Consider the following 144,179-nt stretch of genomic DNA (forward strand, 5'->3'; position numbering starts at 1 on the left):
ATGAGACAATAATGACTAACAACATGACGTTTCCCTCAAAGGTTAAAGAAATATGACACACAAAAAAAAGAATCTCTCTTTCTCTCTCTATATATATATATTTATATATATGTATGATTCATGGATCTCTTCATTCAACAAGCTTTCATTTGAGTGCATTCAAACAGAAAAACATCTGAAAAATCTTGCTTAAGTCAGGTTCAAACTGTACGATTTTGTCACCTGAGACAAATTTGGGGATCATACAATTTCTGTAGTGCAAAATGTGAGATTTTTGCATGACGCATATTCACCATCAGATGATTTATTTGCTTCACAACAATTCTCAGCCTCCAGTGAAGTTCTAGTGGTGAAACTTTGCTGCAGCTGTGCAGTGACCACTCGTATGCTGTCAGCAGCACCACTGGAACCAAAATCCTGGATGGGTATCATACAGTCTGACTGCTCACATCCCACAATGTGCTGTGACATTTACCTAAGATCTCACTGGGATCATGTACAACAATTGTAGAGGACTGGAAAAATCATACAGTATGTGCCTGGCTTAAGCTTAAACTGTCAGATCTTCACAACAGAAAGCTTCTTGCACCCCTGTATTCACCCCAATTAAGTAGTCAAATGTGGTAAACCCCTGGGAAGATGTCATCCTCAAAAAAAAAAAGCCTTGACTAGGGTAATTTTTCATTCTGGTCAGTTGCATTGAAGAGCTACTACATGAAAGATTGAGAACTGGGGTTATTTCCTGTTGAATTATTGCAAATGCCAAGAAAGAGTGTTAGGGCCGTAAGTCCACTGAAAAATATACTCACAAAATACCACAGGGATAAAGAAAAGGAAATGCATCAGTCTCCTGGTTTTCGTTTCAGTCTTTGAAGGAGGAAGTCTTGTCTTTTCTCTGCAAGGAGTTCTTGAATTCTTTTATTATTTGTTTTCTCACGGAACGGCACTCGCTTTCTGGGGACAAAGTGGTTGAGCATGACTTCGTTTGGACTGGCAATCCTGTAGGACACATCGATGGTGTTATTCTCCTTCTTGTCTTCTGACCGATGGAGATTGATTATGGCAGGAGGGCTTGTTGCAGTAACATTAAGCTGTAGCCTTGTCAGAAATGTTGTCCCGATGTTTTTATTCTCAAGTGTGCTTGTATATTGTGGAGTGGTTGGCCAAGGCTCTGCAAACTCTGATGATTCGGATTCTGAGAAGTGTTCGGTTGAGATATCGCCCCAGGTTTCATCCTCGTAGAAGGGTGTGCTGGTTTCCTCTTCGTAGTCGAGTGTGCTGGGATGTTTAGTGTGCACAGTGACAGAACCAATGGTAAATGGGACTGTGGTTCCTGGTTTTAGGGTTATTGGGTTCACGGTGGTTGTGTAGCCCCAAGATGTGGACTCAGTGGTGATGTTTCTCCATCTGCTGAATGATGGTGTGATGGTTGTTGCAGGCTTCTGTGAGGTCCTGTATAGCAGTGTTGTGAGAACAGGAGCTGTTGCAGTGGGAGTTATGGGAGGGGCGACAGTGGTGTACATCCTGGGTCTCGTCAGGTTGAATTCAGAGGTGTAGTTGCCCTCTTTGCAGGACTTGCAGCAGATTTGCCAGTAGCCCGGATTGGAGCAGTACTTACTGAGAACCTCCATCCGACAGAACACAGACCTGTCTCCTTTACAGCGGGATCCTGAAAGATAAATCAACAGGATGCACAGTGTGGACTTAATGTCAGTACAATAATGGGGAAATCATACAAATGAAATTAGAAAAAAATAAGATAACAAATGTAAAATATTAATAATGTAAAAAATGAAAAGATGAAAAGAAAGAAGCATGCATGCACCCTGGCAGATAGTTATCGACTTCAATAAAATAATAGGATAAACAAACAAATAAGTATATATATATATATATATATATATATATATATATATATATATATATATACATACACACACACACACACACACACACACACATATATATATATATATATATATATATATATATATATAAACACACACATAGATATACACACACACACACATATATATATATATATATATATACATACACACACACACACACACACACACACACACACACACACACACTGTTGTTTATAACTTATATTTTAAACTACATTAAAAAAGAAAATCATTTTAAATTGCAATTGTTTTTTCAAAATATTACTGTTTTTTTCTGTATTTTTGTGTGTGAGGTAGTGTGTATATAATATAATAAAATATAATATAATAAAGTAACAAGAAAACAATAATAAAATATTAAAATTAACAAAGCAGAACACTAGGAAAAGAGGGAAATGTGAAATGCAGTTAGTCTGAGCAAACCAGCAACCTAAAATTATAGAGCACAAATTCAAAGGATTTAATTATTCAATGTATTACTTGACCCTTTATTCCCATAAACACAGCCGACAAGAAACCACAGTAGTTACACAGAGACGTCCTGTCAAATATAGAGCAAGTACAAGACAACACATACAACTTTTCTCAGTACAATGTAAACTGATTTGAAATGTCACACCATTCACAGTTTAGTAACACTTTGGTAAAATGTTTTAACACCATCAAATCCATTGAAAAACAGACAATTTTGAGGAGTATAGTTATAAAAAATAGAAATGGCACATCCTGTATTACATGTAACCAATCACGTAATGTAACTGCACGTAATGTAAGGAAATGCTATGCTCTGGAATGAAAGAGCTGTGACAAATAAGACGTACAGGGCCCAGCATTCAGCGGAGATCTGACTACAGACCAAACACTGCCTTCATCAGTCCATTTGATATCAGTTTAAACTATTTTTAATAACTAATAAGTCCAGATGCAAGGTGCTTTGAATATGTAATTCCAGAATGGGCTGGAAGAACATTCTTAACAAATGTTAGGTGCTTTTATTTGTAAAGCTAGTACTGTGTGGTAAGTAAAAGTGTGTTATCAGTCTGGACCCTGTCACATTTTTTTCAGTTACTCAGATGAACAGCCATTCCCATTAAAAAACACACACACACACACACACACACACACACACACACACACACACACACACACACACACACACACACACACACACACACACAGACACACACACACACAGACACACACACACAGACACACACACACACACACAGTTATATACTTTATAGTCCTTTATAATATAATTATAAGCTTAAATATTGTTTTTAAACATGATATATACTTTATGTGTATCTCAAATCATTACTTTCCATAGATAAATACAATATATTACTTTTGTTACTGGTGTAAGAGATAACAGTCATTAACGTTACGAAGTATGTTCAACACCATTTAATATATACACATAATTGCTGTATACAGTAGTTTCTAAAAAAAGGCCTTTTGACATTGTCTGCATCGCTGTAGCTTCATCTTTCCACAGACTTACAATCATACAGCAGTGAGAGACCATAATATAACCAAAGATCTGAGGAGCGGCAACTGTCTACACTTGCTTAGCTGTAAACATCCATATTTGTTGTTGTTCTTTTCTTTAGCTGCCTCTTTTCGAAATTTGGTGGGCATGCAAACGTAAACCTGCATCCCTTCAACCTAAAATAAGGCAAAAAACTGATGTGAGTGGAAAATAAACACGCAGAAGCATGAGGTATTTTGCATCCTTCAAAAGGACGTCAAACATCGACACGCAACTGATTTATAAAATAAATATTTATAGTGTTAAAGCGCTCACCACCTTACCATTCTAGTCTTTCTATGTCATTGTATAGAAAAGAATGGGTAAAAAATAAACGAGCTTTTTCATGAGTTCTTAAACCATTTTTCAAGAGAATATATACAAACATACATGACATTTAACAGTCAAAACAGATTACAATTATGGCCCACATTGTCATTTTAGTGATATATTCTTTATGCTCATCTTATATGTGTATTTAATTGACAAACTGACTGAAATGCAGTTACCGACAGTACAGGACCAACACCCTCATACAGAGGGGTTTGTTGAATGATTCACCCTTGAAGTCGTTACAACAGTCATATTCATATTGCCTGACGTAGCACTACCACCATGGCTTCTCCAAACAAGGCTCCTTCTGCACAGGCACTTACTGCCCTCTTTCAATGCAATTTTTGGCCGTGTTTAGCCCTCAGCCCTGTATAAAATCACATACAGAGCGAACAAGGGCAGAGGAAAGAAAAAGCCTGAAGAATTCCCTCGGATGAAGTAAAAGTAAAGACTCTGAGAGGGACAGAGAAGCAGTCAGGACAGAGTGTAACAGAGCCATAGCATAAGAGAGAGAGGCAGGGTCCAGGAATGAGCGGCCATGCAAAACACAGCAGGCTGATGACTGGAGATGGGACGTTTACTTGAGGAGATCTTCGGAGCTGGGAACTCTGGGTTTGCTCTGGAGAGCCACTGGATGAGGAAGTTCCCTCTGTCATCTGGGAGTTAAGAGAGGATTTAGGAACATTATTTATAACATTATGTTATTTTGGTTTTGAAAGAGTCTTAAGTGAATTCGGACACTTACTTGGACACGGAGCAAGTGGACATGATCTGATGCTCTCAGGCTTGGTGTCCATGCAGATGCCGATGGCATTATCAGGGGTGCTGCACAGGACTTGCCGCTCCTGAGTCCCATTACCACAGGTCACTGAGCACTGCACACACACACACGAAGAACATAAAAACATATACATTAGCAGAATGGGACGCAGTAACAAGATAACATTGATAAACCTATACTACAGGTGTTTTGAAAGATGCTTACCAAGGCTACATTTATTTGATCCAGTCCAAATAGTAATATTTGAAAAAATAGCTTTACAATTTAAAATGGATTTTAAAAACTCAACACACATTACTCTAGTCTTCCAGGTATCATTCTTATATGCTGATTTGTGCTCGGTTATTATTAGCATTGCCATGAAAGGATAAACTTTTATAATGTATTAAAATAGAAAAATTATAGTGTGCCAGTAGTGTACATTCACACTGTATTAAGACTTTGAGAATAATTTATGACATTACGTGAATAATGGCATAATGTTTTGAGAAGAAGGTTGTTATGTTAAAGGAGTAACATTTTGAGAATAACATTTTGGGTGAACTATGCCTTTAACACAATGATGGTTCTTACTTTTAGCATCACTGATGCCAAATTACAGCAACTGATACAGATGCTGATACAAGATTCTCTCTTTTAGAATATCCCTGATATTCTGGCCAATAAGATGTTTGATAATAATTTTCATGCCCAATAATTAATAAATAAACAATATTACCATTATAATTTTAATACTTAAAAAAATCTAATATATATAAAAAGTCAATTATTGAATCAATTATTGATTTTAAATTTTGGCATATTATCATTATAATATCATAATATACATTATGAAAAATGGATATCTGGTTTGTGATTTAATAGTGTTATTAGATGGGACACATTAATCAAAATGTTTTTAAAGATTCACTTTATGTGAGTGTTAGATAAAGGTAATCTAAATGTCAAAATGTGCATGAAAAATGAAATATCCAACTCTTAAACTTTAATCTAACTCATACTCACTTGAGACCAAGGCCCAGTTCTCCACTGTGCAGGGCATAGGTGACGATTACAGGGTCGTCGCCCTTCAGGCCGGTCGTCATTGCAGTGCTTAGCATTGACGGCTTTGTATGAACCGTCCAGTTCAGGTCTCACACAGTGCACGGGTCGGGTCTGAGATCCAGTTTTTCCACATGATTTACTGCACTCCTCCCATTCTCCTGTCACCCAGCTGAAATACATAAGACACATTTAAACACATTTGTTCACTAACCCCTCATACCCTTACACCATCATCCATCACTCATTTAGACATTAACGGTACAACTGTATGATATTGGTTTGCAAACAACCACATGGTGAACCACATTTGCTTACATTGGTTCTGAGCACTCCTTCTGGTTGCAGGCTCGACTGATGGCGCGAGGTTTGGGTATGTTGGAGCAGAGTGTGCGGTGTACCATTTTGCCATCCGACTTCCTTCGGCACCCAAAACGTGTGTACTGTTTTCCTACAAGCCAGACAAACAGACAAAACGCCACAATACAAGCTGTTGTCTCCTACCACTGATCCAAGTTTCACTCAAAACTCATGTCTGTCATGGTTGTGCACGATTCAGAGTTGAACTAAGGATTAAATTCTTTTAGCCATTTTTCTCAACAGAATACAGAATGTAGAAATGCAGTTTAAGGATTTAAGGACTTTTTATTATGAATTACACATAAGCATACATTACCTTTTAAAAGTTTGGGGTCATTAATATTTATTTTGAATAAATTAATTATTTTATTTAGCTAGGAGGAATTAAATTGATTTAAATTGAAAGTAAAGTCAATAATGTTAATGCTAACAAATATTTCTACTTAATATAATTAATTAACTTCAATTCTTTTGAACTTTACATGTATCATGAATCTTGAAAATCTCTTTTGAATTGTAATAATAATCCACTATATATATATATATATATTGTTAATAATAGATGTTAGAAATTCCACTTATTAAAATTCCACTTATTATTTTAAAAATAGTGTTTCATTGTCATTCCTAAATTAATTCTTATTCAACATAATATTGGACATGGTCAATTCAATTAAAAATTCTAACTCTATGGAAAGTGAATCGAAAAGTAGCCAGTTCTTATATATTGATGTGTACCTCCGCCACATGGCTTGGAGCAATGCGACCACTTCCTGAGAGCCCACTCGAAGTAAACTGTGTCATCCTGAGGCAGGGAGTTCTCCATCGAGGAGAGCGGATCTTCTGGCAGGATGTATTTGTATGAAAGCGTGACTTTAGAAATGCTCTGAGACTGGACCTGGAGAAGATGTTTGATATTGGTTGAGCATGTTACTTTTTAAAAATACATTCTGTTATGTTAATTGACCTTATTGGTATCTTTTGATTTAACCTTAATTGTTAATAGTTTACCCAAAGATGAAAATTAAGTCATTGTTTAATCAACCTGGCATTATTTTAATGCTGCATCCCTTCTTCTTCTTCTTTTTTTGGGCCACAAAAGGATAAAAAAATAAAAAAATAAAAAATACACGGCATGTGCTTCTCCATAAAATAGTAGTGGATAGCAGCCAGCATAAAACGTATCAAAAAAAAAAGGAAAAAAAGGAAAGAAAAAAACTTAATTTGACATGTTTCGATACATGTCTCTGTAAATGATAATGAGGTACTGCTCAGCCCACCCCTTTTCTGTTTTTTTTTTAAATATTCGGTGGCATGTTACCATCAAAAACAAAACTATTCCACTGTGTCATCAGTAGCTCTGATGTCGGGAGAAAATGAAGACTCTTATTGCAGACAGCTTAGAACTTGCTGTGGGTGGAAATATGCTAATACGGGACAGTCTGTCAACAGTTATGGGCGGGGCCTGAGCAGTATGATGTCATACTGCTCAGAAAATCAAAATGGCTTGATTATTGAGACTGTTTAGGTTTTTGGGGATTAAAGAAAAAGGAATTAATTCATTTTTATCATGACAGGGTGGTTGTGTAATTGTCATTGTGCAAACACCATGCAAAAGTGAATTTTGGATCCGATGTACACTTTAAATACTACATTAAATCTAGCTTTGTTTTTCACCAAACCCTCAGAACACCCTCAGTTTACCCTCAGAACACTTGAAATGTATGATAGGTGTTGCATGGGACCATTTTGTGATACTTTTGCATTTGATTTTAAACCCTGATACTTGTCAATATTTACTGCCAGTTTATGGCTGAGTGCGAGTAGGGCATTTTTAAACATTTCTTCATACATGGTCTGAAAAAGAAGGGCAAACACCATTGGAACAACCCCAGGTTGAGTAAGTAAATCACTGAATTTTCTATTCTTGGTGAACCATACCTAACCACTACTAGACATACACGTACTGCCCTTATTTACGCTAAAAGCTGTTTAGGTTTAGTTCTTTATTTTTGGCTGATATAATGCTCATTCTCACCATAATGAGGACTCCATATTTGAGTGGTCCGTTGGTCTGGACCGTCTCCATGTCATCATTGTTGGTGTACTCCCAAGCCACACCTTTTTCAATTACTGTACGTGACTCAGGAAAATCACCCTCGTCATTCAGAAAGATATGATCTGTGGCCTGGTTCTTCACCACTAGCAGAGGACAATTTAATATTAGTAATAAATTAAATAAAAATTACATTTATGCATTTAACAGACGCTTTTATCCAAAGCGACTTACAGTGCATTCAGGCTAACAATCTTTACCTATCATGTGTTCCCTGGGAATCGAACCCACAAACTTGCGCTTGTTATAACAATGCTCTACCACTTGAGCTACAGGACCACTCTTAACTCTATGAAGTCCAATTCATGCACCCAGTGAGACAAATACACGGATCTTAGATACTTCTAAGTAGCTAAGGTGCTTCATGGTCACTGAGCTGGAGCTCCTAATGTTCTCAGCACTAGGAGAAGACCAAATCTCTCCATCAATAACAAAGGAGGTTCTAACTAGAATATGGAGTTTCTACCTAGAACATGTGGAGTTCCTTTGAATTCATGGATCTGTATGTGGCGTGCTCCTCTAGGAATCTCCAGGATCTTCAGAAAACCTAAGAATACAATTCACAAAAAAATAAAAGTAAGTTTACATTTAGCAGACACTTTTATCCAAAGTCAAATTTTTTTTTTTTTTTTTTTTTTTTTTTTTTTAAGTAACATGTATTCGCTGGTACTTGAACCCACAACCTTTTACACTGCTAACACAATGCTCTACCACTGAGCCACAGGAACTTTGAGAGTTGAAATGTCCTGACTGTGGTGAAATTTTTAAATGAATCTGGGTTGAAAACCTGTTTATGGAGACCTGTTCATGGAGTCTGCGGTGAGGAAAGAAGCTCACCTGGTTTCCTCGTGCTGCGGGTGAAATTTCCTTTGACAATCTTGCAGGTGGAGTTGTCTCCTCCACACACGCCACACTTATCGTCCTCTAGCTCCGAGGCTATAACATTGTCACAGCCCACTTTCTGAGCAGAGAGCAGGACTTATGAGATCCAAGAATATATACAGTAGAGACATAGAAGTGCTGACTTTAAATAAACTGACCAGATTAACAGAAATTATATTTTACCAAATTTCTGATTGATTAGTACGTTAATTTTTTTTTTTTTTTATAACATGTGAGTAACAATTTTGTATGAAAAATTATGCATGGATGGTAAATTTACTCTAAACTTACTCTTAATTTTAACCAGAACTCCTGTTTGCCAATAATATCAGTAAACACTTTTGAGCACATGACTGCATGGAAACAATCACAGATCCCATCTTTCCTTTAGTGAGTCCCAGTGTTGGGATTTAAACCCAGCATTTTCCAGACATTCATATCTCTCTCACATTATAAAGCAGTACATCTAGGAATGCACTTCATCTTTTAATTCCACTAGTAAAAAATTGAGATCTAAAGCATGTACTTCATCAATCTGCCTCGCTCAAAGGACTCAGCAGTCATGCATTCCACCGATAACAGAACTAGCTAAACACAGAACATTGAAGACTGTGTCCTATTCTAGCAAATCAACAATTTACCTGGCAGTGAGGAGCGGAAAGGCCTCAGAAATCTGATTAGGCCTGATATTATTCATTCTATGGCATTTGATGATGAACTTCAGTGAAGGATGGTTTGTGTGGGTGTGTTTGAATAACCTTTACCTCACATTCCCCACGCACACACACACTGTAAGGGTCTTTGTAGGAACAACGGGTGCCATCATGCACCATTCTTTTCATGGATATCACGTCTCCTGTCTCTTTTGACTGGCAGTACAGTTGACATCTTTCTTCAGCTGTCCAAAAAAACAGACCACAGACAAATTTATGCAATTCATATTTGTAGCTCTAGCACACATAAACATTTGTGCATGTTTCTGAATTCATGGAATTGATGTATTGATTTTATTGTATTTATTCAAATATTTTACGGCAGAAAGAGAGTATAGTTCCTAGCCAAAACGACCTAGAAAATCAAAGCTTTTCATATTCTGTCGGTCTTAGTACACGATGTAGCTACAGAAGAGTCAAGTTTTAAATAGGAAAAACATAGAAACTCTTTGGTCATTTTTTAACCAGATGCTAATGGTCTAATCAGATTCAATGATCTATGCTAAGCTAAGCTAAAAGTGCTACCACCAGACCCGGATATTGGCTGAATGGATTCGAAAATGTGTAGTAAATGCTGCTCCATGTGTAAGCGCGCAGAAAATGGAAATTTACCGCTGTTTTAAGAACCGGCTTTACTGACCAGATGTGCATTAAATATCACATGCAATTTATCATGCAGCCCTAAAGTCAAAGAGTGGCTCTGGTAAAAGGGGCCTTCCATGACTTTGCAACTTCTTCATTCCAAATCATGAAAAGATGTGGTGAATTGCCTTGAACTGCTTCGTATCCAGTCGAATTTGGAGCAAAAGTCTGAATGAATGGATGCACGCAGCCATCTTGTGGCAAGATCTATACCTGTAACTTATATCAGCATGAAAAATCCAATCTCCAATTATCATTGGTGTTTTCTTGTTTCTTGAGGTGACTGAGGCTCCCAAGTAAGACCCCTACTGTCATCATGACAACTCGTAGTGACCAACAGATAGGGAACTATACAAATATATAAAAGTTGTATGGACTAGTAAAGATAATTTAAAAGTTAAAAGTTATCTAAAGTTACATTTTAGATTCTGTTAATATTATCATATTGTACATTACCGTTCAAATGTTTGGGGTCAGTAAGATCAAGTTCAAAAGTGACAAAGATTAACATAATTACAAAATATTTTATTTAATAAATTACGTTTTTTTCAACTTTCCATACAATGAAGAATCCACTGAAATATGAAGCAATAGCGCCTTTCTGCTTTGGGTGTCCCAATTTTGAGTTCTGGTTTGTGGACTTTTCCCCATCACATCCCTCCTTTCTCCCACTCAGGCCCCGTCCACATGGAGACACCTTTAGCTGTATTTTGTATTTTTAGCTGCATTTTGTATCGTATAGGTGTTTTGTCCACACAGATCTGGCATTTTTGGAGAGTGAAACCAATATTTTTTTAAACCGTGTCCCAGAATGGATAAATCTGAAAACGCCGCCATTGCGTTTTCCAGAGGTGGAAAGTAACGAATTACATTTACTCGCGTTACTGTAATTGAGTAGCTTTTTTGTGTACTAATACTTTTTAAAGTAATTTTTTAAATCTGTAATTTTACTTTTACTTAAGTATATTTTGTTTAAAGTATTGTACTTCGCTACATTTTAAAACACATTAATTACTGAGTAAAAAAAAAAAAAAAAAATCGCTGGAAACTACGTCAGTAAATAATGGGCAGGAGGGCAAACTGGCGCTAAAATCACAAGAAAGATGCAGACGGTCAAAACAGGCGTTAGTGGTGCAGACACCGCAGAAAACGAAACCCCGTCATATTCTGAAGTTGAACTCGAAGGAAATGAAGTGAACCCCTGGCCATGTGTATGCTCTATTATGCAGTGTAAGCTGTACTTGCCTAGGAAGACCAAACTAGCAGCTTATAAAATCTCGACAAGACATCAACCCTTCGCAAGAATGTAGAGGTAAGCTAAATAATTGCATCATTGCATTGGTGGTTAAAATGAAGCTTTGACATTTTAGCAAGAGGTTTTGCACAAATTAGCCAAAAAGACAGTGGCGAGGAGTTTGCTTTATATATCATCTGCGATAATATCATGTTTTTTGTTTTAATGATGTGCGCGCTTATAGTGCGTTCTTTCACTGTGTGATTCAGTCTCCTAAAATGCATTTAGAATGATCACAAAATTGAAGATATAGGGGTAGAAAATTCACATATTTATATAATTTCATACATTAAATCAAAATCACACAAAGAATGCCGTCTTTTCCTCCAAAAATCATCATGAATATATACATACATACATACATATATATATAACAGTTCAGTAAACAAGTTAATTAAGAGACTTGCGTTTTAGACACCATATTGCCTTTTTTTAGCTCTATTTCTACAACAGAAAATAATTCCAAACACAGCCACCAAAGCACAGTTTTGCGTCTCTGAGCAACGTGACAGTGTTTCGTTCCTGAATGAATCAACCGTTTAAATGATTCGGTTCAATCGCAATGACTCACTTATTAACAGTGACTTGCTGACACATACTGGCCATTTTAATATCACATTTAAAGTATCTTTTGATTTTTTTAAATAATTAATTTCTTATCATTTCAAATGAGTATTCAACATTTTATGTCTTGTATATCAAAACATTATTCATGCATTTGTAACTGCAGGTTAAATGCATTCTTGTCCTGCACTAAACAGTGTAATACATCTAAATGCCACTTCCAATGAATCTTCTGCATTTCCTCTGCATTAAAAGATGAGTTTGTTGATACTGGTTTGCCTGGTAACAGCCCAAATGTTTTATTATTCTAAATAACTGATTCCTTTAATTAAAAACCACTAGTTTGAGATTAATAGACCTATCCCAGGGGTGTCAAACTCAGTTCCTGGAGGGTCGTAGCCCTGCAGAGTTTAGTTTTAACCCTGCTCCAGCACACATATCATGTAGTTTTCAAATAAACCTAAATGATTAGATTAGCTGGATCAGGTGTGTTTAATTAGGGTTATATCTCAACTGTGCAGGACTGTGGCCCTCCAAGAACTGAGTTTGACAACCTTGGTCTGTCCCATTTTGACTCCCTCCCACTGTTAAAATGTAACTAAGTAATTTTTACTCTGAGTAAATTTTAAATGAGCTACTTTTTACTTTTACTTGAGTAGATTTTTAGACTGGTACTTTTACTTGTACTTAAGTAAAATTTCATTAATGTAATGGTACTTTTACTTGAGTAGAATATTTTTGTACTCTTTCCACCTCTGGCGTTTTCGTGTGGACAGCGAATCCGTATATTTTCTGAAACTTTGACATCATCAGCTCACATCTCGCCCCTAGTCAGACACTGCTACTTCAAGTAACAGAAACTAAAACATGTACAAACACTGAATGATTGTCTTTTTTATTAACTAACATTAACACAGATTACTAAACGTTATGTTCCTTGTATACTGCGCGCAAGGCATAGTCCAAGACATTTTCTCTGTTTTTAGTGTATCTCTGTGGCAGAATTACAGTGGCACATATTAGCATCATATGATGCTGATATTTCTTGAGATGAGAAAATGAAAAAAAAAAAAAAGATCGGATAGTGAAAGCACTGGCTTCGTGTGGACGTAGCCTTAGCTTCCTGTCTGTCATTTCATAATAAAGGCAAAAATGCCCCCCCCCAAAAATAAATAAATAAATAAATAAATATATAACTGTTTCGAGCATCAAATCAGCATAACAGAATGATTTCAGGAAGATCATGTTATACTGAAGACTGCAATAATGACATCCATCACAGGAATTAATTACATTTTAAAATATATTTAAATAGAACATATATATATATATATATATATATATATATATATTTTTTTTTTTTTTTTTTTCAAATCATAAATCATAGTCATAAATCTTAATAATAAAAAAAACTGTCTCCACTGCAACATTGTTCTTTCTGAATGTGCACTGAAATGAAGACGGTTTACTCCTATCAGCAGTAGAAGAGGAGGTTGGAATGATATTAGCTGGCTACCTGCATTCCCTCTACTGTAGCATTGATTCGGCCCCAGTGGATAACTGGAGATGCCATTGCTGCTTAATCACATTTCCATGTGCCTTTCTTCCAACCGCTGCCTCTTGTCTGATGCCCTTCTCAATGACTGGGCCAAACCTCTGGTGAATGTTTCCAAGCAGCTAAGAGCAACTCTATCTCAACCCTATTTATCTTTTCATAAAAGTCTTAAAGGGTTAGTTCAGTCAAAAATAAAAAATAAGCCATTAATAATTAACATTAATTAACCTTGAAGTCATCCTAGGTGTATAGTAAATCAATGTGTTTTTGTAAGAAAGATACCCATATTCAAAATGCAATAATCACTTTAATCAAGCTTGAGCTCACAGTTGTAAATTAAGCAGTTCCAGGGTAATGACATATAAGGTCAGCTTTGCGCATGCACCTCTCAGAAGTTACACACACAGGAATGCAGCGGAGAGATCAAAACAAAACAAAGGTCACTAATTAGAAGTACAAAACGAGGATTTGTAAAGAAGAATGTCAGAGGATTTCGATATAAGCCAAGAGTTTTTCTTTGCTAAAGTAAGGAAACTGCTTCCTTTGCTGTGGTTAACAAACGTTGCATGCGCAACGCTGACCTCATATGCCATTCCCCAGAACTGCTTCCGTTTTACAACAGTGAGCGCAAGCTAGATTAAAGTGATTATTACGTTTTATTATGTACATTTTTATTACAAATGCACATCAATTCACTACAGAAGGCCTTTGTTCACCCCCCAGAGCCACGTGAGACAGTTTTTTCTGATGGATGTACTTTTTTATTAAACTTCTCATGGACCAATTGAGTACAACACCCACTGAGTTGCATCAAACAGCTTGAAAGATCAAACACAATTTTTTTACATTTTAATAACATTTTTGAATGAACTAACCCTTTAAAGGGGTCATGGCATTGCTAAAAAGAACATTATTGTGTATTTGAAGTAATGCAATGTATTTATGTGGTTTAAAGTAAAAAAAATAAAACATGATTTTCCACATACTGTACATTACGGTTTCGTCTCTATATCCCGCCTTTCTGAAACACATTGATTTTTACAAAGCTCATCGTTCTGAAAGGTGAGGTGTACGCTGATTGGTCAGCTATCCAGTGCATTGTGATTGGCCAAATGCCTCAAGAGTGTTACGGAAATGTTATGCCCTTAGCATACTTTAATGTTGTGTCCCAGCCGGTCCCGACACGATGAGACAAAACCAATAAAACCCATTACAAACGTGGCATTTGTTGCATCCAGTGGGGACATAATTACCGATTATAATGACTTATACTGTCTTTTTACGTGTTGCTTATATCACTGCATTAACATAAAACCATGTTTGCATTTGTAATCGGATAAATGACAAACAACAAGCTCTACTCTATACTGCTCAAAACTCCCATTTGAATCGTCAGTGGAAAATCCTTTACATATGAAAACGTACTTACAGACTGTGAGTCAGAAGCGGCAGACTGTCCTTGAAAAGTTTGAATATCCCATTTTATAGCAACAGACACTGGCATTGTAGGCTACTGGTTCAGGAAACAGTCATTATTCTCTGTAAAATGCGCTGCACACATCTGAATATTTGGGTTGAACTGTCCTGGAACAGTGTTGTAAATACAACTTAACCGCTGATTTCTAGTTCAGTCAGGACCACTCTGTTCAAGTCAGAATATTGTACAGGTCCTGAACCTTATATTTGGTGGAAGGCTTCGCTCTGAAGGCTTCAGATTCTGAGCTATCCACAGGCAAACTTCACTGAGGTTTGAACCCCCAAAGCCTAAGCAATTGCCAAATATTTTAATATGCACAGATACATATACCAAAGTAAAGTAAAACTGTACTGTAGATAATATTGAACAATCTGAGCACATGAGCTGGATAGAAGATATGTCCATGGGCGGGCAGTTAAGTGGTCATGTATCTTCATAGGAGTTTGGGGTAGGGGGAGAGTAAGTGCATGTCTGTGCGACAGAATATGGCAAGCGTGAGTACGGATGATCTTATATATCTTATTAATTGCAGAGGGAGGAGTCTCAATTGAGCATCAGCTGATGCAGCAATCACGCCGTGGTCTGTCTGAACTACACTTGAGCTCCATTTGTTGCTCAAACTGCATTTGTGTCCTCTTTTGGAAGGCCAAACAAGGTCTCTTCGCTTTCATAGTGAAGCACAGCATCTCCACGATATGGAGCCAGTGGCAACAGCGAGAATAAAATTTATGCCTTCTTTCTTTGCGTGAAGATGTGGGTAGCATTATGCAAATCTTCACACATCAAGATGTAGACGTGGGGGCGTGTTAGAATGAGCCATTTTAGGTAGGCGTGGTTGACTTTTATAAAGAATCTCTTTGGATTTGAGACTTTAGTCTTTGCAACTTTACAGATCTTCTTTATGCACCAAGAGCTTCTAACACTCCAAAGAGAAAGGAAAAATTGAAATCACATCATATGACTCCGTGAAACTATACAATACTATACTATATAAAACTATAAAAGCTTGTGTCTGCCACAGGTGAAAAAATAAAAAGGGTACATTTTGTTAGTTTATTTCTCACAATTCTCAGAATCTTTTCTCAGAATTGTGAGATATATAGTCAGAATTATGAGGGATTGTATGAAGTAAAAATTGAGACATATCAAATTCTGACCAATTCAATTTTGATCTTTTTTTTTTCAGAATTGCCCATTTTTAGCTCCCAATTCTTAGAATTGTTTTTTTTTTAATTGTCAAAATTGCAAGATAAGCTCTCAGTCCTGAGAAGAAAAGTCAGAATTGTCTTGTGTTGTGATAACTCTTTGAGAGTTTAGCATGTTAATATACATGGCGTTGTAAATGTGTTTGGTCTTGGCGGAATAGATCTACTACGCTGCTTCTGTGGCAGAGCAAGTACCAAGACTTGCTACTGCCACTACATCCACAGACATGCTTCTGTGTACATGTAATAAATACTGCTTTTGCACATTTTGTTACAAACACGCCAGGTTCCACCTCCACTCATTCACAATGCACGCCCTCACCTGAGTACTGAGCACTTCCACCTGACCCTCATTATCATCCAATCACCTCTGCACTTTAAATACCACACACGCACTCAGTCAGCATCCGGTCTCATTTGCAACAAGGTCTTACCTGTATGCTAACTCCAAGGACTAACTCTACTAACCTCTCTCCAGCGATCTCCTGAAGTTCCCAGCCATCTCCGTGCGTGTGTGTGGTACACCTCCCTCCTTTGACGTCTCTACCCTGCTACTACGGATCACTTCATCACTGCCATACTCCACATCACTCTACCCAGCACTACCCACTCCTCTGCTTGTGCCTCAATAAACTGTCTTTCTGTTATTCCTCAGCTTCCTGTGGTATTCCGTAAACACATATAACGTAGCCTATATGAAATTACAAATATAACATGGTATACTGTAGATTAAATGACCCCATAGGAGATCTATACAGGTGGAGCTGGGCAAGGTGGAGGGTATTTTAAGTGCATTGCATATGTATTTGAATGTTGAGCAGCAAGCTTATCGGAATGAAAGCAATCATCTGCACTTTCAGTCAGGGCCTTCAGTAAGCAACTGTAAGCTACATACCCTTACACAGGAAATGACAGCTTGATTTTTTTTTTTTGTGAAATATTAATTCAATGGACAATGGTAATAATACAAAAACGCAATACTAAATTATTAAATAATCTATATATGCATCACCTTCCATAGCGGTAGATGTATGACTTTTTAGTTTTTTCCTTTTTTATTTTAAATATCCACAAACTTATTCATTATATCCTAAACTTTATGATAAATCCTATTCTGATTGTAGTGTGGATAAGTTGTATTAACTTTTGTATTAACCCATTTGTCTTCTGTGTAAAACTTTCCTGGGTTTATATTTTAGTAATAAAATAAGCTTGTTTCATAAACTTGATATTGATAACAGCTTAACATTATTTACATTAGCTTGTAGGGTCTTTGCTATTATATCCTAATATCATTATGCCTCAATGAGTTATAGATTAAGAATTGTTGCTTTAGGTGTACAGATGACTTGCTGCAGTGTTTAATTATTTATTTTGTTAAAATAATATTTTTTTTCTGTAAATGCATTGTCTGCTGGTTTATTTAGCTTTTTTTTAGTACACTAAATTAAGTATGCCACTTAGTACTGTAAGACTTTGACTGTTAATGTACAAATTAACACCTGGCCACTCTTGTGGGTTTGCTACTTTTTCAATTAAAAATTGTAGAAGGGTAAAAACATGCCAGACAGACATTGGTATTATGTAAGCAATACAGCTACAACAAATAAAACTGATAATCAAGCATTAGTCTCAGCCTCAGATGTCATGCCCACGGACCGTTAGCTAAAAAGTAGAAACACTTCAGGAGTGTCGATGTCATCATCAGATTGGTTGAATTCCACAGGATTTCCACGAGACGTGTGTGAAGTGTTCTTTTATGTTCCATCTATAAACAAAAATTTCTGTGGTGCCAAACCAGTCTACCGAAACAAGAAAGGCGCTGTGTTTACAACTTTGATGACAAGCGCTTATCAGGATCAACTAAACGCTGGATTTTCAAAAGTATGTGAAATATTTAAAGTTCTCGGCATATAATCTTTTAAATATGTCCGAGAGTTTTACACACCGGCCTGTTATTGTGGCGACATTTCCATGCCTCAAAACGAACTGTGAGTGGTTGTTTGACATGTCAGTCAAACGGCCTCATGGTCAGGCCTTGGCCAGTGAAAACTGCCATGAATTACTATGCGAGACAAATCAAGCATTGACAATAATCCGTCGTATTGGTGGCCCCCAATTAAAATAGAGCCCCATAAAGGCTTGGGCAGCAAGGAAGTATTAAAATGAAAAATATAATACCATGTGACTGTTCCTATGTCTTTTTCACCAGCATAAAATAATAAATCAGGTCTTCGCTCACGTTCAGGATGTTCGTAGGGCAGCCAATGGTGTTTGGTGCCCTCATGCTCAAAGTGAGGGTTCCACATCTCGCACTGCTCCTCTCTAAAGTCAGCTAGGGCCTTTGGACACTCTTCCATGTTACAGAGCTGGAACTCATAGTTGTTTCCATAACAAGTGCGCCCCCCGTTGGCTGGACTACAACAGAACAGATTTGTTCAAGTCAAAGAGGAGAAATGTGAGAAGATGAAAAAAACTTTTTCACCGATATGAAGACACTCACCTTGGGTTGTTACACTCGCGAGTGCGGAACTGTACTCCACCACCACAGGTACGAGAACAGGAACCAAACTTGGTCCACTGACCCCAGTGGCCATCCTGCCTAAGAATGTCTGGCGTAAGCTTGATACAGTGACCCTTAAAACATTGCTAGAGAAATAAAGAGAGAGGGAGAAAATAAAAGAAAAATAGTATCTGGTATTTTAGTTCTGGGTATATGCTCCTGTTCTTAGTATAAGATCGAACCTTTCCTGCTGCACACTTGGTCCCGTCGATAGGAGGGCCCTTCTTGGTCTTGCAGAAGAAAGGGTTCTCGGGGTGGCTGCACCACAGCTGCTTGCAAGGATCGTAGGTGCTGTACTAAAAGAAACAGTCATGCTCGCATTCATATACACAGACCATGTGACCAGCCCAGATTACATGGCCGTATACTGGCAGAGAAATGGGAAATTGGGAGAAGTCTTATTTTTTGTTTAAAGTGTTTTTAAATAGTTTTCAGAGATTTTATTGTTTACAGATTAATTACCTGCTTGCACCTGCTTAAACAACATGATTTCTTCTTATAGAGCATGCTGAACATTAAAAGTGGGGTCCAGCAGTCCAGAAATTATTATTTTTTTTTTTCTATTTTGCATTATTTTAAAATGTATCACATTTTTAAACAAATGTTTATTTTACTTTTCATAACAGGAAACCATTGATAACAATGGGTAAATTAATCAGAAATTAGTTTCCAGGTATACAATCCTTAAGAATACTGAAAGTACGAACATGCTGTACATGAGAAATGCATCTACGAGAATAATTAATAACTAAAAAGTGAATCATTAACACTTTAAAAATAATAATAAATATGTAAATCAGACAGATAAAGATATAAATTTTAAAGAAAAAGGATTAAAAAATTATAAAAAATAACAAAACAAAATTAATATATTTAAGAAAATAAATAAAAGGATACAAATACAAATTATGACTTACCCAACTTAAAAATTATATAATTTTTATTATTATTATTATTTACACATTATACAGTTACCATAACAATTTTAGATAAACAAGAAGAACTGAAATCTGATGATTTTATCTCCAGACTGATTTAAGTATAATCCAAAGAGCATCTCTTGTTTCAAAGGAAGAACATATGATTGTCTCTACAAATAGTTACATTAGCAATGTAATAATTTGATTGCATCTGATTAGTCACCTAGAAATACAGTGCAAAATCTTTAATATTTGTAATTTTATTAAAGCTACGTTCACACTGTCAGTTTTTGGGATTGACAACCACATTTACTTGCAGGTGTGATTCTCAAAAATGCCCCGTTCACACAGCGGCTTACAGTAGCGTTTTCAATACTCTCTGTATGAATGTGCAATGGGATTCAAGTCAGTATTCCCTACACTTTTAGAAAAAAAAGGTACAGAAGCTGTCAATGGGGCAGTACCTTTGACAAGTGTCCAATCGAGCTGTGAGCATTTGAGTTATGCATAGAACAAAAAACTGAAGGGAGCAGCTCCAGTGGAGAACAACAGTGACTGGATCTAAACCTTCAGATGACACACAGCTCATATCTGCATCTCTGTAAGTTGATGAAAACCTGTAACACACAGTAGACAAGTGCAGAGCCGCTCTCTCGCAGTGTATGATCTTATAGACAGCTAGCTGTCTAGTCTTGTTCCATTAGCACAGCAAGTTTTCTGAGAACATGAGTCCAGAAAATGCATGGGTGTGAGTTCGGTTATAGAATGTGGTTGTCGATCCTGTTAATAATGATACTGTGTGTGAACATAACCATATTAAGGACTCAAACACAGGACTGACAACCGTATTCTGCTGCTGTATTTTCTCTGTTTGAAATGTAAAAAAATGTTAAACTTTATTTATATAAAAATTATGACATTTTTAGTATTATCTCATTATCCTAACTTGAACCCAGTATGCTGCATTGCCAGGTTTACTAACTATTAACCTAACTAGTTTATGTGGTTGAATGTGGAGTGACGAAGTCTCTCTTTCACTTACCGCAGTGCACATCATGTAGCCCATGCCGAAATCAAAGCGGCACTGGTCATCCATAGAGTAATGCAGACCAGGCAGCTGGGGCAGAGTGGGCCACTCGTGATCAAAGGGGTCGTCACGGAGACAGTCATATGTACTGCATGAGTTATAGTACTATCTTAGAATTTGTAATCAAGGAACCAGATGAATAATAGAATATATTCATATGTTACAAAGCAGGAAGCCACCAAAACCAAGTAACTCACTTGAGGTATCGCCTGAGCTCCTGTTGACTGCATCGGGACCAATGAAAGCGGTGGAAGGCTGCTTGAACCAGAGGAGCCATTATACTGCCCATTGGAACTTCATCCCCACACTCATTCGCCTGGCCATCATGCTCCATCCCCAGTCTGAATATAACAAAAAATATGCATTAACTCTATGCAGTTAACTTCTTTACTAAATGAAAATGTGGGTGAGAGAATGGATATATGTAACAAATAATATATTATGTATATTTTTATCCAATGCATTATATAATGTATTCAAATATATTTTATATAATATATACACACAACATCTTCTTTGTTCGCAGTGATATATAAAATATGATCAAATATTTACAAATATAAATTACAGAATTTCTAGTTTTATTGATTATTCTTATGGCAGATAAATAGTTATCTGATTTAAAAAAATAAAAATAAAAAATAAAATAAAAATGATCTGATATTCAAATATATTATTGTCCACCCAATAGCTTCAATTATAGTTACCTTCTTATTAGTGGCTTGGATTTTAAATAATTTGTGGTTTTGGTTGAACTACCAGTAGTTGAACTACTTTAAATTATGATTAACTTGGGGCTCGACTCTCTTATATTAGCTTCTTCAACAATGGTCAGTGGTGGCATATTATGGTGGAATTTTTGTTAAAGTTTTTCTCACACATGTCCTGTCTCATGGGCCACAACAAAAGCTGACGAGAAGCCATCCTCATGGTTCAGAGTGCAACTTCTCACAGGGTGACACATTCCTGTAACAGGAGCATAACCTGCAAAGAGAAGGAAGATAAATCGTTGTCAGCTATTTATGCTGAATTAAATTGTGGTAAGTTTGCAATTTACTATTCCAGTTACACCAATTTCAATTGGTCTGCATATCTGAGATTTTTGATGTACTGTACATGCATCATGTTATGTTTACATGTAAATTGGAAAATGGAGTTTCAAAAGTATTACCTTGCATGCCAGTGGGCCCAAACTCTTGTCTGGTGAGGAAAATGGCATGATCGTGGTATTCTGCATCATTCTTGTCCTCTTTTTGCTGCAGGAAGGCCCAGCGACAGACATTCTCCAGACTCTGAGCAGCATTGCCCAGCTCAATCAAACTCATGGACTGACAAAACCAACACAAATCATAGGTTAATACATGATACCATTAACTGACACATTTATTTATTTTTTTTAGAAACCATTGTAGAATCCAAGACAAAAAAAGGACTTGATCAAAATCTATTTTAATTTACATAGAGTAGAACGCTTAAAGGGATCATATGACATTGCTAAAAAGAACATTATGTTGTGTATTTGGTGTAATGTAATGTGTTGAAGGTTAAAAAAATATTATTTTCTACATAATGTACATTATTGTTTCTACTCTATGGCCTGCCTTTCTGAAACGTGTCGATTTTTACAAAGCTCAGCGTTCTGAAACGCAAGGTGCATGCTGATTGGCCAGCTATCCTCAAGCGTGTAACGGAAATGTTAAGCCCCTCACCATACTGTGATGCTGTGTCTTGGTGTGACGAGGCAACACCTATAAAACCCATTACAAACGAGGCTTTTGTTGCATCCAGTGGGGACATATTTACTGATTATAATGACTTATACTGTCTTTTTGTGTGTTGCATTCAGTATCGCACAGTGTAAACAAAACCATGTTTGCATTTGTGATCGGAAAAATGACAAACAAGCGCTACTCTACACTGCTCAAAACGCGCGTTTGAATAATCAGTGGCAAATTCTTTAAATATAAAAAAAAACTGAGTCGGAAGCGCCAGACTGTCCTTGAAAAGTTGGAACTGCCCAAGTTTATAGAAACAGCCACTGTGCCACAGACGCATTGTAGGCTAACTTTACTCTGCAGTTTCAGGAAACAGTCCTCCATAAAATGCGTTGCACACATCTGAATATTTGGGTTGAACTGTTCTGGAACAATGTTGTAAATACAACTTAACCACTGATTTCTAGTTGTGTCCTGTTTAGGAAGGCCAAACAAACTTTCACATCAAAACACAGCATCACACATGGCGAGCTTAAGTGAGCGGAGGCCGGTGGACTAGAGAACGGTGCATCCGGCGGGTTAGCCAAAGGAGCTTGCGGCAATCACATGTGACAACCCCGGGCTGGACTCCATTTCATCAACGGTGAAAGTCGATCTGGTGATCAACAGTGCAAAGTTGATGTATTTCCTCAATGACCAGCACAGATCAGCTCTAGGCACGACAAAGCGGATATCGTCCTCTTTTGGAAGGCCAAACAAAGTAGTTTCGCTTCCACAACAAAACACACAGCATCACCATGACATGGCAGCAGCGGCAACAATAATACTACAGCGAGAATAAAAGTTACACCTTCTTTCTTTGCTTGAACATTTGGGCAGTTTTATGCAAATCTTCCAACACAGTGACATAAACATGTGGGGGCGTGTTTAAACTAGGTGTTTTGGGGGGTGTGGACTAATCTTAACTTTTATAAAGAAAATCTCTTTGGATTTGAGACTTTAGTCTTTGCAACTTTAGGGATCCTATCTATGCACGAACAGCTTGTAACACAAATTGCATCATATTACCCCTTTAAGCCAAATTGATTCATGTTATAATAATTTCACTTACTTACTTTGCATTTACTTACTTTTAATTTATACATTTCTATAATTTCTGAGGTACTGTATCATTTTGCCCGTGTGTTTTCAATAGAAATCTTCTGTAATTTTCGAAAGTTTGATTTTAAATGTCTAAATAATTTTAATCTTTTATTAGTAAAAATCTAAAGTGGCCCAAATAATAAAGAAACTTAAACCTGCTGGACAGAACTTTGGGACCACTTTGTATGACTTTGTAGTCAGTAATTAAACTTTTTTTTCCCAGTATGCTGTTTATTTATTTAAAGCGTGCACTCAGTTTTCTCATTTTAAGTTTCTTAGACATTCAGGTAATTGTTTCAATTACAAAATTGTTACATCCATTACAAAATAAATTCAAAAACCCAACTTTGAAACCTTCTTGGCTACAGTGGTGAAACAGAATATACCTCAATACAATCTCTGTTGGTCAGCTACTGGTGAAGGAAGCTAGCTGATGCTGTCTTACCTTGTAGGAGCAGAGCATCATGATTCTAACCAGGACAACATTAATATGGGCACCCAGGGAGCTGTCTTGATAAATCTCATTCACCTGTGGAACAATTCATAATAAAAACAAAGTATAAACAAGCAAAAAAACACAAACATAGCCTTACTACAGAGATACTGGATATGACGAATGGATGTTTAATTTTCTGGGCAATAACATGGCTATAAAAAATTATATAGGCTGGAAAAACTGTCACAGTGCCAGAGGCGATTTGAGAAGTTACAGAGTTTAACAGGAAAAACGCACAGCACTTACAGTCACCTTGAGAAGGATTTAAAGGTCAACCCTAAGTGATCATTTACTGGTGCTCGGACATGTGTTCAGGTATTTATATATTTGCGGAATCGTAATGTCTATTATACATTCAGATTTAAATGTATATATATATATATATATATATATATATATATATGTATATATGTATATATGTATATATATATGTGTATATATATATATATATATATATATATATATATAGATAAATATCTGTCAGTTTGAAGGTATGGCTACACAAGACTATGGCTGATTAGATCTGAAACACACGCTAATGCCCCTGCAGAGCAAGTATGGACATGCTACTGAGACATGCTGCCCTGAGCATGTAAGATATGCTGCTGTTGTGAGAATAGGCATACATAAATTCCCTAGGAAATCTAGGCAGGTGGAGCTGGGGGAGGCGGAAGGTTTTTCTGGTACACTCTAACACACTGCAGGATCAGAGAGAGATAATTTTTTTTGTTTTATACAGCTGTATTTACTCAGTGCAACTCATAACATCGAAGTGAAAGATATAACACCAACAAGACAGAGAGAGAGAGAGAGAGAGAGAGAGAGAGAAAATCACTGAATTGAAAAAAAATCATCCCTTGTGTCACCATTTCGTTGAACCACCTTTTTGCTTTAATTACAGCCTTTACACTGAGTAACAGCTGAATAACATAATAACTGTGTTCTTCTTCACGCTGCAAAACAACAAAATGTGATTATTTTTTATGGTGTTATTTTTCATACCCACTATACACAGTGACAAATGGATGACAGCTCAACTAGAGGAAGTTTAAAAATCTGATTCTGATTATGGAAAGCAGATACTCAGCAAAAGAGAGAAATTCTACCTATAGTTTCCACTAAAACACTCAAACCCTCACCAGAATGCATAAAGATACAATTTGATGCCTATTCCTCATCATACCATTTCTTTTGACAATAAAACTAAATGGTCACACTTTAGTTTAGGGACCAATTCTCATTATTAACTAACTGTTAACTACAACCTTTGCCTTGATAAACTCCTAATTTGCTGCTTATTAATAGTTAATAAGGAAATTTTTAAGTTTAGGATTTAAAGATCTACAACCCGAATTCTGGAAAAGTTGGGACGTTTTTTAAATTTTAATAAAATGAAAACTAAAAGACTTTCAAATCACATGAGCCAATATTTTATTCACAATAGAACATAGATAACATAGCAAATGTTTAAACTGAGAAAGTTTACAAATTTATGCACAAAATTAGCTCATTTCAATTTTGATTTCTGCTACAGGTCTCAAAATAGTTGGGACGGGGCATGTTTACCATGGTGTAGCATCTCCTTTTCTTTTCAAAACAGTTTGAAGACGTCTGGGCATTGAGGCTATGAATTGCTGGAGTTTTGCTGTTGGAATTTGGTCCCATTCTTGCCTTATATAGATTTCCAGCTGCTGAAGAGTTCGTGGTCGTCTTTGACGTATTTTTCGTTTAATGATGCGCCAAATGTTCTCTATAGGTGAAAGATCTGGACTGCAGGCAGGCCAGGTTAGCACCCGGACTCTTCTACGACGAAGCCATGCTGTTGTTATAGCTGCAGTATGTGGTTTTGCATTGTCCTGCTGAAATAAACAAGGCCTTCCCTGAAATAGACGTTGTTTGGAGGGAAGCATATGTTGCTCTAAAACCTTTATATACCTTTCAGCATTCACAGAGCCTTCCAAAACATGCAAGCTGCCCATACCGTATGCACTTATGCACCCCCATACCATCAGAGATGCTGGCTTTTGAACTGAACGCTGATAACATGCTGGAAGGTCTCCCTCCTCTTTAGCCCGGAGGACACGGCGTCCGTGATTTCCAACAAGAATGTCAAATTTGGACTCGTCTGACCATAAAACACTATTCCACTTTGAAATAGTCCATTTTAAATGAGCCTTGGCCCACAGGACACGACGGCGCTTCTGGACCATGTTCACATATGGCTTCCTTTTTGCATGATAGAGCTTTAGTTGGCATCTGCTGATGGCACGGCGGATTGTGTTTACCGACAGTGGTTTCTGAAAGTATTCCTGGGCCCATTTAGTAATGTCATTGACACAATCATGCCGATGAGTGATGCAGTGTCGTCTGAGAGCCCGAAGACCACAGGCATCCAATAAAGGTCTCCGGCCTTGTCCCTTACGCACAGAGATTTCTCCAGTTTCTCTGAATCTTTTGATGATGTTATGCACTGTAGATGATGAGATTTGCAAAGCCTTTGCAATTTGACGTTGAGGAACATTGTTTTTAAAGTTTTCCACAATTTTTTTACGCAGTCTTTCACAGATTGGAGAGCCTCTGCCCATCTTTACTTCTGAGAGACTCTGCTTCTCTAAGACAAAGCTTTTATAGCTAATCATGTTACAGACCTGATATCAATTAACTTTATTAATCACTAGATGTTCTCCCAGCTGAATCTTTTCAAAACTGCTTGCTTTAACCATTTGTTGCCCCCGTGCCAACTTTTTTGAGACCTGTAGCAGGCATTAAATTTTAAATGAGCTAATTAAGTGGATAAAAGTGTAGAATTTCTCAGTTTAAACATTTGCTACATTATCTATGTTCTATTGTGAATAAAATATTGGCTCATGTGATTTGAAATACCTTTAGTTTTCATTTTATTAAAATTTAAAAAACGTCCCAACTTTTCCGGAATTCGGGTCGTAGAATATGGTCATGCAGAATAAGGCATTAATATACGTATGCTTTATAAGTTCAATTCAATTCATGTTTTCTGGTATAAACATGAATTGAATCATGTTCTTTTCACATTACAAATCATTGCAAAGCAGCTTCACAGAGTACTAAGAAGTACTAATAAACAGATAAATAAGTAATATATGTTGGTAATGTGCATGCTAATAAGCAACTAGTTAATAGTGAGAATTGGACGGTAAAATAAAACATTAACAACTAAATAAAAAAAAAAAACATCCTTATGCATTTTAGAGTAACCAAACTGTATTTTTAAGTTAAATGCAATATTTAATTTGATATTATTTAAATATATATATATATATATATATAATTGTAACATATTTATAATAACAGAACAAATAGACACCTCCCTGTTGTTAAAGTAGTAGTTCATTTACCATTGTTGCTAAGCGTGGAAACATTTGAAATATTAGTCTCTAAGAAACAGTGCCAGGCAACACGATTCCCACCTGAAACCATTCACTCAGTATTGACAGCTCTGTAACCTGGCACATAAATGACTATTATCAGCACATACTCTCATTTTTATTCTCTTCTCTCCCCCACACATAAACACACACACCATACTAATCACCTTAGCAGCGAGTCTCTCATTAGCACTGGCCCTCTCCAAGACCCTGTCAGTATTTTATTAGTCTAGATCTCTGCTTATAGCTGGCAGGTAGCTAATTAACGTATAAGAGGCCAAAGTGCCAGAAAATCATTAGGACTAAATTAATAATGCAGCAAGGTCTTCCATCTGAGCTTGTCTTCTGCTTAGCAGCAGGACCACCGTGCAGACAAAAGTGAACTGTGAAAGTTGTAAGACCTTATAGTCACTTACATGTCACATATAACTATAAGAATGACAACTGCTCTAGCTACACAAATTCATTTTGAGTGTTGTTTCATTTCAAAATGTCAAATCGCCACAAGGTGCAATAAAATGAATATTAGAGTAAGCATTTCTCTTCAGTAGCTTTATTTGTGCTTCATGCAAACTTGTATAAAGCTTATATGTACTGTATAATGTTAGCTACCCCCCCCCCCCAAAAAAAAACAACCAAACCTCTAGTTTATTATTAATGTTAATTATGAGGTTTGTTACCATCACAGCAATGCATTTAAAGTATTACATATTTTCAAGTAGACCATGGGACATCGCTCAGCATTGGGGAAGGATTTTTTTTTTTTTTTTTCTGGCAAAAATTAGTCAAAAATGAATAAGAAAAACGGAGGGAAAGGCATAAAATGTTTTGTTGTGCGGGTTTGACAGCAAGATCATTGTGAGTCCGGTCTTTTTAAGGAACTCAAGTACATCAATCTTTCAGTGCGTCATCTTTCCTTCCAAGCGTCAAGCCCTAACATACACAAGTAATGCTAATTTTCAGTTTGACTTTAAAGTCATTTGTGTAAATGTCTGTTAAAATCAATTATTTATTGTAAATAACCATAGCGCTGTCTGAATTGTGATGTTGAGGGAGATCTTCTGGATAAATGTTGATTTGTTTATATTAGACAGAAAACCAATAGGTTCCTGAGGTAAAAATTACTGGTCATTTAGCTAACATTTAGCAAATTACATTTAGTTAACTTCTTTTATACAGTGTAACTTAGAGTAGGAGGACACTTTCCCAACAATCTTAAAGTTAAAGTTACAAAAGGGGGGTTTAGCATCTATGAAATATAAAAACATTTTGGGTTCCCAAATTTTTTTTCCTGTGAAGTTTGTTTTCATACACTCTTAAAAATAAGGATTCTTGATTCACATTTATTGTTCCATGAAAAACCTTTTATATCCACATAAACCATTGCACAAAAGGTTCTTTAAAATGGAATTGTTTATTCAGATTATTAAAACGGAAGAAAATAGTATTTTTAAGAACTGTTCACAGTAAGGTTCTTTGGTGAACCTGTTGCATTTTCTATTGCATTGCTACAAAAACCTTCTTTCTGGCACTTTTATGTGTTAAGAACATTATAATAACCCTTTTTCCAGAACCTTTTGTGCAATGCAGAGGTTCCATGGATAAAGGTTCTGCATGGAATCATAGAAGCCAATAAAGAACCTGTATTTTTTTTAAGAGTATGGAAAACATTTACGATTTGTGTGTTACGATATAATGCATATGACGTGCATATGATAATAGACTATGAAGGTCATCTCAGTACCATAACCATTAGCATCCACCTCAAGCTTAAAATCTTTCTAATGGGGTTTGGAAAACTTACAATGTTCATGAGGGTCAGGAGGTACTTCTGGATGTGCTCTCTGCCATGAAACACCACTACAGAGCAGTCCACACCCAACAGAACCTCTATGTTAAAGATCTCATCTTCATATGTATCTCTGCGTGTTCTCGAGTTGCTCTTTATTTTCTTCTTAACATGGTGGGGTAAATACTCCAATCCAGCATGGAAACCCAGAGGAGAACCTGCAAAACATGTGCACACATGATTAAATAACATTTAAAGAGGCCAAATCATGATGAAACAAACTTTTGAGTAATATAAAAAAATACGGTAAATTTCCGAACCAGAAGCTGATCATAGAGGGGAAAAATATTAAATAATAAAAACAGTATGATATGTCTCGTTAAAATGCAACATCATGAAGATGACAAATTTAAATGAGCCATGAAAACTAAATTGCAAACTGTATATTTTACATACTGTAAATTAAGGTCATTTTTCAGCCCATACTTAATTTGAAAATAGCTGCACAATGATAAACAAAAACAGTTGCAGTAGGTTTCTCAGTTCATTCAGCAGTTTCTCTCTCTCTTGTCATCTAATACACAGCACAGACACTTTCTCAACTCCAAAAGCCTTCATGTTCAGACTGCATGCCGCTGAGGCATGTCTCTCTGGCACTGTCTGTGCCAAAACTGCTCAAGCGAGGGACAGCGTGAACTGAGAGAGAACTAAAACGGATGTCAGGCATAAAACATTACTGTACAAATTCAGTGATACTAAAAAGTACAATTAGCCTATCATATTTATTTACCATGGTATTTACATAATACTTGTTACTTGGTATTGTGTCCAAAACATTTTTTAAGTCATTGCTATGTGCTTGCTTACTTCAGTCTGTTTGTTTTGAGAGAACTTAATGTTTCTTTCCAAGGTGATGAATGATACAAGGTGATTATGATTACAAATTATGATTATAATACATGTATGATTACAATACAGAGGGCTAAGCAAGAGGGGATACCAGTATCCACAGCAAAGGGTCAAAACACTAGGGCAAGGCAAGAAAAAAGACTAAACTATGAACTAGAAACTAAGATAAGACTATGAAAACTAGAAAATGAAACAAGACAATGAAAACTAAAAACTGAAACAAGAGTATGAAAACTATAAAACAAGACTATGAAAACAAACACGGAATGGCTTGGAATCGCAACTGAGAGGGATATGTGCAGAACAATACAATACTCGGCCGTGTCCAATGCTTATAAAGTGTGTCTGATGATTGTGCTGTGTGTTTGTGATTGTTCTCAGGTGCTTGGTGTGATTGTGCATGGTGTGATTGTTATCAGGTGAATGTGATTGGTGCAATGGAGTACTGGAAATGTAGTCCAGGGTGTGCTGTATAGTGTGAGAGTCTGTGTTGTGGATGATGATGATGACCTCTGGTGGTGAATAAATGGAAGTTCAATGACCGGATCATACACAAACTTTTCACTGTTGTGATTCATCTTTAAACTTGTTAGTTTTATTCAAGAATTTTTTAATCCCTGAAGAGAAAATAAACGAGAAAAACAGCCTTGATTCCTAACCATTATTCTACCAGTCTACCTTCTACAAAGATCCAACATTTTTGTGTTGTTAACCCATAAAATATCCAACCTTTTGTGTGAAAACAAATTAGATAGAAGAAACAATTATTTATTTTCAGGCTCACCAACAGAATTGTTAATGTGCAGTCTTTTTACAAAGTATAACACTCGCAGTCTAACATATGTCATTACAGTTTATTAATATAGCTCCGAATCAAGGGATCTTAATGAATGTTCCTAGTTTTTGAAGAGGCAAAGCAGCTTACATATTCTCATAAACTTCTCGTTTAATTTAATAATAAAATAGAATTTTATAAATGTCTTCCTAAACAAGCACAGACACCCTGATAAATAAACCAAATGGGAAGTCAAACAAATGCACCATAAAAATCTGTAATGTTTACTGCCAAAACCACAATCATTTATTAGTGTAAATGCTGCAATAGAAAATCAGCTAAACAAATAAATGTATGAAATCCTAGACAAATTCTATAAAAACTACAATTTAGAGCAAGATATACAATCATCTTACAATGTGTATTATCTCAAACCTGACAAATTTACATAAATATTGGTCATGGGCTTTGTTTGTGCAATAGACATCTGTTTTGCACTTTCCATTCATCACACTGTTTCTTTAGAAGCACATATTACTAGAAATGAACTAGTGGAAAAACCAAAGCTGGTCTGTGTCACTCATATTGGAGTTTTCCACAAATTAGAGTCAAATTAGTCTTTGAAAAACAAGGACTAGTAAGTCAAGGTGACCTGTGAATGTACCTCTTGTACTGGAAACAAGGACTAAGGCAATTACCAGGACATCAACACAAAAGTCCAGAGTCATGGAAAAGGTTTATTAGCTTAGAATTAAAATTATTTTTAAGGAGAATCAGCACTGACTATGAGGAGCACCTATGTACTGTAGCTACAAACAGTGTTGTTAATAAATTATATTTTCCAGCATGGTAACAGTAGTCCAGGTATTTTCCTCATTTTCACAATGTTTACCTTTGCAAGTAAGGAGCTTTATCAAATGATATGCTTATTTGAGGCGATAAACAAACACATTTCCCTAAACGTCTTCACTTTCATATACAGTGTTGGAAAGTCTGATTAATTCCAGTAAACTGTTTCATCCTAAATGTTACACTTTCTCATATTGTTGCAAAATCTGATTATTAGTGAATACATTTACTTAGATGGTTTATAAATTAATAGAATCACAAAACTGATTTACAGATTCCAGATAACAGATTCTCCGGACACTGATAAAAAAAACTTGTATATGGTTGAATATTGTGGGGGGAAAAAGAAAAATTTTATTTTATATTTTTTTTTATACTATTTTTATTGTATTTTATATATTTTTTTGTACTATTTTTTATTTTATTGTAATGGTCAGATTCTTTCTAGTGAATACGGTTGTTAAATTGTTCATCTATTCTGAAAGTACAGATTCACAACTGTCACTGGCCTCACTGTTTTAATGGATCCAGTTATCCAGCTGCTAAACACTTCCACAAACTCCACAAAGGTGCAATTTATGAAGTTTAATCATGAAAAGTGTGAAACTACAAAGAGAAAAATACACACACATGAATTTCACAAAAATAGATAAATCATTAAATAAATGAGCATTCTCAAACAAGGCAAAGAACCAACAACAATACAGTTGAATCAACAGCATAGATTAATACTTTGCAAACTTGAGTAGAAAAAGGTAACAAACATGCTGAATTAAATGCTACATTGCATAGCACAAGAATAAAGAACTCAATGCTCACTTAAAATCAAACAGTCACTTACAGATATTGCATTTCAAAGGGCTTTGATAAACAAGATGAAGATGGATGTCTGCAACCACATGGAGTACCTTGCACAACTAAACCACTGAAGGAATATGGCCTACTTCCTCTTTAAAACAGGAAATCATTGGAAAACTAAGGAAAACCCAAAAATAATAATCAAAATAAAAGTCCTTGTTGAAACCGAAGTTTAAAGTCAGGCACACTCCCCGCCTGGGGTATGTAAAGACCTCACTTTAGTTTTTTTTGTACTCCAATATCTTAGGGGGAGTAAAGCAGAACCACTTCTGATATAGGGCGAACAAAGTTTTTCTGCATGCCTTTCTCTGATAAATTTCAGCTCCACTTTCCTCACAAGACTATCTTGACTAGGTAGTGTTTTTGCAATGACAGCCATAGGCCACTGATTTCTCTCTGCTTGGCTATCCTTCATCAACACAATGTCTCCTTCCTTGAGACAAGGCCTCTTGTCTTGCCACTTCTGCCTACTCTGTAGAGGGGTAAGATACTCACGACGCCATCTTGTCCAAAATGTTTCTGCAAGATTTTGAACTCTTTTCCACTCAGCCTTGAAAAGATCTTTATCTGTAAATTCACCAAAAGGGGGAGGGATCGAACAGGTTTTCTGGGTCAACAGAATAGCAGGAGTGAGTATTTAAGGAACTTCAGGATCTGAAGATACTGGCACGAGAGGGCGTGCATTAATGATGGCAGAAACTTCAGCCATAAGGGTTACAAGAACGTCGTGTGAGATGCAGGGACTTTCTTTCAAGCAACATACAGTCAAGAATACGTCGGGCTATACCCACCATTCTTTCTCAAGCACCTCCCATATGTGACGCATGGGGAGGATTGAATATCCATCTACAAGCATGTTGTTGTAGATACTTCTGAAGATCAGAGCCTGAAGTTTCTTTCTTCATCTTGAGCTCCTGCACTGCTCCAGTAAAGTTTGTGCCACAATCAGAGCGTATCTGCTTAGCAGGTCCCCTTATTGCAAAAAAACATCTCAGAGCATTAATGAATCCGCTTGAGCTCAATGTCTCTACAACTTCAATGTGCACTGCTCTTGTGCAAATACAAGAGAAAATGACTGCCCATCTTTGGAATTGGAGCAGCCTCCTCTGGTGCAGCGAGAAACAACCTGCCAAGGTCCAAATACATCGACTCCTACATATGTGAAAGGTGGAGCCACTTGAAGTCTTTCTGCGGGCAAATCTGCCATCTGTTTGAGCTCTGTAGGACGACGAAGCTTTCTACATGTCACACACTTAAGTAGACTTCCAATGCATCTTTTGGCACTCATCAGCCAATACCCTGCTGCTCGTATTGCTCCCTCAGTAAAATGCTTTCCTTGATGCTTTACTGCTTGATGGTAGTGTCGAACAAGCAAAGTTGCTACGTGATGTTTCCCAGGAATGATCACAGGATTGCATTCTTCCTTCTCAAGACCTGCCTGAGCAATACGGCCTCCAACACGCAGAAGACCTTTGTCATCCAGAATAGGATGAAGTTTCCTAATACTACTTTTAGGTGAGAGATTGCATCCTGCTTTTATATCGGGGTGGTGCTAGCGCAGTGGATAAGACACATGTCTTTGGTGTGAGAGACCCGGGTTCGAATCCACTGTGAGACACCAATGTGTCCCTGAGCAAGACACTTAACCCCTAGTTGCTCCAGAGGTGTGCGACATGTGGCAATTGTAAGTCGCTTTGGATAAAAGCATCAGCTAAGTGAATAAATGTAAATGTATGTAATGTATATCACTTCTGGATGGGCTACATTTTGAACGCTCTTTAGAATAACAATCATGGCTTTTTCAAACTCTTCATTTGTAGGACTTTTACTACAGAGATGCCATCCACTACATCTTGGCTCATTTGCTGAATGACTGGGAGATGTGGCTTAAACGAGCAATAGTTCTGATTAGCTTACTCAAGCTGGAGAAGCTTTCAAAACGCTCAGGAGTCAGGAACTGATTAGGCACTTCAGTTAGACATGAAATCACTTGTCGGATTTCTGGATCTACTTCAAGATCAACAAGGTCATAATCCTCTAGAAGCAAGGCGTTTAAGGTTGGAGATTTCAAAAGGAAATCTGGCCCTGTAAGCCAAGTTGTACTACTGAGACAATCAGCTGATACAGATCTAGACCCATGGTCTGCAGGATTGACATCTGATGGAACAAAGTTCCATTGGCTAGGAGTAGATGACTGAAGAATTCATTGGATTCTGTTGTTCACATACACATAAAAGCGTTTTGTTCAATTATGAATATATCCAAGAACAACCTTATTATCTGTGTAGAACTGGATACTATTGAACTGCAAGCCTATTTCTTCTACAACCATATCTGCGATCTCAACTGCTAGAACTGCTGCACAGAGTTCCAATCTCGGAACAGTCAGATTTGGCCGTGGTGCCAACTTTGTCTTTCCAAACACAAAGCCAGTATCTGCTTGGTCATTTCGAGATGTGGATCGCAGATAAGCTACAGCTGCAAAAGCTTTCACAGATGCATCTGCAAATATACACAATTCCCTTGTCTGAACCTCAGAAGTAGGAAAAGATGAGTAAGTTCGTGGTATCTTTAGATCTTGCAAATTTTGTAAGGAGTTCCTCCATCTGATCCATTTTGGCTTTATGTCATCTGGTAATGGAGAATCCCAGTCTTCAGCCTGCATTGAGAGTTCCCGAAGCAACAGCCTACCTTTGATGGTAACAGGAGCAATGAAACCACATGGATCATATAAGCTGTTTACGGTTGACAGTACACCTCGCCGTGTGAATGGCTTCTTATCGTCAATAGCTTGGAAAGTTAATATATCTGATGCCAAGTTCCATGACACTCCTAGGCTACGCTGGACTGGAGTATCTTTAAAGAGGAGGTCAACATCTCTGATATCCACAGCCCGATCTTCAGGGTGAAATGCCTCAATCACTGCAGGTCGATTAGAGATTATTTATGTAGCCTGAGGTTTGCTACTGCAAGCATGTCTTGAGTTTGCTTCAGAGCACTAATTGCTGTGGTTTCATTGGGGAAGGATTTCTGTCGAAGTTCTTTTCTTCCTCTTTGGCCGCTCTATGCAAACCATATATGGCAACAGCAGGAGAGGGACGATTGCCAAACACATGTACACACATTCTGTATTCCACTATTTCTTTACCAGGGTCATTGTCTTGATTGTCTCAGATACCAGCACTCTTGGTCTTTCCTGAGTGGGGGAGCAATTTCTGCATGTCCATTAGAGAACATGTCCATAAACTCAAGAAAATGGGCTTTCATCTGAGGGTGTTTGCCAAAGTATGACGAAGTGAGGATAGACGGTTGTAAGCATACTCTCTGTTATTTGGAAGCCTTCTTCTGGGAACTTGAAATGGCAAAGGAGCCACCCAGCCATTGGATTCATCCTGATAGAACTCTTTGTCCATTAAGCGTAGAAACCTATCATTGTCCACTGACAGTGCAAGCTTGTGATCTCTAGATGTACGAACAAAGATTGATTGGCCTAGCTTCTCGCTTGCACATGTTGCTAAAGCACCTACACCTTTTGATGTAAGATGATCTTGAAACCGAGGCTTGGTGCCATACTGGTCTTTTATATGGAACTGACTTTCACAGGGCCAGAAGAAGCTGGGGCGGCCACTTTCAAGTATGGAGGTCTTAAAAACATCTACATGAACAGGTCGATGAGCACCTCCAAGACACACGTCTCCAATAACTACCCATCCCAGATCTAACTTTTGAGCAAATGGAGCATTGTGTGGACCATCAATCTGTTGACGGACCTTGTGGACCCTAATGAGGTCCCTACCAAGGAGGAGGAGGATGTTAGCATCTGGATCTAGGGCTGTTATTTCATCAGCAATATCCCTGAGGTGATTGAAATGACGCGCTGCATCTAGGGTAGAAATTTCAGAACGAATGTTAGGAATCTGATTGCACTCTAGCAGTGTAGGAAGATGAAGCGGACACATGACGATCACTATCACATTCAGTGTAGTGGATTTCAGCTTTGCAGTTTTTTGCCATATGTTCTATAGAAGAGCAGCACCTGAAGCATACTGAATGTTCCTTAAGAAACTGTTTGCGATCTTCAAGACTTTTTGCTCTAAAGCCTCTGCATCTTTTTAATGGATGTGGCTTGTAATGGATGAGACAATATCATTGAGGATCAACAGTCCGTATCCTGTCCGTAGCATTTCTTGTTTCAGACATGTTGACTTGGGTTTTATGAACAGCTATAGAAGCTTGCCTGAATTTATCTGATCTATCTCGATTTTCTTGTTGTGGCGCTGAAGGAAAAATGGCAAAGCTGGGATCCGTTCTTGTTTTAGCTTCTGAACGAATAAAGTCAGCAAACACAGAAAATGGTGGGAAGGCCACAAAATGTTCTCTCTTGTACTTCGATCCATATGATATCCATTTTTCTTGGATATTATAAGGGAGTTTTCCTACAATCGGGCTCACTCCATGAGAGGTGTCAAGATAAGACAGCCCAGGAAGATAGCCATCCAGCTTGGCTGCCTCCAGCTCTGCAAGCAGGTCTCCAAGATCACGCAGCCTATATAGATATTTACCTGATATCTTAGGGAAGCTTTCGAATTTAGAGAAGAGAGCTCTTTCAATTGCCTCTGATGAACCATACATTTCCTCTAGCCTCTCCCAAGCTATTTGTAGACCTTCAAAAGGGTGCCTAATATTAACTGATTTTAGTCTTCGTACCTGTTCAGATGATTCTCTACCGAGATATTTGATGAGCAGATCCATCTCTTCCTCTGGCTTAAGGTCAAGGTCTGCAATAGTACCTTTGAAAGATGATCGCCAAGCCCAACAATTTACAGGTTTATCATCAAAAGAATTCAGTCCAGAAGTTACCAACTGACTGTGTGCAATGAATTTGGCCAGGCTGTAAGTGTCTAACATATGCTCAGGACTACACTGTAAGTTACGACTACACTGTAAGTTACGGCACTGTAGAAACTACTTCTGTGAAGGCTGCTGCTAGAATTTCTGCGTCTGCTATGGCCGCATCTTTTTCTTTCTCTTCCTTCAGTGCCTCTAGTGTTGCACTTTAATCTCAATTTCTTTCTTTGCATGAGCCGCTCTTGCCTTGGCTGCTTCTGCCCTCGCACTAGCTTTCGTGACAGCTAAACTGGCCGTAGAGCTTCTTGATGAGGTGGAAGCTTGAGAACTTGAGCAAGCATCATCACTTTCTTTGTGCATGCGATGGCACAGTGATGATTTAGATTCTCTCGAAGACATGATCTTTGTGCAGACTAACAAACAGAGATATTCCTTTATCTCTCTAATAGATGCAGTTGTTAGACAGGCATCCCCTCCATCTTTCCAATTTGCTGCTTATCTTTTCACTGTCACTGGCCTCACTGTTTTAATGTATCCAGTTATCCAGCCGCTAAACACTTCCACAATAAACTCCACAAAGGTGCACTTTATGAAGTTTAATCATGAAAAGTGTGAAACTACAAAGATAAAAATACACAAACATGAATTTCACAAAAATAGATAAATCATTAAATAAATGAGCATTCTCAAACACACAAGGCAAAGAACCAACAACAATACAGTTGAATCAACAGCATAGATTAATACTTTGCAAACTTGAGTAGAAAATGGTAACAAACATGCTGAATTAAATTCTACATTGCATAGCACAAGAATAAAGAACTCAATGCTCACTTAACAAAATCAAAGAGTCACTTACATATATTGAATTTCAAAGGGCTTTGATAAACAAGATGAAGATGGATGTCTGCAACCACATGGAGTACCTTGCACAACTAAACCACTGAAGGAATATGGCCTACTTCCTCTTTAAAACAGGAAATCATTGGAAAACTAAGGAAAACCCCAAAATAAGTATAAAAATAAAAGTCCTTGTTGAAACCAAAGTTTAAAGTCCAGCACAACAACTCTGATTCACAGATTATTGTAGGCTAAAATTCTAATCGACTGTATATTAGATGTTTTTGTTATATTTCATATAAATTTACCTGTAAAAGCTTGATATATTCACCCTAATTGAGATTCATCCAAACCTCTTTATTGCAAATGACATATGATTCTTCTGGTACTGTCAAAAAACTTGTAAATGTTTGAATCTTTTGCAAAAAAAAAAAAAATTCTAATAATAATACTGTATGCTGTATCTTAAAGTTTTAGTTTGTAGTATTGTTTCAGTTTTAATTCAGATTCTTTCTAGTGAATACACATTTAGACAGTTCATCTAAATGAACAAAATACCAACACTGATTCACAGATTGCAGTACCTATAGGCAAAATTTTTACTCGACTGTATCCTAGGTATGTTTTTATTGTATTTAATATAAATTTACCTGTTCACATTTAATACTGTCACCATAAATGAAATGTATTAAAACACGTTTATTGTGTTTACATCATAAAAAAAAAAGATTAATGATGTTTAATTGATAAATGATTGGATTTTTTCAAATTGTATTTTATTTATATAAACATATTGGCCCTTACATGTATATAAAATATAATATGCCGTTTTTTTTTTTTTTTGTAGCTTGTGTAGATTAAGGTAAAGTAAAGTAGCACTACTACACTACTATACTCTCATTGTTACAGTCAAATGAGTATCATAATGTCAGCTGACACCCAAATTAATTCCACATTCATCGTATTTCAACAGCATTGTGCAAAAGGTTACCAAATGTACTGAAGGGCTATAAAGAGAAAGTTACAAACAAGCATCTTGTGTTCTGCTTGCCATTCCGAGAGACCACGTCTGCTCCTAGTAATCCCATGACCTGAAATCACTGCCATTTCATCTGTAGCTGGGGTTTCCAATGACTGCCTGCAAGGAACAATGCTGTATAGAATAATGATGAAGGCTGAGCAGTCAATAACTCTTGCCAATTATCATAATTATTCGAATCAATGAGTGCTGGGCTTGTCATTTTTGACGTATCAGGCCCACAAGTGTTATTTGTATTCAGGAAATGGAGTCATTATGAAAAGCTCCAAAAACGGATAAAATAAAAACCGAATATTTAAGAAGCTTTCAAGTAGAACCTTTGCTTTGAAAATGAAATCAAAGTCATTCAGATCTGTTAACAACTGGAGAAATCCTCTTTGAATAGGGCAGTGGAAGCTTGGCCTGACTCTTCTGACATGTTTTTTTTCTTTTCTTTTCTTTTCTTTTTTCTTTTTTGTATAAATGCAATTTAGAGACACTGTTTCTTTTTTTTAATAAATAAGTGCTGGCAGATGTGACTGGAAAAATAATCAGAAAAATTAGATGTGTAAAGTAAATTAAACTGAAAGATACACATCTTGAAATGTAAAACAAACAGGAAAGTTCCTTAAACTCCAAGCTACACTGATTTCAGTAAATACAATGTCACATTGATGTTAAATTAAATTAAATAAAATTTATGCATTTAGCAGACACTTTTATCCAAAGCGACTTACAGTGCATTCAGACGATCAATTTTTACCTATCATGTGTTCCCGGGGAATTGAACCCCCAACCTTGTGCTTGCTTGCTTGCTAACACAATGCTCTACCACTTGAGCTACAGGAACACCTGAAATGTTAAACATGTTAAACCTGAAACATGTTTTACATGGATAAAATAAAGACATGGTTATGAATGTGGCACAAATTTTGGTTGGCTATGAATGCAACATCTTCTTCCTCTATTACAAATACACTGACTAAAATCTATGTTGCTTGCAGGATGAATGAAGTTCCATCTGCTTAGACAAGCTTGAGTATCCTGAACGAAGTCATGACTCAAGTCAGCACAAAGGAATATGAGCCCACGCAAAAACACACAGAACACACAGAAACATGAATGCTTGAGTTCCATGGACCATTAGTTCTGCCACTAGTCAGTGTTGGGTCTGCATTAACTAGTTGCGAATTACAAACAGGACCTATTGTCCTTTTGAGAGACTCTCTTAAACAAAGGAAGCTATATATTTCCATGTATAAACACCAATTTATATTGTAAAAAAAAAGAAAAAAGAAGAAGAATACCATAAACGTGAAACATGATCTGGAAAATATTTACTTTCTTTATAGTGTTTCTGAAGAGAAACACAAGACCAAATCTATCATAAAAAACTAATAAAAATTCTAACTAATGTCAAATATGGGTCATCATTCATTCATTCATTCATTCATTCATTTGTATTGTTTTTATTTTTTCTTTCTTTCTTTGAATCTCTGAACACCCTCTTATGATGTATTCCAATTTGAATAATGATTATAAAAATTATATCAGACCCCATGAATTTTAGCAACAACCTCAATCACTTCAGTTGCACTAACCCTATACATGATGACTGTAATGAAGAGTCAGCGGAATGATGATCCATTTGCAGCTTTTAATCAAAGTAAACAGTGTTTACTTTGTTTGAGTAAACACTCAAACAAAGTAGTTTCGATTTCAAATACACTAAACTAAACACACAGCGTCTTCTTAACTTTTATAAAGAATGTCTCTTTGGATTTGAGACTTTTGTCTTTTGCAACTTTACAGAACTTCTTTATGCACCAAGAGCTTGTAACACTCCAAAAAGGAAGCAAAAATTTAAATTGCATCATATGACCCCTTTAATTTACCAATTAGTAGACTTTATATCTGGACGACTACCCTGTTGAAAAGACTTTAGACTACCATTAATTTCCATGCTGGTTTCAGCTGGTTTGTTAAAGTTAAGTGCTGGAATAGTGCTGGTCTAGCTGTAGGACTACCATGGTCTTGGGTGAAACTCAGGGCTGTGCACAGTGGGGTGGCCCGGTGGATGGAGCCACTGCCCCCTTGCCCTCATCAGCTGAGGGGCCCTTCTCACCAATCCTCCATCACCCCAGCTCAAAGCTGTCTATTACCGCTCCGCTAAAGATCCGATGATTCCGCTAATCCACTCTGTGTTTCCCGCCTCTCTGCAGCATCATTCACAATATGTGTGCTGCTCTCTGGAGAGTGGAGACCACAGTTCCCAAAGATCATTGCATTACCAGGTAATTGCTGTACAATCTACATTAATCAGTGGTTGATCCACTGAATTAGTAATTAGTTGATTGTTTGTTTTTATTTTTGTCTGTAATGACTCTGCCTTCTAAAGGCAAACTTGTAAACCTTCTAAACTTGCTCAAAATATTAATGTTCTTAGAATTAGAATGTCTAATCCTGATCAGATCAAATTTGCTGTTGTTGGCACAATTTGTAGACACACACACGCACAGAAATGCCTTCACAAAAAAGAAGACAGAGAGAGAAAGAGCGAAGGGAGGATGTTAAAGGCAGTGCAACATTGCAAATATCTATTCAAAGCCCCAGCAAGCCAGCACCTGAATCATCACATCATCATATAGGATACAGTATTTAGCAGTTTGTCACACATTAATTCTTGCAATTGTAAGAATATTTCCCATTATAATTACTTTTCTTGATACTAATAATCTGTAACACATAATATTTTAGTAAAACCAAATTAATAGTAGGCCTATAAATATATATAAAAAAAGTATAGATGTTCTAAATTAGTTGTTTATTATTATATAATATAGATTTATGCTGTAAAATTTTAAATTAAATGTCTAATACTTATGGTGGAGAGTGGTGTAAGATTAGCTGCTTTTTACTTATGTGGTCCTCAGGATAAGGAAAAATGATGCAGAAGTACAATGAAAGTACCTATCCTATCCTATCCTATCCTATCCTATCCAAATTAAGTATAAATTTCAATATTTAATTGTTTGCATTTCTGAAACAATGGGCCCTATCATACATCAGTTGCAAGTCGTGACGCAAGTGTTTTTGCTAGTTTCACCCTGATGCAGTTCTAATTTTTCCACCATGTGCTGCATTGTTTAAATAGCAAATGCATTTGTGCCCATTTGTGCGTCCAAGGGCGTGCTGGTCTGAAAAAGAGGTATGTTCGGGTGCATTGTTGGCACGTTTCTATTTTGAGGAACTGAAAATAGACTGTGCCATAGACCAATTCAAATCTGGTCTAAAGTCAAAGGTGAATTTTTTTTTTTCTTTTGTTATTTAAAGAGCCTGTTCCACAGACGGGTCCACAGCATGTGTACACTCTGCTTATTACACACACAGGGATGCACAGCAGCACACAACATGCTAAATATTAAAATCTAAAGGATTACAATGTAAAAGAATAGTATTGTGTAGGCTACATAAATACAGAAATGCCTAGATGTCATAATGGATAGTCATCGAATGTAACAGTCTAGTCTACCTATTTGCTCGTGCATGAGCAGCTCTGTGTCCTCTCGGAGCAAGTTCTGTCTTTGTGCTTGCCAATCTGATGTGTAAATAGCAAATCCAACCACGGCACGAGCACAGCTGGCTCTTAAAGGGAATGGGAAATGACACTCTGATTGGTTTATTGCACTATATGCCCAAAAAACACCCATTACTCATTAAGAGAATAGGGACAACCCATTAAGACCATGTGCCCAGGGACACCAATCTTTTTCCAGGCATTAAACTAGCAAAAGGGGATTTGGACAGGCCCTGACTGCACCTGCACTGCATGTGTGCTTTAAACAATGCGCTTAGATTGTTAAAATAGGGCCCAATGTGTTGAAAACCAAAGTTGTAGCCTTCCTAAAAACAGACTAAACAGAGACAGAGAGCTTGAGGGCCATTAGTGACTAAAGGTGGAAAAATATATCTGATTATAATGTGATAAAAAAGCATTTTCTGGTTCTTATCAGAGAAGGATTTGGTGCACTTGTACACTGTCCCTATCAAATAAACTGCAAATAATATGTATAAATTATCAACTAAACCAGTAATATATCACACTATAATACCATTTTATAATTCAGAGATTTAACTTAACTACAGTGCCTTATGGTGGGGTAAGTTAAAATGCTCACACAATTTACCCCACAGCATTTAGCTCACTTTGCACCATAGCTGCCATTTAAAAAAAAAAAAAATCCTAATGTAGCTTACCAGTTCAGGCTAATATTACAATGGTACTTTGACAAACAAAAACCATTTGAATGTAAATGGGTACCTTTCATTCCCCCATGTGTTTCTCCTTTTCACAGTCTTGCAGAAATTATGAGTGGTTCCAAAATACACCGTCACATGACAGTAAAAGTGTACAGTTGCCAAGATACAGGAGGTGGGTCAACTTACCCACTGGCTCAACTTACCCAACTCTCACCTACTTCCATTGAAGATGAGGCTGAAGCAGGTTCAGAGAGTGAGGGAGAACCCACTCTTATGAAAACATCTACAATAAAGTAAATTATTACAGAGTGTGCTGTCTTCTCTTTTAATTGTATATTTGTAACAACTGAATAATTTGTATTAACAAGCACCCACCCTCCTTGTGCCCCTTTTTTGGTTTGGGCCACTGCCCCTCAAAAGTAGTAGACCATTCAAATCTGTTGGTTGACACCAGCACCAGATTCATACATGCCAAAACAGTCAACTTGAGATGAGTAGTTGTGCAAACATACAAGCAAATGTAAACATACAGACAGAAGTGTGAACCTGAAGTCTCTTTAATGAAGATGTCAGCTAACAAAATTTTTGACCTTGTTTTTAAAGTCATCTATCAAGAGCCCTTAATCACATCTTTACCTTGGTCATCAATCTTAAAACAAGATCCAAGTAAACCCTGTAATCTGTTAGTTAATGTCGTTTCGCCTAGGCATCATCAGTTAACACAGCACTGTAGAGTTAACTCATATCACAGAGACAGAATTCCAAGGCACAGAAAGATCAGTCTTCATTAGCTCTCCAGACAAAATGCTGCAGGCCTCCTCCTTAAGATACTGTCTTTTCTTGCACTGCTGTAAAGGTGGCCCAGCACAAATGGAGATATTTGCAGCACAGCAAGCTGCATGCTCCTCCTTAATGTAAGACCAGGCCAACAGCTATTAGTCAATGGAACAACCAGAATGTTGTTGTTTCAGGAATGGGAAAAAGATTAGATGAAAAACACATGCAGTCCCATATTTTCTACAGCCATGAACACACATATAGCCACACGTGCAATCCTATATGATCTCTGATGGCTAGCTGGAGCCATTACAGTACATTTGGTATGCTACAGTGTGATATGTGTGGGCTGAAATGTCAGGGCGACTGAGGTGAAGAGAAACTGACAAAAGTGCAGAAACGACACTCTTCTCAAATTCAATGAAAAACCAGGAAACAAAATCAGGCTCAGGTTTTCCAACCTTCATATGTAAGGTCATGTCCAATTATATTTGTTATGAAAATTTTGCTTTCAATACAAGGATTTTCATCCACATATTCTTCACTTTCCCAAAATAATGAGGGATGGGAAATATATTATAATAACAATTACAGATGAAACAGTTACATTATTTATTACTGTATATAAAATAACATTTTCCAAATGAACATAAAAACATACAGGTGCATCTCAATAAATTAGAATGTAGTGGTAAAGTTCATTTAATTCAGTAATTCAACTCAAATTGTGAATCTCGTGTATTAAATAAATTCAATGCAAACAGACTAAAGTAGTGTAAGTCTTTGGTTCTTTTAATTGTGATGAATTTGGCTAACATTTAACAAAAACCCACCAATTCACCATCTCAACAAATTAGAATATGCTTACAAGTCAATCAGGTAATCAACTCAAAACACCTGTAAAGGTTTCCTGAGCCTTCAAAATGGTCTCTCAGTTTGGTTCACTAGGCTACACAAACATTGGGAAGACTGCTGATTTGACAGTTGTCCAGAAGACTATCATTGACACCCTTCACAAGGAGGTTAAGCCACAAACATGTATTGCCAAAGAACCTGGCTGTTCACAGAGTGCTGGATCCAAGCATGTTAACAGAAAGATGAGTGGAAGGAAAAAGTGTGGAAGAAAAAGATGCACAACTAACTGAGAGAACCACAGCCTTATGAGTCCTCACATATGAGTCCTCATGAGTCAAGCAAAATTGATTCAAGAAATTGAGTGAACTTCACAAGGAATTGACTGAGGCTGGGGTCACGGCGTACAGACTTGCCAAGGAATTTGGCTACATATTCATATTCCTCTTGTTAAGCCACTCCTGAACCACAGACAATGTCAGAGGTCTCTTACCTGGGCTAAGGAGAAGAAGAACTGGACTGCTGCCCAGTGGTCCAAAGTCCTCTTTTCAGATGAGAGCAAGTTTTGTAATTCATTTGGAAACCAAGGTCCTAGAGTCTGGAGGAAGGGTGGATAATAGCCCTAGTTGCTGGAAGTCCAGTGTAAAGTTTCCACAGTCTGTGATGATTTGGGGTACAATGTCATCTGCTGGTGTTGATCCATTGTGTTTCCATTGTGAAAACCAAAGTCACTGAGCCCATCTACCAAGAAATTTTGGAGCACTTCATGCTTCCTTCTGCTGACCAGCTTTTTGAAGATGCTGGTTTCATTTTCCAGCAGGATTTGGCACCTGCCCACACTGCCCAAAGCACCAAACGTTAAATGACCATGGTGTTGGTGTGCGTGACTGTCCAGCAAACTCACCAGACCTGAACCCCATAGAGAATCTGTGGGGTATTGTCAAGAGGGTAATGAGAAACGAGAGAACAAAAAATGGGGCCACTGTCAAAGAAACCTGGGCTTCCATGCCACCTCAGCAGTGCCACAAACTGATCACCTCCATGCCACGCCGAATTAAGGCAGTAATTATAGCAAAAGGAGTCAAGTATTGAGTACACGTACAGTAAATGAACATACTTTCCAGAAGACCAACAATTCACTAAATGTTATTTATTTATTTATTATTATTATTATTATTGGTCTTATGAAGTATTCTAATTTGTTGAGATTGGTGGGTTTTTGTTAAATGTGAGCCAAAATCATCACAATTAAAAGAACCAAAAACTTTATTTAATACACGAGTTTCACAATTTGAGTTGAATTACTGAAATAAATGAACTTTTCCACTACATTCTAATTTTTTTATATGCACCTGTATACACTTAATTGTGGTTGACAATTTTTTTTTTATTCTGTAAGAAGATATGCATAAAAACTACGATGGAAAATTTTAATTCTATTTACTGTAATTTACAGAATAAATGTTGTAACTGTGATGCTTTATTTTTACATGTATTTAGTCAGAATATATAATTGTAATATAAGCTTTGTATTGGTGAAAATTAAATAATGAATATAAGTGTCAGCGCCATACTGGTATTAGAGGAGAGAAACTCTGGCTTCATCTGTATTACTCTCATAGATCAGTGAACAAAAAATACCAAAAGCCATGTTCGAAGAGAAAGCACAGAGTATTGATGATTCAGTATTGTGAAGGCTAGCATTTATTCTCAGGTTACAGTAACAAGAATCAATTTTCAAGACTGTTGAAGTGAACAGAATGAGAGCTTTTTAGAAAGAGTGCTGCAAAAATGTCTGAAGATTTATAAATGCTTGACACTAGCAGACATGTCCTTGTTAGCATACCTTGTAGCATGTTAGCATGTTCACCATTGTCATTCATCTTTATAGTCAATAAACCTAGAAGTTCAAAAACTAAGTCAAGGTCAACTTTGGCAAATACATTTGCATGGTAATGCACAAAATAACTCTCTAACGCAGTTATCTAAACCAAATAAACTACAAAGAAATTATATAAACAGAGCAGAGGAATTTTTCCAGCATGTCTGATTATGAAACCTGATTTTGCAGTCCATTTTTCAGAGGAAAAACCCTCTCACCCTTCTCTCCTCCCACCGCTTTTGCTGTAATTCTCAATGTTGTACACTTCATGTCTGCCAAGTAGAACTTAAACTCTCATCAAGCCTTGCCACGTAGACACTGGCTGTCTGAGTCCAGCATGTCTCTGCTGGAATTCACTGAGAGCTGCAGCTTCTCAAATGCACACACACACACTCCAGCTGATGTCGCCAAAAACCTGCTCGCTCCAAAACAGAGATTCACTTACAGAAACTGTATATTCTCCTGTTATTTTTAGTACCAGCATGGGCATAACTGCACTACCACAATGCAATTCAACATCAAACCTACTGCCACATGTGTAACCTTTTCAGCTAAATATTGCATTCTGATAAACAGATGCCTTACAAGGGATATGACTGATTTATGACTTTAATTTGATGTCTGCGATAAAAGAAGATGTATGATTTGCAGTGTTAAAACAATTGCCTGAAGATATAGGAAAAAATCGCTAACTTCAGTGTTTATACTGAACATACATATTTCACTTTTTTCAATTCTGGTTTAGAATCTTAATTTTAACCACAATTAAAATGTAACACATTTTAATTCTTAAAGTGGTAATCGAGACAATTTGCTAGACTTATTATTGTATAAATACATTTATCCTGTGTTTAAAAAAAAAAGTAAAACACAGGTTTCCATTATTACAAGCAAATTATGCTACTGTTCAAAAGTTTAGATACATTTATGTATAATGATACAGAAGATTTTTAAAATCATTTTGAACTTTCCATTAATCTAAAATGAAAAAAAAAAAGAAAATACAAAACTAAATACAACTTATGGTTACAAATATGTGTATGTGTGTGTGTGTGTGTGTGTGTGTGTGTGTGTGTGTGTGTGTGTGTGTGTGTGTGTGTGTGTGTGTGTAAAGCAGCACAACTGTTTTCAACATTGATATTAAGGATTGTTTACTAACAGCTGCCTAAAATTCAGCTTTGCTCTCACAGGAATAAATTATATTTTAAAAGAAATTCTAAAATGTCCATATTTAAAATTTTATAAACTGCCTATGTCCTACACCTATGTTTTACGTTGTCCACTGGAATGCCACTCTCTTGTGAAAATGCATTCAACAGTTAGTGGAAGCTAGAGATTACTTCACTTCGCTTCAGAAGGCCTTTATTAACCTCCTGGAGCTATGTAGAGTACTTTTTTATGATGGATGCACTTTTTCGGGCTTCAAAATCTCAACCACCATTCATTGAAATTATAAAGCTTGGAAGAGCCAGGACATATAAACAACAACAACAAAAACTCGGAGACCTATCCCTTTAAGGACCGTTTACTCATAATGGTAATCATAACAACAAAACAGCCATAACAACAGTGATACAAGGAAACTAAATCATCGGGAGCACTTCTGTTTCTGCTGATAACGATAACCAATAAAAATGCATCCGACTTCACACACTGCGAGAATATAACTGCGGTGCACACTTGGAATTATCACACTTACTTTTTATGAATCATAAAGCAAGATTGTAACATCACTTTTAAAGGTAAAGTGAGTAAATTGATTTTACTTTTAAAAGCAGCATTGCCCAACTCTGGTAGTGATTACAGTGCTAATCCTACAGTCCTTTTAAAGGATCAGTAAGAATTTTTGTATTTCTGTCAAATAGGGTTTGACAGTTCTGCAGTTAAGCAATTCATGCAGCCTTCTAAAACAACTAGGCTGAGAAGAAAAATGAAAAAGCAAAGAGACTGTGACGCAAGTCGAGGCTCTCCATATTCCCCAGCTGAACTCGACCGCTCAAACTCAAAGTGACATGTGAATCCTTTTTAGAGAAGTTTATGACTTTATCCAGTCACCTTGCTGCTCCTCTCCTCACACGTCTCACATGGGATGCTGAGAGAGACAGAGCTGGGGCTGGAGGGGGATGAACAGCCTGGGCAATGACTCAGCCCTGGAGAACTTTTCTCACTTTATCCACATATCTTGCCTCAGGTCCGTTTAGTAAGGAAAAGTTCAACCAAAAAAAAAAAAAAAAAAAAAAAAAAAATCCATTATTCACCAAATTTTTGAATAAACAATTTCTTTACCACTATGAGACATGGCTTTAGCGTTGATAGACACTGAAGCTCTGCTTTAAATCTAGTTTAAATGGACTGGATATAGCCTTAGCAGTATTTGCATAGACTGCATGCTTTGCTAAGAGGTTACATTGAACATGCTTTAAAATTTAATTAGCTTCACACAACATTTTGACACTCATGCCAAATACTTTATCTTAGCTAGTTGATCTCTCCCCAAAGAAAAATACCAGCATGATCACCAGCACGTGTTTTGGATGCTGGTTTCCTGGTGTCCCTACCGGTCATGATCTCTAGCTGGAGTGCCCGTGAGCTTCATTAGAGGGCACTCCAGCTAGAGATTGTGACATAAGCGTATGTCTTCGATGAGCGAACAATATCCAGATAGGGTAATCCAAAGGGTAAATCCAAAACTACAAAAGCAAGAATCAAAACCAGGTAAACAATCCAAAACGAAACACGAAGGCAAGACAAGGCAGGAAACGAGACAACATGGGCTAAACAATACTCAGCAGTTTGAAGGTGATCTGAGTAAGTGTTATATAGTGAATGTGTGATTGGTGTGTGTAATCAGTTCATTCAGCTGTGTGTGTGTAATCAGTGCAAATGATTATGGTAAATTGAATCCAGGGTGAAGAGGCAAGAGTCTGGAATGGAGTCCCCTCTAATGAAGCTCACGGGCACTCCAGCTAGAGATCGTGACACTACCAGACTAGCCAGGGATCTTTTTATTTATTATTATTTTATTATTGTTAAGGATTTTTTAAAAATAATTTTCCCAAGGCTATTGGGGCCCTTAACATGCTCAAAAACTCTTGAAATTTGGCACACACACAATGGAATCGTCTACCATCAGGGCTGGAAAGAAGTTCACATGGTGGGGTCAAGGCTGGGCCATGGCACAGCCTCTTTTAAGGTCATATTCCAGGGGCACTACAGCACAGACCATTTCACCTATAAGTAACCAGAAATTCTTACATATATAGATTTGTGCTGACAATCAGTGCTCCACCCAACAGGAAGACAGCTTTTGTAGACTGTTTGAAAAATGCACGCTCTGCAATTTGATATACTCGTCCTAGCGTTTTCAACCGATCCCCACCAATCTCAGTCAATATGATCTTAATGCAAAAGTTTTTCAGGATTCTTGAATGGTTTGGCCACGGCAAGGTGATGCATTTATGGTGAAAAAAGAGAAACAGGAAGTGTGTTATAACTTCATTATACATTGGCTTATTTTGATCAATCTTCAGAAGTTTGTTCATTGAAGGAGGCTAATCGCATAGCTGTTACTACTATGCATCAAAGTTATAGCACCACCAAATGGAAGCAGGAAGTGTATTATTTAAAAAAATGCTTTGAAATCAGCCTCTTATTTTTTTACCCGATTTGCTTCAAACTTCATCAGGATAATGATAAGACAAAACAGATGTACAACTGTGAAGGGATTCTTGATATATTAAATACAGTTGCCATGGCAATGCTTCAAATTAGAAATTTTTTCTTCTTTATACTCCTCTGATTGCGGTCATATGATTTACACCAAACTTTGTCTACATGATGCCAAAACACAGAGCAACCTAAACTGTGAATTTTTTTTTTTTTTGGGATATCTCAAAAAGTGTTACCATAGCAATTTATTAAAATAGTTGCAAAAAAGTAAGCAAGGGTTGCCTTATAGCCTATCTTTAAAGTGCATTGTTCAAACTCCTCAATAATTTTATTTATTTACTCATTTGGTCACAGTGGCAATGTTGATCCAGTGGCAAGAAACTGAACCTCAGAGGCAAGAAACTGAACCTCAGCATCCATCCCTGGTCATCAAGCATGCATGTGAAGGAGTCGCTTCAGCACTCCATGACGAACTGGTGTCAAAAAAGTGATCTGACCTCTGGGATGAAAGTCAGCGGGATGATTGATGTCCGGTTTCTTGATGTCAGAGGAGCGGTAGATGATGTGATGACGTCCAGGTCCTCCTTCCTCCTCTCCTGTCATGTTGCGTCCTCTCTCCAGTGGCTCGATAAAAAACTCCTCTTGACCTGCACGGATCATTCCTGCCTGACAGGTTTGAAAAAGAGAAAGAGAAAAAGAGATTAGGTTTTTCAAAGGCAGGTACAGCACAAATCTTGCATATCAAGTCCATTAAGTGAATCAGCTATAAGGCTATTTCTGTAAGCCTGCTATATCATGTTTTCATCAGCTTTGGAAGAAACCCACGGGCAACCTGATCTCTGAATCGATCCATCCTCTTTCTAACTCGTGTTTGGGCCTGTGACATTGCCTGTCATAGGCAAAAAAATTTTTGCTAATGTTTCTGAACATTTTTAGAGAACAAACATAAGATTGCCTTGTTTACACAGTTTAAAGACGACTGTGAGAACAGTCTACGAGGGCAAAGAGGGAAATCCAAACCGAAAGGGAAGATCAATATGAATCTCTCTGCAAGAGTGAACAAACTCACTGACAGATACACTTGACAGCTCATGTTCCATTCTCCCTGTGTCTAGATTCACTGGCTTTGAGCGATGATCCACGTCCACTGCCAGGGGCGCTGTGAACGTAACGAAAGCAAAAGAGAGAGAGTCTGCAAGGCTTTAGACACACCAGGCTAATCGATTGTAGGACATGTCACAGTCCCTACGACTTATTGACTTTTCCCTGCCTGAAAGCAGGGTCTTTTCCCTATGCTTCCATAGCAATTAGACAGCCCGAACAAGAGTGTGAATCGAAGGCAAGGTTAGACCTCTTCTTGATGTGGTGGAATATCAAATGTGAACTTCAAACAGGGCCGTCAGTCATCACAAATTTGAAGCCTGGCAAAGTGCAGGCAGCTGAGCTAGTCATTTAGCTTGGTCTCCCAGAAAATATTACACAGCGAGCAGTCCCACCGCCTCCCTCACTCCCTCCTGCATCCCCTGAGGGGTTCATTACAAAGGAAATGCCCGGGCGCTGCATAAATCGGCATCACTGCATGAAGGGCTATTGTCGCACGTTGTCAAAATCGACTGAAAGTGCTGATGTGAAAACAAAACCTTAAATACACTCAAAACACTCTGTGCAATCTCTGTTGCAAATGAAAATGACAGTGTCACCAGAGATTAAATATGCATTTTTCTTCTTAATGACCTGAATGGGTCTACCAGATATCCTAAATCTGGGGGAAAAAGTGAGTGATTAATAGGATAATGCACCTCTGTCTGATGAAACGGGCATCTTACTCTGCAAAGTATTTTTTGCTCTGTTTACCAGTAAAAACCTTTAAAACAATGTCAATTTACTTGAGAAGCAAAATCACACAGGAAATTAAGACTTAAGTTTAAAATTAAGGATAGAAATGAAACACATTTAGAAACAAACACACACACATGTTTGTTTTTGTGAAAAGTGGGGACATCCTATAGGCGTAATGGTTTGTATACTGTACAAACTGTATATTCTATGGTCCTAAACCAACCCTACACCTAACCCTAACCCTAACCCTCACAGGAAACTTTGTGAATTTTTACTTTCTCAAAAAAAAACCCCCACTAATTCTGTATTATTTATAAGCGTATTGAAAAATGGGGACATGGGTTATGTCCTCATAAGTCACCCTCTCCTTGTAATACCTGTGTCATACCCATGTCATTATACAGAGTTGTGTCATGATATGTCACAAAAACAAGAGCACACACACACACACACACACGTTTGTTTTTGTGAAAAGTGGGGACATCCCATAGGTCTAATGGTTTTTATAATGTACAAACTGTATATTCTATGGCCCTACACCAACCCTACACCTAACCCTAACCCTCAAAGGAAACTTTGTGCATTTTTACTTTGGCAAAAAACTCATTCTGTATGATTTATAAGCATTTTGAATGGGGACATGGGTTATGTCCTCCTAAAGGCACCCTCTCCTTGTAATACCTGTGTCATACCCATGTGATTATACAGAATTGTGTCCTGATATGTCACAAAAACAAGAGCACACACACACACACACACACACACACACACACACACACACACTCACACACATTACAGTTCAAATGTTTTGGGTTGATAGTTTTTTTAATGCTTTTAAAAGTAGAAAATCTGGATTATTATTAAATAATATTATAATTTAAAATAACTCTTCTATATTTTCAATTATGATTGAAAATGTACTCATTAAAATTCCTTACAATGTAATTTCTATATATTTCAAGGTTTCAAGCTTTAAAAAATTAAATAAATAAATAAAGTATTGTCCCATTGGGGAGAAATAAAGAATTTGAACTTGAACTAACATCAGTTAAAATAGTTTGTAATTTCTGTGTGTGGACTGAATTTTTGGTGGATTGGATTTCAATTATTTATTTTTATGTTGATAAATTAGTACTGATGTACATTGTGCACACGATTTACTAATTCGTTCCCTCAATGTACTAAAACGTGCACACAATTATTAATGTGTTCCCTCGATTTACGATTGTGTTCAGTCGATTTGCTAAATCGTGCACACAGTTTAGCAAATAGAGGGAACGAATTAGTAAATCGTGCACACAATTTATAAATCAAGTGAACAAAATAGTAAATCGGGGGAAACTACAGAATAATTCTGATTCCTGATTTCTGAAACATTGTTTCCAATGACATTTCACCAAAAAACACATTTTCATGAGTTATGCAAGGAACTAAGGCTGAGTGACTACTTGAAAAAGCTACTCAGCTGGGTTTTACTCTACAATCGAACATGTCTGCATTTCAACTAAATAATTATTTCCAGTTGGAGTCCTTTTGGACTTTTCCAGATGGTATAATCTGAAATGGAACCTATCATATATATCAAAGCCCCTCTTTTCTCATGGAAAAACTATCTTTTATCTTAACTATCTTTCGGCCAACTCAAGCACAAACAGTTAGGCTCTAATAGCCTTGTATGAACAATCTATATTAAAATGTTCTGTTTTGTTACAGTCGAAGCACAGAAACATAGCACAAAACCTCCAAAAAAACAATATCAGCGAGATTGTTCTTGGGCAGACTTCAGTTGATCTGAAGTGTCACTGTCTGCCAAAATATCCAAGGGAGAGTTCACGAGCAGATTCAGATGCATTATCTGTGTTTGTGCGTGCTTGAATATGTGGAAACTGGCCAACCACCCTGTCTAATAAGAAATCCACAACCTTCTGTGTTCACTCTATACTGTATATGTGTGATTGCTTATAAAGCTGACATTTGTTTGACTCTGACAGCTACAAAACAATGAGAACCATATCTATACAATTGCCACTACCGCTTCAAGTTTTCTTGGCTCCAGGTGGCCATTTTGATTTTCTTGTTGTAAAATTTAACAGTAATTGATAGCCAAGATGCAAGGTATTTTTTCAGGGTCCCGCTGCCTAGCAAATTACTGTCTCCACTTCAAAGAGTGAGAAATATTTTTCATTTACACCCAATCCACACCTAGGAGAAAATACAATCAGTGTCAATTTATAAGTTCCCATTTGAACCGAAGTATCACAGTGCGGAGAGAAAAAAAACTGCTTCAACATCATGAGATTTAAGACAAAAGCTCTACTCCAAACTTAGCAAGCTGCCTTACTCCCTACAATTTTTGTAAAAGAAGCATACTTCAGAATAAGTGTACTTATTACAGAAATTCAGGACACAAAATTGCATGCTATTGCAATTAGCAATTAAATGGAAATGTATAATTATTATTATTATTTTACTTTTATATTAATTTCAAAAGCTTAAGAATGCTTAGTTTCACTATAACTTATGTGTATTTTAATGTTTGAAACCTAAAATAAGCATTATATGGTTGAAATGAAACTGAATATTTGTGATAATATGACAATTGCTCAGCATGTCCGAACTGGCTCCGTGCCTGCCAAAGACCGAAAGAGGATTTAAATTGAGCAGTTGATGACGTGACACACTAAAAGTGAAAATCGTACACTTCAGGAACCAGCCAAGACTGATCACACCGGTGTGATTGTGCGTGTTAAAGGATTAAATAAGTAAACATACTTACAGGCTGAGTCAGAAGCACCAGACTATTCTTGCAAAGTAGGAACTGCCCCACTTTATAGAAACAGCCTTTGTGTGTAGACGGCATTGTAGGCTACTTTCCCAGGTTCAGGAAACAGTCCTCCATAAAATTCACTGCATACATCTAAATATTTGGGTTGAACTGTTCTGGAACAGAGTTGTAAATACAACTTAACCACTGATTTCTAGTTGTGGCCTGGTTTGGAAGGCGAAACAAAGTAGTTTTGCTTTCACAATGAACACAGCATCTCCACAACATGGCGGCAGCGGCAACAGAGAGAATAAAAGTCACACCTTCTTTCTTTGCATGAACATTTGGGCATCGTTATGCAAATCTTCACACATCATGATGTAGACATGTGGGGGCATGTTAGAATGGGCTGTTTTAGGAGGGCGTGGTTGACTCTTAACTTTTATAAAGAATATCTTTTTGGATTTGAGACTTTAGTCTTTGCAACTTTACAGATCTTGTTAAGAGCTTGTAACACTCCAAAGAGAATGGAAAATTGAAAGTGTAATCAAGTGCAGCGTTAGTTCAGTCAGGCCACAGAGGCATAGGGTGCGACTAGCTGATGCGGTCAACTGTCAAATGGTTCCAATCACTACCATTCTTAATTAGACACGAGACATATATACGTGGCACTACTGCTCGGTAAGTATGCTCAGATGGCTCGCAACACTCCCTCCCTCCCCATTATAAGCATAAGCATATTACTGTGCACCTTCTGGTTGTCGTCTCTTTGTTTCAGATCACTAAGGTTTTCAAGTTCCGGTTGGCATGGACCTCACTGAGGTCACTCATCTTCATAACCAAGCTACAGGATAGGCGTCCCACTGCCACATCTACACGATTACTACTGTTTGCTTTTAAAGACATTATTAAATGTCTTAATTGACATGTATTTTCAAGCTGATGGTTCCAGGGGGGTTAATGTTTAAGCTCTTGTATGTTCAAATAATTTGGGAGCAAGAACCTCCATAAGGAACCATACCGCCAAAGATAAATTGTGTTCAATAAACTTAAGTAAATTGCCAAAGTGGTCCTGTCTGAACTATATTCATCATGCGCCTTAACGTGTCATCTTCGTGTAATAAAGGAGTTGCGTTCTGAACAACTAATGTCTGTCTGTCCATTAACCACAAGTGCGATACTGCTGTTGAATAAAGAACTGTCAAACTGTAGAAACTGCAGCACCAACTTTGTATAGCCTTCCTAAAGATCTGAGCATTAAAAATGCATGGCTGTTTATTTTTAATGACATGCATGAGTGACTAAAAAATGATTTTTTTAGAATATATTTCATAGTGTTTTGTGAATTATTCTGAACATGCTGCCAGTTTTTCAAAATATATTTTATTGAAAGAAACGGCAATGCATTGATGCGACACAATGAAGTTGACCAATCAACGAAGTGGGCATTTGCTTCTGTTTCTGCAAGAGGTAACACCCCTTAAAGTTGAGTGTTTTATTGCAAAGTGCTCTTTTTAAAAGTGTACTCACGTGTGTTAAGAAACAGTCATGAAAGTGCACTTTTATTTCATTAATATCCTCTGAAAGTACACATTTTTATAAATATATGTTCAATAATTAAAGCACACTCCTTTTTACAAGAGAACCTACAGTACACAGGTATCTTCCTTTTAAGACAGAATCTTAACTATCAAGAAACATTATACTCTCTACATAGGCAGCAACTCTGCACCACACACAAATAGCACTCTGCATGGAAGACTCCGATCACAACTGATTTAAATTCAATTTTACACCTGACAGTGCAAAAAAACATAAACAAAAAAAACACAACAACAAACAAACAAACAAAACACCTTACCATAGCTCATTCAAATATTGGGTTAAATAATCACATTTTAAACACACAGAACCTTTTATGACACTTTAGTTTGATACCGAATGGAATTTTATTTGCATGTGTCATTTCTCCAACCTTGTCAGCCATCTTAGATTTATCTTTTCACTTTGTCACAATGAATTCTTGGATTGATTAAAAAGGCTTCCTATAACATTGCATTAGCATTAAGTGCTAAAAAGAAAGGATCTTAAGAGACAAAAGAAATGTATTGCATACTCCCTGGAAAAAGTCTAACTAACATTCAAACTAACCAAGATGAAGTCGAGACAAAGAGGACACACACAAGACAGAGGACACACACACATGGAAAGACAAACAGAGAGAGAGAGAGAGAGAGAGAGAGAGAGAGAGAGAGAGATTAAAGATTACAGTCAGAGCTGAGCCCAAGAGACAGGAAGGAAGTGCAGTGCAGTTCTTCTTCAGCTTGAGGCCCTTGAGAGGCCAGACTCTGACATAACACAGAAGGCTATTAGGAAGCTGTTAATATAGTGTAAAAAAGTGTTACATATGATAAAAGGTTAGGTGGCTGGGTGTAATGACATTAATGACAATGGAAAGATTGTTACACTTAACATATTGGACTGTCCTGTCCAATCCATCACTGGGATATTGTCAGAGTGTGGAATATTACAAATTAACAAGATGTTAATGTAATGGCTCATTATAAGCTATAACCATAATTTACTATCCCTGATAGTTAACTACTCTGTTAACAAAGAAGCTTCAGCTAAAAAAATTGCCACTTTAGCTTCAGCAGCTATGGTGCTTTCAATCATGTTGGAGAGATCATATTTACGAGCTGAACGCACATGAGCGTCACTATGGTGATTACGAGTGGGATGTGTCAGATGCAGCATCTTGTTGGTAAATTTGTCATTCACAAAAAAAACATCTTTGTTGCATGTTTAAAATATGACAGTATTGTACAATTACGACATAAAAGCAAAACACTTGTGATGCACATTCCTTATTGATTATTTTAGAGTAAAAAAAAAAAAGTAAATTGGTAGAGTGGCATCTTGCTCATACCAAATTCACTTTAATGTACAGTACTCAGTGTCATAATTACAACTTCCCAGGTGGACTTAAAACACACCATTAGCCCCTGATGGTAGATGTTGTAACTGCAACAATACGCAGACAAAAATAATGCTTTTCCAACTGACAGCCATTCAAAGGTGCAAGCAAAATATTTTTTAAGTGGAATGCAAATCACAAAACAATTGTTTGTACTTGTTTGATAGCAGTACCTATACCTGAGCAAATGCTATTGAGATGAATGGAAATGCTAACTGATAGCTCACTCTCCAGCTATATTAGAACTCTTTGAAAGAGTAGCATATGATAAACTAGACTGTCAGTCATGGAATATAGTACACAGAAGACCAGCTGCATATACTTTTGGTCCTCTGAATCCCAGATGAGAGCAGTTTTTCCATAGTTCCTGATGACTGTTATACAATACTTGCCTTGGGAGAAAGAAGAGCAGCAAAGGTTTAGCTTTCAATCAAGATCGGATTTGGATGGTTTCCAGACATGAATTGGTTATAAGAAAATTGAATATTAACCTTGTTTTTAAACAAGATTTGTTTCACTAAGAACTGTAAGGAGATCCACCTGTGTTTTCATTCACACAGAACATTTGCAGTGTTTTCATTTATTTAATTTTAAGCAAAGCCAAGGCACCCACAGTATGAGGTGTTTGAGCAACACTACACTTACTGAAGACTCAAGATCAGTCAGACTTATGATGATGAGCTTCCTCATGTGTGGTTTTGTTGGGACAACAGAATTAATTGTGCTTGCCTGTGATCTACGTATCTTAAATCGGTCTCTACTATTGGATATGGCAGTCTTTTTAAGTTTTAATATCTTAAAGGGCTCACATTCAGATGATTCAAATGTCCAGACCAGATGTTGAAGTTCATCTTGTTTTTTTCATCTCGTTTGCCTGAGGGGGCCCGGCCCAGCCACCTCGGTCACTGTGCCCCCTCACCTCTAGTGGGTGCCCTGATTTTAGTCTGTGAGGCAGGGTACTGCCCTGGGAAGGTCTCCCAGGGTGTTAAATAAACAGATTAAAAGTTAAAATGTCGGCTCGTTCTTAGCAAAAAATAAAAAAATATATAAAGTTTAGGTTACGCAGAGCGAAATAAGAATGGTACTGCATTCAGAAATAATTCTTATGAACTTTGCTATTATTTTTGAATTTTCAAACTGCTAACACTTTGCACTTTTCAAATTATGCCTTTACTGTATGACCAAAAATGACAGAGTAATCTATTTTATGTTTCAGCTGCTTGATCATGCCGGCGCCTCTCGCGCACACTACTGCATACTGCACTCCACTGTGGCATATTTTTATAATTTGGACACATTTGGATTTGTGCCTATGAGGTAAGCCCAACTTTACCTTATGTTTTGTTTTAAATTAATTTGTTTTGGCTTTTTTGCTAAGTCCATATTATTATATACTGCAATTATATTTATCCAATAGAATGATATATTTTTAATTATTGTTCTGTTCTGATACGGTTAAAATTAAAGGATTTGGTGTAAAGTGAGGGGAACTAAGATATCATATAGTGTACATAATTTTGGTACATAATAAAATGATTAGGCCTGCCGTTATTATTTCTGAAATGGCAACTTATACGAGACTTATCTTTTTTTACATTATTTGCTCAAAAAAAAAATTTGACTAAAAATGTATTAGTGTGTTTTTAAAAGCATGCAGCAAACAAAAATATGCAATTAAAAATTAATCAGTTAAAATTTGTTACTGTGGGTTAACAAATTTGTTTTGATTCTGGGTCAGATCTGGTTTACATTCACTTCTGGCTTTAACTTTGTTGATTTTTCAGTCTTGATTGCAAATGTTTTTTTTGTTTTTTTGATGTACGATGGAGAATTAAAACAAAAATCAGGCTTGTGTATATGACATCAATTACTAGGCCTACATTCTGTCAAGCTACACGGGGCGAGTTGCATGGAGACGCTGGAGAATTCTTCAACATGGAATTTTAATATAATCATGATCCAATATTATCCAAAGGGGAGGGTTCTCTGGAGGTCCGTCAGGGCACCATGGTGGATCTGGGGACTCGGGAGGCCATGGCGGAACAGCGAGCTCCAGGGCCTGGGCAGACACCCTTCTCCTCACCCCTAGTTTCCTCTTCTGGATCGGGGGGAAAAGGTGTGGTCTGGGCCAACAATGGAGCAAACTCTGGGGCGACACTGGAGCAAGCTCTGGAGGAGCAGGCACTGAAATGAGCTCTGGGGTTGGCAGGCTTGCCGCATTAATGTTTGTTGGGCTTGCAATATTAATGTCCTTTTGGCTTCCCACATTAACGGGCGGCAGGGTGGGTAAGCTGCGGACGGTGGCGGGCTTGACTTTGCAGCTGACTTGATTTGTGAACTGCCGGCAGATGGGTCCCGGATTGGGATCAGAGGCTCTCCAGACACTGGATGAGACAAGGAGCATGGAGATGCTGGAGATTTCTTCAACATGGAACTTTAATATAATCACAACGGGGAAAGACGGGATCTCAAAAGACATTTAGGAAGACATTTAAAAGTTGACAAAGGAACTCTAAACTGGAATCACTATTTATACACAAGACTAGACAAATGGGAGGATGAGGAACAGCTGGACCTAATGAAACAACATAGAAACACCTGGGGCAAATTAACACAATAGGGTGGGGGGGGGGCACATGGAAAGAAATCAAACACACAAAACATGGGGACATAATCTAACACATTCTTTTTTTCTTTTTTCATTAATGGAAGTAATGTAAAATGTTATTGTGTGTTCGTATTTTTTATATTTGTAGCTATAGGCCTATACAGCATAACCTACAAAGCTTCCAGTAGGTTATTTTACGGAGGTGTAAACATGAGAATCTCTGGCTGCACAAAATCGTTGACAAAAATCCAGTTCATAAATCAAACTAGGCTTTATGTTATTACATTTTACATATCAGATTATTTTATTTACAAGTTGCATGTTTGTGTATTCCAATTTTTTTTTTTTTGATGCATCTGAAAATTACTTTCAAAAACATTATTTTTTCCTGCAGCCTGCTCCCCAAAATTTGCGCCTGCCCCCTCACTTTGTGTGCTCTGGTGCCGACCCTGGTGCTCATGTGGAAAATTCCGCCAGTCCAATGATTCAGCTCAGATTACTTAAAGATTATTGAATTGTGATTTAAAGTAGAAACCTGAGTGTGCGTGATCAGACACACAGTGAAGTGGAATAGCGATTCCACAGAGACAGACACAGCCTTACATGTTCCTTCTGATCATTTGATCTCCTGAGCCAGGCAAAGACAACCAAGTTCCCCATGCCAAACCTACTGCTTTTCCACAGCCTGTCCAATGGCTGGCCTGTATTTCATACAGACGTCTCTTCTTCTCTCTAAACAACTGTCAGGGAATATGAGCAGCTCTCAGAGAGGAGGAAGAGCTCTGGACGACTTCACAGATTTTTGGTTTTGGATCTATTAAAGAATGACAGATGATGAAAAAAGAGCCAGAATTCCTCAATTATGCCTAAAAGTTTAGCAGGAATGTTGACGTGATGAAGCAATGACGGTGGATGCTAAGTACTGGAAAGTATTTGCACACATGTGCACACACACTCACTGTATATGGATCAGGCCAGACCTCACACACATGCACACATTTTTTCCTGTCAGAAAAAAAGTCTCAAAAATCAGTTCTTTCAATTCCAGCCAAGCTTCCTAAGAGCATTAGGGCATCCAGCCAAATAATAATAACCTATTTAAAGCCTTATAACCTTATAACTTTTTTCACACAGTACTGTAACTTTTCAGTGTCAGCTCTCACTGAAAACCTTTTCTATCAATGGACCTATGGTTAAACTGACGCCATGATCTCATGTTACAGGCTCTTTGCCACTTTATCAGCTGCCAAGAATTCATTGTCTTTTCCTTTTCTCTTTCTTAAACGCAAGGAAAAACTGATACTCCCACCTCACATTTCCATTTACATAGTTAAACAAGGTAATGCCTTCACATTTCCTTTAATCAGATGAATCAAATCAAAAGCTCAGCAAAAACCAAACTCAAATATGGCTGAAGGTTATACCATATTTCTAGGTATTAAGAAGGAAATTGGTCTCCACTCATTCACTGGCTTTCTATGGGCTTTGTGGTCTAACTAACCTTTGGTGTTTTTTGGCTTTTTGTCAAGTATTTTCTTTTTAAGTCTTGTTTTTCCCTATTTCTCATCACATTGTAAAATCTATTAGGTCACAGGCCTCCTCCATTGCTTGAATGAGGGGTATAACATACATTCAGAGATCATAACCCTTCCACTGTCAGAATGGGAAAAGAAAAGGAAGGGAGTGTTGTGGGAGGTACTGGAATAATGGGACCAGACACCTAGTCGGTCCACTGCTTGGTCTGTCTTAAAATGTGTCTGTGTTGTAAGGACCTATTTTGGCATGCCAGTGGAGAAAGAGTTCTCTGGCCAAAGATGCTTCTCCATATTCCTCTTCCTGCACCACTGCCTTTCATTTTTGTTGAAGACCTGTTTACTTTTAATATAGTGCTTACACCTTGATTGTTGAGTTTACAACTAAGCACCTAAGTGTCTGCACACCTAATGGTTCATATGTGTAGTATTTTGGAAAGCAGTGTCTTGAAATAGCAACAAAATGACATTATGTTAGATTTCTGTGTCTAATGTAGAGAAGCGTGTTTAGTGTTTTGCAAAAGGTGTGTAGTGTTTTGGAAAAAGTGTGAGGCTGAGAATGTGCTTACAGTTGTGCAGATCTGGGCTGAGGTTTTGCTCTTTGAGTGTAAGGTTTCACTAGCTGTGTGTTATTTTAAATTTGAGTGTGTAAGCAATCGTAAAAAAACTGTAATGTTTGTTTCTAATTCCCACACTCTCCTCAGTCATGATACACAAGGAGCAGTTTTTCAGTCCAATGAGGTTTTGCTATGGCTCATTTAATTGAGTTGAAATTTATTTTATTTATTTAGAAGAAAAAAAATACATAACTACAATAGTCTATACTTTTTGAGCACAAAAGAATTGTTCATTTTTTGTGAACTATTCCTTTAAAACTAGAAAGAAAAAAAAGGAAATGGCATAAGAAAATAGTGTTATGATGTCAAACTATTTTACTTCTCAAGTAAAATTCAATTTAAAACAAAGCAAAAATACAGATGAAAAACTGATTTTTGCAGTGTTCAAAGCCAATTTACTCTGTAGGAACCTCTGACAAGAAATATCACTTTAAAACAACACTATAGCACACATTCAGCACAACTGGGCCAGAGGGAGAGTAAGAAACAGGGCCCGGTTCCCCGATAACGCTCACTCTTAGTGCGCTAAGAAGACCTCGAAAGATATATCTTACCAAAGTTGTTTATGTTCCTAAGTGTGTTCCCCGAAGTGTCCCTTAGGAAGCTTCTTAGCACTCTGCCTCTTACGTCCGATGTTACAAGAGAGCTGTCCCGAGTGAGGGTGCTGAATTAGTTGGCATCGATTGCTCAGGAATCGATTTTCCACTTCACGCTAAGGCGCATTTCGGCGTTAAGAAAGACACATCGTTCTATGCAAATGAAACATTCCTCAAATTATTCCAGTAACATTTATTTTAACATAGTTTAAGTTATCAGTAAAATATAGACTATAAATTAAGTTATCAAATGGTCAGTAATATGTTCACACGATATGTTGTGACGGTTAGACGAACCGGGTATCCCTTGCTAATCATCCACCCTCCTTATCCTGTTGTGCCACTTGTACTGCTTCTTGACATGGGTTTAACGACTTCTAAAAATTATGTAATAATGTTTTCAAAAGTAACCTATCTACAATGAACTTAGAGAGAGAGTTAGAGACAGAATATGATGGGGAAGCAACATAAAAAAGGGCACCAAGCTTCTCGTCAGAGGAACTTGAAGTTTTGCTGGACCTCGCCACCAGGTCAGAGATCACACCCCTATGACCCACTATAACCTGCACGTTTATGGCCGCGTATCCCTTTCGCAATATGTACGCCTGATCAATCACTGATGGACTGGCGATAGGGATGAGTGTGCCATCCACCAGGATGTAATCCCCGGCATGGCGCAGAAGGGCGTTGGTGACTGTGTGGATGCACCTCCACACCGAGGTCTTGATTAGTCCGTAGCCCTCTCCCACGACCTCGATGAAGCTCTCTGTAGCAAAAAAAAAAAAAAAAAAAAAACGTAACGCTGCAAGCAGCTGGACTTCAGGGCCTAAAGCAAAATGGTAAATGGTAAAAGCACCTGGCAAGCGCAGGTCCAGCAGCTCCATAATGAGCTGTCTTGGGAGGCAATTTTTTTTTAATATAGCCACGTCAGGCAAAATGTCAAAAGGGTTTAAGTTTTGCCTAATAAAAAAATTGACATGGACTAAACGGCTCCATGTACGGCTCCGTCTTTGATTCAATAGAAGGACATGTTGGATCGCTGGCATAGTTGGTCACTTACTGGACACCACCATGCTTACCCATTTATAGATCTTAGCCATTTAGAGCCAAATTCTTTGCCAGATTTTAATGATCAAAAGTGATTGCCAATTCGCTTTAATTACATTACGAAATAGCCTAGGCTATTTACCACCACATTAGTTCTGATACCACATAAAGTCAACTTCATAAATAGGCCTGTATCCATTGCGAACATATTTTATTATGAGTCTTAAAATGCCCATAACATAAAATCATTGTTGTCATACCATAGTTTGACTTGTACTGTGCTGCACTGATTTCTAAAGACTGCTCAGTGGCGGCAACTGGAGTCTTGAGCTCAAACAACGCTAAGAGAGAGCTTACGAATGGTCCAGACCAACCTTACGAAAGTGTGACTTACAGAAGATATACTTAGCATACGAACGTGTCGGGAATCGTGCCAAAATGTTAAGATAGAGGTTAAGGAATAGGTTAAGAACTACTTAGCGATAAGAACGTTTTGGGGAACCGGGCCCAGAGCAATAAGGGAAACACCTCTTTATCTCCACAAACCAACAAACCCAAATCTCGATGTCACCCAATAATTTTAAGAATTCAGATATGAGCTTCTCACAGTGAGTTCAAGTAAGTACAGCTGTAGGGAGGAACTCCTTATTTAACTTGTGATTCCCTGTCCAGTCCTCCCTGAACACGTGTGTCAGGCCAGTCTTTGTTATTCCCTCCATGGGAAGGAGAGGCGTGTGTTTAAGGTATCAGGAGACTACTCTTAAGCAGGCCAGACCACTCTCCTGCTCTCTCTTTCACAGCTGCCACATCACAAGACTCTTAAGTCGAGGTTCACAATGAAAACGCAGAGGCCCTTCCAGAAATGAGAGCTGTCATCCATCTGGAAGGCAACTCCAAGTCAATCCCATGCCCAAAGCTCTACAGTGATTTCATTTGTACCTCTAAATCACCCTGTTACTTTAGCACACTGAACAGTGAGGTCTGGAATTTGCAAAATGTTTATTTCTTTTTTTCTCTGACACTTTATGTTTTGGAGAGCGTTGCTGGTGGAATGTTAATGACATCATCAAAGCACTCTGAAATATTCCCAGGTGACAGGTGCCAGGAGATTTCTGGAGCAACCCCACCTGACTAGAGCTCCCCTTTCATCCTCCGCCACGGTACGATGACACATACACACACAAATGGTGCAAAGTGCCACTAAGGCCTGCTGCTTAAGTCTGACAGACCCCCCCCCCTCCAATACCCCTCCCCCCACCCCAATTCATTTGAGACAATTCAGAGGTCACTTGAGACTCTTGGCTCTAACAAACCTGACATCAAAAGAGAGTGTTCAGAAGATTAAAGGCTATCGGTCGGATCTTGAATCAGACTAATGCACACTTAGTTTCATCAAAGGTGGGGAGAAAGGATTGTATCGGCACAGAGGATGACTGCTGGAGTCCCGTTAAAGAAGTCAGTGTTAAGAAAGCCATGCACAATAGCATGCAAAAAAGAACGCTGCTGTTCATGAAGCACTGTGAATAATGTTACATTTTTTGTATGTGTTTTAATGTATTGTTTTAAAGATCTAAATATCAAATATTATACAACACAATGGAATTATACTGAGACATGGATTACGAGTATAAAGTTTATTTTAAAAAAAGTCTAATTTATACAATTATATGTTGTTTGAAAAAAAAAGGGAGTTTGGATTTCTTCATTTTGAGTGCCTAATGGGAGTGAGAGTTTACTTTTGAGATTTTTATAATTTTTTTGCAGGGTTTCTATGGTTACAACAACTTTTGATTGGAGAATTAAAGGCACTGTTCTTTATCAAAAATATGTCTATTATACACATAAGTTGAGCAATATATCATCACTTCGCATCAGATCTTATGGTAGATCTGTCTTGGAAGATTAGAATTTCAGTCGGATTTTTACTTCCACAATCCGATTGCTGCACTGTATTTGACTGGTTAATAAGAAATAATTTAATTAGATGTTTTTGGATCCAACAAAGGAATGCAAAAAAATTAAAGGTTTGAGAGTTGAAGTACATCACAATAGCAAAGCAGTGAATTTGTACAGCTGTAGTAGTTATTAATTTAAATATAAGGTTTTACCAGGAGAGTTCCCTGTATGAACTATTTAACAAAATCTAAAATAATAAAAAACTTGTCATTTTTACCAAAAAAGACTTACCTTACCATATACTTTATTGTGAAAACTTCAAATGGTTCAACATTGAAAATACCACACAATTTATGGGTTTTGGATGTAAAAACTATGAATTACATAAATTACTGTAAAAAACTGAAAATATACATTGTTAAAAAAAAAAAAGTTTATTTCATTTTTGTAAACAATAATGTACATCAGGGTGTTTTGTGTAACATTTTTTGTGTTTTAGGTTATTCAATTAATGTTTATTGCATTCTTTTAGTGTCATGTGTGTTATCCTATTAGTATTTTGTCTTATTTTGTATTGTACGTATGATCCTGTACACCGTCTATACATTTTATGTTTCATGAGCAGGCCACTTATGATGGACTCTGATTCATCATGTGGCTTTCTGTTATATCACCTGTTTTGTTATGGTGGTTATTAGGGCTGGACGATTATGGCCTAAAGTCAAAACCTCGATTACGATTAATGAACGATTATTTTGTTTCTGTTTAGTTTTTTTGCCCTCATAGTTCACTTACAAGGTTTGTAAGGTAAACAGGGCCATAGTTGGGGTTTGCGGGGCCCCGGTTCAGGTTGTACCAGTGGGCCCTGTTTGAAAGTGTTTAATTTGTATGTTCGTTCTGTTTATTTGTTCATCAACATGCCCGCCACGTCCCAGAATGCAACACGGCGCCCAAGCCCTATAAGGCGCGATCACTTTAAGAGACAATGAATGCATCCAATATAATACACATACAATTTTTTTCTCAACTGTTTACTTTAACTTAAGACATAACTGACAGTTTTTTCGAACATACTATCCAAGACGGGTATTTTCACATATTTTTTATGTATTTGTCGGTACAAGAGCAAAAACAGACAAATTCGGTGTTCAAGTGTTTTGAGACGCCTCTCTCTGCGTGAGCATGAACACCAGAACACTGCGGTGCTGAAGTGGGCTCGCCTCTTACACATCCTTTTCTGTTTGTTTAAACTGCGATTTGTTTTTGTTCGTTGAGGTGCAGGAGGAACTTAAAGGAAAACTTTGCAAATGAGAGGTCGGTTCAGTGTTGCTGTCTGTGAGACGCGGCTCTCTCTCTCTCTCTCCGCGTGCACACCGAGCACAGTGTGCAAGTAACCAGCTACTCAGTTCAGCTTTTCTGCGTCTTGTGTTTGAAGGCTTTAAAGTCTTTTGAATGGTTACATTTGCAAGTGGCAAGGCTTAATAACACGTGAAAATTAGGGGTGCACCGAAATTTCGGCTGCCGAAAATTTTAGGCCGAAATGAAAAAAACAGCCGAAAACGTAAACCGAAAATGAATGTCACCAGCCCCTCCCATCCGTGAGCAAGCGCTTAGGTTTCACTCACGGTCGAGCTGTTATCACGCGTCTGCCTATCAAAGATTAAGCATGTCAAAGGGCTGTCACAATCAAAAAAAGCTTGTCACAAAAGCTGCACAATCGATCGGACCAACCAACACAAGTTTCGAAAACGAAAACAGGGAATCGATTTTAACGGCCTTCTCTCGGAGCGCATCCAGCTCGTCACTATACGCTCGCAGCGAACGCGCGTCACACAGCAACTGCAGGTTCTGACACATTTGATTTCTTTATTTGAATCCACCAATCAAATTTCTTACAGAAAGGATTCAAATGTTCTCAGAGATAACACAGCTTTGGCACTCAAGGGTACATAAAACATCGCTTACGCCACACAGCAAGGCTGCCTATCACAACTGATATGGAGCAGCACACACACACACACACACACACACACACACAGAGCCTATTAGTGCATAATATCAATGTAGCCTTCAGTAATGTTTTTCATTGATGTTATGGCAGTCCACATTGCTGACTTGTGCGCGTCTCAAGCGCCCTCTTTACGTTCGCCCTAATGCCTGTTTAGTTGTCGGTGGATTTGCCTATATTTGGCGTTGAAAAACGGATCAACGCCAAATATAGGCAATTTACTAACGATTCAATGAACACTTTGCCTATGTCTCAAAAATCGAACAGGATTTTTTTTTCACAAAAGTGACAGCCCTATACGAGAGGACACCAAAGTTGCAAAATGTAACATTTGTTCTGCAAAAATTGTGGATTTTTTTTGCACAATTTTTAAAAAACTATTTTATTTGATGGAACATAAAACTTGAAGAATAATTATTATTTATATTTATTGTAAAAAATATTTTATGTTTTGTTATGTAACTGTTAATAAAAGTTTGATTATTATATTGTGATTTTTCAATTCAGATCCATTAAATCCAAGCAATATATTATATACGTTTTTAAAAGAAGCCATTTTCGGCTTCAGTTTCGGTTTTCGGCCTAGTGCATCCTTAATTTTCGGTTTCGGTTTCGGCGCAGAATTTTCATTTCGGTGCATCACTAGTGAAAATGATACGCTTTCGTGACGACGCGCAGCAGCGTTCTGTCAACTGTCCTGAGCGTCTTTTTAGACTGGCCTCAGCCAGACGGTTGAGATCGACTATTAAAGGTGGGATATTTTTTCCTATTGAAAGAACGATCATAGCTCACTATCAGCAGTCATTTTATCTATGTTCGTAACATTTCTTACATATTATTGCTCGGTGTAAGAGATAAATAAAGATTAAAGGTAAACAGTACCAGTACAAGTGATTGCGTGTGTGAATTAGTCATACCGTCTCTATATTTTTGTGAAGCTGGGGGGTTGTAAATACACTAGTTCCTTCAAACGTAGCAAAATATGCAATAATAGGTTTCGATATTCTAAGATACTTTAGTGATAAATCACAGGACAGCGCTGACAACTGCGTTCCTCTGTGCGCGCGATCTTCACAGCTATGAGTTTTCGTGCCAAAATGCAGCTGCGTGAACATGGTAGCTCGATATAATAATACACATCCGATCGTCTAATCGCTTGAACGTCCAAACCATAAAACAAATACAACTGACAAAGTTTAGTGAAGACTCAAGGCTCACCGCTCGCGCACCATCACTCTGTGTTGAACCAGCGTTCACCTCCGTGTTTTGCTTTTATGCCACTGACTGGCAGAATCATGTGCCTACACAGGCTTTTAAGGGGGAAGTATTAACAGGAAATAATCGAAATAACCGACATGGGAAAATTACGTCGGTTAGAGGTTCTAAATTTCGGTTTCGATTACTTTTCGATTAATCGTCCAGCCCTAGTGGTTATTGTAATTTTGTAAGGTAAAATGCAGATTTGGTTAGTTAAAGTATCTTGGTATATTGACATTATATAGCTTAAGAAAATATGGTTATAAATTGTAAGGTATACAGGTACCAATACGTCAATCTCTAAAACCAGATACACTGTCACTGTATTTTTTTACAGTGAATATCTGACAACCACAACTGCTGAATTTAAGTTTGAATAGTTGACCATCTTGACCTATTTCTAACAAAGAGTAACACAAACATCCATGTGTGGGTGACTTGAGTCAAGAAGCCAAGGAAGCAGCAATCTGACTAATTACATTTTTTTTTTTAACTTTTTTTTTTCATTCAGTTTTCCAGATGTTTTTGTATAATGGGGAGTCGTTAGCTGGAGTAATAATGTCATCAATACAAAATAATAATACAAGCCATCTCATATAGGGCTGCTCCGATCACGATCGGCCGATCGTTAGGCCCCTTACATAGTCAACGCAAGAAACGCGAGCAAGCAACGCGAGCGACACGAGCGATGCGAGCGATGCGAGCGACGGGCTCCCTTTCATAGTCTAAACAGTGGACGCAAGCGTTACTGGCGATGCGTGTATGCAATACACCGCTCACGAAACAGGGGGTAGTACAGTCAGGGTGATATTAGTAGAGTCGGGTCGCGTGATATTCAGATCACAATGGCAACTGAAGAGGAGTGTATTCTGTTGCTGATTTTACATCGGCGGCAACAAAGGCAACGCAGAGATAGGGCCGTTAAGTTTGCATAATTTTTCCTCTTCGCCCGCCATTGTATTCAAACCTTCTTCTTCTGTAAACACAATATACTTGAATTAATGTACAATACTTGCAATGTCGCCCCCACCGACAACGCATAGTATTGTGTGCATCGGCGCGTCGCATATCAAAAACTGGGACGACACATTTTGCTATGCAACGACGCATAATGGCGGCCGAAGCGTAACGATGTGTAGCCTCGGGGACGCGTATGCGTACAGATGCATTGACTATGAAATGGCCCTTATGCGCATCTCGTCAGTAAAGCCGGTTCTCTAATCAGCGGTACTGATGAGATGCGCATTAACGATCGGCCGATCATGATCGGAGCAGCCCTAATCTCATATCTCAGCAGCTGAATAAATTTGTAAAACGAAACTTCATGAGGCTTCCCCTAACTATGACTGCTGAGTCTGAAATGTCCATTGAGTAATTTCAGAGACAACTGCGTCACCGAATGGAATTGCAAAAATAATTATCGCTACCAACAGGTTTCCCAAAACACACCTCATACATCATTGGTCAAACAGACAGATAGTCTCACCCCCAAACACACACAATTGTAGTCGATGTTGCTATGTCAGCCTGGGCAGATCAGTCAAAGAAGACTCAAACAAACATAACAATGTTTTGAAAGCAATGCAGAGTAAAAGTGTTTTCACTTTTCAGGGAAAATCAGCCTTTTAATGGCTTACTTAAGCACCTTAATCTTGGGATAGGAGAAAAAAAATATTAAGATAACATGCTTCACTTTTAAAGACACAACTTAGTTATCCACAATCCCAAATAATCTCCTTGTATATCGCGCTAAGCCTCACTGAGTAGGAGTTTCCTGCTAATTTCAGGCTTCCTGCTACAAACTGGCTTTAGCTGCAGCAACAGCTTGTGCCCCTGCTGGAAAACGTACTCGGTTACTAAACGTAACCTCGGTTCTCTCTAGAAGAGCGAACGAGTACTGCGTCTTAGCTAAGACGCTACGGGAAAAGTCTCTTTTCACGAAATACTGAAGCAAAAAATTATCCTTAATTTTGTATTTTTGTAAAGCGCATTTGCAGCAGTACACAGCCATAGGCGAGATGGCTCGTTCGCTCATTGGCTTGTTCTGCTGCAACTGCACAGCCTATCGAGCGCGGGCTGATGCAACATTCTTGCCACTTCCCGCCAAAACGGGTGTGGCCCAACCTATAAAAGGAGCTCGAAAAAGGCTGACTCACCTGATTTATTTCATCGCCGAAGCGAACCAGAGTGAATCGTGCGCACGGCAGAGAACGCAGTACTCGTTCGCTCTTCTAGAGAGAACCGAGGTTACGTTTAGTAACCGAGTACGTTCTCTTACGAGAGCTCTCTCGTACTGCGTCTTAGCTAAGACGCTACGGAATGTAAAACGCCGTGCGCGCAGGGATCACACACCAATAAACCTGAAGCAACGCCCAGGATTTACAGTGCACAGTCACCTGAGAGACTCACAGAGAGTCCAGGACAGAAAAGGGAAAAAGCCCCCCGTCCTATATCTAGCAGCATCCGTAGATGCGGCAATATGACATCACACAGCCGAGGCAAGGCCTGACCAATGTGGCAATGCGGGTCTTACGCAATACTGCCCATATAACAGTCGGCAGCGCATAGCGCTCGTGAACTCAGAATTCCCCTCAGGGCCCTGATTCGACTATACCGACAACAGCCTTGCTTGCAAGGCGGGTACCTCCAGGTTATAGAACCTGATAAATGTAGACGGCGAGGCCCAACCTGCCGCCATACATATATCCTGCAAGGAGATCCCAGTAGACCACGCCCACGACGAGGCGACGCCTCTTGTGGAGTGTGCTCTGACGCCCAACAGGCACTGAAGGCCCCTGGAAGCGTAAGCTAACGCTATGGCGTCAACTATCCATCTGGATAGAGTCTGTCTCGAAACAGCCATTCCCTTGGAACGTCCACCGAACGAGACAAACAGCTGCTCCGTCTGCCGAAAGGCAGCAGAGCGAGACACATAAGCTCTTAAAACCCTGACAGGGCAAAGAAGACTCGAGTCTCCATCCTCCCCTGACACCGGCAGGGCAGACAGGCCAATAACCTGAGCCCGAAACGGTGTGTTGAGGGATTTCGGCACATAACCGTGCCTAGGTTTGAGTATGACCCTTGAGTCATTGGGCCCAAACTCCAAGCACGACTGGCTCACCGAGAGCGCACAGAGCTTCACAGAAGCGAGAGCCAACAAGAATACTGTCTTGAACGACAGATGCTGAAGGCTAACCGATTGGATATTATCCAACAGCTCTGCCCTTATCCAACAGCTCCTGTAGGAAGGAGAGGACCTCCGTCACCTCACAACTAAGGGGTGAATAACCTCAAGCTGTGCTCCAGCTGGAGAACACCGACCACTTCGAGGCATACAGACGTCGTGTCTACGGAGCTCTAGCCTGAGTGATGGTATTTAGCACTCCCACTGCGAGATCAGCGGGTAACCGTTGAGCGCCCACACATGGAGGGACGACAACTCTGGTTGAGGGTGCCAAATCGAGCCCCTGGCCTGCGAGAGGAGGTCCCTCCTCAACGGTACCGGCCACGGGGCGACATCTGCTAACTGCATCAAATCTGGGAACCATGGTTGGTTTTTCCAAAGAGCTGCTACAAGCAGTATTGAACATCTCGTTTCTCTCACCCGTTCTATCACCTGCGGAAGGAGGGAGACGGGAGGGAACGCATAAAGCGGGCAGCACGGCCATCTCCGTGACAGCGCGCTTTCGTTCTTGGAAAAGAATGCGGGGCAGTGAGCGTTTTCGTGGGACGCAAAGAGGTCCACCTCCGCCATGCCAAATCTCTCCCACAACAGCTGGACTGTTTGCGGGTGTAGAGCCCTTTCACCCGTAGGAACATTGCCTCTGGACAGCCTGTCTGGACCCAGATTCTGCAGTCCAGGCACATGCACTGCTCTCAGCGAGCGCACGTTGCGCTGAGCCCAAACCAGGAGGCGTTCCGTCAGCCTGCATAGGTTTCGGGACCCGAGACCGCCCTGGCGATTTATGTAGGACACCACGGACATGTTGTCCGCGCGGACTACGACGTGGTGATCCTTGATATGGGGACAAAAGCGCGTCAGCGCGTTCTCCACTGTCAGCATTTCCAGGCAGTTGATATGATGGAGCTTTTCCCATTCTGACCATAGGCCAAAGGACGGTCTGCCTTCGAGCAGCGCTCCCCATCCCGAAGTGGAGGCGTCCGTCGACACCATTTTCACACTCGGGGGAGTCCCCAGGCTTACACCTGATCGGTACCAGCCGTCCGCTGTCCAAGGTGCTAGAGCCGCAACACAGCTCTGATCGACCTTGAAATGCAGCCGGCCAGACGCCCACGCTCTGCGCGGCACCCGAGCCTTCAGCCAGAACTGCAGGGGGCGCATGCGGAGCAGGCCCAGCCGCAGAACCGGAGATGCTGAAGCCATGAGACCCAGCATCTTTTGACAGTGTTTGAGCGACACGGTCGCGCCGCAGCGGAAAGAACTCGCTGCGCGCTGAATGTCCATCGCGCGCTGTGGTGACAGCTGCGCCGACATGGAACACGAGTTCAGAACTATATCCAGAAACAGGATCGTCTGACTGGGGTTTAGCGAACTCTTCGCCCAATTGACACTGAGGCCGAGCTTCTCGAGGTGATCGAGTAAAACGGCCCTGTGGTCCACGAGCTCCGCTCGTTATCGGGCCAGAACCAGCCAGTCGTCCAAATAATTCAGCACTCGTATGCCTCTGAGTCTGAGAGGAGCGAGCGCTGCATCCATGCACCTCGTAAACGTACGAGGAGCCACGGAGGACTGTAAACTGGTATGCCTGGCCCTCGAAGGCGAATCTCAAATATCGCCTGTGGTTTGACGCTATCTGTATTTGAAAATACGCGTCCCTCCGATCTATTGACATGAACCAGTCCCCTCTGCGAATCTGCGCGAGGAGTTTCCTGGTCGTAAGCATTTTGAAACTGCGTTTCATCAATGCCTTGTTCAGCTGTCTTAGATCCAGTATGGGCCTGAGACCCCCGTCTCTCTTGGGCACCAGAAAGTATCTGCTGTACAGCCCCCCCCTCGCTTTGAGCTTGAGACACAGGCTCTACAGCCCCTTTGCTCAACAGTTTTGATATTTTGGCCCGAAGTATGTGTGCTACTTCTGTTTTGACCGTAGTTTCGACGCGCGCTGAGAAGCGCGGAGGGCGTCGAAAAAAACGGTAGCGAGTAGCCTCTCTTTATAATGCCTAGCACCCAATCCGAAACCCCTGGAAGCGCTGACCATGCATCTGCATGAATGGCTAAGGGCTGGATGCGAAGCGCGCTCTGTTGACCGGGCAACGGCGGCGCTCGGGTGTGCTGCGCATTTGAGGCGGGGAGCGCGCTGATCACAGCGGGCAGATCGCTCCTCCTCGACCCCGTCCCGGCGCTTAACCGACTGGGGGAAGGCTGAGCAGGTCCCGTGGGACTCGATATGTCTGCGAGTAACTGTGGGCTGCATATGTGCACATTTACCACTTTCAACTCGCTGTCTGCCTGTGCAGAGCCGACGTGCACGGGCCTCGTTTTTACAGAAGCCACGCGCCGTATGTGACATAGTGTATGTGGGCACTGGGGAGTGGGCACGTTTACTATGCGGCGCGCTCGACCGATCTGTGTCGATCTTATGTGCGCGAGCCCTGTGTGCAGGGCTGTTCTTACATGTGGAGATGGGCACTGAGGAGTGGGCATCGTCACTGCATTTATAGCACCATTGGCCGTGGCCGGACGAGCGTGCACGGGTTTTGTTTTTTACAGAAACCACATGACGCGTGTGACATAGTAATTGTGGGCACTGAGGGGTGGGCACGCTTACTATGCAGTGTGCGCGATCGACTTGAGTCGCTTTTATGGGCGCAGGCCCTGTGTGCAGATGGGCACTGAGCAGTGGGCATCGTCACTACATTTATAGCTCCATCGGCTGTGGCCGGGACACCAGAAATTACACCTTTTTCGGGAAATATCTGGGTAGCCGTGATAACGGTTTTCGTGTGCAGGCAAGCGGGCAACCATACAGGCTTGCACATTGCAAAAACGCTGAAACAGTCACAATCTCTGGAACTGAAACAGCGGCGCGCTTAGGTGAGAGCCCGGCCACAGCGGAACTCGTACACCGGCGCTTCGATGAAGCAGCCATCGTGTGTAGTGCCGACGCAGCGTCATGCAGCATGCGTAGATGGCTTTCCTAGGATGGCTTCGGGGCTCCCGGCCTCACCGTAATCCTCTGCCACGGCGACGGCCGGTAGAGCGAGAACGGGGGTCTCGAGCTGCGTTGCTGAAGCTGTTGTGATAACGGCTTTTGTGTGCAGGCAAGCGGGCAACTGTGCAGGCTTGCGCATTGCAGAAAACGCTGAGACAGTCACAGTTCCTGGAACTGAAACAGTTCCTGTTTTTAGCATCATCAGTGTGGAGAATGCTAGTGAGACAGACGAACGAGTTCGCGCTGAATATGGAGCGTTCAAAGCCTTCACCACCGCTTCGTGAAGCTCAGGAAGAAATGAGGCGGGCTTTGAGAAGTACGCTCATCCGAAAGGGAAATACCATCCAGCCGGGAACGAGAGGGGGGGCGCTGGTGCAAACCACTCGCGGCCGAGACTCATCGCGGCCAACACGAACATTCGCCCCGGCTCCTTCTCGATGTCAGCTCGTCTGCTGGGCTTCTGAGCAGAAGGCGTGAGATCCTCGGAGCTCGCCCAGCCCTCACTGCCCGAAGCTAGCAGAGAGCGCGTGTCCTCTTCCCCCGACGCGGCCCTGAGATCGACTTCCTCGGACGACGCGCAGGCAAACAGCGGGCGCTGCCCACTGGGAAGCGATGCAGGGGGGGCCGGTGAAGCAGGGCGAACCGGCGAGCTCGGTTGAGCTGAAGACGGTTCCGGAATCCGCTGGAAGCGATGCTTTTACGGCGCCTCAGCGCAGCAGAGAATGCAGGCTCAGAGAAAAAGGCCAGGCGAGTCCTCAGAGTCACCATGGCAACAGCTCGCAGTGGGGGCATCCGCCGTCAGCGAGCGCGAGCGCTGCATGATCTTCACCCAGGCAGGAGACACAGATGACGTACCGGTCTCCCTCGCTGAGTGGGGCTCTGACGAGCCGCAGGAAGGCATCTTAAAAAAGACGCGAGCTCTTTTACGAGTGTGTGTCGCAGGGCGAACACACACACACACACATAAAGAACAGCTTGGATATAACAGAATTGAAAGGATATAGGCGCCGGATAGCGCAGCAGGAACGGCAGTGGAAGGCGGCGATGCCAGCAGCTTCAGAATGGCTCGTCCTGCTGATGTGCTTTCTCAGACGGCGCTTGCTTCCTCCGTGATCCAGCGATGCGTGAGCTTCGCTGAAGAGATGAAAAATCAGGTGAGTCAGCCTTTTCGAGCTCCTTTTATAGGTTGGGCCACACCCGTTTCGGCGGGAAGTGGCAAGAAGGGCGCGAAGCAAAATTAAGGATAATTTTTTGCTTCAGTATTTCGTGAAAAGAGACTTTTCCCGTAGCGTCTTAGCTAAGACGCAGTACGAGAGAGCTCTCGTAAGAGAACTGAGGCTCAAGCTCACGGTGAACCTCCCCCTCACTTCATACTTAGCTGGGGTTCAGACCTCACAGCACGCAACTGCCACACTGAGCTTCACAACAGCCCCCTGCACCAATGATCCCTGAGCTCCATCCTTGCTGTAGAAGGTGACATGAAACATGACATTGATTGTGAGGACACTGTGTGGTTTATGTGTTTCTCTCCATGTTCAGATTATAGTTACAAACAGGAACTGGGTTTAAAGAGGTTTTACTCAAAAATGTAAATTTTGTCATCATTTACTCAAAGTCCAAGTAACCAAAACATAGAAGATCCAAGACACAACTCTGTGAGAAATCGAGGTTTGACTACTTTTGTTTGGGGAAACCTGTTATATTCTGTGTAAAACGGAAGTTGACACAGACATTATTTCAGTATTGTGATGTTTTTCAGAGTGAAACAGAATATTAGGGTGGGGTTTTATTTTAGCGCACCTCCCAGACATCTCACATAAGATGTGGATAAGGATGTTCTACCCAAGCTCTCAAACTGATGTCATCAGAGAAGGAACGGCATTCTATATATAATATATATATATATATATATATATATATATATATATATATATATATATATATATATATATATATACATACACACACACACACACCCACACACACACACACACACACACACACACTATAATGGGGGATAACATTGTGTGAAGCATAGTTATATTGTCAGCCTCTTTAAATATTCAAGCTCTTTAAAGTCAGGTTGATTCTGATTGGTTGTCAATGTTTCTTATAGTTCGTCAGCTGAAAAAAAAAAACGCATTCTGAAAGTGTCAAACAGTTCCTCTGCATCATTATCTTTATAGATGTGATGTGATTATAGTTCTTTGTGTGAATGACCTTTTAGAAAATTGCAATTTCGTACTGTGCCATAGCAGTTACACAGGTCAATGTTCAGCTATTTAGATACCTTGGTTCCAATTGTAACACATGAAAAACAAAGACAATTGGTCATTATGTCTATGGACTATCTGGCTGACAAGAAGTTGTGACACAGACTATGTCTGGATCCTGGAAAAGGGGCATCAATCCACATCAAATTCAGAAGTTTCTTTGCTTAACATCTGACTGGAAGACATTTTTGACAGCAGCATAAATGTATTACTCCCTTCCTGTAATATCCTATAATGTATTTGTTTTTTTTGCAGTCATACATGGCCTTCCGTAAAAAAGGGTTAATCTAGAGTGGAAAAAAAATGGTTTAAATGAATCACTGGCACCAATGTCAATACCAATGTTTGGTTCCAATTATAGACTGTTACAAATGGTTTGTGTAATCATGCTAGAGTGCAAATAAAAATACAATTTCAAAAGTCTCCTTACAGCTGTTCAGAATATTTTGTTCTAATTTAACAGTCTCTGCACTGGCTACCTATTAGGTATTAGTTACAAATAGTATTACTTACTTATAAGGCCTTTTAAGTGTCAGTATATGCACAGGAGACAAAGGTAGGTGAATTCAGAGCACACTGTTTATTTTGTGATTCAAGTGCACGGTGAATACTTTGTGTTTCAAGTGCGGCCAATGTGATGATCACAGGGTACTGGATCATAGACAGGTGAGTACTTTCATTTAAGGAATGTCACAGCCACAGTCACAGATTGCTCATACTCGTTCTCTTTCCTTATAGATGCCGAAGTTATTTCCAGCTCGGGACAAACACAGGAGACTAAAGAAATCGTTGGATCACAGGTAGCAAGAGAATGCTCCAGGGTCCTGGGGGCAGTAGAACAAGGACACAGGTTAGTGTTTCAAAAGGGTGAGTATACTTTACGTCTGGTTGGTCGTGATGCATCAGAGTCTCAGGAGACAACAGCGTATGGTCTGTTCCTGTTGGAGGCTTGACGGTGAACTGGAGTTGAGGTGAGTGTTTTATAGTGCCTTGATGAGATCGTTAATGCGGAGCAAGTGTGGGTGATTAGAACTCAGGAGAGCGTGAGCGTTGTGGATTGGCTGAGACTGGGTTTGCCTGATCCCTGACACTAACCCCCCCCACCTAGCTCTTCGGTGTCGTGGGGGTCTGCCTCGGGGTCGCGGACGGTTGGGGTCGAGGATATTTTGACGAGGTACCCAACATCTTTCTTCTGGATCATAATCTTCCCAGTCCACTAGATATTCTATCCGCCCACCACGACGTCGGGAGTCCAGAATATCCCTCACTGTGAAGATGGGCTCAGCGTCAATGGGTGGTAACGGGGAAGGCCTGCTCAGCTTCGGGGTTCCACTGAAGTGTCTTTGGTTTCCCTTTTAGGAGAGACGTGAGTGGTGCGGTCATCATACTATACCGGTCGATGAAGCCGCGATAAAAGTTTGCGAAGCCCAGGAATCTCTGAAGTTCTTTGATAGATTTGGGGGTTGGCCACGAAAGGATCGCCTGTGTTTTCCGGTCATCTATTTTCACCCCTTTTTCGCTGATGTGATTTCCCAGGAATTCGATAGAAGTTTGATGAAAGATGCATTTTTCAGCTTTTAAAAATAAGGAGAACTCTCTGAGTCGTTGGAGCACTTGGGAGACTGGTGATCTTCTTAATTGAGAGAGTAAATGAGTATGTCATCTATGTAGATGAGGGCAAAACGGTTCAGGAACTCGCGGAGGACCTCATCCATGAAGCTTTGGAATACTGAGCGGGCGTTTACTAGACCATACGGCATTAACAAGTATTCATAGTGCCGTGCGGGGGTGATGAAAGCTGTTTTTCACTCGTCGCCGTTCCGAATTCTGACCAGGTTGTATGCACTCCGTAAGTATAGTTTGGTGAATATACGGGCATGTTCCAGAGAGGATGGGATCAAGGGAAGTGGGTAGCTGAATTTCACCGTTATCTTGTTTAAAGCCCTGTAGTTGATACAAGGTCGTAACCTTCCATCTTTCTTTGGGACGAATAAGAAACTAGCGGCTGCTGGGGAAGTGGACGGTCGGATGTATCCCTGTTTCAAAGCTTCTCCTACATATTCTTTCATGGCATTCTGTTCTGGGATGGAAAATGAGTAAATTAGACCCTTGGGAATGGTCTCTCCAGGAACTAAGTTGATAGCGCAGTCCCAGGGTCGGTGTGGTGGTAGCTTGGAGGCTACTATGGGGTTGAAAACGTCTGCAAAAGAGGCATAATAAGATGGGACATTGACAGACAGGTTCTCTTTGGGACTCTCAATTGATGTGGAATTTACTGACATGGAAACAGGATGGTCATCAACGGATTGTATGGGACATGATTTCTTAGTGACATAGCAGTTACAACCCCACTGTAGAATTTTTCCCGTGGTTCAATCTATTGTGGGCTGATGTAGAATAAGCCAAGGGCGGCCTAAAATCAATTCAGCTCGGCTATTTGTGAGAAAGAATGGAGTGAATTTTTCTTGGTGGGTATGTTCAACACAGAGGGTGATTGGTGCTATCTGTGATGTCACGTACCCTTTATTGATCATCTCGCCAGTCAGTGCATAGATGGAGAATGGTTTTGTGGTTCGGGTCCTTTGGAGGCGGTGAGTCATAACGAATTTCCCTTAAATGAAATTGCCAGCTGATCCGGAGTCAACAATGGTGGTGGCTTCAACATCGAGACCTCTAAATCTCAGATTCACACATATGGTTAGCGGGGTTGATACAGAAGGTTGAAGAGGAACCAAACTTACCACTAACCATGGAGGATGAGATGGACAGGTGTGTATAAAGTGTTCACCACTCCCGCAGTATAGGCATAGTCTGAGCTCCCGCCGACTGTTTTGCTCTTCTGGGGACAGACGTTGGGAATCCACTTGCATCTTTTCCGGCTGTGGCTCAGGGGTTTTCTCAGGTAGGTTTCAGCAAGGAGCAGTATCTGGGGTGTGCGCTTCCCGATAACAGGACTGGGATCTCAAGTGAACTCGGAGGGCTTGTTGCATGAATTTCTCTAACCCCAGATTGTCATCATATATGGCGAGTTGCAGTCGGAGTGCAGGGTTTAGTCCTCGTCGATAAAATGTTAGAAGAGCTTTCTCATTCCATCCACTTGCTGCGGCCAGAGTTCGAAATTCAAGGGAGTATTCAGAAATGGTCTTTTTACCTTGTCGCAGGTTTAAAAGTTGATTGCTGACCAAAGAGTCTCCCACAGGGTGCCCAAACACTTCCTTGAAGTGGCCGATGAAATTCTGTAACGAGGAGGTGATCGTGGATTCTTGAAACCATAGAGCTTTGGCCCATTGTTGGCAGCCATATCACACTGGAGCCCTAGACCGGTTTCCCAATGAAGCTAAGCAGGGCTGAGCCAGGTCAATACCTGGATGGGAGACCTCCTGAGAAAACTAGGTTGCTGCTGGAAGAGGTGCTAGTGAGGCCAGCAGGGGGTGCTCACCCTGTGGTCTCTGTGGGTCCTGGCACCCCAGTGTAGTGATGGGGACACTATACTGTCAACAAGCACCGTCCTTTCGATGAGACGTTAAACCGAGGTCCTGACTCTCTGTGGTCATTAAAAATCCCAGGATGTCTTTCGAAAAGAGTAGAGGTGTGACCTCGGCATCCTGGCTAAATTCGCCCATTGGCCTCTGACCATCATGGCCTCCTAACAATCCCCATATCCGCTGATTGGCTTCATCACTCTGTCTCCTCTCCACTAGTAAGCTGGTGTGTGGTGGGCATTCTGGCGCACTATGGCTGCCGTCGCATCATCCAGGTGAATGCTGCACACTGGTGGTGGATGAGGAGATACCCCCAGACTATGTAAAGCGCTTTGAGTGCATAGAAAAGCGCCATATAAATGTAATGAATTATTATTATTATTATTATTATTATTTATTATTATTATTAATATTATTATCTCAATGCTGGTCCGGATAGTTGCTGTATAATAAATGAGATTTTCGTTCTCCCCGTAGGATATTGGTGTGCGTGTTACTCAAGTGTGAGTGAACCTGCGAATAATTCCCACTCGATGCCTCAGCAAGAAGGGATATCCGGGTGACTCAGGATGACCTAGCCGGACATCCAGGAAAATCTTTGCAGTGCTGTGCCAGGGGCTTGATCATCAAGAAGGCTCCTGCAGAAGCCTATGACCTGGCTGCATGATCCAGGAAGCATGAAGCCAGAACCAGGGCTATCATACCAGCTGGACATAATATCGACGAGTGAAGAAACACTGCAAGTCGAGCACCCGGTTTCTGAATCCAATCAAGGGGCGGGGGTCCTCACAGAGGACCTACCTTAGAAGGGACAGAAACCCACATGTCCCGGAAGAACACTGCAAAGAAATCTCACAGAAGGATTATAAACACATAACCACCAGCACATTTATACATACTGCACATATATATATATATATATATATATATAGAGAGAGAGAGAGAGAGAGAGAGAGAGAGAGAGAGAGAGAGTGGATCATACTCACCCACCCTGGTTCTCGCGCTGGAGCCCCGTCTTTTCTCAGGAGGTGATTCCAAAGAAGCCTTTAATCTGGACCATCAGTAAGGTGGTCACTATGAAGCCATAGCACCAACCAAAACATCATAGGTCCAGCACAGGAGACTGTAATGCAGGAAGTTCCCACCTAACCTAGGTCAGGTGGAGAACTGGTGGTTGTAGGGGAATTAGGAATCGGAAGATAAGGGAAGATGTAAAACCCCCAAAAGGAATTAGTGGATACTCAAGTATTACTTTGATCTGGACGAAAGCGCTGACACCTTGTCTGGATCACATCCCGTAGGTCTTGCCTAACTTCCTTTGACCTGCAATTCCTTCTAACCCTACCCGCAGGTGGGGGAGGAGCACAAGCCATGACATTAGCCTTCTGTGCCTGATCCTCAGACCGAGATGGACCAGGACCCCTATGTTGTTCAGGCTCTTGGAATTAAGGAGTTGAAGGCTGCTGAGCATGACTTTGCCTCCCTGAACTTCTTGACCACAGTCTCAACGGAGGTACTGAAAAGTTCAGAGGGTGAAACCGGAGCATCGAGAAGAAAGCCCCTTTCTTTCTTCCCGATATCTGCCAGGTTTACCCACAGATGTCTCTCCATTACTACCATGGCCACCTTAGACCTGCCCATGGCAGAGGCAGCTTAGTAGCACGGAGAGTGAGATCTGTGGTGCGGCGCAACTCAGCTACCTCATCAAGAGAAAGGCCCTCGCCATTATATGCCTGGAGCATCGCCATCATGTGCAATGAAGCCACAGCCTGACCTGCTGCTGCGTATGCCCTAGCCGAACCTAGCAGAGCACTAGCCTCTGGATCAGACAGTGTTAAAGAAATAACATCGTCCTCCTGCAGCTCTTTCGCATCCATAGCTGACGAGTGCAACAGGGAAAGCCCCTCTCTAAACTCATCGACCAGATCCACCTGTGATCACCATGAGCTCATTCTCCTCCGTGCCTCAGCAGCAGCGGGTCCTGAACCACGGGAAGCAGATGGCTGCCACTCTTTCCTTGTAAAAAGAGAGAGCGGAAAATGAGAGCGGAGCTTTTTCATTGGAAAATGCTTACAATGCACGCAAATTTCCCCCTCAAGGATGTCAAAAGGGGTGTGGCCACAGGAAGTGATCACGTCCTGCAGAGTATCAACTCTAAACAAACACATCTGATGTTTTTGCTTAATAATTTTAGGCAGGTGTTAGAGTGGTTAAGACTAAATTCAGCAGTATTGTATATTCACAGGATCAGGATTGAGCCCTCCTGACAATAGGCTGAGTGATACATTTATGCTATCAGTCTTAATAATGATGTTGCAAGTGACAAAATGACATGCACATGGTAAAATAATTTAAATAAATAATAGCTCTTGGAATTACATAATTCTTGTTCTTCCACAATCTCTTATTATGTAAGAATTAGGCATGTGTGTTTGTGCGTGTGCATGTGGAGGATTCAGACATTAAATATGAATGGAATTGAATATGCAGTCTGCATCAAAAGCAGTTTGCGAGCAGGTTGTGAGGTCACATGCTTTGAATTTGTCATTGAGTGTAATAATATAACATATTGTGCATTGGCTGTTCAATCTGTCGAAAGAATGACAAAGAACGATGCCTACTGATAGCGTAATTTAGTTGCACTTATATGCATCTGCTATAGATTTAACACTTGATTGATAAAGGAATTATGCAATTAAGATCCAATTTACTGTTGAATGCAATTTACACAATGCAAGTTTCCCATCCTGCAGCTTGGTTGTGGAGGATACAGAAGACTACTGCAATCTGACATGGTTTACTGGAAATTTACAACCTTAAAACCTGTTATTCAGACATCTGAATCAAATATATGATGAAAATTTGCTTGACTATACCATCTGATTATTTATATAGCTGTTCTCCAATTTTTTAACTGCTGGCATGATCAATGGAAAATGGACACAATGTCCAATGTGTAATCTTCTTTTAATAAAATTCTGCTTGCCATCTACATTTCTCTGGAAAGAACAGCACATTTTTAACCCCACATGCCAAATACTGCTTAGCTTTGTAAACAGAAAGTTTTTGTGCTGAAATGACATATGCAAAATTGGCAAAACTTCATTGAAATCACCCCTGAAAGCTCAAAAAAGTGTATGAGTAAAACAATTACCGGTGTAAAGTGGATCTGCTGAATTAGACTACATTAAGCTTAAGGGAAGGGAAGATCTCCCCAAATGCAACATTAAAATTCCTTTTACTCTTTTATGAGGAAACTAAAAAGGTGACTGTTTCCCTCCAGATTCTGTATCCGGAGTGACAACCATGTGGGTCAAATGGAATAGTCCAGAAATCCACTCTACATCGACTAAAAGCCAGGCCCTGCTCTCCCGTGGTGCTGTACGTGTCTGGGAGTTCACTGCAGGGCTATTGTTACCCCGCCTCTCAGCTTGCAGTGACGGAGGAGCAGGGGCTTGTACTTGTGAGGACACTCCAGAGTGTTTTCCAATGCTGCCCAGACTCGCTCTAAACTCCACGTGCTCCAGGTGCAGAAATGTAACACTCTCCGCGTGAAGAACGCTACAAAGTTACTCGTACAAACAGCAGAGGGATAGTCTATCCATCACTGAGGCAGAGGCCTAAAAGCAACAGAAATAAGCTGCTCGCTATATTATGAAAGCCAGATTCCATTCAGTATACCATCTTTTTGTTAATTTCAGATTTATCTGTCCATAAAATATTTTATTGGATATTCCTCCCAAAAATTACGCTAATGAGGTTCCAAACCTGTATGACTTACTTTCTTCTCCAGAACACAAAATAAGATATTTTGAAATGTTTTTGTCTATAAAATTAAAGTGCACAAAAACAAAATGTGTTCAGAAACAATTTTCACTGAGAAATTGCTAGTAAATTTCAGCAAGTAACACACTGATATACAAAAACTTAAATAGTATTTTCTTGAAAAACATGCTCTGATAATCTTCAAAAAAATATTTTATACAATGTAAATTGGGGTGCAAAATAGCATTGGATCCCAAACATTCTTCCTTTAACAAAATATCTTCTTTTGTGTTCTTATCACTTTTAAATGCTAAAGTAAAAACTGTTCCCAAAAAGACTTGAACTTTAAGCCTAACGCAAGTCCATGGGTAGTAGTCCACTTTGAAGTCAAACATTGGGCGCTAGTGAGCACACTTCCAAATCATAAAATGACCACTGGGTCACCCTAATAACCAGTTGCACACTTGATGTGAAGTGAAGCCATTAAGGATGGTCATTTTGTTTTTTTAGACAAGAGACCATTGGTAACATTGTCATGTTTAAGAACCCAAGCTGAACTACGCTTGAATAAAGAATCTCTTTTCAAACCATCTTCACCACATTCAAACCCCCAAAGGGCATGAAAAATATTTCAATTTCATCCAAGGTATAAACACATGAAAAATATCTATGCCAATCTCTAATTCATGGACAACCGCCAAGGCCAAATAACATTTTCAAGGGCGTTTTTTGAGGAGAACTGTTTGACGGTAGAGAATGGTAGCAAACTTACATCATCCCTCTGTGTTATTTGGTATATAAATACAATGTACAGCAAACACCCGCAGTGTGCAGCCTTCTTTCAATAGCCTTAATCGTGCTAGTCAGTGCTCAAGCATGCACAGAAACCCGGCAGGAAGGACCTCTGGCGGACATCCAATATAAAAGCAGTTCTTACATCCAATAGCAAGTTGCAAAATAGCCTTTTCAACACAGCAGGTAAGACAGCATTCAACTGGTCTGAATCATTAATACCTTGAAGCCTTCACTTAAAACAAAGCGCTCTGTTTGTACATGAGCAATTGCCATTAATGTCCATTATAAAGAAAAGGAATATTTTTGAAGTATTTAAGAAGTACTCAATGTATTTATATTGGTTTCGATAAACTGTAATTTTTCGATGAAATAGACTCTAAAAATGTTATGTGGTTACATTTTGCTTGAATACATGCTAGTATAATCTTAATGAATATTTTCAGATCCGATTTTAAATTTTATTAAATACATATATATATATATTAAAAAAAAAAAGTGAAGTAACATACAGCCAAGTATGGTGACCCATACTCAGAATTCATGTTCTGCATTTAACCCATCCACAGCAGTGAACACACACACATCATGAACACACACCCGGAGCAGTGGGCAGCCATTTATGCTGCGGCGGCCCGGGGAGCAGTTGGTGGTTGGGTGACTTGCTCAAGGGCACCGAAGTCGTGGTATCGCCAGCCCGAGACTCAAACTCTCTAACCATTAGGCCACGGCTTCCCATTTATATATATATATATATATATATATATATATATATATATATATATATATACACACACACACACGTGTGGGTGTGGGTGTGAAGTGAGTTTTTAATATTTTTAATGTTTTAAAAAATAACCATCATGTCATTAACCTATTCCACTTGATAAACATCATGCAATAAAGCCTTATATGAGGGTGTAAATAACTTACCAGGCCATCACAATTGCTGATGGCCACTGATGTATCCTGCACATTGGTAACATAACCAACATATAAACAGTCACTGGGCAACAAGGGCTCAGAGTGGGTTTGGTTATCGTCCTCAAGCCACTCCACTTTGGCTCCAGGGGCCACAAGCCTGGAATTTAGCCTTAGGCGAAGATGAAACTCCTGTCCGAAAACAGTGACGTTATAAAAGAGTGTCTCCTTGTGCCTCAGGTGGTCCTGTTCTGAGTTCGTCTCCTCATTGGTCTCTCCATGAGAGTTGGCCTGCCTCCTCCTGCGCCGGTGGGATCCCTGCCCACTCAACCGGCTGGCGGAGATGGCGTGGGAGAGGAAGTGTCCGTCTGCATCCACGCTCACCGGCCTCACTAGCCCATACTCCCTCAGGACATGCTGCAGGGAATCTGCCAAGGGCACGCACACAGTTACACACATTCAAATGTGCACACACACGCATGCAAACACAAAATCAATAGATTTCACAGTGCACACCAGAAGCTTCCAGCAACAGTCAAAACTCCACCAATCTCTAAATCAGCTGCAAGACTTACATTAATCGGACAGTACAGCTGTCCAAACACACTGTCCAAGACAGTTTTTAAAATAACATCTTTATAAGATACAGATGTAAAGATTTTTCTTATTATAAGTGAGAAAAATCTATGGAAGCACTGCACTGAGTAGAAGGGGTACCTTTTGTCACCTTTTGCTTAAATTGTCCTCTAGACAAGGATAAATGAGTCACATAAGACTAATACTTCTAATTATATTTCAGGATGTTTTCTATAACCTATAACATAGGGACAGAAGAAAACAAGGGTAATTTTTGTTTTTTTTTACAAAAATACTACTACTACTAATAATAACAATAATATCAATTATACCAATTAAATGTAAATTATCCAAAATGTATGTTTTTTAGATATGCATACATTTCCTTAAGAGTACACCTATCATATAGAACATTCATTTTGACATGCAAAATAAATAAATAGGCTAAATAAAAATTCACCTTTCTAATGTGAATGTAACCACTAATATGGTCACAGGACAATAATTGTGCTTTTTTTAGATTAATGGGGCGACACATCTTACCCTATTCTCCCAAACATTACAATCACATGCATTCCTGTCATCTTCCTGTCCGAAGCAACGCATTTGGCTGCTCTGTTTATCCTATGCATAAGTGTCCTTCACTTGATCAGGAAAGAGCAGCTTACAACATAGTCACACTATGACATGGTTTTCTTATCTAATTTGACAGTAAAATAATGTGCATGGTGCTTCTGTATAATTTACTCTTCTGTGTAGTACTCATCTTGACATTAATGTCGGCATTTTGCAGTTATTTCAAGCAGGAGACACTAGATCCATCAGCTGTTTTACATTATTGACATGTCGCATGGATTTTTGCGCTTCCACTGAGTTTCACATTCAACACGATAAGCGTAAATATAATAAAATGTATATAGGCTAGGCCTACAGTATAATTACATTCTTTATATTGTAACAAAAGTTAGAGATCTTTCAGCATAAATGCCATGAAAACTTCCAGACACTCTCAAATGAAAACGTCGCTGCCAGTAAAAAGCGTTTACTATTAAAACTCATTCATCTCTATAAAAGTGTAAGTTGATGAAACACTGATACTGAGTTGCTGCTTCATAACGCTGGACATCTGAACGGATCCGTATCTCCTGCATAAAGTAACCGTGATCTGTATTGATAATAAAAACATCTGCACCTACCCATACTGTTGGCGATGTAAAGAGTATCCGCGTGCTGAAAGTGAAGGAAAATAATGAAGAATGCACATCCAGGAGTAACATCCATGGCAGGTCCGCGGAGAGGGGAGAGCGCACGGGCAAAAGGCGGACTTTGAGATTTCATATAAGCGATCCAGCAGCGAACGCTGCCCCCTCCTTCCCCCTCCCTTTCCAGACTCACTGCAAAGTGCACTGGGGAAGATAGGCTCTCATTCTCACCCTCCCTGTCCAGCCCCCTCTCCTCTTCCATAGTCCACACTAAGCGTGAATGCAGATCCTCTCATGACAACAGAAGACCACCAGCGTGATCTTCTGTTCTCATCAACATAATCAGGGAATACCATGGTTCTTGTGATGCACTGCTATATGAAAACCGGTATACTCGCACTTCAGAGTCAGAATCAAGTTTATTTGTCTAAAAAGTTGTATAAATTCAATTGACGCATCCAATAACCACATAGCAGACAGGAGAGGTATGACGTGAATAATATATGGGGTATATAGCTACAGTAGGCTATATAAAAAGAAAAACAAATTTGCCTATTATTTGAGTATTGTATTAAAACTTATTTTTCCCCTAATGTTTTACACACAAAGACATGAGTCACTGTATACTTATAGTAGAAGGCAATCAAATCAGTCTTCTAGATTCCAGGAAAAAAGTTGTTTTATTGTACATGGAGCGGGTCACCACCATGTTTGCATCACATGACCAGCCATGCTACATGATTGACAGAAAATAATACTTTTGAATAATAATAATAATAAATAATAAAAGTAATAAATAACAATGGCTACCTTGCATGACTATAAATTAAGAAACAGGGTTTTTTTAATTCCCTAATAGTGTGCTTACGGCATCTACTGGCAGGGCAACTGCCATAACTTAGCAGCCAAACTATGACCCATGGTTTGTTTAGCATTTCAGAAGAAAAATAAATTATTAAGACGATCATTTCCTCTTAAGAAATTTCAGAATAAGAAGGTGAGTACTAGCATTTGGCACTTGCGTGTAAACAGTAGCATTACATTCATGGAAAAGTTAAATGCTATGTTTTTTGGCTTCTTTTTCGGATGTCATAGTAGACATTATTCCTCATTTTCCCCTTTCTATTTGTTGTAATTAAAATGAGTACATCTGTCATAGTAGTTTTAATATCGTAAATTATATTCTACAGGACCACACAGCCATTGGAGAAGACACATCCTGCTCTGTTATGAAGTTAGTGGATTATTGAAACAAATCACCTGCTGAGATAGGATTCTGGGTTCTTGGGAAAAGAATATCTAATGCATCTCTGTGGCGCAGGAGGAAATGGATCAAGTGCCATCTATCTGTCAGCACCTTTACTTTCCCAACCACCTCTGTGATGTAAAGGCTCTAAAAGTACAAAGTACTTCAGTGTATTTTACAGAATGTTGTGCACTGATAATAACATGCAAGAAATCATAGAGCTTATGGAGTGCAAACAATCTGTCATTGGTAACCTTTTAAAATCTGATGATTTTTCCAATCATTTTTCCTTTGATTACAGAGATGCCCTTTTAAATATTAAAACATATTTACCTATCCCCATTTTGTATATTTTGTGGAACACAAAAGCAGACACTCTCAACTCCAAAAGCTATCAAGTGAAAACATGAATTCATTCACTTTATACCACTCTGCCTATGCTCAAATACTTTAGGCTATGCAATTTATACTATATCACATGCAGTAATGGACTGTTATTTGCATTGCATTCACAAGATAATTTGATAAAAAATGAACAATTTACTTACAGAACTATTTGGTTACAGAAAAGCATTTTGAATCCAATAAGACTGTAAAAAAACTGCACACTATGAAACTATAAGCTCTGTTAGTAAAAGTCAGCTGTGGTTAACTTTATGACATAATTGCAGAGACCTCAGATTGTGGGATTTTAAGTGCAGAGCAGAAGACAGGGTTTCTGAGAGGGACGACAATAGGGCAGCTGGGACACCGTCCATTTCTCATCCTTCCCTGACTGAGGTAAAAGATTGAGGTTGTCACTGTGGTTAAGGCAGACGATGGTTTAATCGAACCTCTTCATTCCAGCTCCTCAGCCAGATGGGTCATGCTATCTTTCTTTATGCAAGGCAATTAACTTACTGCCTATCTTGTAGTTGGCATCCAGAATGTAAACTAGGTGCAGAGAGAATAAATTTTAAGGATAACTGTGTCCCTTATTATAGCCAAAAACTATTTTTAAAGCCATTGAAAGTGCCTTTTATATTTATGGGGAAGGTCATATCCTGGGAATATTTTAGAGTTCTGTCATTTGAACTTGTATGATGGGGTCAGATGAGGAAAGGCTACTTGAGTTTTAGTTCACTGAAATGAAAGAAGTAGCAAAAGAGTGAACGTGAAAGCAGATGGTCATGTATATTAATCCTTGTCTAAATAACACCCTCAAAGGCAATCTGCTAAAGAAATGTTTTCTCAAAGCATATTAAAATTGGAATACCACGGGATAACTAGCACAAATTGAATTAAATTAAATTAATGAAATAAATATGAAATAAACATTCTTCATTACAAAAACAAATGCAACACAAAATACATTTTAAACTGAAAATTTAATTCGCAAACACAATATTGCTATGCAGTAATAGACTGTTGCAATTCCTACCCATTTACTCTTTACTGTGGACAAAAAGATGAGTCAGCTAACTCCATGTAATAGAGCCTGAAGGGGACAAAACAATAGATGCATACTGCAGCTAAACACAACCAACAGCAGCTGGATTCACATACAACCTAAAGTCTAATCATGTCCAGCCATGAATCATCCAAAGTCCCTGAGATGTATTGGCTTCTTAATTTACATTTTGACTGATGATATTATCACACACCATTTTAAACAACATGTCCTAATGCATGTATCACACTGTTTGAATTCCTCTCCAGTTCCGGTGCACTCGCCCAAGTCCATCATATGATTCACTCATGTGGATCCAAGAGGAGGACACTTCAGCAAGCTGACATATATGCTGTCGTACTTAGCCTTTGGTTGTAATCGGAGACTGTTGATAGGGCCCACAGTTGGCAGTTGTAAGCCCTAGAGGGTCTTGTTACTGTTAAGAGGCTGTAAAATAGAGTTGGGTCTATGTTCCGTCGCTGCTGGCTCTCAAACGAACCACGGCTGAGCCAGTGTGTCCCGCCAGGATGTGTGTTTTACATTTGTTCCTCTGCTCCCTCTCTCCCCTGTCCTCCTAAAACTCCTTCTGCACAAACTAACGTCATGAATGAAAACTTGGTTAAATGGCTGCTGCTGAACAGACACATGAACATACATACAAGCACAGAAATACAAGTACTGACAAGACACTAAGTTTATAGTTCATCTAAAAATGAAAATTTTGTTAACATTTATTCACCCTCATGTCATTCTACTGTGGAAAAAAAAAAGATGTTATGAAGAAAGTTCATGCTGCTCTCTTCCATGGAATACAAATGAACAGGGCTCTTAAAGGGTTAGTTCGCCCAATTTTCAAAATTATGTCATTAATAACTCACCCTCATGTTGTTCCAAACCCGTAAGACCTCCGTTTATTTTTGGAACACAGTTTAAGATATTTTAGATTTAGTCCGAGAGCTCTTAGTCCCTCCATTGAAGCTGTGTGTACGGTATACTGTCCATGTCCAGAAAGGTTAGAAAAACATCATCAAAGTAGTCCATGTGACATCAGAGGGTCAGTTAGAATTTTTTGATACCGTATACCGTACATACAGCTTCAATGGAGGGACTGAGCTCTCGGACTAAATCTAAAATATCTTAAACTGTGTTCTGAAGATAAACGGAGGTCTTACGGGTTTGGAAAGACATGAGGGTGAGTTATTAATGACATAATTTTGCAAATTGGGCGAACTAACCCTTTAAGATCAACTTATTGGGGGAATAAAGTCAAGTAATGATACAACTGTCCTGATATGCAGGAATAAAGCCTCATAACAAAACCTTAAGTAGTTTGGCATAATTTATTATTAGTATTAGCAAAAATATAGTATGTATATATATATATATATATATATATATATATATATAATCAAAAATTTATAAACAAAATCACTTCACTTAATACTATTTATAAAACATACAGTGTCAGCCTCAGACATCAAGCCCACAGACCTTCGGCTAAACGTTTGATGCATATGGGAGACAAAAGTGGAAACACTTTAGGAGTGTCGAAGTCGTCATCATCGGATTGGTTGAATTATACAGGATTTCCGGGAGACATGTGTGTCGCGTTACTTAATTTTCTGCCTGGAAACACAGATGACATGCCGCCAAAACCCCTCATGAAAGAAGAAAGCATAGTGTTAACAACTGTGAAGATGAGCGCTTATCAGGATAAACGTTGGGTTTTCAAAAGTATGTGAAATATTTACAGTTCACGGCATAGAATCTTTAAAATATGTCTGAGAGTTTTACACTGATTGTTATTGTGGCAATATTTCCACACCCCAAAACGTGACACTGAACGAAACTAACTGTGATGTTTGTTTGACATGTCAATCAAACGGCCTCATGGGCGAACCTTGGCCAATGAAAGCTGATTTAATATTATTATATGTATTCATTATATTAAAGGTGCTGTATGAAGAATTGACACCGAGTGGTTCAAATAGGTATTGCAGTCCAAATTCAAAATATTGGAGAGGGTTTTTTTCACCCGGCCCCTCCTCCTCAGACTTGAGGCGCACATGCAGGTTGCCAGATTGACAAAAACTTGAAATGAAATAGGCTACGTTGTATTTTCCGGCAACTGGCAACCCAAAATACAATTGTGTAAACTGGCAGTGGGCGGGTTTCACAAACCAAAACACAAACGAGGCCCATGGAGGAGATGGAAGGATATAAAACTGGAGCGACGACATTGAAGGACGAGAGAGGACCAGGCCTGGGCATTATTTTAGGTTTTGGTTTTATTTTGTGCGCACCAGTCGTCCGTGAGGGGCTGGTGCGCTGTTTTGTTTATTTTGCTTTATTAAAATGTTGTTTGATTGTCCACCGGTTCCCGCCTCCTTCTTCCCGATGATTAGCAAGGTTTAATTCATTACAGTGGTGCCGAAACCCGGGAGAAGGAGGGACGCGCTGCTGAAGATCCCTCGCCGCTGTGGTGAATCCGCGGTGCCAACGAGCAGGCGAGGAGTGTGCCGCCATGGACGCTCGAGGCGGAGGGCTGGAGCGAGTTGCCGGAGACGGGCGAGCTCGCTACCGGCCGCCCACGATAGGGAGGGGCAGCTGCCGTCCGTGAGGGAGCGGAGGAGTCTGCGCCGTTCGACCAGGTGGCCGGAGCCTGCTGCCATCCGCCGGAACGGGGAGGAGCAGGGAACGGGGGACTCCTGCCGGCTGCCCAAAACCGGAGGAGCCGTCGCCGTCCACCAGGCGGCGGAGGAGTGTCGTGCCGTCCGCCGAGGGCCGTCCAGTGCCACCGCCAGGCACCGCGGAGGAGATCGCCCAGCTGGTGGAGGGCCGAGCAGCGGTGCGTCTGGGAACCGGATTTTTTTTGTTTTTTTTTCTCCTCTCTCCCCTCTCTCGTCTCTGTCGCTCCTCCTTTCATCTCCTTTTCTCTCGCCTCGCCTGTCCTACCCCCAGGTTCCCGCAGGTCCCCGTGAGCGGTCCCCCCCGGAGGGAGGGGGGGGGGGGAGTAGAGCGCAGTCTCAGGAGTACCCCCTGGCCTGCGAGGGGCGATGGAGGTATGTGACGAGTGGGGCGGGGCCGAGGGACATGGGAGCGAGGCCGGTGGAGTGATTGGAGATGAGCTACACCTGTTCGACCCACCGGTCTCGAGGCCCACGGAGGAGATGGAAAGATATAAAACTGGAGCAACGACAGTGAAGGACGAGAGAGGACCAGGCCTGGGCATTATTTTAGGTTTTGGTTTTTATTTTGTGCGCACCAGTCGTCCGTGAGGGGCTGGTGCGCTGTTTTGTTTATTTTGCTTTATTAAAATGTTGTTTGATTGTCCGCCGGTTCCTGCCTCCTTCTTCCCGATGATTAGCAAGGTTTAATTCATTACAATAATGTTTAGTGCATATTGCTAATAATATTAATATTGTAACATTGATATTTACCTACTTGTTTACTGTTAGAAAATCATGTGGTGCCAAAATTTGGGCACAAGCAGAAATAAAACAGACAAGGATTTCATAGATAATTTGATCTGTTTAAAATAATAATTTGTGATGTTTGCTTAAAACATTGACCCATTTAATTATTCCTTTAAGGAAACAATAAATCTGTTGAGTCCAATGAGTATGTTATGAAAAACCACTGAAAAGTAGGTCATACATCACAGTAACATATTTTACACCTCAGCACCAGCGTGGTTTACTGCCATGCCTTTCAGCTGAAGCACAAACCCCTGTTTTGGTGGATATACATTTGCATATGAAGAAAAAATTACATCACCACACATTTCTTACAACTCTCATGAGAGTTATATACCTCAACAGTACATTTTTCCGTGGCAAACTGTTTTCTTTCACGTTGTTGAAGGAGTCATGATTTTATACAGTGGCTCACACAAGAAAAATTACTTTATAGGAAGGTTTTGTCGGAGACCTTCAAGAAGTCAAGAGCAGCATCTCTGGGCTGCTTGATTTATGAATGACATTTACAGGACCAGAAAGAAAAAAGAAAGGAGTAGTAAAGGGAGCAGTCTGGCACTGTTATGAAAGCTGATGTTCCATTTTCTGAAATGAAAACATAATCTTGTACACACATACAAACCTATAAGGAAAATTTTATTATTCTTAAAGGCACCTTCAGTATTCTCAGTAGGCTATTATTTGTTGTGTTAATAATTGTCTTGGATACATACTGACACCTAGTGGTGTGGATGCAGCATCTCGCAAACAAAAACCCTAGCGAATGAAAAGCCACTAACCTTTTACAAATTGACATGATTAATTTATGTAAGCAAAAGTGACCAATAAAGGGATTTAAAAGAGATAAAAAGGAACGATATTCGACTGGTCATGTGATCTCAAAACGGCTGCCAACATCGGGAGATCCTATTTATCTATCTATTTGGCTCCTGCGATGGGTAGGGGGCATCCCATCCCTGTGTGTTGAGCTGACCAGATGAACCAGTTGTTTCTAGTGCTGACGGTCTTGTGCCAGCTGCTCTGCATCCTCCATAGCCAAGTCCATGTTGTTGGAGGTCGCCCGTAAGGACATCAAGCCATCGGGTGTGGGGTTTACCTCGTGGTCGTCTCCAGCCTGTGGCCCTCGGATCAAACAGGAGAATGGCTCTCATCGGATGGTCAGGAGGGAGGCGGAGGACATGGCCGAACCAGTGGGTGTGACGTTGTGCAGCCAGGCAGGATGCTAAGCACTTGATTAGAAATCCGCTTGGGGCCACCTGTTGTTCTCGATGGTTCTGAGAGCCCTGCTGTCAAAGCCATCTAATCTTGCAGCCAGTGTCTTATTTAAGGGCCAAGTCTCCGAGCCATAAAGCAGGATGGAAAGTACTCCTGAGTTGTAAATCTGGAGCTTCGTCTTGCGTGAGATGGTCTGGTGCCGCCAGAGTGGTTTCCAGAGAGACTGCAGAGCTGACGCAGCCAGGGCTCTTCTGCGGGTAATCTCTGGTTTTAGGTCCCCGTTGTCTGTTACTATGGATCCCAGATACACAAAAATTTTGACAGGCTCTACAATGTCATTGCCAAGCCGCAGGGAAAGGTGGATGTGGTCTGTCACCGACATAAATGAACTTGGTTTTCGTCCAGCTAACCTGGAGGCCAAGCTTCTCAGCCTCTTTACTGTATATGCCCAGAGCGTCTCTCATCTGGCTGAAGGACGTGCTGAGCAGGATGGTGTCGTCAGCGTACTCCAGGTCAGTCAGGTGGTAACTGCCGAAGGACACTCCGGGGACCTGCTCACAAACCCTGGACATCAGATGGTCAATGATACAGTTGAAGAAGTCAGGAGCAGCCACGCAGCCCTGGCAAACGCCACTGGAGATTGGAAACCAGTCTGAGTCTCTGCCATTGATGCGGACACAGCTCTGAGCATTGCTATAAAGCAACTTGAACAGGGCAACGATCTTGGGTAGTGCTCCAAGGGCATGTAGGATACTCCACAATGAAGTGTGGCAGACAGTGTCGAAGGCAGCCTTCAGATCTATGAACCTGATGTAAAGATGGCGATCTTTACGGAATTCATAGGTCTTCTCTATCAGCAAGCGAACGGAGGAGATTTGGTCTGTTGTGGAGTGGTTAGGCATGAAGCCAGCCTGCTGGGGACGTTGGCTGCTTCTGATGGCTGGGAGAGCACGAGTGAGCAAGATCCTGGTAAAGAGCTTGCCAGGGATGGAAAGAAGGGTAACCTCTCTATGTAAAATAAAACAGCGTTTATTTGACTAATCATATGACCGTTAATTTTGTGTAAAACATTTATAAATCATCAAGGAATGCATCTAAAACATTAGTAGGTACATCATTCTCTCAAGCAATGGAGATGAAAAGTCGACTGCACCTCGATAGTGATATCCCAAGTGAGTTCAGGTGAAGGTTATTCCTTTTATGTGGTTTAATGGAGGAAGATTGTTAGAGCTCCCAGCTGAAGCACACAATAAACCTACTGAGCTGCCATATGCCTGATCAGCAGTGCACACTATGGTCTGGGAGGACCTCAAGGTCTTCTGGATCTTCTCCTGCATTGACTTAGATCCGAATGAAAAGTCACCAATACAGAACTGTTGGGCAAAAGCATGAGTGGGCTGTATATGAGACATGCCTGTGACAGCAACCAGCGGGATCTGCCTCGAAATTGGATCAAGAAGATTGTCACCGTGGTTACACACAGCAACACAGGCGCTCCTCATTAGAGGGTGTTTCATAGACAAGGTGTCTCCTGCAGTCTCAATGTGCACTCAAAACACAGAGGAAATAGGAAAAGGATTCCGATTAGAAGACAACAGATTTGCTTTTGCACAATGATCAAAAGTAAAGGGCTCTTTTCTGAATATGGTACACTGAAAAAAAAAAAAAAAAACAGAAATTGCTGCTAGCAATCTTCACAAATAATTACAATGAAATGGGAAGTAACATACTTTATTAAAAGGGAAATTTGAAGTAGACAGACTAAAATAGTATTTTCTTAAAACCAAACACCAATTATCATTTTTAGAGTGTAAAAATGTATGATTAATATAAGCACAAATCCATTTTTAGATGTTATCTAACATAAAATATTAGCTAAACACATCAATAGAACAATGTCTTTCTGTTAAATATCTATATGAAGATCTGATGTTCTGATATTCAATATCTATATGAAATATTTGATGAACAGATAACTGATATTAATTGTAATAAGAAAATATAATTATGAAATCATTTTAATTAAAAAAAACATATTTCACTGTATTCCACATTCTGCAACCAGTCATGTTAATTTCCCTAAAATTTGTGGAAACCCTGTTACTTAAGTTATTGTAATAAAAAATATCAAATAAATATCATTATCATAAAATATATTGTGATATTTTCTATATATTTTCTTTTCTGTATTATCATATAACGTATGTCTAGTTATAAAGATATAAATATTATAATAATAATGTAATACTGGTGTTTATCTGTTTTACTGCCTGAAAATAAAATCACAAAGGATTTAATGTGTTTTTAAACATATCCCATACTTAGTTTCATGTCTCATATTTAGTCCCCTATTTCATACCCTATTAACTGAAAGTGGCAAGGTTTACATTGTCCTGAAACACGGTGAAAGCTATGGACTTGTAAACAGCCTTTCATTTCCTTGGTAACATCATCACATTGTGAATATGAACTTAATAAAGGACTGTGCACCAAACAAGATTGCAAGGTTTAATCTCTCTGTTTAACCAGAAGCAACACCCATTGCTGGCTCTCTCCACAATGTGCACCACATCTTCTGCTTCCAATTCCACGATCAAAGCCAATGAAACTTTGGACAGGAAAGAAATGGAATGGAATGGAGGGCAAAATCTTCCAAAAAATGACTTAAAGAACTGAAATCCTGGTGTTTTAGGAACAGTTTGTTTTTGACTGCTTGTCCTGTTTGGAAATCTGGTGAGAGTCTTGACAATGCTTAGCAACAGTAAAAGAAATCAAAATCCTTTTCACTGATGTATTAAATCACAGAGCAGGCTTGCTGACAGGCCATTCAAATGCACACAAAGTGTAAAGAAATTGATTCCTCATTTTAATTCCTTATTTTGATGACAATTTCTTGTTCACAACTTTCATCTACAGCTTCTTGGTTTCATCAAATTGCCTTTCAAATAGCTTATTCTTAAATTGGAATTGACAACAGCATGTTCCCCATAAACTCTCTGTAAACACTAAAAAAAAAAAAAAAAAAAAAAAAAAGTTTTCTTTCTTATTACCTTTATTATCACCAAGAGAATCTCTTTTTATGGTGGAATCGTGATCTATTTCCCTGCACCCTGATGGCGTGGACAATCCATGGGTAAACTTTGCAAGCCTAATATATGGGAAGTAAAGCAAAACTCTCCACCTTTTATTTCTCCAGATGGTCAGAAAGCATGTGGAATTGCTTAAGGATGTGTGTTATAGACATCAAAGCTTTCACAAAGGCTCTGGACAAACATTAAGCTGGATTAAGAATATTACAAACATGTTGCAACATGCAAATATTGTATAAACTCTGCTTCTCCTTTCAATAGAGTGTAATAAATTGAGGTTCTGCACTGGATTTTTCTTATATTAAAAATGTTGAGCTCAAGCGAGAAAAAAATAAAAAGGCTCTTTCACAACCAAAGCACGTTCCCTTATGAGCAGATTCTGGTAAACAATGAGAAATTCCCATCTGCTCAGTCATGTTTGCTGTGCCTTCTCACCTTGCACTCCTCCCTGCACTTTTGCAAGCTGCCTGTTCTGTTAACTTCACTTCAGACTGCTGAGCTCAGCAGTTCCCCACGGATTCAGCAGCGGCAGCTACCAGGAACTGCTGTCACCCTGCATCTCCTCATCCTAACCATACCTGCACCTCCAGCTGAGCCTCGCTCCCCCGCTAGCAGACATCAGTGTCCTTGATGTCCCACCGACACTGTGGCAAAGATAAATGCCTCTCCCTGGCTCTAGATGCTGCAGTTTAGCTTCAGGCCTCTAAATCTCTCAGCTCAGAGCGTGGCTTCATCAACAACTCAATTTGAGGGGGTTCACTTAAATAACTCTTTGACAAAGTGTGGGTCCTTGTGAGCCTCAGATGGATGATGGGGAGAATTTGAAGTGACAAAAGTAAGGAAGCAACTCAAGGGGTGACAAGCAATCAATAGAGCGAGAGGGTGGTGGGGGGGGGGGTTTCTCTGTGAAATGAAGTTTTCTGCTTTTAGCAAAATGGGGGGGGGGGGGGGGGGGGGCACGTGACATTGTGAGCAGACCACAATCAGAGAAGTGTAGAGGATGCAGTTGGGAGCTGTCTACAGACATTTATGTCAAATCAACATCACTAAGGTAACTGCAGTCAGCACTCATCTATGAGTGTTTGCGCATGCGCGCATGTGTGTGTGTGTGTGTGTGTGTGTGTGTGTGTGGCATTTATCTTGGTGCACTGATATTTGCACTACCACTGAAAATAACAATGGAATCTACACCTGGTATGTGAGACAGTGAATTTGTCTGTGAGGAGTTAAACACCCCATGTTATTGCCATCTCTGAACTTTAAAGTGATAGTTCACCCAAAAATTTAAAAGTGCTGTTAATTTACTCACCCTCAGGCCATCTAAGATGTAAATTACATTTTTCTTTATGAGAACAGTTAAAAAGTTTTTTTGGCTGAATTCATAGTCCTTGGTGATTTATAAAATGCAAGTCCACTGCTAACATCACTTTGAGAGTCAGACAACACAAATATGAATACCCATGGCATATACAGCATATACAGGCAACACAAAATGAATACCCGTGGCTCCTGACCATATATATTTGGGTCTTATGAAGCGAAATGATCGGTCTGTGCAAGAAACTGAACATTATTTACAACATTACTACCTGTAATCCATAGCCTCAGGCAAACAGTTCTGAATGCTTTCATCCAGGGGCGTAGATTACGCGGGGGAGGCGGGTGACATGCCCCCCCCCCCCCCCCCAATCCCCACTTTTATCATCATGGAACTTTGGAAAACAGCTGAGTAGAATTGTTTCAGGTTTCTTTGATGAATAGACAGTTCATAAGAGCAGCATTTATCTGAAATAGAAATCTCTTGTAAAATGATGTCTTTATCGTCACTTGTGATAAATTTAAAGAATCCTTGCTAAATAAAAGCATTAATTTCTATAATTTATTAAAAAAAAAATATAAATATATATATATATATATATATATATATATATATATATATATATATAAATATATATATATATATAAATATATATATATAAATATATATATATATAAATATATATATATATAAATATATATATATATAAATATATATATATATAAATATATATATATATATATATATATATATATATATATATATATATATATATATATATATATATATATATATATATATATATATATATATTGTAAGAGGGGCTGTAGACCATAGTAGAGGAAACTTCCGTCTCTTGAAAATGGGTGCGTCAAAATAATGCAGGCATACACATAAACTGAAACCTTTACTGCCTTTTATTTCACAGAGCTCATTCTGTACATGGGTTTTTGACTCTAATATTGACAGTAGCATAGACTTGCATTTATGAATCACCACTGAAGAAACTTTTTTGGGTGAACTATTCCTTCATTTGCCATTTACTGCATAAGTTGTGCAATTTTTCTCGCAATTGTGAGTTAATATCTTGAAATTCTGACTTTTTTCTCAAAATTGAGAGTTCAAATGTTACAATTCTGACTTTATAACTTTTTTTTCACAGTTGCGAGTTTATATCTCACCATTCTGACATTTTTTTCTCACAATTAAGAGTCCATATATCGCAAATCTTCTCAGAATTGCGAGTTATTAAAGGCAGGGTAGGTAATACATGTATAAACAACTTTCTTCCAAATTTGTTTAAACGTTCTATATATATCAATGCATAATTAAAATGTAAGTACTCTGATAAAAAGAGTATAAAAATCGAGTGACTCTAGACCGTTTAATCTGTATTAAACACAGCTCATTATTTCCATTTCGGGACGAAACATAGGATTGGCTTAGGCGACTGTCACTCTCTCGCAACCATGGCATCCACCCTTTTGCCACACATGACCTGCCCACTTGCGCGTGCATGTTTGATTTGAGGAATTCAAGAGGCACGGATCCTAGGAATACCAAAACAATGGCAGAGAAACAGCAAGCAAATTTCACAGTACCAGCCTATGCAGTTAGTGAAGGCAAACCAGGCAAAAAAAGGAAGACAGTAACAGTACAAGAAAAGGCAATGAACAAAAAGTCTTTGGATAAAAAAAGAAATAAAACGTGAGTTAATGTCGGCGTGGCTTTCCAGCGATGGCGAGAACTGAGGGAACTCAAGGGGCTGAAAAGTGACTCCTTGTTGGCTTTATTTCTGCTGGACAGGTAAATCTTTCTTTTTGTATTTTGATCATACATATTTTTTTCATGAAGCATGTGTCATTAGCACACGTAGCTGCGTAATATAGCTAACATAACATTACTTAGCGAGCCGTAGTAGAGGCTTTGGAAGGAGCCCAGAAGGGAGGGGGTGGAGTGAATGGAAATAATGAGCTGTCTTTAAAACAGTCGTGAGAGGTCTACAGACACTCGATTTGTATACTTTCTTTTTCAGAGTACTTACATTTTAATTATGTATTGATATATAAATAAAGTTTAAACAAATTTGGAAAAAAAGTTTTTTATACATTTTTTTTACCTACCCTGCCTTTAAGTCAGAACTGCAAGATATAAACTCAGAGAAAAAAAAAAGTCAGAATTCTGAGACTTCTGAGTTTATATCTCGCAATTCTGACTTTATAACTCGTAATTGAGTGTTATAAAATAAGAATTGCAAGATATGAATTCGCAATTCGGAGAAAAAAAAAGTCAGAATTGTGAGATAAAAAGTTGCAATTACCTTGTTTTATTTTTTATTCAGTGGGAGAAATGGGCTTCCATAGACCTTATTGTACTCATGAATTGAAAAAAAAAAACTTATAAAATACCATATGAGACAGGGATGAATTAATCTTCTGGGTTATGAAGTCACGGCTGCATAACTATATAGCTTTATATGCTCTATAAACTGCACTAGTCAAGCCATGTTAGGCTGTTTAGCTTCTTATCCTCTTGCATTCCTCAAAAAGGCACATACTGCTTGAAAGAATTGTGGATATACAACCAAAAATCATTACATAAATTGTACCACATGTATTTGATAACCAGCATGTCTTTGAAGGTCAAATGGCAACATCTGTTGGTAAAATATGAAATCCCAAAATATAAAGATGCACATGTATTACTGACATCTCATTCAGAACCTCTGGATACTTGATTTATTCATTTACGAAACCCACTGAACAATTCATGAGCCTAAGAGGACGAAAAGCAGAGGACCATGAGCTTCCATTTTCCATGGAACAAAATCTATTTTCGGCTATAGACCTGCTGCAAACTCAAGTGTTTAACCATTTTAATTACTTAACCAACCCCAGGCATTAAATGTCTTTTTGAGAAAACAAAATTGTAAACCTAACAATAAAAATGTATTTTAAAAAATGACAAAATCCTGACTAAATGTAAAATGTAGTTCTAAATCTAGTAGTTAGCTGCCAAGAGTTTATTTATTTTTTAAGCTTTTTTTAATTTGACACAGGACTTCACGTTCTGCACATTAGGGCGGATATATGACAGCATGTTTGTGGACAGTACTGCCCTGAATAAGCGGTTACATAACAAATATTTAGATAAATTCCACATGACGAAATTATATCTGATAAATTCTATTACTTTTTTTTTTTTTACAGTTCAGAATCATTTTCTTAATCATTGAGATTTTTTTCCTAAGAATATATCTTGAATTCAATGTATGCATTTTTTCTTTAATTGAATATTACTACTTGCTCACAGAGAGTACAATCCTTTTTATTTTATTTTTGCATACCATTTATTAAAAATTTCCTTACGGCATGTTTAAGCGAGACTTGGATTATTATCTCCTGTGTTCAAAGAAGTGTTAACTGCATGTCATTTTGAAAGTGTAATATTGGCCTCAAATCTTTGCTGTTGGTAGAATCATCATAGGACTGCTGATGCATGATGGTTCTTTATCATCCATTAAATCTATCAGATTGATAGGCCTAATATATGTACGAGTAAATTTTTTCTCAAATAGTGTAAGGGGCCAAAGAAACAGATGGAGCTTGCTGTGTCATTAAAGTCACAAAACCTGAAGAAATGAGGAATTACAGACCTCCTTGGGATAGACAGGCCCAGGCATGGACATGCATTTGGTTAAAAATTTCTTTGCTGGCAGCGGACCAAATGATTTAAAATGTGGTTTTAGGATCAGCATTAAGGCCCTCCGTGTAAAGTCAAGCATATTCTAAAACGATCATACCTCAAAAAGTGGCCGCCTTAAGAGATTGTGTGTTTTTTTAGCAGAGATCATTGCTTTGGGTCATTATAACCAACATATAGACTTAAAGAGAGAAGGAAGAAAGGTTCCCTAAGGCCCAAACCTTGAAATGAAACTTCAAAACTAATGAAGTCTACCCAAGGATAAACCCAACCTGTAAACAACTTCAGCTTTAAGGCAGCAAAATTACATAGTGGCATTCTAACAGTCTATTGTGGATTGTCTGTACTGAGAAACACCATCATTAACTGGATCAAACAATCAATCAATATTCCTGAAGGCCATAATAACAAAATCAATCAAATCTATCAGTCTATCCATCCATCATGTTTTTCTTTTTTCTCAGTCCATCAAATAGACTCCATCCATCTGTCCAATACTCTATCTATCTGTCTGTCCGTAAAATAGACTATCTATCGGTCTATATTTATGTCTATAAATTTAATGTGAAATATTGTCACCCAGGTAATTGTCTGGAGTTTCTTTTTCTTACCATCTCACAAACAGGTCAAGAAAAGATATTTTTATATTTTCCACATTGTGCATATGGTCATGATTATGTATCTCGGGTTCCCAGCGATACATAATTTGGAGCACTTGGCTGTCTTATTGACAAAGTTTAAACAAATTATGACTGGCATGACTTATTCATCTCAGCTCTGCAGATGTTTGCCGCATTGCTACCCAAGACTGACTGTTTATGCTCCCTGTGATAATGATTTTGCAGGATGGTTTGACTCCATAGTAATTGCATTAAATCACAATGGAACTGTGGGGAAATGTCTATTTACACATTCAAACAGACTGTCAATTTGAGGGTTTTGTAGACAATATAATATTTATCTGTCTGGTAAAAATGCACTGTAATCTCACAAAACTCTGAAATCTTATAGGGTCATTTCTCTATAGCGTCATGTGGTTGTGATTTATACATAGAGCTTTTTAACAATCAGACAATTCTTGGCAAGCTTATAGATGGGGGGGGGGGGGGGGGGGGGGGGGGGGTGAGTTCATATCTGAGAAGACAACGAAAAAAAACATGATCAGTGCTGTGAAACATGCACTCCATCTGCTGGGTGAACCACATCAGGACAGACATAACTAGCAGCCTCGGGGAAAAACTAAGTAGGTTAGGAGGAAACAGCCAAAGCGTGTCATTTTATCTTCTTATAATCTCAATTTACAACTTAATATGCAGAGACAACTGTAAATGTCGATTTCCCTTAAGACTGCACAAACAATAACAAAAGTGTGCTATCAAAATATTGCTGTTTAACAACAGAAGCTCGACCAATGACATGAGTTTGTGGGCGTGGCTACCTGTTCATTCAAACAATGGCAAATGAGCAGTTAACCTGTGAAAAAGTTTGTAACTTGTGGTACCAAACTCAAGAAAATCAACTCAAAAGGACTTTTGCAGCCTATATGATGTGCATTAACTTTAAAAACAAATTGGAGAATAAACACAGAACACCAAGACTGAAACAGATATAGAATTTATTTTACCATGAATAGGAAAAAATAAAATACACAGGTGTAAAGGAAACAAGCTGACCCTGTTATAAACATCACTACTCAGAGAACCAAGAGAACTGGAGAAACAGTGAAATCCAAAACGCCTTGTTTACCATTAGGTCTTTATCCCCAACACTTAATATTGAATTAAAAACAGCTGCCATTATTTGATTTAATATATATATATATATATATATATATATATATATATATATATTTATTCTTTTCCTATATATGCAACATTTTTTTTCTTTTAACATTGTGCAAGTGTTATGCTGGTATTCCATAAATGGTAAACAAGAGTTGGTCCAGTGCATTATATAGTGACATTACCTAAATGCTTATTGACTCTCAGCTGATTCAACAACAATCCTGACCATTGAAATACTACCCCTACTGACAGAGAAAAGTTGACTATGAAACAGGAAAAGGAAACGAAAATAATTTCTATGGTAAAGTCAGAAACATCTGCTCAAGTGGATCTGAAAAGGGGGGAAAGGGCTGAGTCATTATTGCCAAGTTGAGCATGTTGACATGATTAGCATTGCTGTTTTTGCCTGTTGTGCCCAAGAAACCACCTGAAACCATTGCCTTTGACCCATAGGAAACAAAAACCCCTAAATAACAAGATGGTGATGGCAACAATATCTAAACATGCACAATTTAGTTAAAGTGACTTTTTCAGAGGTTGTGAAACTGAGGAGTGCACAGAACCGAAGGAGAACTAGAACACTTGCTAATATAAAAGAGGTCTCCATCTCATCTACACTTAACCTTACTTTCTTCTGGAAATCAATAGCAAGAAAACCGGAAAAACTGGAGAGAAATAAAAGTGTCTGCTATGCTTACCACAACCCAAACGTATTTATATGCTTTAAACTAACTGGCTCTCAAACAAAGTGAAATGTCACATAAAGCTCAGGGTCAAAGTTAAAATGGTTTGGTGACAAAATGACAGCACTTTATTTCTCTGTGACACTCTACGATTCCATTGATGCATTTTTTTCCCTTCTCAAAAAGTATCTTGAAGTGAAGGCTAGCAACAATATAAATCTATAATTCAGTGTGCCAACATTTTTACAAAAAAATTTGGTTGTGTGCATTACAAAACAAAATCGAAATTAAAGAGACAAACTATTAGATATAATACATTAACACAATTCAGGTCAAAGAAAGGAAACGTGATACATTATTTATTCACACTTTACAAAAATCTTTTTACTACAACACCATCAGCAATCCAAAACCAGACAGGTTGCTTTCAATTAAAAATAACCAGAAGAAAAACAAAACTGACTGAGATAATGTAAGGAATAAAAAGGGACACCAAAAGGGCAACTATAAGATGGTCCTCCCCAGTTCATCTATTTACTCTTGCTTGATAAAAGTCATTAAAATGGACTTCTGCCTCATAGCAAAAGTCTGTTTTCATTTAAAAAAAACGAAAATGCAATGAGTAGCTGCACCAGTGATCTACAATAAGTGCTTGTCAATCCATTCGATTTTAAAAACATGACAAATTCAATAGGGAAGGGGAAACAGAAAACAAATTGGCTTTGAGAGCATGTGGCAATAAACGACGGTGCCACCATAGACGATGAAGTTATAAATCGGACCACACTAATGGTACTCTAGCCTTGCATTTAAAGAAAACAGCCCAAAAAAAAAATAAATACCATGCATGTTTTCATTAAGTCAGAGAACAGGCTTTACAGTAGTAAATCGAGCTTTACACTTGGCCTCGTGGCAGAATGCATTGGATGGCAAAACACAAGGAGATAACCGTGATTTAGCAGGAAGTGAAATACAGAATGAGATCCAAACAAAGAAATACACAAGCAAAATATACGGATAAAGTGAATTGCCTGAGTCAAGAGGAAAAGTGGCAGTAAATAGGGAATTCAAATGAGAAAAAAATTAAAAACCCTCAAGGAGAATGACAGGATTTCTCCAAATCACAAGCGCAGATCGCACAGCAGAAACACTTACTTTACCCGACTTTGTAGACACCCCAAAAAAAATTTTTTTGAATAAGATGTTCGCTAGCGAATACAAACCCTGCCCCCAACCAACAGAAATGAGGATATTAGAATGGTGAAGATGTACAGAAAGATTGAGGCTGTTCAGGTGTCCACTGATAGCACTGGCAGTGCGCTTAGAGAAAGAATCAGTGAGGCACAATGATGCATGTTCTTAAATATCGGAGTGGGTAATAGGACGACATCACCAAATATCTGCCTCAGAGGAATTAAAAAATAAAAAAAATAAATAAAATAAGGGTGCACTGGGTAAAAATGGGAACCTGGTCAAGTGCAACTTTACACAGCAGAAACCTGAAAACCTTTTTTTTTTTTTTTTTTTTTTTTTTTTTAACACTCTGGTCTTTTGACTGTTCATTAGGATGAACATCTGAAACGAAAAGAAACTTAACTTCCATTTACAATACAATCATTTTAACCAAATCTAAAAGTGTACAAAAAAACAGTATATCAGGAATTTTGCTGCTTGTATACAATCATGTAGAGATTTTTTTTTTTTTAATTTTAAATAAGAATCAGGAGTGATCTGGAGTCTTGGCTGGGTGAGGCATCTACAGGTCACGCTGAGGGTTTCATTTATCGGTCTATGAGTGGGATGTGCTCATCTTTGCCTGTTCTAACATTCTCTGCATCTTAACAGGATTTCCGGCCAAACTTCCCCAGCTGCAAAGGCCATTCCAGATCATTTCTCTTCCCTGAAACCATTTCTCAGCTGTACATACCAAAAAGCAAACACCTCAGTTCAAGGAGGGCTCTATGGCACATGAAGCTAGACGACTTCATAAGTCGGCCATCACAGGGAGCATAAATGGCCATTCACACTTGAAATCTTGCTTTCTTGAAAACATGGAAAAAAAATTAAAAAATAAATCGCTCTGGCATTCAATGGACTTAATTATAAGACCGACAAGGCCCGGTAGGTGGTGATGGTGGGCCGTGCAAAGCCATCACTGTTGTACAGCTAGAGGCCTCAGCACCACTGAGTGCAAATGTGAGTTCGGCCAGCTCTCTTTACACATTAAAAGCCCTTGTTTAAAGGGTTGTTCCTGGAGTCGGATTATCTGACCTAAGCTGGTGAAATTCATTTTTTTTTTTAATCAAATTCAGCTGCATGCTTTAAACTGGCTTTATAGTAGCATGATCAAAATTATGCGCTTCATGATAACTCACTTGATCGGGAATCCCTGCATGGGTTTCAAAGATATTGCCATTTAGTTATTTATATATATAAAAAAAGCTTTTCTGTCTTTAGGTAAAACTTACATAATCACTCAGGGCCCTTGGGGCTTTGAAAAGAAAAATTACAGGATGTTAACTGTGCCCAGAAAACAGAAGGTGGTAAAGGAAAAACAAAAACAACAAAAATAAACTGGGTGGGAGATGGTAGACATAAGACTGACATTAATGTCTTTTTCAGTTAAAATCCGTGGGAATAAAAGTTTGCCGTACCCCATCTCCTCTTAAGGGAATCAGATTTATACACAACAGCCCTTGCCTCGTTCTCTCTCCACTATGAGAGCAAAAGGAGGTCGGGGCCAGAGCTCCCCCTGCTGGCTTGGAGAACTACCTGCGACCAGGCAGATGAATGCCATTGACAGCAGGCGGATAGGGCAGGAGCAGCTCCAGTTGTGCAAACAGAGAGAAGTGATCAGAGGGAACGTGGGGATGGGGGCAGCCAGTGATATTGTTCTCGTGGAGCCAGTGGAGGTCCAAGGGACCCAAAATGCCCAGCACATTAAGCAAAGGTTGAGAGTAGAAGATGTAGTCAATGATGCCCTGAAAAAAATAAAATAAATATTACAATTGTGCAATTGATGGTTTGACACTTCAAGATAAAACCATACAAACCAATTGATAAATTTAGAATTATTTTCATAATATTTTATATTTAATAATTTAACAACGAGCGTTTTATACAATGTTATGCGTTTAATTACACTTAACATTTTTATCCTCAAAATAAATCATAATCATGTCGCAAATGTAACAAGAAATATGGCAAATGGCATACAGTTTTTACATTAAACACTAGCTTGTTGTCTCTAAACAAATGGCCCCTCAGATTTAAGCAAATGACTAGTAGTGTTCATTTTGTTATAGAAAACTAGGATGAAAAATGTTTGTTGATGCTTTCCTCCCATGACTAAGATGAGACAACAAGAACAATAAACGATAAGACCATATCAATGCGCAATTTCGTTGATGAAATAAGACGAGACTAAAATGTATATAAAAAGATGGAAATTTTAGCAAAAACCTTTTTTTTCGAAAAAAGGAAGCAATGTTATTGCTGACTGCTCTACATGCCTCAACTAGGCGAGCTTTCACGAGTGCAGTTGCCAGATAACAAAAGATCAAATCCCTGAATCAGAGCTTCGCTGTTATGAGGATACATTTTCTGCCTGGTGTTTTGCATATTTTAAGCAATCTTATTATAGTAAGATAAGTGATCAATTTCAAAAAAAAAAATTGTGGATGAATTTTGTATTGATATGGACACACTCTCTCCCTAAATTCAAATTTAAAGTGTGATTCATTGGCCAAAGTTAAAAAAAAACTTTTGTATTTTTCTTATTTATCTACATCGAGTATTTACAATAGAAAAAATAGTGAATTCTTTTGGCTACAATAATTATGTAGTGAAAATGTTATGGTGACAACCCTACTTCAGCCTTTGGCTGTTTTTTTGAATGCAAATGGACTAATAGCTAAAACAGAAGAGATATACAAGCATTGCGCATGCATGCACATATACATATACACATATATATACACATATACATATATATATATATATATATATACACACATGTATACATATACATTAACAAAATCAAACCTTAAAGTCAAAGGTGTAGTTGGTGAAAGGCATCAGGCCGTTCTCATAAGCACTCTTCAGCTTGAAGCCGTGCGTGATCCTGGTGCTGGAGGTGCCGTTCTTGCCATTGCAGTTAAAGTTGGTCAAGCTGTCAATATATCGCAGCTCTTTGAAGTCCTTGTGGGTGCTGTCCACACCACCTGTGCTCAGGTACTCCACCACACCTGTGTGAGCATGAAAATCTCCATCAGGAATAATGCAAGAAAGAAACTCTCTAAAAACTATGGTTGTGGCACACATACCCGAGTCAGGTAGAGAGTTGAGGTCAGCACACAGGACGAGAGGGATAGCATTGGTTTCTCCTGAGATGGAGGAGAGCTTGAGACTGCGAGTGGCTTTGTCCACAATGTTCTTCACTTCAGACAGAAACATCATGGTCTGGACAAGTTTCACATCCGAGTACTCAGGGTCCCAGTGCATGTGAGCATTGGCCACAAGAAGGAGCTGTTTCTCCATGCCATGCAAAGGCTTTCCAGCTATGGAGTAGAAAGACACTGCTTAGATATTGCTCTGAGACTTAAGGGTCTCTGCACAGAGGAAAAACTAATAAATTCACGAACTTAACAGACTCGAGCTGAACAACACTACTACTGTCTTTAGTTGAGCTGCTCATCTCTGAACTGAACTCATTTTATGATGAATGAACTTTGCGCAGCTACTGAACCAAAACTGAACTGACTGGAGCTGAAGAATGACACTATTGTAATGCTACAGCTGCTTTAAAGCATTTTGGATTGGTCTCATTTCTGAAGTTTGCATTGTTTAATAATGTGAAGCTTCATGGAATCAATCTCTGTTGAAAAGGTACTATAAAATTAAACGCGACTACCATCGAGATGCGCCTTCTTAAGGTTTTGGTTAAAGCATAATAATTGGTATATTTTAATAGCTTGTGGCTTTTTTTTTTTTTTTTAAGTATGAAAAATGAGTATACATTTGCTAAAATTACACTTGGTTATTAGTGTTTTTAATTAAGGAAATAAGTAAGCATTAAATGACAGAGGATCTAAATGCAGAAATAGGAGAAAAGAGTATGTAAACCATAAAACGGTCCAGTCCTAAATACGATTGGCTGAGCCTTGTTCAATGTTTTTGTATAAACATCTGCAACTTCATTGCATCAAGCATGCTTTCCACCCTTTTTGCTAAATGCTGCTGAAAAACTACAGTGATTGGCAGAAGTGTTATTTCATAAAACATTTTTCTTACTGGGTGTTTTTACGAAACCTTGCAAGGTATGTGTAGCAACCGTTTTATGAAAGCAATAAATGTTGCTCCTTACCCCCTTAAAAATCACTGTAAACAACGACTACTTTGTAAAATATCAATTCAGATTAAAAAAAAAAAAGTTATAAATTATAATTTTATCATCGTCATTTATCTTATTAGTTTTAAGCCACACACATGTACAGCAGAAAGCTCAGTTTGCGTTTCACACTATGAAGCAGGCAGATCGATCACATTAACCCAAATAGCAAAATACAATGAAAAAAAAAATCTATATTTTTAGGAACTGGTGATTTTATATTTTCAGTTAATCATACAGATTTAGTGTGAAGTCACACCAGGAGTAACATCCACCAAGAGTGCAACTTTAAGTGTAGCTGAAAAAAAAGGGGAAAAAGGAAACGGACCAGACTGCTCCATGATCTCTTTCCGCAGCTCTAGTAGTACAGCCACTCCGATGTTGTCCTTGGTCATCACCCTGTTCAACATGGCCTCTGAACCTTCGGAATTTGCCATAGCCAGCTGGTTGAACTCCACTGTGTGCTTCTGCACCAGACTGAACCTGCTCAACAGAAACAGTGAGGTCAGGATGACACATGCAAAAACAACATGCTAGAACAACTGTTAACGAAACAACAAAAATTAAAGACTTGCAGTCTGCTTAAGGTGGACTCACTTCTCCGTTTTATAGAAAATGGCGCAGCCGTCAACATGTTTGCGGTCAGATTCTGACATAGTCCTGGCTCGGGACTTCGGGCTGAAGAATCCTTCGTAACCATGTTCCTTCAGCTCCACCAGGAAATAGCTATAGTATTGCTCCGTCTCCACTTCCTATTGGGCACAGAACAGATTGATGGTTTTGTTACGGCTGGGTGTAAATGAGACATCACCTGACTGAACTGTTTTGGCATCACTGGCTAATTTTGGAACTAAGTTTCCTTAAAGGAGTTTATTCCAGGAAGAATTCCTTTTAAAGCACAGTTCTTCAGCTTGAATTATGGGAGCGGCTGACAAACCTGTAGGCTGATGATGTCTGCACTGCAGCTGAGGATCTCCTGCATGATGGACTTCTTCCTGTATTCCCAGTTGAGGGCCCAGGAGGGACAGTAGCCGTAGAGCTGACGTGTGGCGTACTTATCACACAGCACGTTGTAGCACATTACAGAGAAAAGTGCTGGAGTGTGAAGAGAGGAAGCAAGACTTCAGTGAGGTTGACAAAAATAGCCATCCATTAAGATGCCGTTTCTTTTATATACAAAAATATTCAATATTTATACTGGATTTTATCACACCATAAAAAAAAAAAAATTCTCATGTGTCATTCATTAGGTATTCTAGAATTTGGCAAGTTTCGAAAAAGAGCAGTATTGTACAATTAAAAAAAAAAAATCATAAAAAAAGTAAAATATGTAAAATAATGTAGTAACTAATTTACTACAGTTTGATCATTTTATTAAACCAAGGAAAATTGAAACATACATTAAAATAGACCTTGAAAGAATTTCAAAAGGGACTTTAGTTAAATTTAATACATTTTTAGTTATGAATTTAATTCATAAGTCATACTTTTTATAGCTTAAACCATTAAAATAGAACACTGCATTTAGAAAAATAAAAAGGTTTTTAACGCTCTTTATTTGAAAAGAACCAAACTCGGATGGCTAAAATGCATGTGCTTGAATAAAACAGACACAGTGCCTGCAGACTATGTCTAATCAAATCTTAGCATTTTGTGGTCAAAAAATAAATAAAATTATATAACAAGACCTTATTATAAATTCAGCATTATTTGCTTAACTGTGCAGCCCTAGGTCTCTAGAAGTAAAACTGCCTTTAAGCGACGCTTTGAGGGTGTCTTGCCCTTTTTTTTATTAGAAAAGAATTCTCTAAATTGCTGCACCTGGGTAAAAGAGAAGTGAAAGATGAAATGGTGCAGGCCTGTGACAATGTGAACTGAAGTGAAAGTGTCTCACCTGCTGGCCGTGTTCGGTCAGGCTCCTGCAATGGTATCCATGAGCGAGGTGGTGGCTGTTCTATAGATACTATGGCCAAAAAAAAAAAACAACAACAATGCACTCAGTGAGTGAACCTTTCAATAAAAACTGAGCAATGACTCAATGGAAACGGTCTGACTGCCGCATCGCCATGGAAAAGCATAATTATCTCCACAGTAATTCAGAGAGCATCAAAAGAAAATGTTCAATCAAACAAGTCCATGACTCATTTCATTGCATGAATTTAATCTGCTCTAAAGAGCACGTACAAGAATAGAAGCTTTTCCGTGCTCGCCACACAAGAAGGGCAGCTGTACAAGGGTTGACTCACCACGTTTGGTGCCTGCGAGATTGTCCAGCAGGTAGTTGAGGAGCCGACGTGTCCCATCAGGCTCTTGGTAGAGGTTCAAGATTTCTTGTGCAAGTGGGTTCCCTACAGAAAACAACAAAACATGAAACTTGACATGTCACAGAAACAAATATAATAGAACATCACTGTAAAATTACATTTACATCTAATATTCTCAAGTTCCATTACTGATCCTAACATAACTTAATTGGGAATCCAAAAGAGGAAAGAAGTCCAAAGAAATCAATATATTATCTAAAATGAATTGTACAATAGGGGAACACATCTGAAATCAAAATGGTTAATATTTTGCCAAACAATAAAGTAGAAACTAATAAAATGGGTAAGTTTAACATAGTAATTTTAAACATGATTAAAATCGATTTTACATTTACACTAACACTATAATATTAATAATGAAAAAAAAAAAAAAAGATATGCATTACAATTCCTATGCAAGAATGACAAGCTCACTACAGCACAACAAAATAGACAACTAACTGGGCTCACACAGAATCCACACCTGGAGAAAGGCTCTGCACACATTCTCTGGACCTTGAACGTTTTAGATTTTTATTGACCAATATGATTATTATTTTCTGCTACTAATAAGTGTAGTACACTCAGGCTAGTTGAAAATCTTTTACTATTTCTACATTCTAAAACCAGCACACAAACAGCAACAACTTCCATAAAATCCATCAGGGCCTGCAAAACTAAAGTTTAATGGGTTATAAAAGGAAGTAGTACCTTTCAAACCCAACGTTTGTAACTGAAAGAGTTTTCCAAGCTCAAAAGGCAGAACTCGTAACTGGTTGTTATTTAAAAGCAGTTCCCTGTGAAACAAACAGACAAAAATTTGCATGCCATAAAAACAGTGATAATCATACAGCAATAAGCACAAAGGATTACAGGGTGTTTTTAAAAAGATCAACTATTGAACGAAAAGCCAAATGCAAAAAAAAAAAAAAAAAACCAAAAAAAAAAAAAAAACACCTCAGCGTCAACAGGCCATTTTGGCATAAAAGCAGCCATGCTGTACAAAACCTATTGTAGCGTGGTGCATTTCAGCTGTTGGATGAAATCCCAACCACTTTCAAAAAGGTAGCATTTCAGCTCCTCTCAGAACATGATTTATATCCATACCGAGCAGCACTAATCACACTAGCAGAGAAGTGGTAACATTTCAACCTGTGACAAATGAAACCGATTCAGAGCTAGCCACTGTGTCCCCCACATATGAGAACGGTGGTGTTATCGGAGTACAGCCCCTGGAGGCAAACATCACTTCTGAAGAATACAGGACCTAATTAGCGCCTGGAGGCCAAACAACTCGTGCAAAAGCAAGCATGGGGTTAAAAAGTCTCTGCACGCTACCACAATAGTGTCATTCATCTGCCTTACATCAAAATAAAATCTTTATGGTGGTTTCAAGCCAACTAGCTTCTCACCTGAGAGATACCATGTTGCCTAGCTCGGCGGGCAGGCTCCTGATTTTATTGGACGAGAGGTCCAGGTACACCAAGTTGTGTAGTTTAGCAATGTCGGGCGGGATTCGTGAAAGTGAGTTATCACTGATATGAAGAGCAGTGAGATGGGTAAGGGACCATAATGCTGAACTCAAACTCCTCACTCTTCCTGCAAAGAAAACAGAGCATAAACTGTTAATTGTGTTTAAGCAACACAAACTCAAAATAGACTTAATATGCTAAATTATTTCAAACAAAATATCAACATGAAACAACATTTGCACATTTTGCTTCTGCAAATTAATGTATTTTCTATTAAAACCAAAAAAAGTGTAGCACTTGAATTCAGCAGTTTCAAAAGCATCGGAGCACATTTCAACCCATTTCAAAACTCTAAGGCTGCAACTAATGTTTATTTCATAGATTAGTCAAATTTATTTTATTTTCTCCTAAAATACTTCCTTTTTAGTCACACAGATAATAGGAATACATCTTTTGTATCTGTATAGACTCTACGTTTATTTGTGTGCACTCAGAATAACAAAACGTTGTGCTTTTGTAAAATAATGAAAGCACCTTTTTGCCGTCTTGGACTGTGAACTTTAGCGCGAAACTCCTTGCCTTATTATGGACATGAAAAATATCTATAGAGTGAAACTTAAATTAACCACACACAAATTAATTAAATTTCAAATTTGAAAACAAATATTCTCAGATTATGTAATCCATATGAAAAATGTATACAGGCGCATCACTACTGTGGAGTTGAGTCAGTGTCGCCGATTTCATCTTTTAAACCGAAAACAAAGCACTAGTGTAACAATTTATTAAAACGTTAATGCAGTGTACTTTCTGTTTTTCCCCAACACAATCATTATTATATTTGCTTCTGCGCTGCGGCAAGCCTTGATCGAGTGCTTATAAGGCTATGTAGGCAATTAAAGGATCATTATTATTTATATGGTTTACTAATAAAAGTGTGACTAATAGTCGACTGATGCTTAAAATAAATGACTACTAGTTGACCAGAAAAATATTTAGTCAAGGGCAGCCCTAATGCATACTGACTAATTGTTTATGAGAAGCATACATAGGAGGCTGACAATTAACTGAATATATAGCCTACTTGTTTAATTAGTGACACTTAGCCTGCATTTATTTGAAAGTTGCTATTAACATTTTTTTTACCTTTATTTGAATGTCAACATAATATTGTGCTCTAAAATATTGCTATGAATAAATCTCTGACAGACTATCGGCCAATCATTGTGTGCTAAGTAAGTGTGCTGACATCATCCACAGCAACAAGGACAACCCCGCCTTTTCTCTTAGCTTAAGACTTTTGTCTATTCCATAGTAACCGCAGCTTTGTGAATAGGTTTTAAGAGAAAACTTAGCTAAAAACTTTTACTGCCATTTAGGAAAACTCTTAATTGTGAGATAAAATGTTTTGTGAAATCGGGTCCTGAAAAATTATTACCAATTATAACTGTCTTTACAGTTACTGCTCTCACAAAGATAACTTAAATTAACAGTTAATTGTAAATTTATTATTGCCATCTAATGTGCACGCTGATGCTCGTTCATTCAAGTCTGTGAAGTATCAGACTCACTCACTGTAAAGTACCTTTAGGAAAATGACAAATTATTCTCTAATACTTACAGATAAGGATAAAACCATGAAAAATCTCCAAATATTAATAAGCGTTAAAAAAAGCAACTGGCTTGTGCACTTTTTCCACTTTTTTTCCTGCATTTCAAATTTGTCCACAAAAACGTGATTGAATCAATCAAATTCATTGATTCTTTTTTGCAGTTCTACAAAACTAATTTACATTAAAACCATTTTACTACTGTATTTAATCGTGGCTAGACTTAAAATCATGATACTGACTTCAACAGCATAAACAAGTGTAAATAGCTTTTTGCCCATTGCTTAACATTATCTTCCAACACAATTACCTAAGCCAAAAACAAAAGTGGTTAAAGGAGTAATTAGTACATTTTGATTAATTAGTACTAACATTTTGAATTGGACCAATGAGCACTGAAAGTCACAAAGAAACAATCAGCAACACAGCTTTTCTTCCATATTGTGACAAACATCTGAGCATAATGAAAAAAAAAAAAACCTAGGGCGGACACTTGTTTCTATTCATCGGTTGTTTGAATTTTGAGATGCGGGCATCACGCTCAATTTAAGGCAGGTGAACGAGCAGGGTTTAAGCAGACTAAATGACTGGAGAATTCCTTTATACTTCACCAGAAAGAAGTCTGGCATTTTCACTGGAATATCCAGTTATGCCGTTTTGATTAAAAACAATGAGGTTAAAAAAAATAAAAGCAGATTAATAGTTCACAATAAGATCTATAACATTTATACAAAATTCAAAGTATTTTTTCAAAATATATTTCATGGCAACTTCAAACGACCCATGCATTTTGTTTTCATTTCACTCTGACATCATGACCCCCTTTTAGAGCCCAAACATTACCAACAATCTCCAGCTCTGCCCAGTATGACTTCTTCCCATTGGCCGCCTCTTCACTGGACATTATTGTGTACATCCTTCTTGGGTCAGGCGGATCATATTTTTCCTTGGGCATCCCGGTAATACTGAAACAAACATCAATCACTTTCACTACAGAACAATATAACAGGAAATGTATAGAACTTACACACGAAGCGGTTTTATACGACAGGAAACAGTGTCCACAAATGTGCAAAGAACAGGTGAGCTGCCTAGTAAAAAAAAATAACAAACGCATAAACACATTGAAACCTGTCTGAGAGTGTAAGGGAGCAGGAGTGAGAACACGCAAAAGCAATTCCAGGATCAATGGCTGAGGGGATTTTTCCATTGCGTATGACAAAAAGATACTTGCGCTCAACGTCAACACGCTTCTCAAATTTGCATAAAGCTGCTTTCAGTTAAAACGAACCATAAGAGTTTAAAACCTTAAATGACAAATTAGAACTAACGTTAGTTTTTTTTTTTTTAAGAAAAAAAAAGAGAAAAGGGGAAATGCATCAGATCCACAACTTGTGACAAAGTTTTGTAAGAAGTTACCAACTAACGTTAGCGGTAGTAAATCTTTCAACATTCTTGAGCGAGCAATTTGCACGTTTGAAAGAGTAACACGGAGTCGTGGGCCGTGGCACAGACAAAGTCGATTAATATTGCTTATTCCAGGAAACAAAGGTGCAGCTTAAGTCCTTGCTGAACTCCAGATCAACAAGGTGCCAGTATATAGCCTATCCATTACATAACTGCAGTGTTAATCGCCAACTAAACAGTTAACCACTGGGCCAGATGCGGTTCGTTTTTGGTCTTTCGTCATCGCTGTGCAACGGAACCCAAACAAAAACACCACCACCTCGTGCTGACTTCCCAGAGCTAACTTAGGGCTGCTAGCCATGCGAGTGAAATAAACTGAAAAAACTGCAACCTGCAAGGCGTCTTAATGAGTCAATTAAGAACACGTAACGTTAATTAGGAAATGAATTGGCTTTAGATCGTAATATGTACTTGCCACAGATTTGCTGTCTAACTGCTGAAGTGAATAAGTTTGATCGGACCCCCTATAATGTGAGCGTTATCCGTTTAACGTTACAGAAGGGAACCCCTCTAGATAAACTGGGAGTTACTTTTAAGCGAACTTGTGCTATATTAATCGACCGGAAACATCAAAAGTAAATTAAGTTTTACGATGTAAAAAAAAAAAAAAGATAGCATATATGTTAGCATATGTAGCTTTCCTACAGACACAGCAGGCTGCTTACATAACGAAGAACATAGATCTCAACATTCATCATCGCTTGGTTGCTAATTTCATCAATCTATCATAGTTATTAAAGCGCCCACGCGCGCATCTAATATAAATTAAAAGATCACAATCTTATTGATCCACCATTTCCCCTCTATTCAGATTGAGCAAATTAGCTCATGGGCTAACTGGCTAACATGCGATTATACATTTACAAAACTAGACCAACACCAAACAAAGCAATGTGAAAGAAAAAATATTCCGTTGCTCACATACTTCTAGATACATTTGGAAAGGCCTTAAACCACTATTAGATTTACCTGTAAGCTCATACCAGTTCACAGAGACGAGTGCGCGTTTCCTTTGTTTCTGATCCGCTGCTCTTTCTTACTGAAGGCAAACAAGCATCATGGCGGCCGTGAGACTTTCTGGGCGCGATAAGAAGCGCCCCCCTCATTGGCTGTCCCTAAAACAAGCGGTCTGATTGGTCTGCTTGTTAGCTCGACGCCTCCACACACTGTTTACGCCAGCGAGGCAGGCCAAAAATTGGAGTCACAAAAATAGGTCAATTTTGCGCATGTTGACGAGTAGAGTAAAACAAAAGATGCATTTTTTTTTATAAACGTGCCATAGATCATTCTGAAATAATAATAGTAATGGAAATTGATGAAATTGCATTTAAGAAACAAGTTAAGAAAATCGGAGGCATGTTTTTGTTGTAAACACTCTTAAAATTAGATAGCATATGGCGAATGATATCAGGCTTTGCTTTTTATTGCGTCGGGTGTTTCTTTGAACTTGAAAATCATACGACATACAATATAACTGATATGCACTTCCCAATAGATTATATCAACCACATAGAATAATATGTGAAGAAACTGTACTTTCAGTTTGCTCTTGGAATATTCAAGCAATAAGTCTTTAAAGCCTTTCATGTTTCCATTAAAATAAAAAAATAAAAATGTTATAACTGAAATTAGTTTATGACTTACAGTACATTTGACTGGACACTGGATGGCATCAAAGAGCTTTATGCTCACATCTGGGCTCTGTTCAAAATTGAATAAGTCTAAGTGAATACCTCGTGCTGTTTATTTATTTATTTATTCATTCATTTTAAGTAGCCTAGCTGAAACACTAGTCTATAAAAACAGACTAGTATATACTGTAGCTATTCTATGGATATACAACATTTGCATTGCTTTTGTCCTTAAGACTATTGATTGTGGTATAATATTGAAATTAAGTAAAATTACAGTTGATGTTTTTATGATGTTTTTCAAGCTGTGGTGTGTATTGGATTGTTTTCATATTCACATATTTACAACACTTACATACAAATGACATATTGATATTAAAATAACTACAGGTTTGCCAGAAACATCTTTTTGTGCATTAATGACTATCAAGCACACACCTAACTGACTCATGTAAAGTATATGTGCTAATGAATTCACATAATATCTGATTTGGCACTGACATGCAAAAGGAATACAGCCTTTTCAATAAAATGTGCTTGAAATGTGGGATGTAAAGATTTGGTGACAACACTGAAACTGTCAAGTGATAATCCTGCCATAAGCACAAACACACTCCCACCCACTGAGGGCTATATATAGTTTCATCCCTGACATCTTTCACATTATGATACATGTAACCAGGGTTAAACCTTTCATGATAGAACATCAGTAGGTCTGAGACCTTGAGGTCCTGCTGAGGCCTGAAAGATACCTTGATGTTATAGGCTACATACATTTTGTTTACAGAAATCACATTCAGGCTATTAAATATAACAAAACATTCAAAACAAAATGAATATGCAATCATTACCTCCATGATTCAATAGTTTTAAATAAATCAAAAATCTTAAAATATATTCTAAGATTAAAGTCTTTTCTGATTTATTCATTCATACATTATGCCATTTTTGTCTGAAAGACTAATTTCCGCCTCATCTCAAACACCAGAAAACCCAGCTCCTTAGTCGTGCTGAGGGTAATTTCAAAGCTAGCATTTAATGAATCCTAAATACACACAATTAAACAATGTTTTCATATTCTTTGCATAATTTGTCAAACGTATAGCTTGATTGGAAATGAAGCACAATATAATTTGGTTCGAGTGATATTAACCTTGGGTTTCCTTCTCAAATTCATCTTCACTGACATGGTTGTCTCCTTAACCAAGTACACTTCGAAAAGTGATCAGTGTGATGAAATGATGAAATTACAGAATTTATACCTTTATGTATTTTTACATTTATGTATTTATTTAGCAGACAGTATTGTGCATTTACACAAAACATATTAAAATGGATCATGTTTTGTTGCACTCTTTAATTTGATTTATGTCAAATAATTATGTGTTCCTGTGGCTTAGTGGTAGCATTGTGTTAGCAGCAAGGTTGTGGGTTCAACTCCCAGGGAACAAACATACTGGTAAAAAAATGTATAGCCTGAATGCACTGTAAGTCGCTTTGGATTGAAAGTCTGAGGGGAAATAAAATCTACACAATAAGGTTAATAAAAAATATATATCAAATGTAAATGCTGAAGACATGATCATGTGTGGCATTGAAAACTTTTTCATGCCGTTTACCTTTTGAAGACATGAAGTTTCTAAGACAGTTTTAATGGGATTTTTGTATAACAAAAAGTGCAAGAAACTCTGTTTAATAATAAGATTTAAAAGTATATGTCAGCATTCCAGGGAATATCTGATATAATATTAGATCTGTATTTTATAGTGTATATTTTACCAAGCCCCAACTATTACAATTATATAATTAAAAACAAATCAGAGATGTAAACATTTCTTTATCATCCACATGTGCCCAACTGAATCCACATCATCCAGTTAGCACCTACATAAATTCTAAAGCATAATTTTAAGCAGCATCCTCATTTAGCAGCATGCACATTGAAATCTGACAGATGCTTTTGCCGCATTCACTTATCTGAGCACTGCAAGGGCTGCGCTTGTCAAATGTTCTATCATTTTGTGTTTCTCAATCATCTCGCTCCCACTTCCACTGACTGCGCAGATGTCTGCCAGAAAGCTCTCCAATGCAGTGACTTAATGCTTTGAACAGTAGGACCCATTTAAATGACTATGATTGAAACATCCCTGCCAAAAGCTATTGAATGGCTTTCAATAGCATGCGAGTGTCAGCGTTATTAGCGCTTTCAAGAAATCGAATGCCTCGGGTTATATAAATCAAACACTTGATAATTATCTCAGCTCAGTAGGAAAGGAGTCTGGTAATGTCATCATTTCTCATCTCTAATGAGCAGGGACTAAAGGTAAAGGGAAAAAGTAAAGGTTGTAATAGAAAAAAAAGGAAATCTAATCATCTGCTTGCAGTGATACTCATGGTTTGGCATATAGCTTCCATTTCTCTTTATTCACCAAGTCTTCCAGCAATATCACAGTTAGTATTGACTTTTGATTTATATTCACCGATGGATGACAATTTTGACGTAACTGAGTAATAGAGAGGACTTGTTTAAATACACTTGATGACTTCAGAAAGAGTATTATGCTGACTTTTTGTTTCTAAGCCTATTGTGGTTGTTCTGTACTTAAACTAGGTAGATTAAAAACCAACAGTGCTATACAAAGGGAACAGTAAACAGAATAAAGCAAATAAACTGATTAATATATATATTTTTTACTGCGACTCTCCTTGTGTGAAATGAAGAGGATTAAGCATCTCTTGTTTGTAATTGGCTTATTGGAGTCAAAAGACACATTCTCTAATGTGGAAATCTCCAAAGTCTCTAATCTCTTTCATCAGCTGTGTTGATGAAATGATACATGAGTGACTTTTTGCATTGAACATCATTAGTCAATAAATCCCCTATGTCAATTTGTATTCATTATTTTGTGACGTTCTGGAATACGTGATTCTGATTGGTCAATTGTTAAGGGATGGTGATGGTACCAAAGGGACTTCTTACACTGAGCTTTGTGGCGCACTTCCATTTTCAAATATTTGTTCAGTGCTGTCAATACTGATTTGGTGCTCAAATATTTGTATTAAAATAGGTTAATAATTATGGTAAGGACAATATCACAATATCATTAACTGTGCGTGTCAGGACAATATTTTGGTCACGTTATTGGAAGATTTAAAAAAAAATGTTTTTTACATTTTAATTTTTTTGCTTTCCCTCCCGTCCTCTTTGAAAACAAAGAAGCTGGATGTGTAAGTCAAATGTGAACAAAGAAACCGCCTGTGGATCTGAATCATGACCAGAGAGGGCCCTGGGGGATCCCTTCAAGTTGGGAATTTGTCAGGGCTGCGTTTTGACCTTTGACATGAAGCTGTCACAGCCCTGATCGTCCAGATTTTCTTTTTCTGCATCTCATTTAATGATTCAAGGTAAACCGGGTTGTTTTTTTTCCCTTTGTGGTATCTCCCTGTTCAATTCTCACACTCACACCCCCACATTCTCACCTCCAGTGAGCACGTCTAAGAGCAATGTTATAATTACATTTACCTCTTTGCATAACAATGTGAATGGCCAAGTACATCTCTGAGCTATATTTTGGAATGCATGTGACATAGGGCAAAGAAAGAGCCTGGGTCATTAAAAAATATCACATTAGATTTTAAACACCGAAAATATTAGCTGTTACATTTAGCCTTTTCCAGCATCTAAAGTCTCATCATTGAGTCTGAAAGGACAGGTCCTGCTTCAAATAGCAATTACTCACACTTTCACATACCAGCTCACCTTTGGAAAATTATTTTTCTCATGAATTGAAATTTTAAAGGCCTTTGGTTTATCATTTGTGCCATAACTTTTAGGCGGCTTTTCCAACCTCTTTCAATGGAAATCTACTGATAGACACTCATGTAGCATTTCAACATGGTCAGGAGTGATATAGCTAATAGAAACATGTTCCTCATCATCCATCAAGAGCTCCTATGAAAGTAATTTGTCCTAATTAGAAGTTTTAATAATCACCATAATCATTTACTTTTTTCTGTATTTTTGTTTTAGTAAAATACTTTTAGCTAAATATATATATATATATATATATATATATATATATATATATATATATATAAAATTATATATTTTCAGAGAATATTAAGTATAAATAAGAATATATATTCAATGAAAAAAAATATTAATCTCATAATGTGCATCATGTAATAACATCCAAATAAATTTGATTTATTAAATCATCAGCACATTCATCAAACTCAATCAGTGAGGTTACACCAACAAAATTAAATTTAAGGATCTGACAGAAATAGCTCCTTTTCTAAGTTTTTTTTTTCCAACACATTATTTGAGATGTTCATAGATCATTGCTTTGACTTGGATACAGAAATAAAGGCAGTGATCAATCCCAACAAAACTACAGGTGATGACAATTAATGCAAATGAACAACTAAATCATGGTTTGATGAAACTGCTATACATTGATTTTTTTTCCCTCCCCCTTTGAAGCTTTAAATAAGGAGCCTCATTTGCTGAAGGGCAAAAACCAAAGGAACTTTGAGCAGACAACAGTTCAAGGCTGTGTTCAAGGCACAAAACCTTGTGTTTTCCTCCAGCAGCGTGTGCCGATGGCATCATAGGAAGCTACAGCTGCAATACTGGTAAACCCACCAAGTCATTACACACACTGAGGGAGTTCAGCATCCCTGAGTTCATAAAACTTAATATCCTGCTGCCCGGTGGGATATTCTGCAGAAAATTGTGTGTTCGCATGTATGATTGCATGCATGAGAACCAGTATAGTGACAAATAGCAAGAAATGTGCACAGTTGCCACACATCTGAGCTTGTCACAGAAAGCAGCAGGAATGACACGTCTGTTTGCTGAGATATAAGTGCTGACTCTGACTCCTGTGAAAAAAAGCAACCGAATGAGAACAACAGATCCCAGCACACTCCACTCATTAAACAGTGAAGCTCCAGTGTTCATTTCTGAGTATTTAAGCACAAAGTATATTGTAATATTTCTTAATATTGACCTTCTCCCTGAATTACAATTAAGAGGGCTATATTGAATTTGTAATCACATCAATCAGCACTTTTGAAGCCAGAGCATTTGCCCTAAAAGAGCAAGCCATAAAGAGAGCAGGGCTGATTGCCCAGCAAACCCCTAGTGTGAGTCCATTGCTCATATTAGTAATGCAGCATTCAATGCAGTGTCTTTCTCATGTGCTTTAGTGAGCTGCTTACAGAGGCAATATTTTAGGGCATCAGATATGTTACAAAACCTGAGAAAAATATTGTTAAAAACATGTTGTTGAAGGGGCAAATCCATGCAAATATGGAAGTTGTGTCATCATTTACTCACCCTCATGTTGTTGTATGACTCTATTTCTTCTGTTGAACATAGAAGAAGATATTTCAAGAAATCTCTCAGCGGTTATTTATTGATTTTTTTTGTGTTCCACAGAACATGTCATAAAGGTTTGGACCAACAAGGGAGTGAAATCAGATTTTTATTTATTTATTTTGTTGAATGTTGCCTTTAAACCTTTGAAGCCTATTGTATCATGACTGAAATGCAAATTATGAACAACATATTGTACACAATCTACTGCATGCATTGAGTAAACTATTAGATAGTTTACGATTTTTTGCTAGTAAATGGCCTTTTAGTATAATTGTAAAAAAAAAAAAAAATATATATATATATATATATATATATATATATATATATATAATAATATAATAATATAATGTCCTCCTTCAGGCCATTGAAGACACGTCTTTTTGTTGTGACATGTTTTTACATATGTTTATAAAGTAAATAACTTTTATATTATTAGCAATATAGTATTATTATTATCTTTTTTTTTTTTTTTTTTTTCTTTTTTAATCACGTTGAAATGTGAGTATCAAGTACACCTAGCTTTTGAGAAATGTTTATGTGTGCATCTCTCAATTATCATTGTATTGCACTGCATCATATGTTTTGCTCCTCGCAATAAAAACTGCAAAGCTTTGATACATCATCTTAAGCATTTAAATATCACATATATAGAGCGACAACTGATATTTGCATGCATTTTCTGTAAGTAGTCTGCTATACTGTTATAAAGATGCCTATTTTTGCTCAGTTTGGGCGTCTGCATAAAACTGAGGTGTTTAATCGTTCTCGAGTATAAGCCCCATATTCTTGATCACACTATATGAGTCATAAAAGCCTGATCAACAACAACAACAACATTTTTAAAATATATTTCTGAATGTTGTTTTGTGAGTCACGCTTTGCAGTGTTAAATTATCTTATAGTCAAATTCAAAGGCAGCATTCAGTATATTCTTTAGGATGCATTCTGACATGTTCAGTGAAAAAAATGATCCTGAGACGGTGTATAAAGGTGAGAGAAATGTTAACTATAAATATACTTATTGTTAATTTAACAGTTTATTGTTAATGTAACAGTAATCTTATTATTTATATCAGATTTGTTTATTTTATATTTACTAGTATTGTGCAGTTAGCTTAGCAACATGTTAACATCAAACTATTGAAATCCTTTCAGAGTTGAGTGATGTTTGTGTATGTATAGTTCCACATCAGAAAGCAGTAAGCAGTGGACTATATGTTTGGAACATAGATTTGGTGTCAATTTCAATAACATGCACATAAATGAAAAACAATGCCCTCAGACTGTTTTCATTATTTACCATTTACATTTAGAATGCATGCCCTTATAGCACCTCCTTTGGTGTAGAAAACACATTACTGTCACAAGCTCCTCAATGCAATTGAGCATTTCTCTCTTTCTCACTCACTGGAAAAGACCTGAAAATAGAGTGGGGCTTAAAACTCTTAAGACTACATTGACAAGCTGGGTATTCAAAAATAAATTGAAATCTGGAATTACATTAAAATTTTTTGGGTATATTGAAAAATGTATGTAACATTGTGACATAAAATGAAGACATATTTATGATTCTGCTCTGTTTATTGGCATCAATGGTTTAATCAGTTACTCTGTTGCATAAAAAAGTTGTTTTATATTAAACTAATGCAAATTACTGTTGAATCTCAATATTTATATAACACAATAGTATTTCCTATTTTAATCAGCTAGGTTTATATGATTTATCAATTCAGCACAGTACTTTGCGAACATTCTTATTTTGACAAATCATTTTAACAAAAGCCATTATGCCTCAGTGCTGACTGAATTTCACATTGTTCGACAAGTTACTATAACTATACTAATAGTTCAGCAGCATTAACTAACTCGTGAATTCTGCTTTTACACTCAAAAATTGTTATATATAAAAATACTTTCATTTTTTTTTTTTTTTTTTTTTAAAGCAAAACTCCAGAGATACAATTAATTGGTTACATTTTAAATTCTACATAATATGCTATTTTCTGCTAGTAGTAAATGAATCTCACTTTCAGTGACTATATTTGCTAGAATTACAGGCCTAATAATTGTATAGCAAGTTAACAATCACGTATCTAAAAATAAATGAGGATATTTGTTGCTTAAGCATGTGGAGCAAAGTGAAGCATCCAAATTACCCCAAAGCTCCAGCATGTAGCGTATTTTATATGGCATTAATCAGTTCACACTGGGAATTATATTAGTGACTAATTGCCTTCAGGAGGAACTGTCACAAGATTACCTATTGTGAAAATGCTAGTAATTATAACTTTAAATAAATGTATTCTACAATAAAAACCTGATAATTGGTAAACTGTAGGTTAAATTACATTATTTGTAATTTTGATGTAAAATATTGTAAAATAAAATTTAATATTTAAATGTAATATAAAACATATAAAAATATAATATGATTATATTCATTTCATGACTTATTATTGTTATTATTATATCTGTTTATATTTCATTAAAATTATACTTTTTCATTTGTGTTATCTGTCATGTGTTAGGGTGTTGCAAAAATGAGAATTTAATTATTGTGATGTTTTTATCAGCTGTTTGTCTCTTAGTCTGACAGCACCCATTCACATGGGATCCATTGGTTATCAAATTAAATGTCCAGTGAATGGCTCTAGAAGCTTAATGTTAATGCAATCTAGCAATTTTACCCGGCTTTTAACAAATTCTTTAGTAACTAACTGTATTATATAAATAGCATTATATAATTCTTAAAATATTACTGGGTAATGAAGTGAAACTGATTAATATATTCCATGTACATTCATGACTTATTCATGAAAGTTATAACACGCCACTACTAATGGATTTTACAATGCTTTATTGCTAATTAATCACACATCAAGAGCTTGCATAGTTTGACAGCGCAAACAGTACACCCCCGTCTCGTTAATATAGAGAAAGAGAGAGGAGAGAGAGAGAGAGAGAGAGAGAGAGAGAGGAGGAGTGAAACGGGCACAAGCACTCCCATATTTGTTTAGCCCGACACACTGGAGCGTTCCGAGGACTCAGGCTCATGTCTGGTACATTCCCTGCCTCCTCTTTAGCAAAACAAAAGATGTCTTGGTTCTGTTTGGTTGACCAATGCCCTATCAAAAAGGCACCTGAAATTGATGAAAGATATTCATATCATCTGGGAGTTTTAAAAGTTAGCACACTATCTTTGGTATGATACGTTTGACGCAGAGTTTTTGGCGGATCGCGCAGCGCTTCAGATTGGTTGCTACAAGTTTGAAGTCGAAGCGCGTTTCGGATGAGAATACGCCTGGAAATGGGGGATCAGTGCCGAAGCCACTCAGAATGGATATAACTACTCTCACCATCCTCTCGCCGAACTCATCCGCGGATACTAATGGCACGAGCGCGCCTAGACCACCGCCGCATTCACAGTACGTTGCGATCCTCATCATTCTCGTGGTTACCGTAATTATCTTGGTGACCATAGTGGGTAACGTTTTAGTGGTGGTGGCCGTTTTCACCAGCCGCGCGCTGCGTGCGCCACAGAACCTCTTTCTGGTCTCTTTGGCGTCTGCTGATATTTTGGTGGCCACTTTGGTTATTCCGTTCTCCCTAGCCAATGAAGTGATGGGCTACTGGTACTTTGGAAGTACCTGGTGTGCATTCTACCTGGCTTTAGACGTGCTTTTCTGCACGTCATCCATTGTGCACCTTTGCGCCATAAGTTTGGACCGCTACTGGTCTGTCACCAAAGCGGTCAGCTACAACCTAAAGAGAACCCCGCGGAGAATAAAGTTCATGATCACGGTGGTGTGGGTCATTTCGGCCGTGATTTCCTTCCCACCACTTCTCATGACCAACCACGACGAGCTGGAGTGTTTGCTGAACAACGAGACCTGGTACATCCTCTCCTCCTGCATGGTGTCGTTTTTTGCGCCTGGTCTCATCATGATTTTGGTGTACTGCAAAATCTACAGGGTGGCCAAACAGCGCGCGTCCACCGTGTTCGTGGCTAAGAACGGGATGGAGCGACAGCCTTCCCAATCCGAGACCTGCTTCGTGCGTAAAGGCAAGTCAGATATGGAGAGCCCCAGCAGCCACAGCTCAGGCAGCCGAGAGCGCAAAGGCGAACTCGACGACATCGATCTGGAGGAGACGAGCGTCTCCAACAGACAAAGAAACTCGCGCTTCGCCAAGAGCAGGAAGGTGGAAGGGGCACACGCGTGTCCAAAGCAAAATGGACGTCTCTCTTGGGCATGTAGTCGCGCGTCGGACATCGATCAGGAGCCGAAGGCGCGTCAACTGTCTTTGTCCAAGTCCAAACTGGCACAGATGCGAGAGAAGCGCTTCACCTCCGTGCTGGCAGTGGTTATGGGGGTGTTCGTGCTCTGCTGGTTTCCTTTTTTCTTTACGTACAGCCTTCATGCCATATGCCGAGAAAGTTGCCCAATACCGGATTCTCTATTTAATCTCTTTTTCTGGATTGGTTATTGCAACAGTTCTGTGAACCCCATAATTTATACCATTTTCAATAGAGACTTTAGGAAAGCGTTCAAGAAGATAATGTGCAAGCATTCTATACGCACGTAAATGCACACACATATGTGTATGGGTCAATGACAAATAAAAGTGTCAGAGAGGGAAGCTAATATATAATAAAATATAATATAATAAAATATAATACACTGTAAAAAGTGATAACCTGCGATTGTACCATTAAATATCTATTTCGACCAGAGCTTACCTTTAAATTTAGTTTTGTTGGTTTAAACTGAAATATTTAGGTTTATTCAACATTTTTTAGGTTACCATTTTTTCAGTGTATAATATATAAATATATCTGCCTTAAAAAATGTCAAGTGGTGTAATCATTAAATAAAAGCTACTAAAATTATTTCCTGGCACACTGAATATGCATAGATATATTCATATATAAAAAACTTTCAAATAGGTTTGAAACATTATTTTTATTATGATATCATTTTGATTCATGAATATCATAGTGTTCTTAGAGGCTGACCCCATTTGACCTAAACAAACCATCTTAACACACAGTAATACGAGTTTTATGGTTTTCTTGGAACATGAAAACAGAATGTCTTTCTGCATATTACACCATGTTACACCAAAATAATAATAATAATAATAATAATAATTATAATAATAAACTGCTTCCATGGTTATTTTGTACTGAAAGATATAATGATCTTCTAATTCTCTTAGCAGTTTGTTTTACAGACTCCAGCTGGTTACACCACTTTGACATATTTTCATTAAACCCAACAAATATGACTTCTAATTCAGAAATGTAAAAAAAATTAATAGTACAAGTGTTCAAGTAGAAATTGCATTTTTGAATCATTTAATGGATTGTGACAAAAATGAGTGTCACATCATTGACCCATATATAATGTGTTGGCATGTGTGTGCATGTGAACATCATGTTTATCTGTTTATGAGTTTGTCTGTGTGCTCTGTAAATAGTGTTACAGGTTCTCTAAGCATTTCTCTTGCTTGTGCACATATTTTGTACTGTACTCTATTTATGTTTGAGATTTTAACTTAAATTATACAATATGTTTATTTCATCAGATAAACACGGACAGGTTATCTGGTCTAATGTGAAAACTCCTTCAAAGACCACACATTATGTGGCAGTCCTCTTTAATTATGTATTATTTACAGGAATACATGTTCTAAATACTTCAGAACTGGATTTAAACATCTTAGATAAGACAGACGCTTTCATTAAATTGGCTCAGTGTACAGTACAAAGACATCAATGTGTGACATTTTAATAAAGTTTTTGATCTGACCGGTGTTTATGAAATAAACATTTGCACTTACATTTATTCATTTAGAAGATGCATTTATCCAAAGTGATTTACAATTGAGAAATACAACGAGCGATTCATCATAAAGAGGCAAATAAAAACAGGAAGTGTTTGCTATACAACGTTTCAGACATTGTTCAGATTAGTACAAGCTAGACAGGGAGGGATTAAGGAAAGATCACGTATCACGTTTTAATCAGTTACCAGAAAGAAAATTGCAACAGTTTGCTCATTAGAAACACATGTTTTTCAGTCTTGTGACAACACTGCAGATCTGAATTATTGCCGCTGTCCTTGGTCCTGATGGGCTTCAAAGGCCTGTAAGAAAACCTGGTGGTGAATTTGTGTCATCCACAAGCTTTAAATACATGTAATATTAATTTTTCCTTTCCTCCCAATATAATAATGTTAAATTAACTAGATCAATCAAAGGCTGCATAAGAATAACTAGGTTTAAATTTGATTGCCCTATTTTCAATGTAATTTATATGTTAATGCCTCCATAATTGTATAATAAAATGTCCATAGCATTTAAATCTCAGCTGAACTGAGTTACACAGAGTAGCTTATTCAAATCACCTTTAAATTGAAAGACTATATGATAGATCACATTCTGTCTGTCTGAGCCAAATAAGAATGATTAATGTGTTATTTTGTTTGTTTGTTCTTATTTGGCAAAAAATCTAATCTTTATTGTTCCAGATCATAACAGTGTTGTGATGTTACTCACCATAAATCAACACGATGTTAATGAAATAAATACAGTATTATTTTTTATAATGCAGTCATGTAAAATCTCAGTTAAAGGCTGGATCAAATGACAACAGGGCCCTGTGACACAAACGCCAGGGTATTTTAGGGATATTTTCAAGGTTAAAAACTTTAAAAATAAAAAACTTAGTAAAAACTTTAAATAAATAAATGTGTGTGTGTGTGCGTGTGTCTTTTATAATAATTAATAATCAACGAAAATGAAAAATAACTTGGTTAGTCATCTTATCACAGTATGAGAGCAGGTTAAGTCTGATGTTAGCAACAATGGATGGTAATAGTCCCTCATGTTGGAGGATGTGTGAAAATTATGTAAGTGATGAAAGGATCCTGTTGTGTTTTATTTCAGCCATTTGATGCATACTGTGCGTGATAATGAAACAACAATTGTTCAAGTTCATGGGCATCTGATTACACATTCGGCTCAGTTCAGTTTTAATGGATGCACTGAACAAACAGGAAAGAGGGTTCCTCACTGCTTAGCCCTCTGGGGGGGCCCACCACATGGCCGTTCAGTAATTCTGCCCTGTTTTTTTCTGACACCAAGTTCCCTAATGAGACAGCTGACAGATCTGGTGCACAGTTATATCTAAGCCAATCTCGCTCTCCTACTTGAAAGCTAATGAAAAACTTCCATCTCTGAAATCAGCTTCTGAGAACAGATACATCGTGTTCAATGACCAGAGACACACATCAAGGAAGAATGAAAGAGAATAGCAAAAAGCAAGGACAGATTCCCTTCAAGGAAAATTTTGCTGTATCATGTGCGTTATGTTCCGCTCTTGACCCACCCAACATAGAGGACAATTCTGTTTCACAACAAATAGTGTGATGTTCTGGTGGACAAAAAACTGCAGTGTTAGATGTTCTTGTCACTTTTTTGATGGTTAAACCATCAAAACATATGTAATATCTTGCTTCAGGCCATGCTTAGTAACTGCATTTGGCAGAGCTTCTCAGGACTCAAACGAGAAGCTTATTAATTTTGCAGAGAACCGTAAAACCAAAACAACAACAACAACAACAACAACAACAACAACAAAAAAGAACAGAGCTCATGGTAAAGTTATTAAAAGCAGGGAGGTGTCCACTTTGCATGCACATTGATGACTGTTAGGAAAATGAGAGAAAGAAATCACATGAGAGTCCTGCATTCACTGTGAGAGATGGAACGGGGTCAGATCGGGGGAAGCCAGGGGCGAGTGGCAGCAGCTCCAGCACAAGCTAATCAGATGAGGAGTAGCATTGTGTACCCCAGCACAGAGGCAAGCGATGTGAAGACGAAGCACTCAGTCCTCACTGGAATGTGTACAACCAGCTCACATTGTTGCAATTAGGTTACGGGTGAAAAATTAGACATGACAGATGGTTTAGCAGTGTCATCACATGACAAAGTGTTAGCCTTAAAGAAATAATTCCATTTTGTATGGTGGTGTATGAAGTCTGAGATCACATTAAAAATCAATTTAAAATCTTATTTAAGAAGGTTTCAGTATTTAGAAAAATTCTAAACAAAGAAAAGTTAGGTAACACTTTACAATACGATCAAATTTCTTAATGCTTGTCTTTTTCATTCTTAATGCTAGTATTTTTTATTCATGTTAACTAATGTTAACAGATAGCACCTTATTTGGAAAGGGTCCTAAAGATATGTTTGCAAAAAGTAGCCAGATGCCCTATTTCACCCAGCTAGATTCTTAAGTGTGCATCCAAAGGTCACTTTTAGGCCTGTCCCAGTACTTACACTTGCAATCTTTGACCCTTTGACCACTTACTTATATGACGTCTTTCCTGTATTTGGCCAAATTATTCAATGGGGCATGTAAAACTTTCGATTATCCAGTGGGACACACTTAACATTGATGGCTGTTAGAAAAATGAGAGAAAGAAATCACATGTGAGTCCTGCTTTGCCTGTGATATATGGAACGGGGTCAGATTTGGCCAAAGTGTTCAATGAAGCATGTAGAACTTTCGATTATCCAATGAGACACACTTAAAGGGGTCATATGATGTTGCTAAACAGAACATTATTTTGTGTATTTGGTGTATAATGCAATGTGTTTATGTGGTTTAAGGTTCAAAAAACACATTATTTTCCACTATTATTAATTAAAACATTATTTTTATATTTTTGTTTTTTTATTTAAGTTGAGAGGACTACATGAGCAGAAATGTGCCACTTAAGACTAACTTGGCAATTTTCCACAAGCTTCTCTATAGGGCAATCATCACTGTCAATGGGCTTGATGTTTGACTTTCTCAGGGGTGAAATCAAGAAACGCTTTATGTACTTGCATATTCATTCAGAGTTTAATTATTGTTGAATACCCTTGTGGTCACCCATCACAGGTGTCAACTGTTTGACAAAGAATTAAACACCATTAGCTTTGAGAGCTTCTTAAGTCATCATAAAAAGGCCAGCGGAAAAACAGCTCTTATCAGCTTTTTCCCACAAAGAGAGAAAAAAACTATAGCATGTTGTGCTATAGTCATGGCCAAAAGTTTTGGCAGTGACATAAATTTTGTATTTTGCATAGTTTGCAGCTTATAAGCCGTTGTGGTGTTTATTCACATCGTTTTTAGATTATTGCGAGTGATCAGATGCATTTTAAATAATTTCTAAAAGCTTAGTTGGCCAAAAACCGAACTTTTCTAAATAAATAAATTTCACTGTTTTGTGATCCTGACACAAAATAACCAGCTAACATTAATTTACTAATCATATCAGCAGCACTTGGGAAAGTGTGAATGAGTACTAGTCAGGTTAATCACTATCATTCCAATTAGATTGTAAGAGGAGACTGTTTGCTATAAAAGGATGGAAGATGCACTTCCAATCATTGTGTTCTTGTTAGCAATGGTTACCACCAAAGAAACAAGTGCAGCCATTATCGCTTTGCATCAAAATGGAATCAAATGCAAGGAAATTGCTAGAAAGAATATTGCACCTGAAAGGACCATTTCCACTTTAGCCACTTCTCTCCAAGAAAAACATCAAGAACAGACTGAAATTCTGCAAAAAGTACAAAGATTGGACAGCAGAAGACTGGTGCAAAGTTATTTCTCTGATGAAGCTCCCTTACGACTATTTGGGACATCTGAAGAATTGTTGTTCAGAGAAGAAAAGGTGAACGCTACCACAAGTCCTGTGTTGTGCCAACAGTGAAGCATCCTGAGACCATCCATGTGTGGGGTTGCTTTTCAATCAAGGGAGTGGGCTCTCTCATAATTCTGCCCCAAAACACTGCCATGAATAAAGAATGGTATTAAAACATCCTGCAAGAGCGACTTCTTCAAATGATCGATGAGCAATTTGGTGATGACCCATGCATTTTCCAGCATGATAGAGCAACATTTTAAAAAGCAAGAATGATAAAGAAGTGGCTCGAGGATCATAACATTTAAATTTTGGATCCGTGGCCAGGCAACGTCCATGATCCCAATCCCACATAGAACTTGTGGTCAGTCCTCAAAAGAAGAGTGGACAAGCAGCCCACAAATTGTGATCAACTCTGAGAACTAATAAAGCAAGAATGGATCACCATCAGTCAGTATTTGGCCCAGAATGCCGGAGCGAATTACAGAGGTTATGAAGAACAAGGGTCAACACTGTAAAATTCGACCCATAATATTGTATGCCATTCAAAGCCTTTAAAACTTATGATATGCTTATCATTGTTTTTCAGTATTCCATAGAAACATGTGGAAAAATAATCTACCAATACTGAAACTGCAAACTTTGCAAAACACAAAATTTATGTCACTGCAAAAATTATGACTGTAGAGTTTAATTCACTCAAATCCCGTAGATCTTTATTAATACTCATTGTGACGAGTGGGGCGGGGCCGAGGGACATGGGAGCGAGGCCGGTGGAGTGATTGGAGATGAGCTACACCTGTTCGACCCGCCGGTCTCGAGGCCCACGGAGGAGATGGAAGGATTTAAAACTGGAGCGACGACAGTGAAGGACGAGAGAGGACCAGGCCTGGGCTTTTAGTTGTGTTTTGGTTTCATTTTATTTGTGCGCACCAGTCGTCCGTGAGGGGCTGGTGCGCTGTTATGTGTTTATTTTAAATTATTAAAATGTTGTTTGATTGTCCGCAGGTTCCCGCCTCCTTCTTCCCGAAGATTACGAAGCTTTTATCATTACACTCATAATTCTTAAAAAATAAATAAATAAATAAACATTTACTTAACAAACTGATCTTGCTAAACTAAGCCAGAGAACAGCTTCAGTTTCAAATATTTTTCAAATTCTGCTCTCTGGTGTTCCGAGTAGCTATGGAAGCTTCTAAATTCTCTGAGCTCTTCTGAGCCTCAGACCCATCACTGGGGAATGTGTTAGGTGAAAAATACCATCTGCTAGATAACCTGTACACAGAAGCACATGGATCCTTATTAAAAGAGAAAGTTTATTTTCTTAGTCCTCTTGTTTCATTCTTTAAAAACCAGGCATCAGCAAAGTTATTCCTCTGTTCTTGTCCTTTAAGATTTCTGAGGATGTGTCAAGATGAGACTGGAGTATCTCTGATATCCTAGAGCTTTGAGACAGATGTAAGGAGTGAATGCGGTGGCTGCCAAGTGATGCAAGACGGTGTAATGTATGCACAGGAAGTGATAGCTTAATAACACTGCTTGACAACATGTAATGATGCTTATGAGTCTTACAATGCGTTTAGGTTCATTTTCTCTTTTGAAGGTTTGAAAATGACCCACTGGGGTGTTTTTGTAAAGGAATCAAACATCAAGATGACCAAGATGACTGAAAAGACATTTCTGAGCTTCAGGGTGGTGGCTTAAAAACACCTTCTTATTCATGGTCACTTGTTACTTTATAACATTTATGAGATTAGCTTTTTGATTTGTTTATAACAAATATGCCTGGTAAAATGTATACATACATTCTAATTATAACTGAATTATATGTTAATAAAAATATAAATTCTACTATATGTACGGTATTTGATCCCCTGCTGATTTAGTAAGTTTCCCCTCTCACAAAAAAATTAAGGCTCTGTAATTTTTATGGTAGGTTTCTTTAAACGGATAGAGACAGAATACTAACCAAAAAATCCACAAAAAATACATTATATAAAGGTTAGAAATTTATTTACATTTCATTTATATAATGTCTCTATATGTTAAAATAAACCTACCATATATATATATATATAAAGGACGTATATATATATATTGTCGTGGGCTGAAGAATCACACAGCAGGCTGTGATGAATTGTTAAAGCCCCGGAGGGTGTGTTTATTAATGACAGTGATCGTGAAGGTGCCAGTAATGTCCGGTGCTCGTCCTCTGTGCTGCGTGATCCTGTTTGCCGGCCAGCTGAGTGCAAGGGGAATCGGTGTCCGGTGCTCAGGTGGCGGGCTGGTCGATCATTCTCTTTCTGGAGAGATAAGAGACACAACATTAGCTGGCGTTGCTTTGGAGAGCTTTCTCACCCGTGTCCTTTCGGGTGCCGCTTTTGTAGTCCTCGTCTGAGCCCTTTCAGCTGGGACAGATCAGCCCGCAGTGATTGAGTGCAGGTGGATCTCCTCCGTTGCAAGGGCCACGCTGATAGGTGCCCGGGACACGGCTCACACTCCCCCCCCCCCTAAGCGTCGTCCTGGTCCCTCGGGCGAGTGGGGAAGTGGGGGCTGGGGGGGGAGTCATACCTGACAGACCTGCGAAAGCTGTCCACAGGTGGGAGAGTCCATCTGCATTGGCGTTGGCGGTTCCAGCTCGATGTCGCACGTCAAAGTGGAAGTCCTGGAGCGCTAGGAACCACCGTGTCACCCGGGCATTGGTATCCTTAGCCCGGGCCATCCATTGCAAAGGAGCGTGATCAGTAATGAGGGTGAAATTCCGTCCCAGGAGATAATATTTCAGCTCCAGGACTGCCCACTTGACGGCCAACGCCTCCTTCTCCACCGCTGCGTACCGCTGTTCTGTCGTGGACAGCTTTCGGCTGATGTAGACCACGGGGTGTTCCTCACCGTCTCGTATTTGGGATAACACGGCTCCCAACCCGGTGTCGAATGCGTCTGTCTGCAACAAGAAGGGACAGTTAAAGTTAGGGGCGCGTAATACCGGTTCGGACGTGAGCGCAGCTTTTATCCCCTTGAACGCCTCCTCTTCCGGGGGTCCCCATCTCACTCTCTCCGGCTGTCCCTTCTTGGTGAGGTCTGTCAGGGCGGTCGCTAGGGAGGAGAAGTTAGGTATAAAGCACCTATAGTACCCCGCCAATCCCAAAAAGGCCCGTACCTGCTTCTTGGAGGTGGGCCTCGGGGCAGAGAGGATGGCGGCTACTTTTCCTTCCTTCCGGGTGGACCCCGGCCCACCCGGAAACCAAGGTACTTTGCTTCAGGTAGGGCCAGGTGACATTTCTTGGGATTGGCGGTGAGCCCAGCCCGCCGCAGTTTGAGAAGCACCCTCCGGAGCCGCTCCAGGTGGTCCTCCCAGGTCTCCGAGTGGATGACGACATCATCGATGTAGGCCGCGGCATAAGTCTGATGGGGTCTCAGCATGATGTCCATCATCCGTTGGAATGTTGCTGGAGCCCCGTGCAGCCCGAAAGGGAGAACCCGGTACTGCCAGTGGCCACTGGGGGTGGAGAAGGCGGTCTTGGCTTTGGTGGGCTCTGTTAACGGGATCGTGGTCCGATGGGCGGTCGGCTGCTGCTCCCAGGCCTCCTTGGCGACATTGAGCAGGCCACGGGGCTGCCGCCCGAACAACAGCTCGAAAGGTGTGAATCCTGTGGAGGCCTGGGGGACTTCCCGGATGCCGAAGAGGACGTACGGCAGCATTTGGTCCCAGTCCCGTCGGTCGTCCGCAGCCACGCGACGGAGCATCTGCTTCAACGTCTGATTGAACCGCTCGACCAGCCCATCGGTCTGAGGGTGGTAGACGGTGGTCCGGAGCTGTTTCACCTTAAGGAGGCTGCAGAGGTCAGCCATCGTCCGGGACATGAAGGGGGTGCCCTGGTCGGTCAATATCTCTCGGGGTATGCCGACCCGGCTACACAGTAGGAAGAGCTCCTGGGCGATGGCCTTGGAGGTAGCCTTGCGCAGTGGAATGGCCTCGGGGTACCGGGTCGCATAGTCCACGATGACCAATATGTGTTCGTGCCCCCGGGCGGACTTTGGCAGCGGCCCTACTAAATCCATTCCTATTCGCTCAAAGGGCACCTCGATGATGGGCAGCGGAATGAGCGGAGCTGGGGGAGGAGTATGAGGCGACGTCCGTTGGCAGTCTGGACACGCTTGACAGAACCGTTTGATCTCCGCCTCCATGCCAGGCCAGTGGAATCTGTCTCGGATCCGTTGGGTAGTATTCTGCGCCCCCACTTTAGGGATCTTATCTATTCACAAACAGCTTGTAGCACTCCAAACTGAAAGGAAAACGTGAAATCACATAATATGACCCCTTTTAAAGCACAGAAAGAGAGTCAGCAAAGGACACAGACAGACAGAACATACATACATACAGACAAACAAACAGAGATCCTCTGTTCCAAAACCTAGCATAGGCAGTTTTGATTGATTGATTGATTGATTGACTGACTGACTGACTGATTGATTGACGTGTGCAGCATTATTTTGTCAAAATTGTAAGACCGCCATCATATTTATCTTTTGTGGAGAAGGCAAAATTCCAGAATGCATTGTCAAACATTGGGAAAGAGGAAAAACTCAGTGCTGCCTTTAAGCATCTGAAATCCTCATCAGCAACATAAAAAAAATATTTGTCTTGTAGGACAACACATTTCCAGTGAAACCTCAAACTGCATATAATGAAGACCTGCACACTTCTGTTTGAATGAACAGAAGGAAAACAATTTATACAACACAATGATTTGGTGGTACCTGCAAGACACTTTATAAAAGGCCTTTGATGTAAGAGTGGCTTCTGAATGCACAGCCAGCACAACCTTTACCCCCTTAGTGCCTCTGTAAAACTGATAGGATTAGTTAATTTAAATGGAAACATGTAATTCACTGGCCATCCATCTAAGGTGATTCCCTGCCTATATGGCCTGAAACACTGGAATAGAAACTCCACAGCCCTACATAAGACAAGCGGTTTGGAAAATGGATGGATGGATGGATATGTTTTTCAGAATTTCTTTCTAAAATAACCACTATAATCTGAGACACAATTAAATGCTGTAACTGCCATCTACCACTTTTTATAGTATATACTAGCCACAAGTTTGGAAAAATTTAGATTTTTGAAATGATTTTGAAAGAAGTCTCTTATACTTCTTATACAAACAATGAATTTATGTGATCAAAAATAAAAACGCTAACATTGTGAAATATTACAATTTAAAATAACTTTCTCTCTCTCTCTCTCTCTCTATATATATATATATATATATTCTAAATTAATCTTTTGTTCAGCAAGTGTGCTAAACAGAATATATATTATAGTTACTTCTGTAATTTAGGTAAAGTGTAATCATGGAAAGCAACAATAGGATTATATAAAAAGGGCATCTTTGATGACAAATCTAAACAGTGGCAAAAACATGAACTTGCAGTGATCCGTTGGAGGTATAACAGGATATTTAGTTGCACCGATGATATCTGATGACAGCAAAAAAAAAAAAAGGCTCAGCAGGCAACAATATTAGAAACATATACCTAGCACATTCAATGGGGTCAGAAGTGCTTGTGGGTCTTTGATGGTATCAGAAACAGAAGGTAGATTCATCTGTCTTATTATCAATTTAGCTTTTGATGAACATTCACACACAGGGGTTTACCAGCAGAACTCTTTAAATATTGCAGTTTACCTCTTTTACTTAAACGTACATATGTTGACATATTGCATGCTAAAATGGCGTAGCCATTTAGTGAATTTACAGAACAATTAATTGTGGTTCATTATAAAAAAAAATGATTGTCATTATTTGATTTCAAAATTTTACAAATATTTTAATATACCTTCCTCAAAACCCCATTCTGACATTTGATATTTGTTATGCGTTTGAAGAGAGAGAATCCAAATGCACAGACAGTTTTAATAATTAAAGACAAAGACAGATGATACAAACCTAGTAAATGGCAAATAGACCACACACACACACACACACACACACAAAACAGGAACATAAATCTGAAGGAGTGCCTAATGGAGTTCAAGGGCACGCCAGCTGGTAATTGCCCATTTTAGGGTTAAATGAATAGTTCACTCTAAAATGAAAACTGATTAAATGTCTCACCCTCAGGTCATCTGAGATGTAGAGGAATTTGTTTCTTCATCAAATATAAATAAATAAATAAACTGCACATCACTTGCTTGACAATGAATCATCTGAAGTGAATGTGTGCCATCAGAAAGAGAGTTTAGATCAGTGATTCTCAAATGGGGGTACGCGTACCCCCAGGGGTACGTTGCGGTACTGTAGGGGGTACGTGAGATTTATAAAAAATAAAATAAAAAATTAAATTAATAAATTTTAATAAATTAATTTAAAAGATACAAAATCATCCATGATTACGAAAATAAGTTTAATAAAATGTTAACCACATCTTTAAATAAAATATTTCTATTTTAAATGTGATTGTAAATACCTAACATTAAATCAGAGAAGAAGAATTTTTTAATCACGCCGAGCGGGAAATCAGTTGCTTAGCTGCTAAATAAACAGACATAAATGAAATCCTGGTTAAAACGTAGCACTACTACAGCGGAGAACAGGGAGGATGAAGAAAAAAAGAAAGCCAAATTGGAGCCAACAAAATACCGTCAATATCAGGAGGGGTATGTTTTGATGGGATTCACGGCAACAAACGGCAACCCTCCCCAAGCATTGTGTTTTTTCTGTGGGGAGAAACTAGCAAACAGCTCGATGAAACCGGCGCACCTGCAGAGACATCTCAACACCAAACATCAGTGTCATGTTGGAAAGCCACCTGATTTTTTCAAGAGAAAACTTGCTGAGTTTAGATCATCGCAGGAAACAATGCGAAAAATCTCCACAACATCAGCCAAAGCACTTCAGGCGTCATATGCGGTGTCACTGCTCGTGGCTAAAGCAAAAAAGCCGTTCACGATCGCTGAGGACCTGTTACTCCCAGCCGCCGTTGTATTAACTGAGACAATGCTGGACAAAAATGCCGCGGCTAAATTAAAAACGGTGCCTTTGTCTAATGACACCGTTTCCCGCAGAATAGATAGAATGGGAGCGGATATTGTTGAACAAGTTGTGGGAAAACTTGGCGAAGCATTTTCACTCCAGCTTGATGAGTCGACCGATGTCAGTGGCAAGGCACAGCTCATTGCGTTTGTGAGGTATGTGGATATTGACAACATTTATGAAAATGTACTTTTCTGCAAGAGCTTAGAGGGGAAAACAACGGGAGAGGACCTTTTTAATGTTGTGGATAATTTCTTCATTGAAAACGAGCTGGACTGGAGAAACTGCAAGAGTGTATGCACTGACGGAGCCGCGTCAATCACAGGCCGTGTTAAAGGGCTCATGACGCGTATTAGAAGTAAACATCCAGAAGTGCAGTGGAATCACTGTATCATACACAGGGAAGCACTGGCATCCAAAAATATAAGTCCTGTTTTGCATGACGTTTTGAATGACAGCATTAAAGTGATTAACTTTATTAAGTCAAGGCCACTCAATGCACGACTGTTTCACCGCCTTTGTGAGGACATGGGAGCAGAACACACGCAACTGCTGCTACACACAGATGTGCGCTGGCTATCTCGAGGGAGAATACTGAGCAGGCTGCTGGAACTACGGGTGGAGGTGCACACCTTTTTGTCAGAGCAAAGATCTCCATATGCCACCCTGTTTGAAGATAAAGATTGGCTTGCAAAGCTGTGCTATCTGGCAGATATATTCAGTAAATTGAATGAGCTGAATGTGTGTCTTCAGGGCAAGGACACCCACGTTCTGAACCTGTATGATAAGGTGGGTGGTTTTCTGAAGAAAGCAGAGTTGTGGAAACGGGCATGTGTACAGGGGGATCTCACCTGCTTT

The 144,179-nt window shown here is 38.8% G+C and overlaps 3 protein-coding genes across 3 annotated transcripts; 1 reads left to right on the top strand and 2 right to left on the bottom strand.

Moving 5' to 3' along the window:
• Nucleotides 1-382: 382 nt before the first annotated feature.
• Nucleotides 383-89,537, bottom strand: LOC132130515 (A disintegrin and metalloproteinase with thrombospondin motifs 2-like). Its single transcript, XM_059542234.1, has 22 exons — nt 89,378-89,537; nt 87,618-88,033; nt 51,556-51,724; nt 29,537-29,739; nt 24,278-24,361; nt 22,146-22,302; nt 21,853-21,958; nt 21,172-21,315; nt 20,930-21,062; nt 19,150-19,263; nt 18,908-19,053; nt 18,647-18,822; nt 9,719-9,852; nt 8,910-9,033; nt 8,539-8,619; nt 7,995-8,158; nt 6,695-6,854; nt 5,915-6,047; nt 5,561-5,768; nt 4,520-4,649; nt 4,356-4,430; nt 383-1,669 (listed from the first exon to the last, which is right to left on the bottom strand). Exons 1-22 carry the CDS (start codon nt 89,517-89,519, stop codon nt 843-845), a joined length of 4,026 nt encoding a protein of 1,341 aa, XP_059398217.1. The 5' UTR covers nt 89,520-89,537; the 3' UTR covers nt 383-842.
• Nucleotides 89,538-109,768: 20,231 nt separating this feature from the next.
• Nucleotides 109,769-120,663, bottom strand: LOC132130196 (CCR4-NOT transcription complex subunit 6). Its single transcript, XM_059541892.1, has 12 exons — nt 120,536-120,663; nt 118,943-119,064; nt 116,430-116,616; nt 115,729-115,814; nt 114,961-115,062; nt 114,609-114,668; nt 113,652-113,809; nt 113,312-113,466; nt 113,043-113,197; nt 111,651-111,884; nt 111,370-111,572; nt 109,769-110,306 (listed from the first exon to the last, which is right to left on the bottom strand). The coding sequence occupies exons 2-12, from the start codon at nt 119,052-119,054 to the stop codon at nt 110,094-110,096; spliced, it is 1,665 nt and encodes a 554-aa protein (XP_059397875.1). The 5' UTR covers nt 119,055-119,064; nt 120,536-120,663; the 3' UTR covers nt 109,769-110,093.
• Nucleotides 120,664-129,414: 8,751 nt separating this feature from the next.
• Nucleotides 129,415-131,272, top strand: LOC132130362 (alpha-2Db adrenergic receptor-like). Its single transcript, XM_059542054.1, has one exon. The coding sequence runs from the start codon at nt 129,788-129,790 to the stop codon at nt 131,165-131,167; it is 1,380 nt and encodes a 459-aa protein (XP_059398037.1). The 5' UTR covers nt 129,415-129,787; the 3' UTR covers nt 131,168-131,272.
• Nucleotides 131,273-144,179: the final 12,907 nt, after the last annotated feature.

Source organism: Carassius carassius, chromosome 47, assembly GCF_963082965.1.
Source record: "Carassius carassius chromosome 47, fCarCar2.1, whole genome shotgun sequence".
In the NCBI taxonomy this organism is placed as follows: Eukaryota; Metazoa; Chordata; class Actinopteri; order Cypriniformes; family Cyprinidae; genus Carassius; species Carassius carassius.

Bases quoted from the DNA above. Each gene is read 5' to 3' on its own strand.
- LOC132130515 (XM_059542234.1), bottom strand. From the start codon at position 89,519: ATGAAATCTCAAAGTCCGCCTTTTGCCCGTGCGCTCTCCCCTCTCCGC. The intron at 5,769-5,914 runs GTAAGCAAATGT...TATGTATTTCAG, and splicing joins AAGGAGTGCTCAGAACCAAT to CTGGGTGACAGGAGAATGGG. The intron at 1,670-4,355 runs GTAAACGTCCCA...TTTATCTTTCAG, and splicing joins AGCTCCGAAGATCTCCTCAA to GATCCCGCTGTAAAGGAGAC.
- LOC132130196 (XM_059541892.1), bottom strand. From the start codon at position 119,054: ATGCCCAAGGAAAAATATGATCCGCCTGACCCAAGAAGGATGTACACA. The intron at 113,198-113,311 runs GTGAGTCCACCT...TCTGTTGAGCAG, and splicing joins ATTTTCTATAAAACGGAGAA to GTTCAGTCTGGTGCAGAAGC. The intron at 111,885-113,042 runs GTCCGTTTCCTT...TCTACTCCATAG, and splicing joins AGAGATCATGGAGCAGTCTG to CTGGAAAGCCTTTGCATGGC.
- LOC132130362 (XM_059542054.1), top strand. From the start codon at position 129,788: ATGATACGTTTGACGCAGAGTTTTTGGCGGATCGCGCAGCGCTTCAGA.